The following is a 121,896-nucleotide window of genomic DNA, read 5'->3' on the forward strand; positions in this document are numbered from 1 at the left end:
TAATGAAGATTTGGCAGTTTTGTGACAAAGAGGAGTAGAGTGGACCCTGGCATGCTTACCAACTGGTCCTCCATATCAGAGCTATGGAATGCTGGAAACACAACCACTCCTCTCATTCTCCACACTGTCCCCACCCACAGCCTCCGGCAACAGGTACCATTTGGTGAACAGGCAGTGCTTGGGAAGGCCTGGGTGGGGTAGGCCTCAGCAGGCCATTTGAATTAGACTCCAGGTCATGGAGCTGGAGACACTGATAGCAGAGGTGGCCAGATGCCACCCTATGAAACATTTATGTTGGGGGAGAGTGAAGGTGGTGTCATGTTCCTTTCTTTAGTGTAGGGGAATGGAAGATGAGCCAAAGGGAGAGGGATGAAGAGGGCTATGTGCTCTGCAAACAGCAGCTGGGACATGCATCCATTTGAAGATGCTTAAACCAGTTAGTTTAACCTTGCCAAGAAGCCTGAGACCAGGGAGGGGAGCCCAAGAAAGGAAAGAGGATTGATGACGGGGGCAGTGTGGGGCGGTAGTTTAACAATGTTAATTGAGCTTCTGGATGCCAGGTATAAGCTGTGTGTGGTTCCAGCTCCTAGAAACACAGGTAGGGCAAGTTGCTTGTCTCTCTGAGTCTTGGTAACCTCATCTGTAGAATGTAGCAACAGGACATCCTATCACAAAGTTCTGGTGAGGATGGGATGTCTAATGCATATAAAACACCTTCTACAGTGCTTGACACATAGTAGGTGCTCGGTTAATGTGAAAAACACAAAGGCAACTTTATCAGTCAGGATGGGTGCGGTGACAAATAACTCCCAAATCTTAGTGGCTTAAAGCAAAGCTTTATTTTTTGCTTGTGGTACATGCTCATTGAGGATCAGTTGGGGGCTTGGCTCTCACTGTTCTCTCCTGGAACCCTGGCTGATGGAGCATCAGCTGTCCTCTGGCTGTCATCATGGCAGAGTGAAAAGGAGCTCTGAAAGGTCTCTCCCTAGCAGTTAAATGCTCTGGTCTGGAAATGCACACATTCCCACTCACGTTTTGTTTTCTTTTTTTCTTTTTTTTTAAATTTTTTTTTTAAGATTTTATTTATTTATTTGACAGAGACACAGCGAGAGAGGGAACACAAGCAGGGGGAGTGGGAGAAGGAGAAGCAGGCTTCCCGCCGAGCAGGGAGCCCAACGTGGGGCTCGATCCCAGCACCCTGGGACCATGACCTGAGCTGAAGGCAGACGCTTAACGACTGAGCCACCCAGGCGCCCCTCCACTCACGTTTTGTTTTCTAAGGGAACTCTTATGGCCTTGCCTAACTTGAAAAGAGGAGAGCTAGGAAGTATAATCCTACTATGTACCTGAAACATTTGTGAACACCTCTAATGACACCCACATCCACTGAGGTTGCTTCCATTGGCTTCAGTGCCAATAATAATAACCACAACTGACAGTAACTGGCTGCTTGCCATGAACCAGACGCTGCAGTGAGCGTTTTCTCTACCTGACCACACTTAATCCTCATAACTCTGCTATGAGTCAGGCATTGTTTTCCTTGTTTTACAGAGAGACTGGAAGTCAGAAAGGGTAAGTAAACTCCCCTTAGAGTCTTGAGATACTACAAATGGGGGTGACCCCCACTGTGCCCAGGCCCCTGGGTCAGGTGCTCACAGAGGGCCGTGGCACCCATAGTAACAACCTGTTTCCAGGTTAGAGGCCCTGGGCTATTTTCCAGAATAGTAACAACCTGTTTCCAGGTTAGAGGCCCTGGGCTATTTTCCAGAGATGCTATGGAAGGAGAATGGGGCCAAGGGGAGGAGATGGGGAGAATGGAAAGTCCAAAAGGGCAGCTCCTTTCTACATTGAACTGTTCCCGTCCCCCACCACGGTTAAGGCACCAAAGTACTGGTCTTATACCAACTGGGGAAGGCCATAGGTTTTACCAAAAAGCTCTGGGAGGGTTCCTGCTCCCCTCCGCTAAGTATCTTCCTGAAACACTTCTCATTTTGTCACTGTCTGAAATGTCAGCACTAAATACATTCAGCTCTTTGGAGAGGTGTGTCTGGGAGTTGAGGGAATTAACTTTGAGGTCAAAAAAGTCAGAAGCCAGGTGTTGGCTCTGCTGTAGCTGGATGACTGGGCAATTCACTTGGTTTCTCTGAGACCTCAGTTTTCTAACCTGTAAAATGGGATATTAATACATGGCCTACTTCACAGAACTGTTGTCGGGATCGAGAGAAAAATGGTACATGAAATATTTTGTGACCTATAAGAGAACTATATAAATAATTTTGTCCTGTATAAAATGAAAGGAGAGTTGATATATTTAGGTGGGGAGGTGGGATCCTGATCTTTATACTTTCTATGCATTCATTTGATCTGCTGACCTTCCTTGCAAGTGCAAGCTGAGCCCAAGGTAGGTAACTGGGTCCTGTGAGGTGCTTCTCAGGTGCTCCTGGGTGGGGCAGAGCCTTGGAACTAAAGAGCCTCCAGGCCTGTGGAAGGAGGGTGAGGAATGGGAAAGTGGCACAGATAATGGAAGGCACCCCCTGCCTACATGGTGGTTGTCCTTGGGGTCGCCTTGGTCACATTCCAGGATTATGTCACCTATCTGTGCAGCGAAGGTGGGGTGGTCATTGGTGGGAGGGCATGGGAGAAGTGAGGAGAAGGTAGGGAAAATGATATTTTTGGCTGTAAATACTAAGTCAATAAAAGCACAGGATGGGATAATCGTAGCTAACACTCATAAAGTACTAAGTATGTGCCAGGCACTTTTCCAGTATTAACCCATTTGAACCTCACTTCAATCCAAACAGGTAGGGACTGTTCATATCCCCACTTTATAGATGAGGAAACTGAAGCCAAAGAAGCTTAAGTGGCTTGTTCTGAGCCACACAGCTAGTTAGCAAAGAGCTGGGCTTGAAATCCAGGCAGACTGTGCTAGTGTTTCCCAGCTTTTCCTATTAAGAGAATTACCTGAAAGAATGTTTTTATTTTTATTTATTTATTTATTTATTTATTTTTAAGATTTTATTTATTTGACAGAGCACAAGCAGAGGGAGAGAGAGGGAGAAGCAGGCTCCCTGCTGAGCAAGGAGCCTGATATGGGACTCGATCCCAGGACCCTGGCATCATGACCTGGGCCGAAGGCAGCCGCTTAACCGACTGAGCCACCCAGGCGTCCCTGAAAGAATGTTTTTAAAAACAGGGATTCCTGAGCCCAACCCTGGCCTGGAAATCAGTATTTTAAATAAATATTAGGGGTTCTTAAATTCAGGGAAGTGTGAGCAACTGCACTGACCTGTACTGGGTCAGGATGAAGAGACCTATTTGCTTGAATGAAAGGTTCATGAAGGAAGCAGCCAGAGATGGGGCTGGAAAACTTTGTGTATCCATTAAATCTAAGATTCCAAGTTGTAGGACATGCCATGCATTATTCTATGTGCTATAAAAAGGAAAAATACTTTTTCTTTTTTTTAAGTAGCCCAATGCGGGGCTTGAACTCACAACCCTGAGATTAAGACCTGAGCTGATATCAAGAGTCAGACACTTAACCAACTGAGCCACCCAGGCGCCCAGGAAAAATATTTCTACTCAAACCATGGCCTGAAGCTTTCTTATTATACTTATTTCAGAGATAACGGAGTATGAATAATTGTACATCTTAGAAATGATGAGTTCTCTGGGCTGGGATCAGATTTTGGAGGGGTTTGAAGCCAGAGAGGGGCAAGGCTGAGGGCCTGGTAGGACCACTTGGTGCTATGGCAGAATATTCCCTGGGCTGAGGAGCTCCACTTTCTGCCTCTACTCCTGACCAAGAGCAAGTCTCTTTAGCTCTTGGATCCTCAATTTTCTCCCCTGGGTTCTACAAGAATGTTGGTAGGAGCTGCCCCATACCTCTCAAGGCTGTTAACACAAAGAGAAGGGAGGTGACAAGACAGAAGCAGTGCAAGGTGGGCTGTAGAAGGCTGAGCACACCCAGCCTGACACCATCTGCACCCCCTCCTACCCCCTCAGCCACAGGCCTGATGATTGGCTGCCTGGTCTACCCAGATGGTTGGGACTCAAGTGAGGTGCGGCGCATGTGTGGGGAGCAGACGGGCAAGTACACACTGGGTCAGTGCACCATCCGCTGGGCCTTCATGCTGGCCATCCTCAGCATCGGAGACGCCCTCATCCTCTCCTTCCTGGCCTTTGTGCTGGGCTACCGGCAGGACAAGCTCCTTCCTGATGACTACAAGGCAGATGGAAAAGGTAACTCGCCATCCCCCAGGGAGGTGGGGCTTCCTCTCAGCCAGTCCCCAGAGGATTGGTCTCTGGCCAGGGGTTGGGGACATCAAGACCAATTAGACACAGCCCTTATTCCAGAGGCCAAGGGCCAGTGGGGTTTTGCAAGCCAGCAGGTGATGAGGTAATGACAGAGGTTGTCTGTGACAGAAGGGTGTCCTCCTGCCTCCCTCAAACCCCCACTCCTGTCAGGGTCTACAGGGGAGAGAACCCTGATCCAGCCTGGGGAGCTAGGGATGGCCTCCTATAGAAGGTGGCACTGAGGCTGGGTCTGGAAGTTCACTGGGGGTTTGTTTGGTGGAGAGAGGAACAACAGGTTAGCAGAGGGGCTGAGTTGTTGGGGCAGGAGGAGAAAGGCAGGTTGGGGGCAGATGTGACAGCTCCTGGAGTACAGATGGTGGGCGCTCCCTTGAGTTGGGGAGAGAGCCTTGGGGTTCTTTGTATGCCATCCTGTTTCAATTTCCTTTGGCCCAAATCCTATCCCTGAGTTTTAAGAGTCAGATGTAGCTGACCCAAAGCCCAGGCAGACGTCTCTTCAGCCTTTTCTGACTGTTTCCCATTGACCTTTTTTCCTCCTAGGGTAGTTTCTGCTCCTTTCTGTCATTAGGCTCTTCCCCTGTGTTAAGGGGCTTTCTCGGGGCATAAATTTTATCTCCTAGTCATAGGGCAAGTCCTGTCTCACACCACTGTGAATCCCAAAATGCCTACCCAGCAGGTGGCCACTGTGAGGGGCCTGTTGCACCTCAGAGACGTCTCCAGTCACCTTTCCCCACAGTTGTCTTCACCCCATTGACCTGAACTAGAAGAAAGAGGTAAACTCCCTTGCCCCCCATGACCAACGACCTTTCCCAGACAAGGAACTTGAAGCCTGGAAGGGAGACCCACCCAGAGGTACACGAAAAGGTGGTGGCAAGGAGGACCCGGAATTCTGGTCTTCTCTGGCTCAGCCCAGGGCCCACTTCTTCATAAGGAAGTAATCAAACATCTTGCCCTTCTTTGGAAGTAGAAGAAGAGTGACTCACACACCTAAGTTATGAAAAGCAAATTACTAGAATGAGCTGGGTCAAGGAGGAGAGAAGACAGAGGTATCTTTCCATTGTAGGACGTGCCTATAGCTTCTAGGTTCTGAGAACACTTAAGGCCTGGGTCCCTTGCAAACCCCATAAAGGGAAGGGAAATGGAGCTAATATAAATACTGAGCCATTTCCATGTGCAGGAGTGATGTAAGTTTTGTTCATAGGAGCCATTTTTATTTAATCTGCACAGCAACCCTGTGAGGGCAGGTTGGAGATGGGGGAGTCCAGCAGCAATTTGTACGACCAGCATTTTCTCCAGTGATGGAGAGTTTCTCAGGGAGGCTTCATTTAGCAGAGTTGCTGGAAGCATTTTGTTCAGCTCTCAGCCTCAAGACAGGGCCAACCTTAAATCTGTCTGCACACATGCAGAGAATATTTTTATATTACTCATTTGTATTCTTTCCTTTTCAGAAGGGATTCTTTCAGCTGGAAAGAAATTTTATTGACATCATTCATTCATTCATTTATTCATTCAGTAAGCTCCACACTTAGCATGGAGCCCAAGGCTCATGACCCTGAGATCAAGAACTGAGCTGAGATCAAGAGTCAGACACTTAACCAACTGAGCCACCCAGGCGCCCCCACATAATTCTAAAGGGAAGTGCTTTCTTATGAAGTGATGGTTTTGTCCCTTTGACACTTTTCTTTACAAATCAAAATGTCAATTGGCTCTCTTCTCCTTCCTTGTCCTTCTCTTTTCATATCCCATGCACCTGTCTTCAATCTTTTCAGATTTTTTCTCTCCATATTTTAGTTCCTTCACTATCATGCAGCATTTAGTTCATCCTTTTATTACCTGTTAGAAAACACCCACATAGTCTTTCTGAATACATCTAACTACTCAGTGAAGTAGTTATTGTCTCTGTCAAAGCACAGAATTGGATCAGGAGGGCAGAGGTTGAGTCCTAGTTCTTTCAAGTCACTTTCTTCAAGGTAAAAAGGGGGACTCCTGCTCTGCCACCTCCATTATTGTGTGGCATGAACGAAACTATGAAAGCAGAAATGAAACCTTGCACAAGTACATAGTTGTTGATCCACTGCTTAAGGGTTAAGGAGGCAGAGAATGAGTGGGCTTTGGATTCAGACCTAGGTTTAAAATTTGGGCTCCGACAAACCATAAGGGACTCTTAAGCATAGGAAACAAACTGAAGGTTGCCGGAGGGGTGAAGGGTGGAGGGATGGGGTAACTGGGTGATGGACATTAAGGAGGGCATGGGATGTAATGAGCACTGGGCATTATATAAGACTGATGAATCACTGACCTCTACCACTAAATCAATAATACATTATATGTTAATTGAATTTAAATAAAAATTAAAAAAATAAAATTTGGGCTCCATTGTTATCTAGCCATGACTTTGCAGAGATTACTCAGCTTCTCTGAGTCTCAGTTTCCTCATCTGAGCCTCATTTTTATGGAGATAGGTGGCAGGTTTCTCATTTGTAAAAAATACCTACTTCAAAAAATCGTGAACAAGATAAGGCTAAGCGACAACATGAGGATGTCTGCTCTTGTCACTGCTGTTGAAGATTGTACTGGAGGTTATAGCGAGGGCAATTAAGCAAGAAAAAGAAAGAAAAGAAATCAAGTTTGGAGAGGAAGAAGTACAACTATCTCTATTAGCAGATGACGCGATTTGCATATGGAAAATCCTAAATAATCCACTAAAAAACTATTAAAGCTAATGTACAACATCAGCAAGGTTGTAGGATATAAGCAGTACACAAAAATTTATTGCATTTGTATACACGAGCAATGAACAATCGGAAAATGACATTAAGAAAACAATTTCATTTATAATAGCATCAAAAAGAATAAAATATGTAGAAATAAATTTAACAAAAGAAGTGTAAGATTTGTACATGAAAATTAAAAACCATTGTTGAGAGATATTAAAGGCCTAAATAGATGGAAACATCCATATTCATTGATCAGAAAACTTAATATATTAAGATGGCAATGCTCCCCAAACTGACCTACAGATTCAGTGCAATCCCTATCAAAATTCCAGTTGGCTTTTTGCAGAGATTGATAAGCTGATTCTAAAATTCACATGGAAATGCAAGGGACCCAGAATAGCCAAAACAATCATGAAGAACAAAATTGAAGGACACTCATGTCCTGATTTGAAACTTACTACAAAGCTATAGTAATCAAGATGGTGTGGTACTGGTGTGAGGACAAACATACAGATCAATGGAATAAAATTGAGAGTCCAAAAATAAAGCCAAACATCTATGGCAAATGATTTCCTTTTTTTAAAAAAAAGATTTTTTTTATTTTGAGAGAAAGAAAGAGAGAGCACAAATGAGGGGGAAGGGCAGAGGGGGAGGGAGAAGCAGGCTCTCTGCTGAGCTGGGAGCCAGATGGACATGGGGCTCAATCCCAGGACCCCGGGAACATGACCTGAGCTGAAGGCAGATGCTCAACTGACTGAGCCACCCAGGCACCTCTGGCAAATTGATTTTCAACAAGGGTGCCAAGACCATTCAGTGGAGGGAAAGAATAGTCTTCTCAATAAATGATGCTGGAACAACCAGATATCTACAGGCAAAAGAATGAAGTTGGATTACTCACCTCACATCATATACAAAAATTAACTCAAAATGGATTAAAGACCTAAATGTATGATGTAAAATTATAAAAATCTTAGAAGAAAACATAGGTATAAATCTTTGTGACCGGGCTGCCTGGGTGGCTCAGTCGGTTAAGCGCCTGCCTTCAGCTCAGGTCATGATCTCAGGGTCCCTGCATGGGGCTCCCTGCTCAGTTGGTAGCCGCTTCTCCCTCTGCCCTTCCTCCCCTCCCCTTACTCATGCTCCCTTCTCTCAAAATCTTTGGGGAAAGAAAAAAAATCTTAAAAAAAATTTAGGGGCGCCTGGGTGGCTCAGTTGTTTAGCGTCTGCCTTCGGCTCAGGTCATGATCCCAGGGTCCTGGGATCCAGCCCCGCATCGGGCTCCCTGCTCGGCGGGAAGCCTGCTTCTCCCTCTCCTGCTCCCCCTGCTTGTGTTCCCTCTCCCACTGTGTCTCTCTGTCAAATAAATAAATAAATAAATCTTAAAAAAAAAAAAAATCTTTGTGACCTTGGATTAGGCAGAGGTTTCTTAGATGGGATGCCCAATACACAAGCAACCAAAGGAAAAAAATATATAAATTGGATTTCATAAAAAATGAAAACTGTGCTTCAAAGGACATCAACAAGAAAGTGAAAAGACAACGCAAAGATTGGGAGAAAATATTTGCAAATCATGATTCTAGTATCCAGAATATATTAAGAACTCCTACAATTTAACAAATAAAAATACAGATAACCCAGTTTTTAAAGTGGGCAAAGGATTTTTTTTCTTAAGATTTTATTTATTTATTTGACAGAGAGACACAGTGAGAGCAGGAACACAAGCAGGGGCAGTGGGAGAGGGAGAAGCAGGCTTCCTGCGGAGCAGGGAGCCCGATGCGGGGCTCGATCCCAGGACCCTGGGATCATGACCTGAGCTGAAGGCAGACGCTTAACGACTGAGCCACCCAGGCGCCCCTGGGCAAAGGATTTGAATAGACATTTCTCCAAGGAAGACATCCAAATGGCCAATAAGCACATGAAAAGATAGTCATCATCATTAGTGATTAGGAAAATGCAAATCAAAACCACAATGAGCTATTATTTCACAGCCACTGGGATAAAAAAAAATGATGAACAGTAACAGGTGTTGGTGAGCACGTGGAAAAATTGGAACTCTCATACGCTGCTAGTGAAAATGCAAAATTATGCAGTTGCTGTGGAAAACAGAAGGGCAGTTCCTCAAATGGTTAAACATACAGTTACCATGTGGCCCAGCAATTTATTCCTATGTAAGAAAACTGAAAACATGTTTGCACAACAACTTGTATACAAATGTTCATAGCAGCATAATAGCCAAAAAAGTGGAAACAACCCAAATGTGAATCAACTGATGACTTGGATAGATGATATGTGTATATCCATATTGAGGAATATGATTCAGCTCTAAAAGGAATGAAGTACTGATAATTGCTACCATGTGGATGAACCTTGAAGATGTTGTAAGTGAAAGGAGCCATGCACAAAAGACCATATGTTGTACGATCCCAATTATATAAAATGTTCAGGATAGGCAAATCCATAGAGACAGAATGTAGATTTTAGCAGTTGCCTGGGGCTGTAAAGAGGGGGAAATTGAGAGTGATTGATAATGGGCATAGGGTTTCTTTTTGGGGTGATGGAAATGTTCTAGAATTGGATAGCAGTGGTGGTTGCACAACCCAGTGATTATACTGACAACCCACCAAGCTGTACACTTTAAGTGAGTAAATTTTGTTACTGAATTATACCTCAATAAAAAAATAAAAGATAGTATGAATGATTAGATAGTGTGTATAAGGCACTAACAGTGCCTGCATGTTATACAGGTGATGAATAACTATTAGTTCTCTCCCCCTTTTGTCCTCCCAGGATCTCCAACTTTTGACATCATCCACCTGCCCACCCAGTAACAGCTCCTGTGCTCCACGTGCCCACCGACCCAGGGGGGGACAGCAGTGCAAAAGACATGGCACGGGGGGTACAGCAGTGAGGGAAGAAGTCTCATTGGGACTTACCACCTGATAAGGGACGCCACATGCGATATGGAATTACGGGCTGATAAACATTATGAAAAAAAAAAACCCTTCTTGACAGTGAATAAGAGAAATTTGATCTAGTTTGAAGAGGGAGTAGTGTGCAGGGAGTTATCCTGAAAACAAGGCTGGGTTGTAAACAGTGTTCTCTTTCTCCTTGCAGAGGAAGTCTGAAGCAGCTGAAGTTCGGTGAGTAATTGCACTGTTGGGTGGTCTGCGTGCCTCTGGAAGGGCTGTGGCCTCCCTGTTTCCTTACTGATTCATCGGGCTGGTGGCTGGTGGGGGGGTGGGCTGTAGGGGCTGTGGGGGGGGCCTGGGAAGAGGAGCAAGGACCCTGGCAGGAGCTAGCTGGCATCTGAGACCCTCTAGTTCTATTTCTGTCTTGAGAAGTAGAAAAAAAAACAGGAAGAAATAATTTAAAACAGGCAGGTGGTTTCATAAACCCATCTTTTTCTGGAGCCTGGCAAACAAGAACAGACTGTTTACGAGTTGGCATTCTAATTTGGGCCTTTATTTTCAGAAAGATTTTAAGTGATTTGTAAGAAACATAATAGAGAACTTAATAGAATAAAAAAATAAAAGTCACGGAGAGGAAAACAAATATTCCAGAAAGCTAGGCTAATAGTAATACTGTATTGAGTATTAAATTTAGCTTTATGCTTCCTGATAGCCAAGGCAAAAAGAAAAATATGATGTAACCTCTTTTAATGTCTGGTTGAAAAGGAAGCATAACATATCAATTTCCTTATTGTCTTTTAAGTTCCAAAATGTGATTTGACAAGAATAATAAGGAATACATGAAAAAAAAAAATGCTGCCTTTTATTGAGGACCTCCAGCAGGCAAGGCACTTTGTGTGAGGAGGAGGGATTATCTCCATTTCAACCATTTTAATTTTTGCAAAGTAAAAATTAATCCGATCTTTGACCACATAGATACACTTTTCTGAATAATTATAAATTAGCATTGCCTCCCCATACTTATTAGATGATTCTCAAACTCAAATATGCACACAGTCCACCTGAGGATCTTGTTAAAATGCAGATTTTGATTCAGTTGGAGTGGGGGGAAACACCGTGTGTTTCTAACCTGCTTCTCATAATGGTCGTACTTTGAGTAGCAAACTGTTAGAGCGTATGGAGGCATACATAGGGAAGTTTTTTTGTTTGATTGGCTTTTTTTAAATGTCAGATTTTATACTCTTGCAATTTTTTTTTAATACCACAGGTCAACTGTTTCCCTGACAACGGAAAATTAAGAAATCGAATTCTTCAAAGATAAAAACTTGTTCCTTCCATGCTTCTCTGTCCCTGACTACTGTAGATGTGATGTTCTGAAGCCTTTCACTATAGGATTAGAACCTGACGTTGAGACAAGGCCTCCTACTGTATACAGAAGACTTTCAGGGGAAGCAGAACTGCAGTGACCCACATCAGAGATATTCAGAGAGACATGGGTGGTACTCTCCTGATGGGGTCCCAGGTCTCTTTGTATCCCCTTTACACCAGCGATCACTTTACCCTCTCGAAGCCTCTCTGTAAAATGAGAGGGCTAATGAGTCCACGTCTGGGACCTCCCAGGTCTGAGTCTCCCGCAGCCTGCCTGCCTGAGGATACATTTGTCTGAAGGCACACTAGAAACTGCCACCCAGCTCTAAAGGGGCAGCTGAGGAAGGGGTTGTAGACCCCTTCCTGTAGCGTGCTAGACCGTTTCAGTGGAGGTTTGGGGACTTTGTTTCTCCTTTCTCACATTTTGTTGTCTTATTGATGATCGGGGTGGGTAAGGAATGGAGGGGCCACCAGAACCTGAATCCTTCAGGAAGTCCTATAAAGATTGGGTGAATACAGATCTAAAAACTCAGGAGACTAAACTGGCTCTCTCTTCTTTGGACCCCAACATTACATTCCCTTAGTACCTACATTGACCCAATCAGAACTGGCCACTGGCTTGAGAAATTTACTTGTGTCCAAGTAATTTGTTAGATTACATTTCTTGTAAAAAAAAAAAAAAAAAAAAAAAACTCCCGATTTGGCACTCTAAATGGTGCATCTTCTGCCAGCCTCCAGAGGGGAACTCAGTTTACGTGATACCTCATTGTAGCAAATGCCAAGACAAAAACAGGTTCTTTAGGCTACTTCCTGTCTGGGGATGGTGCATAGAAACCAGGTTTTGTTGATCATCCGCAGTGGATAAACCTGATGAACAGGTGTTTTTCTCCTGGTCTTGTGCATTCACCCAGTGAGGAGAAAAAGTGGGTGCTGGTAGAGAGGAGAGGAGGTAAACGCTGAACAAAACTGTACTGGATCAAACTGAGGGTTGCTGGAGTGGTGGGGGGTGGGAGGGATGGGGTGGCTGGGTGATAGACACTGAGGAGTGTAAGTGCTATGGTGAGCCCTGTGAATTGTGTAAGACTGTTGAATCACAGACCTGTACCTCTGAAACAAATAATACATTATATGTTAAAAAAAAAAAGAAGATAGTAGGAAGGGAGAAATGAAGGGGGCGGAAATCAGAGGGGGAGATGAACCATGAGAGACTATGGACTCTGAGAAGCAAACTGAGGGTTCTAGAGGGGAGGGAGTTGGGGGGATGGGTGAGCCCAGTGATGGGTATTAAAGAGGGCATGTACTGAATAGAGCACTGGGTGTTATATGCAAACAATGAATCATGGAACACTACATCAAAAACTAATGATGTAATGTATGGTGATTAACATAATAAAATAAAAAAACACAAAAAAATGTATTGGATCTTGTTACTTGATCAAGGAGTAGTCACTGACACAGTAAACAGTAGGTTTCTCATTCCTGGGCTGTAAGGGATGCTTTTTTTTTTTTTTTTTTTTTCTTTAGAGGAAACTCTATCCCCAACATGGGGCTTGAACTCACAACCTAGGTGAGAATCGTATTCTCTACCGACTGAGCCAGCCAGGTGCCCCTGTAGAGCATGCTTTTTAACCAATACCTTGACAAACTGCCCAGTGAGGGTGGTTTCTTGTACAGTTCAGATGGATTAGGAATGAGTACCCCAACACTGTCCTGTTGTTGGTAACAGGAACTATTAGAATGGGACTTAATAATCACATTCATATTTTCTTGTGTTGATAAAATTATTTCAGTCAAGCACTTTATGCAAATCTGATGAATGACAGAATCCAACAAATACTGTAGCTTAGTGCCTTTTCTAGTTGTAATTGTTTACTTCTCATAATTTTACTTTTTATAAGAAGTAACTTTCCTAAAAGTCCTACCTTCTAAAGATCTCTCGCTAAAATAGTAACTATGGTGTTCCACAGAAGCTTTTGGGGGACTTAGGGTGCATCTGCCAACAGCCTGCACCTTGCTCTTGCCAGCGATAGCATGTTTCACCAAAGCGCTTGGAGTGGGTTTACCAATGACCTGGTGCTGGGGAAGGATCTGCAAATCTGTTTGAGTCAGATGACCCAGATGACCTTTTGCTTTATCTTCAAAGAAACTCAGAATTCAACCTCTCCAATCACAGTATTGATTTTGGTTGCTATCCAGTAACTGTTTATCAGCTCAAGTGGCTTTACTTTTACATAAATTCCTAAAGGCAGGATCTCATCTTTGAAAGTATATAGAAAATCAATAAAATCAGCACTCCTTTAACCAAGTCGCCTTATTCCTTTCTTTCTTCTGGCTTGCCTCTGCCTTGGGCTGGGCTGTTGGGATGGTTGTGATGCCCACACTTTACCAACAATGACTAGGCCTGAGCAGATATGGTCAAGAGAGGATTAATCATTTCCGAGAGGTGAAGGGTAAGGATATTTTAAATGCTTTCATTGTCTTACATCCCTGTTATTAGTTACCTATTGCTGTATACATAACACATTGCCACGGAACTCAGTGGCTTAAAACGTTTGTTTTTGTAGGTTAGGGATCTGGTGAGGGTAGTTAAGTGCCTGTCTCAAGGTTTCTCACAGGGCTGCAGTTAAGGTGTTGATCTGCCTCCAAGCTCAGTGGTTGTCTGCAGGACGCAGTTTCTTACAGGCAGTTGGGCTGCAGGCCTCCCCATAAGGCAACTCACACGGTGGCTTGCGTCCCCAGAAGAGCGAGAGGGGGCACAGAAGACAGCAGCCACAGCCCTTTGTAACCCAACCTCAGATGTAACACCCATCACTTCTGCCTTAATCTGTTAGAACAGTCAGCAAGTCCAGCCCACCTTCAAGATGAGGGGATTATACGTGTGTTAGTATCAGGTGGGAATCACTGGGGTACTTTTGCCTAAAGATCAAACAAGGGCCCTAACCCTCAAAACTCATCCCACTTTTGTTATCTAACTTCAAGATTTGTAGTAGGGTCCACTAATTTCCCACAGCGATGGTACTTTGCTCTACATTTACAAAATCCAAAGCAACCAGTGCAGGGTCTTAAGGGCACAACCTCTAGGACACAGCTCAGCTGCGGGCAACTGGTGCACTTGTACAACAGTCCAGCTCTGTCAAATGCGGGGCAAGGCTTGTTATTGTGTTAAGGTGGGCAGAAACTAGATCTGAATTAATGACAAAAGACTGTGATAAAAAAGCCTCCTCCCGTATAAGGAATGGTACAGCCAGCAACACAACTACATACTAATGTAAACTTGCTTAATTAAAACTTCCCAACACTTAAAATGATCTCAAATTTTCTGGCTTTTTAACTGGGATATCTGTCACAAGGACTTGGTGTGGATTAGTATCTGTGCAGAGACTTGAAGACAAATGTGTATCATACATGCCGTTTCTAAATTCCAACTTTTAAAAACAAGACTTCAGGGGTGCCTGGGTGGCTCAGTCGGTTAAGCGTCTGCCATCAGCTCAGGTCATGATCCCGGGGTCCTGGGATCGAGCCCCGCATCAGGCTCTCTGCTCGGGAGGGAGCCTGCTTCTCCCTCTCCTTCTGCCTGCCGCTCTGCCTACTTGTGCTCGCTCTGACAAAATCTTAAACAAAAAAACCCCCAAGACTTTAGTGACATAAAAACAAACTTCCTCCTCAGGAGGTCTCCAAGGCTCATAGATTATATATAAAAGTTCATATATTTAATCTTCATATACTGAAGACTATGCAAGAGATCTAGTAGTCACCAATGCCTTGCTAACTCCAAAGGCACCAAATTGGTGGGCAAAACACAAAGGACTATTCAAGCTCCTCTCGTGTCATTAGGCCTTATTTCTGGAGTACATGCGATTTAAAAAATTTTTTTAATGTATTTGACAGAGAAAGAGCAGGAGAGAGCACAAGCAGGGAGAGCGGCAGGCAGAGGGAGGGAGAAGTGGGCTTCCAGTTGAGCAGAGAGCACGATGCGAGGCTCGATCCCAGGACCCTGGGATCATGACCTGAGCCGAAGGCAGACACTTAACCAACTGAGCCACCCAGGTGCCCCTTGGTTGTTTTTATAAAGGTGTTACATTTTCTTTTGGTCAGCACCACAGTATGTACACACTACATATGTCTTAAGTATGATGCAGTTAACTAGAAGAGTTTATGTAGCTCAGGGGTAGGGAAAGACTTTCTTTGAATAACACTAAAAAACACCACAAATAAAAATGAAAGGCAAATTAAAAACTGGAAAATATATGATGGAAAAATGACAAAAATGCATTATCTTTAATAGAGAACAAATCCTTACCAAATAAATAGGGAAGCACACGAAAAGAAAGCTGGGCAATGTAGCAAATAACCAGAAAATACAAATGGCCAATAAAACCCATGAAACAAGTTTCTGACTTCACTAGTCATCCAATATGCAAACTAAAACAAGACGCTCTTGTTTTTTGGCAATCAAACTGGCTATTGGGAATAAAACGAGTGTGATTATAACAGGCCCATTCAAGCACTGCTGGTCACAGCAAAAACAGTCCCTAACCGTTCTCTACATCAGTTACCTGACATTTATTACAAGCCATAAAAATGTGCTTACTCTCTGGCCCAGCCATTCTATTTCGAAGAATTTATCCTAAGGAATGAATCAGACAAATCTATTAAAAGCCTGTGTACGAGGGTTTGTCATGCCAGTGCCTTAGGCAGAGTTCACAAATCTTTGGCATTTTGCATCTACAGTGTTGTGATTGTAATCTGAGGGGGGAGTGGTAAAAGACACACCACAAATATTCTGGGAAAATACTACTAGATATAGGAAATGACAACTTTCCTAAGAAATGTGCTGTTATTCTCACCTACCCCCAATTTAAAGGACAGAAGCAAAGCTACAAATGCCATAAAGTGGTGGCTTGTGTTCCAGCCAGCCAGTTTCACTGCATATTTAAATTCAAAAAGCATACTCAACCAATCCTTCCCTCCATTCTGAAGCTTGGGTCAGATCAACTTGGGCAACAAAGGAACAGAAATGCTCTGGAGACATATAGGTTATTAAATAATTTGTTTATTGTACTGCACTTATAAAGAAAACAGACAATGAACCCAGTAGAAAGAATAAAAATGCATTTGGGGTTGTAACTGACAGCGATAGAAATCCTTTAGTGAGATCGTGGCAATTTGACAGTATTATGATTAAGTTCAATAAAGGTACATGGGGTACTTGAAGACCAAATTCTGTAGCTGCCTCTTTCTACGGCTTCTAATTCATCTGGCTCCTTAAATCATAGGGGGGAAAGCCCTTATTTGGTGGGAAAACATTTCCAGAAAGAAGTTATAAGATTCTCTATTAAAATTTCTTCTCACATCAGTTGTTAAAATGGGGCCTTCTATTTGTGTTTTGGTTATTTCATTTTAATATCGTCACCAGAATTCCTGTAATTGCACAATTGTTATTTTACAGTGTAGACAAGAATTCAGTTCTAGTCTGCTATTGCTTTAGATATATATATATATAACTGAAAAGCCAAAGTGGATTAGAATTGCCAAAGGATTTTCCCTGCCGTTGTTGGATACAATCTATTTTCTTTATTCTTGATAGGTGCATAGACAGCCTCACTTAAAATTCTTTCTACAGGAACATGTCTGATTTCAGGACTACCCAATCAAGGATCCGATGAATGGCTGGCCAACAGGGTTCTGTGTTTATGAGTTAAATGGATTGCATAATTGCACCACTTTTTCCTTTGCTGTTGTTGGTGGAAAAAATGGCAGAATCTGTGGACTCCAATCTCCCATACAGAGAGTCGGCTACCTGAAAGTCTCATCAGCAGCTTGGCTAGTAGAGCCTCAAGTTGCACTTCCTTGGCTTTCTGTAGATCAGTCCTGGAGCCGTCTCCGCAGAATGCTGTAATCCCCAAGGCCCACTTGGTCCGTGCTGAACAAGTGGCTGTGACCCCAAACCTGCCCCTCTTTTGCTTTTCAATATGACTGGAGGAATATGTAATGTCTAGGGCAGGTCTATGAGAGGCCCCTTCTAAAATAAGATTCACAAAGCCTTTCCTCATTAAAAAAAAAAAAAGCCTCAAGTACATCTCAATTATCTCAAAATTGCAGTTAAAAACTTACATTATACAAAGAAATAGCAGCAGAGAATGGCTAATGTTAAAACAACCAACCCCCCACCTAAAACCACCCCCCCCAAAAGTGCCATCCCCCCAACCCTTTCCCTTGGCTCTTCTATGCTGGGATTTCATTTAAGACCTGAAGCCTCTGAGAAAATGAGAATGGTAAAGCCACAGAGGAAAACTGCTTCAAGGTTAAATTTTGGACAAGGTAAAGAAAAAGCTGTAAATAGAAGTAGGGGACTGACTGGAAAAGAACTGGGAATTCTAGGAAATTTTCTTCTTAGAGGGGAAATCTCTGAAACCCAGATCTCCTTTCTGGAGTCATCCTGAATTCTTTAGTTATGGGGCAGTAAACTCAAGTGCAATGAGTAAAGTGCCAGCCAGGGATTAAAACAACAAAAACCAAAACAGCCAATCAAAATAACTCTGCAGTTAGGGTGACAGAAGATACACAGGAAAGGACTGTTTTTGCAGAACATCTAGTTCTGAAGAAATCACTAGTCAATGGTTCCGTTGTCTTGTTTCCACCAAAAATCAGACCAAAGATTCAAGGATCTTAAGGGTTATGGGACGATGAAAGGAATTTGATAGTGCTTTGAACAGTGATAAAATGGTATCCAAATTTGGTGTTGATACAGCTCATTTAAAAAGATAGTCACTTCAAAGTCATGGGACAAAATGTGAACATAGAGAACAACAGAAACAATCCAGGAAGATGATGCAGCCTGGATACAGCAAATTTAATGTCTCTGCTGTACACAGAAGTAACACCCCTTCCGCTTTTCATCCTTATGCTGGCAATAGGAGATGCACTAGAAAATTTGACTCTTAGAGTCAATGAATAAAAGGATGAGCTCATCATCTTTATAGCTCTTTTTAAAAAGGATGCTTATAATTCAAAGCGTGTTTTAATGGAAAGACAAGGGTACAGGGTGAGAGGCTGTTTCACAACTTAGTATATTAGTCTTTGGCAGAGCCCAATCAAGGCCAAATTCACCTAGGATGCCCAATGGCTGTGGGGGAATCTCCACAGGGTCAAGTAAGCAAACCCAAATGAACGTGTTGGATTAAAAAAACAAAACAAAACAAAAAACCCACAATAACAAAAAACCTGGGAAACCCTTGAAGGAAGAGCTTCACCCTGAAAAGGGAAGAGGGAAATGCTTGGCAGGGAGGGGCGAGGGTCAGCACGTGATCTCTGCTGCAGCGCTGGGCTGAGGCTTAGGAGTTGAGCCAAGGGTGCCGGAGACAATCGGCAGCAGTGGCTCTCTTCTCGGGTATCAGCTCCAACATGGGCAGTAAGAAATCCGTGAAGCCAGCTGCCTCTTCCTGAGACCACTCATACTTCTCCACTAGAACCTCAAAAAGGCCCCAGGGTTTCAGTTTCGTGATGTGCTTCAGGTCACCTAAGTAAAGACAATACAAAAGAAACTGACCGACATTGACAAGTAACAAGATCCTTTTGTGGAAATCCAGGAACTAATCCAGGTGCTCTATAAAGAACCAAATTTTGCCATCAGAATCTAATCCTTTTCTATTCACAAAGCTCTTCTTTAATACATTCCTTGGAAGTGTCTCCATTTTCCATGAGGGCCTAAAATCTTAATTTGTTTGCTCCACCATTCTAGGATATTTTGTCCCAGTCAAATTGGATAGGCCTAGCAGGAACTAGGTATTCACTAAAATGAATATTAAATGCCTATATATGCAACATGGTCTCATGTGGTGTTCAAAGACAGTTTATCATCACATACCAAGAACAATTTGGGGTTTGTTTTTTTTTTTTGGCTTAACATTCTAGTAAATGTTGCTTCCAAATAAGGCAGTAATTTAAAAATAAAGAGCTAAGACCATGTCCAACCTGTATAAAAGCAACAAGACTAAAACAACAAACCCCATACAGCTTTCAGATATAGCTACATCAACACTTTGTACTATTCTAAAATGTCATTCTAATTCTTGCTTCTTTGACATAACCATTTTAACTTACACAACACTTATTTGAAGTCTCTTTCTGTGGGCAGCGAGTGCCTGATTAATTACCCACTTGGTATATACATGCCATTAATTGGTCTTTGCACAAGGAGGAACTCCTATGAAACACTTCACTATCTTCCTGCCAAAAAGAAACATTAAGAAATGCTTCTGAGGATGCTTGCTGTCAAGTGTAGAGGTCGTGAGGAAAAAGGGAACCATGGCTAACAGGGAAAAAAGGTCCCTCCTTTCTAGTCCCTCCTAGGTCAGCTTTTCAAATTTCAGCTTTTAAATACACACTTAACTATGCCAACATATATTATCGAGTCAAAATTTCAGGTGAGAGTATTATCTTTGTTTCTTTCACTAATCGGTGATAACATAAACTTATAAAACTGCAAAGGGTAAAGTTAATTTGTAGGACTGATGTGCTTAAGTGACTATATTAGGTGTCACTGGGCTACAAGATGAGTGAGTCCTGCCCTTAGGAAGCTTAAACTAAACTACTTGCCCTTTGACAGAGGCAGTTCTTAGATCAAATGATAGCAAAAATCTGCCCATTTTTCAGAAGTAGGAGTAATCAACCAATTATGTGCCAGGTACTATATACACAGCAACTTATTTAGTGTGAAGTAAACACTTAAAATCCCCATTTAGAAATCAGCAGACTGAGGTTGTGTAGCAGCTGGGATTTGAACCCAGACAGTGTGGTTCCAGTCTCTGCTTTAGACCACACTATTTCACCTCTCTGTTACAGCTCAGCATCTAAGGCAGGACCATTCTTCTGTAGGTGTTGGGAACATGTACCTGGCTGTACTTACCTCTTCACTTTTAAACACTTTGCCCCCTTAATGGCTGGGAACAAACACATTCATTTTACCTTTTTTGGTGAAAAATTCCTTGGAATATTTTCCTGCCACAATGAGCTTGCGAGGCACCTTCCCCAGAAGTTCTATGATCAATGCAATGTGATCTGTATGTTTCAAACATTTCAGGAGAGGGGAAAAAAAAGACATACATAACAGGAGTAACAAATGCAGTTCTAGACAATGGCAGAAAGAGTAGCATGCACACCTCTTTGTAAAACATTTCAGCCTTGCTTTCTGTCCTAAATAGGAAGAGGACTCTATCCATCTAATGGAGAATCCAGAAAACCATAAAAAAATCAGGCGCCCACTCCAGTGGGACTTGAGTGATAACTAAAAACAATCTTGGTGTGAATGCTCTGCTTCCTGAAGTTGTATCCCTGGGGCCTAGATGAAAACTCGTGTTAATAATACTACCTCTGCGGTTGAAGAAGTCCTGTGAATATTTCCCACTGAGGGCAAAGCGTCTTGGAATTCTGCCTATCAGCTCTATAATGTGCGCAATGTGGTCTAAAATAGAAGGGTAAGAAGAACAGGATCAAGGACAAGCTGTAGAAGTTTTTTTTTTTTTTTTTTTTTTTAATGAATAGCTTTTTCAGGCCTAGCTGTTTAAGAGTAACTACAAATATAACCAAGGATACTCCAGGGGAGACTGGGAAGGTCAAGAATTATTTCAGGTGGTTGGTCACCTGATAGTAGCTGGCAAGTCCCACTCTAGAGTTTGGAGGCTTATCTATATCTTTACTTCTATTTTGTCTATACATCTAGATTCAGGTGGGTTTTTCAGATAAGGTAAAAAACTGTACCAATATGCTTTAGAGACTGTTATTTATTTATGGTACTGCTCTGGGCTTCAAGTAGTAATAATATCACTTTATATATAACAAAGTTCACAACAATTAAAGCACTCACATACAATTATTTGAGTTTTTACAATCACCCTGTAGAACAGGTCAAAATTAACAGATACCCCATTTTAATGATGAGAAAACAGAACCTCAGAGAGAATAAATGGCCTACTTGAAGGTATAGGGGTAACCAGAACTCAAAATGAACCCACATCTTATCGTGTGTAGTTGAGAGCTGTGTGTTTGTTGTAAAATAAATCACACTTTTAAAGTAGAAATTGGCACAGACATTTTAAAATACAGCTACTTGACTTCTGTAGGCCACTAAAAGATACCCATATCATAGCAGTGCCTTGTAACGGTCACTGCATGAATACGGACTATGAGCACTGCCAGCGAAGTGTGCACCACGCGGGGAGCCTGGGACCAGGCAGCATCCACATTCACAGGCAACTCTACTAGCTTTTTACTCTGCAAGTGACAGCAACTAAGAATAGGAAGAAATTTTAAAAAGTGATGGCTGTCAGCCACAAAAGAGCTTTATAAATGACTTTAATCCTGTAGTTATAGAATCGTTAAGGTCAAAAGGAATGACTATAACCTTTCCAATAATATCATCTTACAGGGGAATAATAATAATATGCCGAGACATTAATATATCTGGGAATTTGTGACAGTCTCAGGTCCTATCTGTTTCTCAAGTAAAGGACTCAGTGCTGTCATTTTAAAACAACTTTACGTTCATCAAGTCACTACAATCTTCCGGCAGTTTTGACTGAATTTATGGTTTTCTAACAAGACTTGGCCACCATGAAATTTTTGCCCATTTTAGGCAAAACCTGCAAATAAATGTCTTTGTAGAAATGAGACTACAGTTTATCTTACTGTAAACTTCCAAGTGAAATATTGGTTCTTTTAATATTTTTCCTATACCAAGGAATTATTTTTCTTTTTTTTTTCCTAAAGATTTAATTTATTTATTTGACAGAGAGAGACACAGTGAGAGAGGGAACACAAGCAGGAGGAGTGGGAGAGAGAGAAGCAGGCTTCCTGCAGAGCAGGGAGCCCGATGCGGGGCTCGATCCCAGGACCCTGGGATCATGACCCGAGCCGACGGCAGACGCTTAACTGTCTGAGCCACCCAGGCGCCCCAATTATTTTTCTCTTGAATGTGTTATTTTACATTTAATTCCAGCAGCCTGCCTCTGGCTTATCAATTAATCATAGGACTGATATACCTGATAGGCAAAATTATCAAGTATTATTCTGAGTTAGAGCTGTAGAACATCAACAACATCAGAAAAAATGCTTCTTAGGTGGGCCCCAGCCCTACCATGACTTATAACAAACTATGCATATACTAGCTAGGGGATAAGGGCTTGCTTTTTTCCTGCTCTTATGGGCCAAACTGCAGTAGTCTGAAGTTTCATCTAAGGACTATTAGTGCTGACTAGTATAGGAGGAAATAAAATTTGGATCTAAATATCTAGAATAGACAATTCTCCCTTGCCCCTTACTTGGGACTTTTTATATACACTTTGGTAGCATAAGACCCTACAGAGTGTAATTCCAGCTGCTATATGTGTTCTGTACCACACACTATTTACAGGGAGTCTAGGAAAGTAAAGAGAAAAAAATCAATTACTTGCTCAAACAGTTATAGTAGGGCATTTCTAAGAAAGTTCAAAGCCCCAAACTTGTAACTGGCAAAAAAAGCAGCAGAGGTTAGGGAAAATTAAGTGTATACACAGATAGTAATTACATATATTCTTAAAAGGGCTTATATAGAAAACACATCCAAACTGTACCCACTGAAATAGGCATTTGGTGATCGGAATTAGCATAACTTTTTCCAAACAGTATGTGTTAGGAATATCAGCAGGCCCTAACAACATTGCCTGTTAATATCCCAAGGGACCAGGGTTTAAGAAATGGAGAGTATTCTTGGTTCCACAGAGCACAAAACCTGATTCCCCTAAGAACTGAGGAAAGCACAGAGAGTAAAGGACATATTTTCCACATTGGGAGGGTACATTGCTAGTGCTCTCTCAAAGCAATCCCCATTAATCCTGAAAGCAAAACCTGCCGAAACTGTATAATAAAGAAGGTAAAACATTTAATTGTTCTTTCATCCACATTATTATCTAAGTTATTTGGACATCACCATAATAAAAAAAAAAATCACATATTCAGTTGTGTGCTTTCACAGCCTCTCGGAGTAACTGACAGCTTGGGCCTTTCCCATCAGCTATCACAAAACATAAATCAATAACACTGTTTTATTTTTTTAAAGATTTTTAATTTATCGGAGAGAGAGAGACACAGAGAGAGAGCGCGAGAGAACACGAGCAGGGGGAGGGGCAGAGGGAGAAGCAGGCTCCCCACGGAGCAGGGAGCCTGATGCGGGGGTTCGATCCCAGGACCCTGGGATCATGACCTGAGCCGAAGGCAGACACTTCACCGACTGAGCCACCCAGGAGACCCAATAACACGGTTTTAAAATGGAATTCTAAATGTTAGTATCATTTACAAAGAAAAAAGTATGGTTTTAATTTTTAGAAAGGGAAAAAAGAATGCTAAAAATTGTAGAATTTATATAGACAAACAGGATATAGTGCCTGCATTCACAAACACCACTCAAGTAGTCTGCATATAAAATTACTGACTTCCAAATAAAGTTGCAGGCCTAACTGAGCAACAAGCTGATGAACAGGTAATTCAAAGTGGGTAAAGAATGAAGCACTGATCTATATAGAAAGGAAGATAACCAGAGGTTTCAGAAGAAATTACCCGGCAAATACAAGTTTTCGTTTAACCAACTGTGGCTTTTCTCTAATCCTCATATAGTTCTTTAATAGCTATTATAAAATATCTAGTGTATCTAATACTTAATAAAAAACATTCTATATTTCTATCTTTTCTGGGATTTATATATTCTTAGCACACTAAAAAGACTAAGCTCTTCAGTACTAACAAACCGTGTTAGCCACACGTGGAAAGTGTAACTGCCATGCACAGAGATCCTCGGTTAAGGAGACTCACCTTCATCTCGAGTGTACTCTTCCCCTGAATGAGGTTCAAACAAATAGTCGCCTGTGGCCAGTTCAAAGGCCTAAGAAAAAGAGGACAGCACATGAAAGCATTAAAACAAAACAAAGCAAAGAAACCAAAAAAGCAGCCTTTGGGAAGCTTACTGCTTACTATGTGGCTCAATATGAAGTAATTTTTTTCTTCTTTGAAAAAGCTGCAGATGATCATTTAAAAAAATGTCTGCGATTATTCCTAAGGAGTTTTCCTTCCACACCTGTTTCTTAGTAAAATGGAGCAGGAAAACAGCAAAAACTGTTAACATCAACATATGGATTCTTCCACTCCATCCCCCTATCAGCAATTCAGCTCTCCTGAATTTCTCTTTTTGCTTAGCGAGGGCCACATGTGGATATTAAGGTGATTCTAAGTTATTAAATTATTTGTGAGAAGAGCAGGTCCTATTTTCTTGTTACAATTTTACATGGCTAGAAATTAAGATTCTGTACACAAAATCAAAACCAAAAAACTCAGACAGACATCTTCTCTACCTATGACTTAATTATTTCGCAAAAAGTATATTTTTAAGTTTTGCTTTGGGAAGCACTCCCTAAACTGTCCCAGTAGAATCCCCAATTCCTAGGTCTATAGGAAAATCAGAAAAAGATTAAGTGTAAATGCAGTCAAGAGCCATTCATGCTTTATGTGACTGGCAGGTTTGGCATTCACCTACCAGGAAAAGAAAGGCACATGTCTTCTACACGAAAACCTCTTGTAAACTGTTCAAGAACAATGAAAAAGTGATTTCCTTTAGAATACGTGCCAAGCATTATGGAAAGACAGCATCTGAGTGACAGGGCTATATTAATCTTTCACTGATTAAAAAACGGGTTTAAAAAAAGTAATGTAACAGCAATTTTATAAAGGCCCATATTAGTATAAAAGTACAGTTGTTAATCAAGTGCCAGTCACAGGTCAATTTTGATTAAGTCAATGGTCCAATTTCAGGAACTGTGGGGTGGATTCTGGAGCAGACTCTCTAATTCAGTCCTAGGTTTAGGTCTCAGTGGCTGGCCAGAGTCAGCTTCTGCAATTTCACGAGAGGACAGCTTTTCTCAAAACTATATTACCTGAACGGTACTATCCCGGACCAGGCCTAGCTGGTTTTATATTCTAGCAGTTCATTACGGAACTGAAGGGGTACTTGCTCTACCCTCTAATCGTCCTGAGGCTTATAGTCCCAAAGCAGAAAAGAAACAAACTGTGATTCTCATTCATCAGAATTTGTTAATCTCTTCTGAAACCAGTACTTTTTGAAAGCCTCATAGTGGGAGTTCAGTAAAAACACTGAAATTAAAATTCGAGAAAATAAAGAAAATTTTCTAAGATTTTAATTATTTTCTAAATTTTTTCACCTACACACTTATAACTAGTTACCTCAAGTTCTCTGAGAGAACTTTATTTTTTGGAACATATATGATAGTTGCTAGTAGTTACAATTTTGTAAGTAAGATAACAGCAGAAAAACACAAACCAAACCAAACAATCACAATGTCAGAAGTGAAAACTAGCAGAAGCTCTAGTCACAAACAGAACACTTAGTTGAACACCCTTCCCTTTATAGATGAGAAAACTGTAACCCAAACTGACAGGCAAGAAAGCCCATCCTAGAATCCAGGGTTCCTGATTCCCACTTCTGTGCTGGCCTCACTGACCAAAGAGCCTGTTCTGCCACAGGCAGGGTCATGCTGACAACCAGAGGCAACATCAGTTATGAAATCCAGTGTGCTGGTATATATCCAGACAACACAGTATTATTTAGTGCTAAAAATGCAAAAGAGCTATCAAGTCATGAAAAGACATAGACAAACCTTAAATGAATATTATGAAGTGAAAGAAGCCAATTGAAAAGTCTACATACTTTATGATTCCAACTCTATGACATTCTGAAAAAGGCAAAGCTATGAAGACAATAAAAAGATCAGTGGTGGCCAGGTGTTGGGGGTAGAGAAGGAGGGATGAATAAGCAGAGTTTAGAGGATTTTTAGGGCAGTGAAACTATTCTGTATGATACTACAGTGGTTAGATACAAGTCATTACACATTTGTTAAAATCTATAGAATGGAGGATTTAAAAAGATCTATTCTTTATCCACTCTAAAATGGTCTTCATAGAACCCTCCCTTTTTATAACTGCCATCTAACTTGGTAGTCTCAATCACTAAGGTGGCAGGCAATCTCTCTCTCTCTCAGAAAGGGCTCCAATCTTTCCATCAATTAATTGCATTGGATGCAGGATGATCCATCTTTCCAGACACTTCTGATATTCCAGATTTATTTTTATTTCTGGTTATGGCTAAATGGAAAGCAACATTTCTATGTCTATTAGCAAAATAAGAGAAACTTAAGGGAACAAAGGGGGGTTCGAATTTTCATGATATTGTCTCATGCGAGAGAAGTGCTTTCCCTCCCTCAGTCAAGAAAATTCCTACATGTGAGCTGGTCCAAACAGGGGACAAAGTTAATTCCCCTTTTATCTTTTTGCCTTAGTATTAATATACTAAATAGCAAGCAGGACCTACTGCCCCCAAACAATTAACCCACTACTAAGAACCACATCATAATAAATCAGATGTCATCTATAAACTAGTTATATTTTGTAGTTGGTGGCATCTCCATCGCTTATTTTCTCTAGCAAATCTAATTCCTCAAAATACAAAGCTTTAAAGTATGGCAAGAAAGAATTTAGATTTTATTCCAATGTTCTTTCATCTTGTGCACACAGTACCAAACCTTACATTCCACACAGTCCACCATCTTAACAGACTGTTGATATGCCATAATACAGTGATTTACAAGGTCATGCCATATTAACACGGTTTTAACTCTATTACCTCTGGAAGACAAAGTTTTTAGGAATGTGGGTCTCAAGTAATCTATGACCTAAAATAGGCTGGGGTTTCTAGTTTGTAGTTTCTCAAGTTTTCCCCCAAGTTGACTGTGAAAAATGTTAACTGAAATGACAGTTTAATAGGTTTCTGGTTTAGTTTACTCACTTGATGGTCCACCAAAATTTATTAAGTACTGCTATATAATAAAGAATTTGTTTGGTCTTTGTTCCTGTTTCCTGAGAGGAAGACTCTAAAAGCTTGGCATTTCCAAGTGATGATGTCTTTTGTCATTCACGTTGGACCCCTACCGCCTTATCATTACACCGATGAGGTGACTCATGGTGGGCTCCCTAGATAGTTTTAAGAGGGCTGGATATGCCTCTAATTGGACAAGACCCAACTGTGTGAGGATTGGGGCTTTGAGCCAGTGTTATCCTAACCTCCAGGGAAGGAGAGGGGGCTGGAGACTGAGCTCAACCACACGATCAACAATTCATTCAATCATACCTAAGTGATGAAACCTCAATTAAAAATTGGCACCTGAAGCCCCTGTGAACTTCCCTGGCTGGTGGTACATACTGATGTGCTGGGAAAGTGACATGTCCTAGGGACACAGAAGCTTCACCTTTGTGACCCTCTTAGGCCTCACCCTATGCATGCTTTCATTTGACTGGTTCTGATATGCAAAATGCAAAAGAGCTATCAAGTCATGAAAAGACATAGACAAACCTTAAATGAATATTATGAAGTGAAAGAAGCCAATTGAAAAGTCTACATACTTTATGATTCCAACTCTATGACATTCTGAAAAAGGCAAAGCTATGAAGACAATAAAAAGATCAGTGGTGGCCAGGTGTTGGGGGTAGAGAAGGAGGGATGAGGGAGGAAATTAAAAAGCTAGTTAAAAACATCTGGCATTCTGTGGCACCTGGGTGGCTCAGTCAGTTAAGCGTCCAACTCTTTGATTTATGACAAAACTGCAACAGCAGTTTAACACTTTCCCAAGTTCTGTGAGTCATTCTAGTAAGTTACTGAATCCGAAAGGATAATGGAACCTCCCCTTGGAGCCAGGGGGTCAGAAATGCACGTGGCCTATGGACTCCAGAGTTTGCAGCTGGTGTCTGAAGGGAGGGGGCTCCTGGGAAACTATGCCCTTAACCTGTGAAGTCTGCCAAAACTCTGGGTAGTTAGCATTAGAATTGCCCTGTAAGCACCCGCTCAGATTGTGCCAGGCCCTGACCCAGACACTTAGCTATAGTTCACAGCCATGGTTCCTGTCAGCATGGGACTTACAACCTAGGGGGAGAGAAACGAGTAAAGAAACACACAATTACAAATTGAAGAGTACACTCCATTTCAGGAAACAATATAACACATTCCAACAAAGGCTACTTGTGGGAAACCGTTCAATATCAACTAAATCTGACTACTTGAGTACTTGTTTGACAGGGACAAAGCAGCAATTTAAGACTCTTTCACATCTTTTGAGGTGCAAAGATGCCCGAGGAACTGTCAAACTATACAGAGTGAAGTAGTTTCCAGGGGTTTCCCTAATCTGAAAACAGAGCAGAGCTGAAAGGGCAAGGGTACTGGTAATCTCCAAATCAAAAGTGGCATCACCTTAGAGCAGCTATTTTAATCCCCTCCACTGAAGCCTGTACTAAGAAACACTCGGTGCCTTCAACCAACAGCCATTTGGCACAGCAAAATGGAATGCCAGATGTTTTTGTTTTTGAGACAGAGAGAGAATTCAAGCAGGCTCCACGCCCAGAATGGAGCCCAACTCGGGGGCTCGATCTCACAACCCTGAGGTCATGGCCTGAGCCGAAATCAAAGAGTCGGACGCTTGACTGACTGAGCCACCCAGGTGCCACAGAATGCCAGCTGTTTTTAACTCGCTTTCGAGTTCCTACCTCTGCAGACATAAGATTTAGAGTGCCAGTGGCACCTCGCGGGAAATCCCCTGTCCTGTGTGTGAATTTGCTGGTCCACTGAAACGAGCACACAGCGGAGGTCAAGGGGGACAGACATTACCATGCACGCTGTGCTCCAGATGTCAGCAGGGGTGTTATAGCCAGATCCCATCAGAACCTCCAAGGAGCGATACTGCCTTGTTTGGATATCTTCAGTGAAATGTTTGTGCTGAGTAAACGGAGAAGGAAACAGCATTTTAAAATCACTTACTCCAAAAAGTAACAAATCATGAAAAAAAAGATTAAAATAGGTCTCTTAAGTTTGCCTCAAACCAGTCTTCATTTAGCTCGTGTCCTAAAAGTATCAGTTTGATGCTATTAGCTCCAAACAGTACTTTGCTTTAATAGGCGGTCTACTCCAAATTACTTTTGCAAACATATAAATTTAACCTTAATATAGACACATGGATTAGGGAATAACAATCACTTTTTAAGAAATGGAAAACTATTACCCCAAGCAAAAATTAAACTGGTCATTTGTCTATAGTTATTAAGCGCGTCAACAAATAAATGACACCAATCTACGTTCAATTCAAACTTTCTTTGTTATGTGCTCATTATGAAGAAATAAAAGATTAGGCTTCAAGTTTCAAGAAACTTAGAAGCACCATCTATAAAGAATTCTTGGCCCCATTCTCCTCCATCCCCCTCACTCCTCCAAAAAACTCAAACATGATTCTTGGGGAAACAGAGACCATGTTAAGTACCATGGGAATGCAATCAGCAAAACAATCGGAATCTCTTTAACACAAAAACTGTATGGGAAGAAAAGGGAAAACTATAATAAAAGCAATTTAAGAGACACAGTACCCAGTTTTGCATTCATGGATTTTATTTGGATCCTGTTTCAAACAAACAAAAGAATATTTACAAGGTAACTGGTAAAATAGACTGAATACTTGATACTGGAGAATTGCCAACTTTTTAGGTATAGCGACAGTGTCATGGTTACCTGAAAGAATCATCTTTTAGAAAGCCATATTTAGGAATGAAAATAAGATACTTGGGATATAGTTCAAGATAATCTGGAGTGGGTGGCAGAGTGGGGGGTACAGATGAAAACAGACTGGCAATGAGTTGACAATAACTGGGTGGCGCTTAGTATAATGACACAGGGTTTCAGGGTTCTATTTTCTCTACCTGGGTATAGGTTTGAAGTTGGCCATAATAAAAAATATTGCAGAAAAAAGCTTAGAATGAGTCATGGACACAAAACAAAATCCAGATAATATTAAGAAACGTGTAACAAAAAAGTGTGGAGGATGATTCTCTAATCCTACTGGAATTCAAAAACAAGGACGATCATCTGTTTCTGTTTGTTTTTAAAGTTTTATTTAAGTGATCTCTATACCCAAGGTGGGGCTTAAACTCATGACCCCAAGATCAAGAGTCGCATCTTCCTCCAACTGAGCAGCCAGGCGCCCCAAGGAAGAACATTTGTGAAGAGGAGATATTAGGCAGAGAAAGCTTCAGGTAGAAAACCAGTGTTGACCAGAGCTCCAAAGGGACAAAGACTGATCAAAAAGCGCCACTTTTGTACTCCTGGTAGAGAGAGCATCACCAACAAAGGCCAGAAGACATCTGCTAAAGCCACATACAGCTAGTTGCTAGGATAAACAGTCTGGATTTCATTCGGCACCACTCCATGTTAATGCACAGAAGTGTGTGCTGTAGGAAGAACGACAAGACATCTGAGGACATCATTCCAGTCATTTTCTGGTTGGTGGCCAGGAATGAAAATCTGAACACTGACTGTGGAAATAGGAGAGGGAAGAGTAAACTCAAGGAGAGCCAAGAAAGAATAAGCAGAATTTAAAAATTCAATGGCTATATGTGGGAGATGGTAGGAACAGCCAAAAGGAACTCCGTGGCAGAGGCCTAGTGGGTTAGCTGTTTGCTGACAAAAACAGAGAGTGAGAGACTTAGGGAAGTGGATTTACAGGAAAACAATGGGCTCAGAAATTTAGTTTGAAGTGAAAATATACTGCAGGGGATTCTGATACTGTAACACATATACAACATTCAGGTGTATGAGTCATTCAAAATGCATTTCTATATACATATGTATTTGGTCTTTATCCGCTCTTCTTGGCTACAACTCCCTAAACCCCTGGAATCTTGGAATTTCTGGAGCAGTAAGAGCAAATGAGGGAGTATATTTGTATATATGGTCTCTTGTCCTTGGTTCCTGAAAATCCTTCAGAGCTGTAAAGGTAAAACTTAGGGTGTCTTATTATTCATAAGCCCCCTTCTACCACAACCGAGTTTATGTTAATGAGCTGACTCTGAAAAGCACCTAAGGATGGGGGCTGGTTGCTATAGGAACTAACCATGAACAGAGGGTGGGACTGAAAATTCCTACTCTCTGATTTCTGGGGAGGGGAGGGGTGAGGGACTAGAGATTGAATAATCACTAATGGTCAGTGAGTTAATCAATCATGCCTATGTAATGAAGCCTCCATAAAAACGCAAAAGGAGGGGGTTTGGGAAGCTTCCACACTGGGGAACCAGAATGCTTCCACATGAAACTGGGGCAGGCCCTTGCAAGCTCCATGAGGACAAGTTCCTTTGAGACCTCACCCTATGTATCTCTTTCTCTGGCTATTGATTTGTACCCTTTAATATCCTTTGTAATAAATCAGCAATGTAGTGATTAAACGGGCTTTTCCGAGCTTTGTTAGCCATTCTAGCAAATCAATCAGACCCAAGGAAAGGGCTGTGGAATCTGATTTATAGCCAGTTGGTCAGAAGTACAGGTGATAATCTGGACATGTGATCGGCATCCTGAATTGGAGGGGGTTGTTGGAACCTCCAATTTATAGCTGGTTGGTCAGAAGCAAAGGTAACTTGGGCTTACAACTGGCATCTGAAGTGGAGGGAGGTCTTGTGGGACTGAGCCCTTTATCTGTGGAATCTTATTTTTCTCCAGGTGATAATGTCAGAATTGAGTTGAATTCTCAGACTAGTGTCCAAGAATTGCTTGGTGTGGGAAAGCCTACACACACACACACACACACACACACACACACACACACACGCACGCATGCACCTGGGTCCAGGCATCCTTTTCTGTCATACATTTAGAAAAATGGATATGCTGTTCAAGGGAGTTGTCTTTACTCCTTGTGCCTCACTACTGCCTTAAAAAGATGCTGTAAATGATGAGGTCAAGAATCAGCAAAAGTAAAGAAGGTGGATCAGATACAAACACACACATCCTAAAAGTAAAGAAGGTGGATCAGATACAAACACACACTCACTCCTAAAACTCCACCTTAGTAAGAATTCAGTGTTAATTTTTAAAGCATAAACTGACACAGAATGACAAAGAAGTTAGAGCAATAAAATTTACAAGTTGAAAAACAGATCACTCGTAAACATCTTAGTGGATTCAGGAAAACTGAATACGCCACTGGTAAAAAGCTGGGAAGCGCTGGGATGTAAACCATAGTACTCCTTGCCTCAGGGCTTGGGGTTTGGCAGTGTCGGGTATCACTGCCAAGTGAGGATGGGGTTTAACCCAGAAACACTGCTTTAAACATCTTTTAAAGATGGCATGCCTGGGTGGCTCAATCAGTTAAGCATCTGATTTGGTTTCGAGTCAGGTCACAATCTCACAACCCTGAGATCGAGCCCCAGGTCAGTGGGGAGTCTGCTTGTCCCTCTCCCCCCGCTTTATGCTCTCTAGCGTGCTCTCTAAAATAAATAAATAAAATCTTACAACAACAACATCTTTTAAAGAAACAGGGCTCCAGAACACAGGGCATGATGCAATCTAACAGCTTGGGTCTCTGAAGGATGCGCCACATAATTGAGGGGAGAGTACCATTCTGAAAACAGGGAAGTTAAGTGACTATGTAACTGCATGTTGAACCCCATTTTCCTGCAGAAAGAAGGCAACTGACATCACATAGGAAGAAAAAATGTCAAAAATGAGATAGTAAATTATAGCCTCTGAGAGATAATCAGAGAACCAAAAAACTCTTGAAAAGTAAAAATGAGAAATGAGAAAAAATAAAGCTTATAATAACTAGTCAAGAAATAGCCCAGAAAATAAAGCAAAAAGAAAATGACAGAAAATAGGAGACAGGTAAGATAATACCTGCACAGGAGGTCTAACATTTGAATAATGAGATTTCAGAGCTAGAGGACAGAAAGGAAATAAAACAAAAAACCAACCAACCAAACAACAAAGAAAAAGTCAAAACCAAAGAACTAGAGTTTCAAAATTAAAAGTGCACACCAGGGGTGCCTGGCTGGTTCAGATGCAAGAGCTTGACTTTTGATCTTGAGGTTGTAAGTTCAAGCCACATGTTGGGTGTAGAGATTGCTTAAATAAATAAATAAACTTAAAAAAAAAAGTGCACACCAAGTCCTTAATCTAATGGATAAAAACAGACTCAAGTGAGGCATAGCACTGTGAAATAATGATCCTAGAGACTTTCACAGGGGAAAAGGCTGCATACAAGGGATCAAGAATCAGAATGGCACTGGTCTTTAGCAGCAACAAGTCAGGGAACTAGAAGATAATAGAGCCATGACAAACATTCTTAAGGAAAATTGTTTTCAACCTAAAACTTTGCATGCAACCAACTGAGTGTGAAAGTAAGACAGAGACATTAGCAGACATGCAAGGTGCCCCCTCCCAGTCTCACACACTCCTTCTTAGGAAGCTACTACAAGTTGTATATACTCCAAAACAAAAAACAAAACAAAACAAAAACCACAAACAAAGAAAACAATCATTTTACAGTAAACCAAGAAAGAAGATCAGAGACAGAAAGTAGGGATATAAAGAGAGAGTAAACATAATCTCCAGGATGATGATGAAAGGAAATCTGAACGGCGGTGACGCCGCAGGCCTCCGGGGCGATCCAACAGGCGAACGCAGGTTAGAAGACTCCAGGTTCCAGATAGAGCTCTTCGGGAAGAAATTGAAAGAGTACTCAAGGTAGCTGTATGCATTAAAGTATGCGTATTTATACCACTGGGTGAAAGCGTGGGATTGAATTAATTAATAAATAGTACAAAGATGACTAAGCAAATGAAACAGTGTTAGGCAGAAACAGAAAAAGAATCAGTACAATTTATGCTCAAGATAGCACTGGGTCCCAATAATGCAAACACGGAATGATTAAGTAGCCAAAATCATATTAAATTGGGAACATGGGGGATGGATGCAGTGATGGTACGTAAATCCTGTAGTAAAATGCCTAAAATTGGAAAAAAAAAATTGGGAGCAGTATAGCCAAGTTATTTATTAGCAATATGAAGGTAAATACTGATGTGTGGGGAGTAAAAAAATTGGCAAAGGGAGGGGACAGATTTTTGAATCAACATAAACTATATACATGCATAACTGACAAGAATGTAATACTTTAAAAAATCAAGCAATCTGAAAATCATATACAATTTTATTACTGAATGCCAGATGCTGTTCTGCTGCAGAGATCAGTAAGATGTGACATTTAGTCCTGACCAGGACCCAGCAGGACAAGACACTGATGTCTAGTTCACACTGTGTCCTCGTACCAAGGTCAGAGCATGTGCCTATGTTGGCTGAAGGAGTGAATGAATGAAAACAAGGTAAAGTCATTTTAGCATAGGGCACATTTTTTAAAAAGAGAAGAGAGGCCCCTGGGTGGCTCGGTTGGTTAGGCGTCTGCCTTCGGCTCAGGTCATGATCCCAGTGTCCTGGGATCGAGCCCCACATCAGGCTCTGTGCTCAGCAGGGAGCCTGCTTCTCCCTCTCCCACTGCCTGCCTGTCTGCCTACTTGTGCTCTCTCTCCGTCAAATAAATAAATAAAATCTTAAAAAATAAATAATAAATAAATAAATAAATAAATAAAATAGACATGAGGACAAAAAGAAAGTAACTGTGGTAGTAAAAGTGACATGAAAAATTGTAGCAGAATAAAGAAAAGTGTGCCAACTGGGTAAGAAAATAATGGAGGAAGGTGTTCTAAACACAAAGGCCCAGAAGCTTGAAGCATTTGATGTTTGTACCATGTGATATCTGTGACAGAGCCAATGAGTTTCTCACAATTCATTTACTTAAATATTTATTGAGCACCTCCTAGGTACCAGGTTCTAAGTACTGTAGGTACAGCAGTGAACAAAAAAATTTGTTGTGATGGGACATACATTTAGGGATAGTAAGCAAACGACTATACAGTATCAGACTGTGATAAGTGCTATGGAGAAAAAAAAATTGAGGGGGGAGAGGAAGAAAGAGACAATACATGAATGCATATAATAAAGGTGCATGGGTTTGGAGAGTGGTGGTTTGCTAATTATGTTAGGTGTTCAGGGAAAGATCTCCCTGATGACAGCTGAATAGGAACTTGAAGAAAATGAGTGAGTTGTACACATTATCTTGGGAAGAGAATTCCAGGCAGAAGGAGGACACTATTTGCTTGGTGGTGTGTGGGACATGGTAAAGACTTTGGCATTCATTTTGAGGGAAGTCACTGCGACTCACATTTAAAAGGATCACTCTGATAGCTGTGTTGACAACAGTGTGTAGGGGGCACGGGCAGCTGAAGGGAGAGAGCTGAGTAGGCTACTGCAGTCATCCAGGTGAAGACTGGCTGGCCTAGACGAGACCATGGTACGGTAGAGTAATTCTAATTACTTGAAAAGTTTTTCCCCATTCCTACCAGTCAGTGCTAAGCTCTGACTTCATTTTTTTTCCTAAAAGGTTATCACAATATCCTAGAAGTGAGATCCTTCTAAGGTATAAACCATTAGGTACAGGATGCCATACGGAATAGAGAATTTGAAGTATAAAAATAAATGTAAAACCTATTAAAGTGGAGTTTCGATAACGCATAGTTTTTGCTTCAGCAATCTTCAACATTCCTGTTTACAAAGTATATGACTCCGAGTAGTGTCATTTATGTGCAAATCATTCTACTGTAGATTTTTGAGGTGTCCATTAATAATGCCCTCCCCCAAATTCTTAGCTAGGTAAGCAACAGTATTAACAGGACACTATACATCAAAAATCCATTTTAAAAAAGAACCCAACTTTTGACTTAGGAATTCTATGTTTAGGTCATGTCCTAAGGACACCACACAAAGATTCATGAGCAAAGATGCTCATCACGAAGAGCTATCAAAAATGTGTAAAAACTAAGTACATTAGGGAATACTATATAACCAACTGAATTTGATAAAACTTTCTGGTTGACAAAGAAAAGTGTCCAAAATATGTTAAATGAGTTAAAAGTTTACAATTAATAAGTTAGATACCAATTTTGAAAATAACAGGGAAGTATGAACATAAGCATCATTGAGTATGAAAGTGAATTAGGATACAGATAAGACAAGATTGGCCAGGAGTTAACATTACTGAATCTGGGTGATAGGTACCTAGAGTGGGAGTGGGGGCTGTTTTATTATACCACTCTCTCTACTTTTCTAAGTATATTTGAACTTTTCTATAATAGAAGATTAAGGAAAAAGTGAAAAAATATTGAAAGATGTTAACTGGCAATCTAGGTATAGACCGGCAGATGATTTCTTCCTTAGCACAATTAAAGTTCAACTTTTCATTCATTCCTAGTCACTTCATAACACAGCACTAAGCTAAGTTTAACTTACCACCCAACAGGCATTTCCAAGATCAGCAATCTTCACTCGGAGCTTTTCTGCATTTTTTGGCTCAAGGGGATTAACAAGAAAATTTCCAGCAGTGGATTTTCCTATAGACAAAGGATATCATTAATAAGACTGTTTAGTGAACACAGAAATACCCAAAGGTTAATAAAACTCTCTGAAGCAATATACCCAGGCCTCCGACTGGCAAACTTCATTAAATTTTATAAGACAAAAGAGTACAAAAAAAAAAAAAAAAAAAAGAACACAGCAATACCTTCAGTTTACACAATAAAACCTACTTCTGCCTTTAGAGCAAGTGAAATGCTGTGCACCCACTACATGACCAATACGATTCAAAAAATTAGCTAAAAATTTACACATTGAAGGTAACTTGGGAACCTGCTATGAAGCTTTATTTATAAAAACAATGGTAGATTTAGACTAGAAATTCATGAATATGCTATTCAGGGAAGGACTACTGGGAAAGTAGGTCTGTTTAAGTACCTTTGTTGTCCAATGGTCCATTTTGTTCTTGCTCTTGCTCATCTTCACAGGGTATCTCTGCCCGAATGCTTTCTTGAAGTTGGCTGATGTCCTGTTCACTGAACGACTGGTCTACATTTGGTGAAGCCTGGCACATCATGGTCTCTGACACCTCAGAGGTTATAGGTGTACAAGAGTCTGTTTCTTGAGATGTGCTGCTATCTCCATTTTGGGAGCTCAGGAAACTAGGTTCCTGCTTCAGATTTTGGACATCACAGGCATTAGCATTATGTAGATCCTCTTTAAGCCTCAATGTTTCTTTATTACTGTTTTCAGTATAATTAATGATTTCAATTACTCCATTGCAATTAATTTCTGCTGCACCACCCTCTACACCACGTTCCATAAGTGTTTGATCCTGGTCAATGGTACTTGACTCTTCTAAGGAACAAACAGACAAAAAGGATGTATGTGTATGTGTATGAGTGAAAGAACAAAAAAATTTCTCCACAAGATTAAAAACGTTTTCTAGAACTTATACAGGGTGACATAAAAACACGATTGAACATCTAAGACCTATTTATGGAAGGATAAAGATCTTCTTATTCTTACTCAAGTGCAAAATGAAGTCTACGTTGCATTTTCATAGAAAAGTCAGAAATTATTTGACTAGTACCTGCCTGACATTTATGAATGTTCTGTACTCTTACTGTATAAGGACACCCCCAGAGATGTGTTGTATGCATGAAACCACTATATTATAGAACAATGATAAATTAATGTTAAAGTAAATTTTTGTGTATGCTCTATTTATACCAAGTTTTTCTTGGGTCATTTTATTAGGTGGGTTCTCTTTCAAGGGTCTTTCAACAGGACTCTCTGATTCTTCTTGCTTGTTTGGTCTTTTTTGCCCAGGGCCCGACTCTTTCTCCATTTCCTCAATTTCCTGCATTCGCTTCTCTAGTAATTCTGCCTGGCGCTTCTGCTTCTTCTTCAATTTCTTCTTCTTATTCTTTGACATTTTGTCAGCCTGGGCGGAGATTACAAACAGATAAAGCCTTCAGGTGGCTAATCCATTACCCCCAGTTGGAGATAACTGTTAACTTTAATATTTCCTAATTAAATTTCATTCTTTTCCTAAGATAGCACTTAAGTTTCTCATTAACTTAAACAATGTGGATACTCTTATGAAACCAAATAGAAACAAACAATAAATTTTGGTCCTCTGAGCCTTCTGTGGGGCTGGTGTATTCTCAGACACACTCAAGTTTAGAGGAGCCTCACCAGTACAAACTTGTTAAAGATGCATGGGCATTTATAGGAGAAAATATAGAAGCGCAGGAATATTTTTTTCTTTGGTTTTCAAACTCTACACAAACTGTGATCCCTAACAGAAGAATCCCTGCCTATTGCCCACAGATCAGAATTAAACATAGAAACCTTATACTTACTGGTTTAGGCTGGGGCGCAGTACTGACTGAAAAGAAAAGAAAACCAAGTAAGAATCCTGGCATTCAGCAGCCATATAAGTTTATGTTATAGAGAAAACTACTGTTTTTAAAAGCAACTTTGGTAGAAGTACCATCTTTTAAAAAAGAATAATGCATATAAAAGTTGGCAAACATAAAATAAATTTAAATAAACTAAATTCTTCTCCAGATGAAATCCATATATGCAAGGAGCCAAGTCCCCAATTTCTGGTTTCCACTATTAATGCTGCAAAAATCTCATTCCCATGTATGCCTAAAATAGAAAATGATAGGCAACAACCCAAGAACCCCCATCTCTTAATTCTTCCCTGTGGCACTGGTCAATTTTAAAAGGAGCATGGCATTAAGAGTTATACAGTAATTTGTATCATAGCATAGCATAGATTAGGCAGGAGGTAGAATCTTCCATAAAAAAAATTTTTTTTAATTGTGGTAAAACCCACACAAGGTGAAATTTCCCTCTGAACCATTCTTTTTTTTTTTTTTTTAAAGATTTTATTTATTTATTTGACAGAGAGAGACACAGCGAGAGAGGGAACACAAGCAGGGGGAGTGGGAGAGGGAGAAGCAGGCTCCCCGCAGAGCAGGGAGCCTGATGTGGGACTTGATCCCAGGACCCTGGGATCATGACCTGAGCCGAAGGCAGTTGCTCAACCGACTGAGCCACCCAGGCGCCCCCGCTCTGAACCATTCTTAAGTGTACAGTTCAACAATGTTATTTATATTCACATTGTTGTGTAATATTTCTAGAATGTTTTCACTTTGGAAAAATGAAACTCTATGCCCATTAAACAACTTCTCATTTCCCCCGCTTCTTTAGTCTTCCTTTTTAAAGGAAGCCTATGATAATTGACATTTCAACTTGAGGATCAAGAAAGTCCCTCAAAAAAAAAAAAAAAAAAAAGTTCCTCAAATATAATAAAAATACTAAATTATAATCTATACCCCAAATGGCAAAAAAATCATAATCATAGCCATCATTTATGTAGCACATAATACTATGTGGCAATCTATTAACTGCTTTAACATGGAACTAATCCCAAGAACTCCTGCATGAGGGAAAAGGAAGTCAAGGCACTTGCTCAAAAACACCCAGCCAATGATGCAGCCAGGATTCAAACCAGCTCTGTCCACTCCAGTGCTTAAACTCAAGTTCTTGATAGCAAAGTTATCTTGCCCCTGCACAGATCACACTGATCTATAAGCAAGCATGTACGTATGATCATGGTAAGAGGTAAACACATCAAAGATGGCCATTGAATCACAAGAGAAAATATTTTAAAACAAGAACATAAATCAGCTTTTATAGTATACAAAATATCTGTACCCAGAAGACACAATTTCTAGACTTCTTTCTACAGGAGAGCAATACTGAAGATTAAAAAAGTCTTGAAGCCTGAGACTATTTCTTACACATAAATACTTACTATATCTTATTGTTAAATGAGTGAGTATGCTTTACTTAACTGCCTGGTAATAGAATAAAAATAGGAACTTCTCAGGTTTTTTTGTTTTTTAAAGATTTATTTATTTGAGAGAGCGAGCAGGGAGCCAGATACAGGGCTTGATCCCAGGACCCTGAGATCGTGACCTGAGCTGAAATCAAGAGTCGGACACTTAACCAACCGAGCCACCCAGGTGCCCTGGAACTTCTCTTAACTTCTAATGAGACCAAAGTCCTCAAAGAAAACATACCTGCAGATCCAGAAGGTGGAGGAGCTCCAGATCGCTGCCATTCTGTTGCTTCTGCAGCCAGTCTTCGGATATACTGCTCATTCACTGACAACAAGATGTTTTCTGGTTTAATGTCAGTGTGGATGATACGGCACTTAGTGTGTAAATAATCCAGACCCTGTAACACCTGGATGGGAATAGAGCAGTAGATTTGCAAACACAGAATACAAGTCTTTCTGGAGAAGGAGAAAATCACAATATAACATTTTACAAAATAAAAATATAAAAACAATATGGTAGTTTTCAACAGAGAATAAAGCACTTTTGATAAGGCACAAAGAAACTTCCCCAGAAAGATTACTTGTAAACTATGAGCAAAGGCAAGAGTTTACCTATAATAAAAAGTTAAAAAGCTAACTGTATTTGGAGATATTTAATGAAGAACATAAAGGCCGAGAATAAAAGTCAATATGCTCTTTAAATGTGGAAATATAGGTGATGAAAGAGATTTAGTGTCTCTTAATTCAAATTTCCTTGTTGATAAAGAACTGAGGTCTCTTGATTCCCAGTTTAGAGCTCTTTCCACTAAAACACATTATCCAAACAAATTATTTGCTCTTTGAAGTATATTTTCCTGAGAGTAAACTTTACTGTATATTGAAAGCTATTTAGAATATTAGAAAATACCCTTGCATAATGTTCTATAAAGAGACAGTAATAATTTGACATAGCAATTCTCTATTAATAATCAATATTTGTAACCAGAACTTCCAGATAAGGGCTCCAAATTTCCAACACCAGTCACTGAACACATCTTCCCCTCTAATGATTATTACAGGAGATGAATCTGGGAAAAATGGTTATTGCTAAAACACTTAAAGACAGAATGAACACTAGGGGCTGAATAAAACACCCAATTTTAGCAATTAAAAAAATCTCTAGTTAAAAAAAAAAATTCTATTTGATACAGGAAACTCCTGACATTTTAAGAATATAAAACAATCACCACAGAGAAAATATTAGGATACATACTTGCTGGATAATTTTTTTGACACAAGGCAGTGGAAGCCCTTGATAATTGGACTTGATGATCCACTTCAGCAGATGATGCCCCAAAACTTCAAACACCATGCAGATATCTAGGAGTTTGTTAAGGAAGGAAAAAGGAGGCACAAGAGAAGAGGCAAGATAAAATGTGTTCTACCCCAATGAAATTTACTGTATTATTCTTTCACTATAAAAAGTTATACAGTATGACTAAAAAAATAACTAGCTGTCAATATTCTGAATTCCAAAGGTTAAAGAATGCTTAAGTTACTGAAAACATCCAAGAAATGGAAAATTCGGAGGTGCTGGTTTACTGATAAAACTATGCACATTAAAACAGTAGTAAAAGAAAAGTGAAACCTGCACATTCAATTAGTGAAAGCACTAGCCTTAAGTTGTTGATTACTTTTCCCTGATGCAAAACTAATGCTCAGGGTAACAACTCCTACTCTCATGGTCTCAAAGCAAGAAAAAAATAACTTCTGCTTTAACTACAGGACATAATGTACCAAAACTTAACCTAAAAAAATGTGAAGGCCAACATTTTTTAAAAATAGGAAAATGAGGGCGGCTGGGTGGCTCAGTTGGTTAAGCGACTGCCTTCGGCTCAGGTCATGATCCTGGAGTCCCTGGATCGAGTCCCGCATCGGGCTCCCTCCTCGGCAGGGAGCCTGCTTCTGCCTCTGACCCTCCCCCCTCTCATGTGCTCTCTGTCTCTCATTCTCTCTCTCTCAAATAAATAAATAAAATCTTAAAAAAAAAAAAAATAGGAAAATGACTTGCTTTATGCTCTGTAGTTTACAAAACTAATCTTGATTCTAGTGCCACCGTGTGTTCTCTTTCTGTATCAACATCCCAATCACCATAAGCAGGAATAACTCTATGAGCCTACGAGTGTGCAGGGCAGCTGGGATTTTAGTAGTATGCTGCTACCTTGCACCTCCAGAAATTACTACATAGGGGGAAAGTTGAGATATACATAATGTAATAATAATGACCTAGTGCCCAGACTTTTCCTTTTTTTTTTTTTTTTTTTAAAGATTTTACTTATTTGACAGAGAGAAACAGTGAGAGAGGGAACAAAAGCAGGGGCAGTGGGAGAGGGAGAAGCAGGCTTCCCGCAGAGCAGGGAGCCCGATGCGGGGCTCAATCCCAGGACCCTGGGATCATGACCTGAGCCAAAGGAAGACACTTAACGACTGAGCCACCCAGGTGCCTCCAGGCTTTTCCTTTAAATAAGATTCGCCACTAAAGGAAAACCTGGACTCCTTGAAGAAATGGCCAAATTCCAGATGAAACTAGAAACCGTGCTGTGTGAACAGTAATGGAACACATCAAGAGGAACAGTTTGGAGAGGATGCTACTGGCCAAGTTGAAAACATTTTTAAAAATGAAGTTATGAATTAACTTATAAAAAATAAAAACTGAATGAGTCCAAACAGATACTTTAAAAAGTATGTGTGTGGATAGGAAAATCTTTTTAATTTTTTAAAGATTTTAATCTTAATTTAAGTCATCTCTACACCCAACATGGGGCTCAGAATCATGACCCTGAGACTGAGCCATCCAGGTGCCCCTGGAAATATACTTTTTAAAGAAAAAGTCAAGTAATAGATATACAAAGAAAGACAGAAACAGAAAATCACCATTTTATACTTACTATAGTAATAATGGATTCAAGTAAGAATCAATGAACACCATAACTACTGTGTTAGATTGTTGGGAATAAAATCACAATGTCACAGTATCACCCCAGACTGCTTATTAATTATGAAAGGAAAAAGGTACTTCTGAACAGGGAAATCTGGAAGACTGTGCCTTAATCTAGTGATCCAACTTATTACCCACTAATGATAAAGCACATACTAATGTCAGGTACCCTCTGATGTAATACACTGAGAAGAACAGAACATCATCCATGTAGTATACTTGACAAAAATCATTAACCTGGATTTAATTTTCAGGAAACCACTAGACAAATCCAAATTAAGAGACAAAATATCTGCTCTGGATTCTTTAAAAAAAAAAAAAAGTCAATGCCATTAAAGGAAGGCCATGTTCTAAATTAAAGAAGATTAAAGGGACATACTACCTCAGGGAAACACAATCAAAATTTTAATAAGATAGCGTTTCAAATTCACTAGACTAAAATAAAAAGACTAACATGACCAAATGTAGGGGAGGATATGGAGCAATTAGAACTCTCATATTTGCTAATAGAAGTGTAAAATGGTACAACCACTTTGGAAAACTGGCTGGCAATTTCTCAAAGTTAAACGTACCTAGGAACTTCTGCTTCTGTCAAGATGGAGTTAACAGGGCATGCATTTACTCTCGTGCTTAAAATGACAACAACAAAAGCAGACAAAATACATAAAACAACAGATTTATTGACCCTGACATCAGGCAATAAAGGCAGTGGTCCTTGAGAAAAGAGAAACAAATCAGCTAAATCCTATGATTGCCCCCATGTTACTGCCTTGAGACTTTCCAGATTCCTTGAGTTTAAGAGGAGTTAAGAGTCTTGGGAGACCAAGGCAGCTACAGAAAAACAGAATTTTGGAGATCTGCAAAGGGATCCCCTCAAGAATTTAGCAGAGTACTAACCAACGTAAGTATACAAGGAAACACAAGGAGGCAGGGGGAAAATATCATCTGAGGGGATTAGAGGGAATAGTGGCCAGCGTTCCCAAAGGGCTCCAACAATGTCTGTTCTCATCAAAAAGGCTAGACAAATTCAAAGTCATAGTCGTGGACCAGAAATAAACCCATCATATAGTCAATTCGTTTATGACAAAGGAACCATAAATATACACTGGGGAAAGAACAAGTCTCTTCAATAAATGGTGCTGGGAAAGCTAGTCAGCCACATGCAAAAGAATGAAACTTGACCACTATCTTACACCACATAGAAAAATCAACTCAAAATGGAGACTTGAATGTTAAGACCTGAAACCATAAAACTCCTAGACAAAAACATAGGCAACAGGCAATAGGCAGTAAGCTCCTTGGCACTGGTCTTGGCAATGATGTTTTGGATCTGACACCAAAAGAAAGCAAAAGCAACAAAAGCGGAAATGAACAAATAGGACTAAATCAAACTAAAACTGTTCTGCACACCAAAAGAAACCATTAACAAAATGAAAAGGCAATGTACTGAATAGGAGAAAGTATCTGCAAACTATGTATCTGATAAGGGGTTAATATATAAGGAATTTGCACAACTCAATAGAAAAAATTTCATTAAAAAATGAGCAGAGGATGTAAATAGACATTTTTCCAAAGACATACAGATGGCCAACAGGGACATGAAAAGGTGTTCAACATCACTAATCATCAGGGAAATAGAAATCAAAACCACAACAATCACCTCATACCTGTTAGAATGGTTACTATCAAAAAGACAAGAGATAACAAGTGTTGGTGAGGCTGTGGAGAAAAGGGAACCCTTGTGTGCTGTTGGTGGGAACATAAGTTGGTGCAGAAAACTATGGAAAATAGTATCAAACATTCCTCAAAAGATTAAAAATAGAACTACCATATAATCTAGTAATTCCACTTCTGAGTATTTATCTGAAAGAAATGAAATAGTTATCCCAAATTTATTAAGTTACCAGCATCCCCATGCTCATTACAGTATCATTTACAACAGCCAAGACACAGTCCACCGATGGAAGAATGGATAAAGATGTGTGTGTGCATAAGCTTCTAGTTTAAGATGAGTAAGTCTTGGGGATATAATGTACAGAATGGTGACTATAGTTAACAATACCAACTGTATATTTGATAATTGCTCAGAAAGTAGATCTTAAAAGTTCGCATCACAAGAAGAAAACCTGTAACTATGAGTGGTGATGGATGTTAACTTACTGTGGTAACCATTTGCAATGTACACATTTTTCAGATCATTTATATGTGTACACCCAAAACTAATGCAACGTTCTACGTCAATTTTATCTCAATTAAAAAAACATAAAGAGTAGAAGAATTCATAGTCATGGGGTGTCTGGGTAGATTATTCAGGAAGGTCTTGCGTCGGTACAGGCAATAATTAGTCCTCAACTGAACACTGCCCTGGATCTATCTAATAAATCATAAATGTAAAATCTGAAAAGGATCAAACTGTTTCCATGTGATATACCTGCATCCCAGAACAAAACTCAAGACTTATGGGAATACAAAATATCCAGCAGCCAAATGAAAAATCACAATGTATCTATCAAAGATTACAGGCAGGAAAGATGCAGGAAAACATAGTTGAAAATTACAATAATCAATCATTCAAAACTAAACCAGAAGTGACATAGATGTCAGAATTAGCAGACAAGGAAATTAAGCAGTTACAGCTATAGTCCATATATTAAAAAGTAGAGACACAGAAAATATATACATCTATATACCTATAAAACACCCAAGTAAGAATGAAAAATTGAAAGAAGTATGCGACATTTGGAGACTGAAACACTATCAGATTAGATACTGGATGACTAAAAACTGGTCCCAATTTTTTTTAGGTACGGTAATTGTATTGAGGTTGTATTTTATTTTATTTTTTTAAAAGATTTTATTTATTTGACAGATAGATACATAGCGAGAGAGGGAACACAAGCAGGGGGAGTGGGAGAGGGAGAAGCAGGTTTCCTGCCGAGCAGGGAGCCTGATGCGGGGCTCGATCCCAGGACCCTGGGACCATGACCTGAGCTGAAGGCAGCCGCGTAATGACTGAGCCACCCAGGCACCCCGAGGTTATATTTTAAAGTCCTTGTCTTTTGGAGATACAATCTGAAAGAATTATGGGCAAAATAATATATCTAAGGTTGCCCACAAAATTAGCAGGAGGTAGACAAAACAAGATTAAACAAGATCCTAAAATGTGTAATGGGTCTGTGGAGATTCACTAAACTATTCTACTTTTGTATACATGAAATATACCAAAACAGGATTTTTAAAAATGCAGATTGCTTAAAAAAAAAAAACAACACACCCAGAAAACAGAATTTTTAAGTTATTCTATTATGTTCCTAGTTTCAATCTTTGATTTGTTGAGAGAAGCATTACAATTTGACAATGGTATTTTAATCTGTAAGCAGTGATATAAAAATGACCAAACATTTAGCAGCTTAACAAACAAAAAGAATTGGATAAAAGGATACATGAAAAAATTTTCTTGGGGAGATGGTGTAAAGAAAAAACACAAAGGGCTGAACACTAATAAGGGTCACATTAGAGCACATTATGAGTAAGAGGAGCTAGGAAAAGAGGTAAAATACATACTAGAAATAAGAAGTATCCTAAAGACATAGTAGGTCACATAGATGGCCGAAAAGAATACTCACTGGCTAATGTCAATAGTATATATAGAACAGCTGTCCTTCTTTAATCACTCCTCGCCCCTTACCACCTATAGAAGTAGAATGAACCAACTATAGTGAAGTATACTGAAGTCTACATAACTTTCTAGTTCAGGGCCCCTTATATTTCAGTATGAGAAGGACAGTATGGAGATGCTCAGATACAAAGAAAAATACAGATACATGGCTCCATGCAGACATACTTATGTTGTGAGAAGAGAATAGCATAACCCATTAACCCTTAACTCAGTGCTCTGACTTTTATCCTTTTCAATCTCTAGTAGCAGCAAATAATGCAGTAGCCAAGACAGTTGGGAGACAAGTAGGAGGAAGAGCAGAGAGAAATGGGCTTAGGGCAAAGAGGAACTCAGTGGATAAAACTACAGAGAAACCAGCTGGTAATATTTGGAAAATACCTTGGAACTTGAAATTCAAACCCACTAAGATTTCAATAGTTAAAAAAAAACAACACCCTTCTTCATTAGAGTCAAATAAAGGTACTCAAGCATTACTGAGGAGATTATTTAGAATATTTCTAGTTTTATTTGTAACTTTCCCAAATTAGCAGAGAGAGTTGGCCTGACAAACATTATAAGATCAAACAACAGGGAAACAGAATCTAATGGCATCCTATGTATGTTTTTATGTCTTGGTTATTAGCCTTATTATATACACACAGGGTAAGCCACCTACAAAGTGACCACAATAGTCACAAGACGCTTTTAAAATGGATGATTCTTGAAGCAGTTTTCTTCCGACATCAGGGATATGTGATTTGTACTTCTCCAAGGAAATAACTCGCAACTAAATTCAGAATGACAGATAAAAACTTTTCACATCATCACCTGTTCTCTCTCCCCCATTCAAATCTCTTACCATAGTCCACATGATGCCAGAACCATACATAGCCCACCTCCTTAGAAAGAGATAACTGGCAATTAACAGTGTGTGTTAAGAGAAGCTAAATATGCAGGAGAAGTAGAGTGAGAGATGAAATGTCTTTCCTTTTACATTTTTAAATAGTTTATAAACAGGTAGTTTTAGACTCTCCAATCCAAGTGAGATTTTACTTCATCTTTTATTCTGAAAAGTCTGATAAGCCTTCATGAGCAAGGCTGTTGCAACAACCTCTTAATCAGTTCACCACATGTCACTTTGGTATTAACTTATGAAAAAAATCAGGTAAGGTTCCTTTCAACTCTAGAAATTCTAAAAATCCAGATAAAAACATTAAACAAGTCAGTTTTTTCATCTTAACAGAACACAATCACACCTGTTTAGATTCTAAGCATAATCTATATGCACAGCCTCTTCAATGTTGAAGGATGGTAGGTAACACATTGTGTTAAATTTTTCTTTATCCAGTGTTTATCATGAAAAATTACTTCCATTAAAATTTCTGTGCTAATTGATAAAAATCACAGAACCTTTACTAATACAAGGCTAATTAAAAAAAAAAAGATTTTCTTTTGACTTTGGTTTAATTTGCCTGGAAAGGGGAAAAAGCCTAAAGCAATCCCCTGACAAGTCACAACATATAAACACTATACACATCTTAGTGTTCAGAAGTTTACAATAACCCAAAGTAGTTTCATTATACTTTGCCTTGAGAAAAGAGCCAAATGCTATTTATATAAATCTGGTTTCCTCTCTTGGAGATAAGGTTATTTCGTGATTTTCAAACACTTCTTAAAAGGATACGTGTTCCATTAACTCCTGATATTTTAAAGTCATCTAGTAGTTGAACGACCATTTCTCTATTTGGATCATTAGGGTCTGAATTACGAACCTACAGTGGGAAAGAGACAGTATTTAGCAACAGGGAAAGCGTAGAAATAAGCCAAATAGTGGGGGAGGGAAAACCTACAGCATATGTAACAAAGGATTAATTACTCCCAAGAAAGAGCTCACACACATCTATGAGAAAAACATACTAAAATTTTAATAGCTCAAATAGGCAAAGAAATAAACAGTGCACAAAAGGAAATACAACTGACAAAGACTATTGCTCTAATTCAACCATTTTTCTACTAAAAGTGTGACTCTCAAATTAATTGCTGGTTACCAGACCATGAGGAATTAAGGAGCTTTTATAGGATGCAAAACAACCACTGAACTAACATTCATCACACTGTTTACTCAGCTAAACTTTTTTTCCCTCCATAAAAAACCTTCTCAACAAAGGAAGCAAGCAGTATTGATTTAACTTTTGGCATAGGCTCCTATCTTGTCCGACTGGCACTCTGAAAATTACTTTTTTTTTTTTTTTAAGACTTTATTTATTTATTTGAGACAGAGAGAATGAGAGGGAGGAGGGTCAGAGGGAGAAGCAGACTCCCTGCCGAGCAGGGAGCCCGATGCGGGACTCGATCCCGGGACTCCAGGATCATGACCTGAGCCGAAGGCAGTCGCTTAACCAACTGAGCCACCCAGGCGCCCCTGAAAATTACTTTCTTAAGAGCTCTCCTGGTCTAACATCCTCACTTTACAAATGAAAACTCAAGGGCTCAGAAGAAATGGAGTGATGAGCTGGAGGATACACTGGACTAGGGCTGGTCTTAAAGCCCAGGTTTTCTTACTCTAAGTTTAAGCTCCTCCTACCATAACTTCCTAATTTTTAACAAAACAGAAAGTTTTTCTAAAATTTAAGTTTTAAGATATAAAAAAGGAATTAAACAGTGTTTATTTTGTTATATATTTTTATAATATTTTAAAGCATAAAAAAGATGTTATATGCTTATTCACACTTTACTTTTTTTCATTAGTTTCAGAAGTAGAGTTTAGTGATTCATCAGTTGCATATAACACCCAGTGCTCATTACATCAAGGAGGCTCATTAAGCCCTCCTTAATGCCCACCACCCAGTTACCGCATCTCCCCACCCACCTCCCCTCCAGCAGCCCTCAGTTTGTTTCCTCTTATGGTTTGCCACCCTCTGTTTTTATCTTATTTGATTTTTCCTTCCCTTCCCCTATGCTCATCTGTTTTGTTTCTTAAAATCATACGGTATTTGTCTTTCTCTGATTTATTCTGCTTAGCATAATACCCTTTAGTTCCATCCATGTCACTGCAAATGGCAAGATTTCACTTTTTGATGGCTGTGTAATATTCCATTATAGCCATCTATCTATCTCACATTTTCTTTATCCATTCAACTGTTAATGGATATCTGGATATTTTGGCTATTGTCAGACAACTTTACTTTTAACCATAGTAGGAAAGTAAAACATTTTTTGTGCTATCTGGTACATAAAACATGCTCGATAAATATTTTCACTTATTTGAAAGGTTTTTTTAGTGTTTATGATGGGAATCCACGACTTCCCCTACCACAAGCACAGAATTTATAAATACTGTCATCTTCTAGGGCGCCTAGGTGGCTCAGTTAAGCATCTGCCTTCGGCTCAGGTCATGATCCCAGGGTCCTGGGATCAAGTCCCACATCGGGCTCCTTGCTCGGCAGGAAGCCTGCTTCTCCCCCTACCTGCCCCTCTCCCTGCTTTGTGCTCTCTCTCTGACAAATACATGCATACATACACAAAATCTTTTTTTAAAAAAAAATACTGTCATCTTCCTCTATTCTCTTTAAGGATACTGGAACTTTACAATAAAAATTAGTCATGCTAAAGAGTCTACATTTGGTATGTCTTAATTCAGTAAAACTTATGATGTTTTTCCGTTCACACACATGATCTAATTAATACTCACTGATTTCAGCAACCGGATTTCATCTAGTGCTGTTTCAGTATAATGTTCAGCACTTTTAACTACTTTCATTGCCACAAACTTCTTTCCCCTAAGAAACAAACACAGGCAGTTAAGACTAATGCCCTATCCTCACTTTAGGAAGGTAAAATTTAGTGATAACTGGGAGGCAGTGACAAAAGTACAAATATTGATTCCATGTTTCCCTGTTCTTAAACATAGGCTATTTCTATGCAATCATGTGTACCTGTTAACCGTACTAACTGGCCAGATTTCATTTGTAGGAGGAAGAAAATCTGTTCTAGGGTAATCTCAGTCAGCACACATTTTCTCCGAGTTAAAGTCTACCTTCTGAATGCCTCTCTGAATCCAAGTAAAACCATGAAATGGTAATAAATACAGGGGGAAAACCTTATCAAACCAGAAGTGTCCTGTATATCTGCATGTCAAAAGCTAAAAGGTTAAAAGTTTAGAAGAGGCCAGAAGAAATACTTGGGGTGAAACCAAACTGATAAAAAACAAAGTGCATAGATCTCAATTACTGTCTCATCAAAGACAGTACACTTGTAGGTAAACATCCCATGTTAATTACCTGTGATTTTTATGTAGGAAAAATTTTAGACTGTATGGTTGAGCAAATCTCTTACCAGAACAAACTACAAGAAAATAATTTCACATAGGTTGGTATAAGACATCATCTAAAACTTTACTCCAATTAAAAAAACTCAAAAACACCCTATGAATTTACATACCATACTTCCATTGAATATTTGTAATGTTTTGAATTTCTGAGTTCCAAGTGCCTTAGCACTAATTTAATCAATCTTTTGTCTCTGAGGCGCTTCTTCCACAGAGGAAAGACAAATTTGCTTAAGAACATAAAGATTATCAACAACAAAATTCTGATCAAGAAATTGGTCTAGAGCTAGACTGAAGGCTAGATCATCTCTGGAAAATCAGATGAAAACCCTTAGGCACTGCCTAACTAATTCTTTTGCAGGACCACTACAACTTACTGAATATCCCATGATAACCACACTGTTGAAAAGTGTCCCCAGCCCAACTTTCGGATCACATGATATCTCCCATTGAATAGATCTCCGATTTTCACAAGATGATAACCTCCTGGAAGAAACAACAGGAAGGAAACAGTCACTTAAGTAGTAAGAAAAGATATCTCACATTCCATTTTTCAACATCTATACACCATTTATCAAATAAAAATGGTTTCTTCTACAAAATCAATTGGACAGAAAAAAATTTTAAGTAAGCCACACAGTTATTACTGAACTCATGTCATGAAAAAAATCTAGGGGCCCCTGGGTGGCTCAGTTGGTTAAGCACCCAATTCTTGATTTCAGCTCAGTCATGATCTCGGGGTTGTGAGATAGAGCCCTGCGTTGGGCTCTGCGCTCAGCAGCAAGTCCGCTGGAGATTCTCTCTCCCTCTGCCCCTGCCTCACCCCCTGCGTGCGTGTGTGCTCGTGTTCTCTCTAAATAAATCTTCATTTTTAAAAATAAGTAAATCTTAAAAAAAAAATCTTAGAGAATGATTTAGAGCAAGCAAGTGATATTTTGTTGAACAACCAAGTTACTTAAAAAATTAAGTTTTTTTTTTTAAGATTTTATTTGTGTGTGTGTATGAGAGAGAAAGAGAGAGAAAGAGAAAGAGAGAGAGAGAGAGAGAGCGTGCACAAGCAGCAGGAGCGGCAGGCAGAGGGAGAAGCAGGCTCCCGATGAGCAAGGAGCCTGATACAGGACTCGATTCCAGGGTCTTGGGATCATGACCTGAGCCGAAGGCAGATGCTTAATTGACTGAGCCACCCAGGCATCCCAAAATAAGTCATTCTCAAACAAAAATAAGGTTATGTATCACAATTATTCTTGCCCCTCAATAATTTAATAGATTTATCTAAACATACAAATGTTTATAAATAAAATCTGTTTATAGTTGCAGTCTCAGGATGTATTTTTATGAGGGAGATAAATGAATTCCATTTATTTAACTTAAAAAAAAAAGGAAAATAGTTTGTTTTCTAAAACACAACACAACAAAACAAAAACAAGGAAAGCCTGAAAAGGCTGCCAACAGTGGCAGGAATCAAGGTATTTTTACATCTTTGCTTGCTGAGAATAATACAAACCAGGTTCTTCCAGATCGTAAGATACATTCTGGTATCACTTGCTATTAATATTAAGTATCTATAATTCCTGTTTAACTTATCTTAGCAATCATCACTATGAGAAAAAAGTAATGAAAGGTTTTCTGAAGAGTCTATATACCAAATATCACTGGTTACTTCTGGATGATACAGTGTTACAGATGGCTTTTATTTTCTTTTTGTTTAATGTATTTCTGAAATTTTCTACGGTAAATATGCACTATCATTTTTAAGTAGAAAAAGGGTAAAAACAGATTAATATAAAACCAAGGTTTACTAAATTAAATTGAAGTGAGAGGGAATACTATTTCTTTTTTTTTATTTTTTTATTTTTTTATTCTTATGTTAATCCCCATACATTACATCATTAGTTTTAGATGAAGTGTTCCATGACTCATTGTTTGTGCATAACACCCAGTGCTCCATGCAGAATGTGCCCTCCTCAATACCCACCACCAGGCTAACCCATCCTCCCGCCCCCCTCCCCTCTAGAACCCTCAGTTTGTTTTTCAGAGTCCATCGTCTCTCATGGTTCGTCTACCCCTCTGATTTCCCCTGCTTCATTCTTCCCCTCCCGCTACCTTCTTCTTCTTTTTTTTTTCTTAACATATATTGCATTATTTGTTTCAGAGGTACAGATCTGAGATTCAACAGTCTTGCACAATTCACAGCGCTTACCAGAGCACATACCCTCCCCTCCCCAGGGAATACTATTTCTTATACTTCAAGTAAAGGATGCAAAAAGCAGAAAACATCAAAACAGCTTACACTCACAGACCAAATATTCAAGTGAATAAGTGTTGTATTGAGAAAATATATATATATTATACATATATACATGAATCATGTCTTACTTGGTATCTCCAAAGCCTTACCTTTACAATAATCATTGGGATCTTCCTGCTCATCATCATCAGACCCCAGAATCTCCTCTTCCTGCTCTGGTAGATCACTTTCAGAGTGGGGAGCAGAGCCTCGGTGCTGAGTTTCAGATCTAAGAAATAATACAAACATGTTCATTCCATATGGGCAGAATAAAATAGGACATTAAGAAAATGTCATTATCAAAATGTCTCCCCACTTAACAAAGTAGCCTAAAAAAATATTAGCTATCACTTTATCTTATGTTAGGAAAGTATTTTTTTAAAAAAAGATTTGAGAGAGGGAGAGAGCGAGTACGCATGAGTGAGAGGGGCAGAGGGAGAGGGAGAGAGAATCTCAAGCAGACTCTGTATTGAGCCTGATGCAGGGCTGGATCCCACAACCCTGAGATCATCACCTAAGCCGAAACCAAGAGTTGGACGCTTAACCAACCATCCAGATGCCCCAGGAAAAGAATACTAAAAAATAAGTAACTAACTAAATAAATAAAAATCAGTACATGATTAAATAAAATCTGGGAAATACATAAAAGTACAAAGGGAAAAAAATTACTTGAAACTCAATATCCAAACAAAATTGCTGATAAACTATTATATTTTCTTTCAGTATTTTCCTATATTTTTATGAAAATATGTATCTGTAATCACATACTATATAAACAAATTGTTATCCTGCTTTTCCTATTATAAAGTTTTCTCCTCATTCCTATGCAATCTCTTAAATCTTACATATTTTCCTTAGATGTATCACCACTTACTTTGGCACATTCTGCTCAGATGGACATTTAACTTGTTTCTAATTTTTTACCACTAAAAATAAAGCTGATGAGTATTTTTGGATAATCTTTATTCTGCATTCAGAATTATTTCCCTGAAGTTAAACCACCAGGTAAGGATAGAAACATTCTCCTTATTTATAAAAACAACATGTTAAATATAGAAAATTTGGAAAATAATTATTTTGTTTTAAAATACTTCTATTCTGCACAAATTAATATTTTAAACTATTTCCTTCTAGCCTGTGGCCATGAACAGTTTTTAGAATTATTATGTAAGTATGACTTTTCTAAAGAGCTGAGTTACATTTCCTGCCATATGATGGGCTTTTGGTACTTCAGTACTAACAGGTTTGGGAAACTTAGCTTATTTGATAGGTAAAAATGGGTTTCTCATTTTATAATGAATAAAAAATTTTTACTAAATCCTTTCCCTACATGCCATCAATTAGTTGTATCAAAATTTTTGTGCCCTATGAAGGTCAGAGGCAGAAAGACTTGGATTTGTATTCAAGTTTGACACCTATTAGTTGCCTGCTTTATAAATTATAGTTTTAAGCAAAATAAGCTGGGTATACAACATTCCTTTTAGTAGTTGCAGGAAAAGGAATTTTAATTTCTATTTTTTCAATATTTTACCTTTTCATCATTGTTTCATCAGATTTTCAAAAGATACAATTTAACTTAAAAAAAATTTTAATAGCAAAACCAGTTATATGGGCTATTGAGACATAAGAAATACCTTGGCAAGCGTAACTAATGATTCAGATTTAGATTTTTGGTGACCTTTCCAACCTGCCTCAATTCTTGGTACTTTTTTGTCTTCCAGGAATACAAAAGTAGCTATCAACCACATGATTCAAAATGTGTTCATTTTTAGTGAAAACCGGTCTTTGGAAAACTTATTTAGTAAAGAACTAACTGGCCCACTTTCCTAGGTAGAAATAATGAGTCTGAATGAATATTCCTAAATTTAAGATTAAGATGAATTTCTAAAACAGATTCTCTGATTTCAAACTTGTGCCTTTTACAATTAAAATTACAAAAAATAAAATAAAATTACAATTTTATGAGAACTATGAGAACTACAATTGTGAAACTTTTGAAAAGCAGTGAAATATAAGTAGGAAAACCAGACATAAAAATGCTGAAATATTAGAATCCTACAAATATCATGGGATTCATAATGTTAAAAAATTATTTTTAAAAGATTTGGACATTCTTGGAAGCAAATATTTGTGAAGAGTATTTTAGTATAAGTAGAATTCCCAGTTAAAGGATTCCAGATTCAAGAGTTACGAATTGCAAGTCACAATGTGAAATACAAGTCTCTACCCTGACATATGTTGGGACAGAAGAAACTCTCCTTCTCTAAAAACAATAGAGAAAGATTACTTAAGGCTGGGGGGGGGGGGTAAATCCTATTTTTTAACTTTTAAATGTCATTTTAAAATTATACTAAATTTACATTTAAGTTTTAATTTCAAATATATAATGTCTTAATATGCAGTCATCTCTCTGTGGTGGATGTCCCGTCCCTTCAGTCCCCCAGTCTTCCTCTCTTGATTTACTCCTTCATTTCATAGTGCACATTTATCAGTAACTTCTGGAGAATGAGCGCATGGGAGGTTAAGTTTAAGATCTCTCTTATTATTTTATCCTCACCCTTGATTGCTGGTCTGGGTATAAAATAAATGCTCTGTTGCCTTCTAGCTTTCAGTGGTGCTGTTGACAAGTCCAACCAATGCCTTCTGATTTCTTGAGTCTCCAAACAGGACTTGTTTTCCTCCCTCGGTGTTTTTTGTTTGTTTTTTAAGGAGTTTCTCTTTAATCCCCATGTTCTGAAATTTCCTGAATGGCTTTTAAAAAATCCAGCTTGCGAAGTACTTTCTGTGTAATTACTTGCAAGACAGAGATTCATTTAGTTCTGAGAAAATTTCCTGTATTTCAATGTAAATTTAATCCTCTTCGTTTTGTCTATTCTCTCTGGAGCATGTTTTTTCAGACGCTGGACCCTCTGACTCACCACATTAATTTTCTTACATTTTCTATCTCCTTAGATTTTGTTGTTGTTCTACTTTCTAGATTTATCTAACTTGTGTTGTCTATTACATTTCTACCATATTTTTATTTCCTACACTTTTTTAAAAAATAAACTCTATGCCCAACATGGGGCTTTAACTCACAACCCTAAGATCAAGAATCCTATTTTTACCAATTGAGCCAGCCAGGCACCCCATTTTTGCTCCTGAATGTTCCTTTTTCACAGACTCCTGCGTAGTTTCAATGACGCACTGTCTTTTCCCTTAAGGATACTAGTTAATAGTTTTATGTTTCCTTCTGATCCTGTATCATCTTGGCTTTCTCAAACTACCCATGTTTTACTAATGCCATACTTTTGTAAATGATGTCCATCATGGAGTATCAGACAACTGAAAAGTCTCTGTCATAAAAAGACAAAAACAAAAGAAAAATTTTGAGGAAACAGAGACAGTTACTATTAGATAATGAGGACAATATGGTGATATGATTAAAGAATTCAGAATCACTGAAACTTTCATCGATGATGGGTGTTAAGAATAAAGAGTAATACTACAGAAAGAAATTTCAGCTTATTAATATTAGGAACTAAAACCCATTCCTCCTAGAACAAAAAAGGGGAGTTCTAAAATAGTTTCAGTCTGTGCTTTTAAATTCCTCATACCTACACTTCAGGTCTCAAATTTTGCTATTCGTGTGCAGAAGAAAAAAATTATGTCAGCACTTTGAAGAGCTTTAAAGCTCTCAAAGCATATAAAATTTAACCCAGTACATCTACAAAATCTCATAGTAGCTGAAATGGACAATGGATCAAATTTTAATAGCAGTATGATTTCAAAAGAGATAACCTGATCCAAACAGCAGTACTGTTAGAAAGAGCAATATACTTGGCTAGGGTACAGAATGAAGCGAAGGCAAAAATCTGTGAGGAAGGCAGAAAGTAGTGGAGAAGTTTGACGGTTTTGCTCCTCTCATATTTCCAAGCCAGACTTGACACAGAAGGAGTAAGAACAGACAAATGATAAAAACCATATTAGTCAGGGTGTTCCCCCTTACTTCAAGGATCTTTTCAATTCAGATTCCATTTCTGGTATAATCCTCATTCCTAACCATCCTTTACCCCAATCTCGAATCACCCAAATAAATAGTAAAACCAAAGTGCCAAACAAAAATTTACTGCCTTTTGTGAGCAAATACTATATATTCATAATTGCCATAAAGAATATGCTACTTGTGAGTTTTCACTTATACATTTCATGGATTTATATATTAACATTAGCTACATGAGCTTCCCACTGCTCCCCGCTTTTTTTTTTTTTTTTTTACAAAGTCTATTACTAACCCACTAAATTGGTTTATAACCTACCAGTGGGTTGGTTTGAAAAACACTGTCCCAGAAATTATTAACTTCTTTTTTTTTTTTTAAGATTTTATTTATTTGCGAGAGAGAGAATGAGAGACAGAGAAGCATGAGAGGGAGGAGGGTCAGAGGGAGAAGCAGACTCCCCGGTGAGCAGGGAGCCTGATGCGGGACTTGATCCCGGGACTCCGGGATCATGACCTGAGCCGAAGGCAGTTGCTTAACCAACTGAGCCACCCAGACGCCCCTATTTTTAACTTCTTTAGAGAGATATAATTCACATGCCATAAGTTCACCAATCTAAAGCATATAATTCAGTGGTTTTAGTATATTCACAGAGTTGTACAATCTCACCACAATCTAAATTTAGAAAATTTTCATCACTCCGACAAAAAACCCAATCCCATTAGCAGTAACTCACCATTCTACTCTTCCTTTAGACTCTGGTAACCACTAATCTACTTTCTGTCTCTATGAATCTGACTTTTCTGGACATTTCATGTAAGTGGAACCACTCAATATATGGTCTTTTCTAACTGACTTCTTTCACATAGCATAACGTTTTCCTAGGTTCACCCATGTTGTGGGATGTATCAGTACATCATTACTTTTTATGAATAATACTCCATTATATGGCTAGACCACATTTCATTTATCCATTCATCAACTGATGGACATTTGGGTTGTTCCCATTTTTTGGCTATTATGAGTCACACTGCTATGAGCACCCTAGAAGAAGCATATGTGACCATGTTTACAGCAGCACTGTTCGTAATAACCCAAAGCAGGAAACTAAATCTCCATCAAGAAGAGAATGGATAGGAGCGCCTGGGTGGCTCAGCCGTTAAGTGTCTGCCTTCGGCTCAGGTCATGATCCCAGCATCCTGGGATCGAGCCCCTCATCCGACTCCCTGCTCCACAGGAAGCCTGCCTCTCCCTCTCCCACTCCCCCTGCTTGTGTTCCCTCTCTCGCTGTGTCTCTCTCTGTCAAATAAATAAATATTTTTTTTAAAAGAAGAATGGATAAGTCATGGTATTTTGATATAATGAAATATTATATCCAAAAAAATGAATGAATTACATGCATAAAACAGCATGAATGAATTGCACAAACAAGATGGAGTGAAAATAGCAAGATGCAGAATATATACATCACTTTTACCAAATTTAAAACACACACAAAATGGCCAATATATAGTTAAAATATAAAGAAATACAGAACTGCAACTAGTAAAGATCTAATACACACTAGAGTGATTACAGACAACAAAACTGTATTACACACATTAAACTTTCTTAAAAAAAGGGGGGGGGGCGCCTGGGTGGCTCAGTTGTTAAGCGTCTGCCTTCGGCTCAGGTCATGACCCCAGGGTCCTGGGATCGAGCCCCGCATCAGGCTCCCTGATCAGCAGGAGGCCTGCTTCTCCCTCTTCCACTCCCTCTGCTTGTGTTCCCTCTCTCGCTGTGTCTCTCTGTCAAATAAATAAATAAATAAATCTTAAAAAAAAAAAAAAGTTTATTATTCATGTAACATCTACAGCCAATGTGGGATTTGAACTCATCACCCCGAGATCAAGAGTTGCATGCTCTGACTGAGCCAGCCAGGTGTCCCCAAACATTAAACTTTCTAAGAGACTAGATCTTTTTTCTTTTTAAAAGATTTATTATTTGAGAGAGAGCAAGCGAGCATGAGTGGGACGAGGAGCAGAGGGAGAGGGAGAGAATCTCAAACAGACTCTGTGCCGAGCCTGACACAGGGCTCAATCCCATGACCCTGATCATGACCTGAGCCAAAATCAAGAGTTGGAAGCTTAACCAACTGAGTCACCCAGGCACCTTGAGACAAGATCTTAAAAAAAAAAAAAAAAAAAATTTTTTTTTTTTAAATTTAAAACATTTAAGTACCCTTTTGCTCTTTTTTTTTTCTTTTAAAGTAAACTAGCCCAGCATGGGGCTTGAACTCATGGCCCTGAGATCAAGATTCCCATGCTCTAGGACTGAGCCAGCCAGGTGCCCTGAGACTAGATCTTAATTGTTCCCACCACTAGAAGAAATGATAATTATGTGACACAACAGATGTTAGCTAATGCTATAATGGCAATAATACTGCAATACAAATGTATCAAGTAAATATGTTTTACACTTTAAATTTACACAATATTATATGTCAATTATATCTCAAAAAAAGCTGAGAAAAAAGTAATTAAAACAAGATAAAAAAACAAATTCAGGGTAACTATAAATTTTACAGTGGAGCTACAATACAAGGATACGATCAAGGAGGGGTACACATGGTCATCAACTGTATGATAATTTAATACATTAAACTGATATACTTCTATGTGTAACTTCATATTTAGTTTCCCAAACACATCCAAAAAAAGATCCCCAAATTGGGCATACCATAAAACACAATAAAAATATCTTAGATCTTGATTTAAAGAAGAAATGAAATTTAAAATTTCAAAGTAGGGGTGCCTGAGTGGCTCAGTTGGTTAAGCGTCTGCCTTTGGCTCAGGTCATGATCCCTGAGTTCCAGGATTGAGCCCTGCATCAGGCTCCCCGCTCAGTGGGGAGTCTGCTTCTCCCTCTGCCCCTCACCCCATATTACATGTTAAAATCTGTGATAGTTTCACTTGAGAAAAATTTGTAACCATGAATATACCAATTATAAAACAAAAGCTGTTACTCATGAAATACTCACATCATTTAAAAAATAAATAAAATTAAAAAGATACAACTCATTGTTAGGTTGGTAAGAGTGCAGGGACAAGATTGCTACTTTCATACTCTGCTTCATCTGTCCAGCATCACTTCCTTTCAGGAAATTACCCTCTACTATTTGCCAAGGCTGCAATCATATGGCCCCATCCACCCTATCTCCCTACAGGGGTGGATGCATGATCCAAGCAAGATCTAGGATCCTTTTGAGGGGGAAATGATGGATGCTGGGAGCTCCATTTCTGAAATCTTAAGCAATAAGGACCAAGGAGTTGTCCAAAATGATTACTGCTGCCAAGCTGGCAGAGAATTCTGAGAATGAAGTCAAAATAAAGAAAAATAAAGCTAAGATATTTATTGGTTTAGTGGTGGAGAAAAATAGGCACTGAATCTATCTCCAGGGTCCACAGACAACTCCCTACCTATTAATCCCTCTGGATATAGCCTAAGTGAGTTTGAATTTGGGTACTTACAACAACAAGCATTCTAAATAAGACACATACATGAACATAATTAGACAATAATCACAACAATTTTAAATTATTTCACTTCTAAATATTTATCCTATAAATTAAGATAAACACACACTTTATATACCAATGTCAACTTCCTAGTTTTGTTAATAGTTACATAAGAAGCAACCTATTGGGACAAACTGGAACCTCCCTATATTACCTTTACAACTTCCTGTGAATCTGCAATTTTAAAAGATTTTATTTATTTATTTGACAGAGAGACAGTGAGAGAGGGAACACAAGCAGGGGGAGTGGGAGAGGGAGAAGCAGGCTCCCTGCCGAGCAGGGAGCCCCATGCGGGGCTCAATCCCAGGACCCTGGGACCACGACCCTAGCCAAAGGCAGACGCCCAACGACTGAGCCACGCAGGCGCCCCTATTTTAAAATCTAAAAAGCTTTAAAAATTTGTGGAAAAAATTAAGATATGCACAAAGATTTGGACATAATGATGGTTATCACAGCATTTATTATAGCCAAAAACTAGAAACAAACTTTAAGATGACGGATTGCACAACTATTTATATCATCTTCCTGCTCCAAGCCAACAAAACTAAAATAAAGGCATAAGGTTATAAATCTAAAACAATGTGGAGACAGAAAGTGCAATGTCCTGGTAACCCAGAAGGACAAAGGTAGGGTGAGTTACAGTGGTGGAGGGAGACAGCCAACCTGTAATACATAGGTATGATGGAATGCAGGTATGAGATGAGGGATAAAGAAAAATTAACTGAAGGTTTGTAAGATAACACTGACACCCTAACAGAGCACAGTAGACAGCCGGGCATTTATCCTGTAGGGCTATTCTCTAAAGAAAATGAACACAAATGGAATAACAAACACTATCAGTGTGGATGCTGGTACTCCAGAGTAAAGTTCTCCAGATTCTGGTGCCCAGCATCACGGATGACTCTCTATACTTATTCACCTTAAAGAAAAATCCTTGCTGGGGACACAAGGCTTTCAATCAGTTCTCTCACGGCTCATCTCATAAATATGACAAGCTGACCAAGTATTAGTAAACATTTGAGGAAAGCCTCCAACCCCCAAAGATAGAGACCAAGATAAATAATTGGAAAACTTATCTGAGAGAAGTGCATTCAGGAAGAACACAATTTTTTTAAAAAAGGTTTTCATTCATTCATTCATTCATTCTGAGAGAGAGCGAGTGTGCAAGAGCACAATGCACGAGCAGGGGGTTAGGTGGGGGTGGGGGGAGGGACAGAGGGAGAGAGAGGGGAAGCAGACTCTGCTGAGCTGGGAGCCCGACACAGGGTTTGATCTCAGGACCCTGAGATCATGACCTGAGCCGAAACCAAGAGTCGGGCACCTGACCAAGCCACCCAGGTGCCCCAGGAAGAACACAATTTTTAAAACTACAGTTGGGAGTGCCCAAGTGGCTCAGTTGGTTAAGCATCTGCTTTTGGCTCAGATCATGATCTCCAGGTCCTGGGATCGAGCCTCACATCAGGCTCCCTGCTCAGCAGGGAGTCTGCTTCTCTCTCTCCCCTCCTCTGCCCTTCCTCCCTGCTCGTTTTCTTTCTCTCTCAAATAAACAGATAAAAATCTTAAAAACAAACAAACAAAAACCTCAGTTGAGGGCGCCTGGGTGGCTCAGTTAGTTAAGCGACTGCCTTCGGCTCAGGTCATGATCCTGGAGTCCCGGGATCGAGTCCCGCATCGGGCTCCCTGCTCGGCAGGGGGTCTGCTTCTCCCTCTGACCTTCCTCCCTCTCATGCTCTCTCAAATAAATAAATAAAATCTTTAAAAAAAAAAACAAAAAAAAACCCCTCAGTTGACCCTTGAACAACATGCGTTTGAACTACATGGGACTACGTATATGCAAATTTTTTATGATAAATACAGTATAGTCCTGTAAATGTATTTTCTCTTCCTTATAGTTTTCTTAGTAACATTTTCCTTTCTCCAGCTTACTCTATTAAAAGAATACAGTATACAACACATACAACATACAAAATACGTGTTAGTCAACTATGTAACTGGCAAGGTGAGGCTTCAGTAAGCTTTTAGTAGTTGAATTTTTGGGGAGTCAAAACACATATGGATTTTTCAGTGTTGGAGTTGGCATCCCAAACCCCTTTGTTTTTTAAGGGTCAACCATAATTTATGTGAATAGAGAGATTTAATATCTTAAATGATATTGACTTCCAAATGGAATAAGGTGCTCTAAAAGATAAGTAATGTGGGAAAGAAGCTTTGTAATATAAACAGTCTTCTAAGTGTGGGGGGAAAAAATCACCTATGGAGATGACATATGCACCAAAAAGAGGTAAGAGACAAAGACAATCAATTCAGAAGGTCCAACATCTGAATAATGGGAGTTGCAGAACAAGAGTTTTCGATTTGGAGGGGAGGGTATTATTAAAGGAATACAAGAAATGTCTGGGGAGGGGCACCTGGGTGGCTCAGTCGTTAAGCGTCTGCCTTCGGCTTGGGTCATGATCCCAGGGTCCTGGGATCGAGCCCCACATCGGGCTCCCTGCTCGGCAGGAAGCCTGCTTCTACCTCTCCCACTCCCCCTGCTTGTGTTCCTGCTCTCACTATCTCTCTGTGAAATAAATAAATAAAATATTTAAAAATAAATAAATAAAAAATAAAAAAAGAAATGTCTGGGGATTAAATGGAATTTCCATTTAAATCAAAATGGCCCTCCTGGTGCTAAACAGGATTACTTTCACCTACAGATATATTATTAGGGAAATTTTAGAATCCAGTATTAAGAGCCTAACAGCATCTAGGGGGAAAAAAAGTTTAAAAGAGCAATAATCACACTGGCATCAAATGTCTCATCAGAAATCCAGGATATGAAAAGACCATGAGACAATGACTTCTAAATTCTGAGGAAAATAACCTTTTTTTTTTTTTTAACCCAATCTAACTCTGAGTAGCATTTGAGAGCAGAGTCTTTTATTTTTTATTTATTTTTAAAAGATTTTATTTATTTATTTGACAGAGAGAGACACAGTGAGAGAGGGAACACAAGCAGGGGGAATGGAAGAGGGAGAAGAAGGCTTCCCACGAAGCAGGGAGCCCAATGTGGGGCTCGATCCCAGAACCCTGGGATCATGACCTGAGCCGAAGGCAGCTGCTTAACGACCACCCAGGCGCCCTGAGGGCAAAGTCTTTTAAATATGGAGGGATATAGAACTTATCTATCATTCACCTTTTCTGAAGAAATTACTTGAGGGCAGGAAACAAAAGGTTAAAGATAGAAGACATGAGATCCAGGTAAACAGTGAATCTAAAACAGATGACAGGGGAAAAAAAAAGTTCCAAGAGAACAATTATAAAGAAAATCTATGGGGACTAAGGAGTGCACTTATGATGAACAATGGGTCATGTATGGAATTGCTGTATCACTGTATCGTACACCTGAAACTAATGACACTGGGTATGTTAACTATACTGGAAATGCATTTACTCTGAGATTAATCTACGGTCAGAGGCTGGAGGGCTCTAAGAGGGAGGTCTCAGGGAAAACACAGACAAGAAAGTATACTTGAAACATTGGAGATACATGATAAGAGGAGATGACACAAAGGCGAAAATAATAAAAATTCCAGAAAACCACCAGAAGCCAAACAAAAAGTATATATAATTACAGACATAATAGTTAAAGTAACATAAGTCATTAGTAGATTATTGATTTTCTACTTTCAAAACCAACAACATAATTAAACATGAATCTAGGGTCTGACTCGTCCTTCCCAGAGACTTCACAGAGGATGGGCATTACACCTTTGCACTCTCCTGCCATGCTCTGGAGCACCACTACCTCCTAGAGGGGAATTTTATATGCAATTCGCACCCTGGTTTTTGCAGCTGCCACCCAGAGGATGCTCCATCATCACCTGGTTCCGGTGGCCAGTGGGGTTTGCATTCCTGGGTCCCATGGATCAAAGAGATGGCTCCTGGCAGGAAGCTACCTCCAGGGCACTGTGCAGACTGCGTATCAGGCACAACCCCCAGTCTTTCTGTGAAGGACACTTGGCTTGTCCTGGAGCTTTAGTCTGAGAGGTAGGTTTCAGGTTTGGCAAACATGTAGTAGACTATATAGCTGCTCTCAAGGACAGCTGTGGACACCTCTTGGCACTCTTCTGCCATGCTCCAGCTTGTCAGTATCTCCCAGAAAAGAGATTATACACTCATCTGGAGGTCTGATTTTTCAACTGCTGCCCAGGGGACACTGCCAGATTGCCTGGCCAGTGAGGCTTATGCTTGTGGTCCCAAGGAAATGTATACATCTGCACACATTTAGAAGTTGCTGCCTGAGGGTCTGGCTTTCAAAGAGCCTGATTCTAGGTGCTTAAATCCTCCCCTTAGGGTTATCCTCAACTACTGGGAGCTATTAAAAATTGTTTGGCATATCCTCAACTACTGGGATCTATTAAGATTATAATAGGCTGCTTGGACAACCACAAAGGTTTAAAAGACAACAAAGAGTTGGGGCAGGGTTAAACAACAAGGTTCATATCCTCCATGAGGCCACTCCTTCAAAACTTGGAGAGGTGGCTGTTTCCAACCAACCAACAGAGAGCCAAGCAAAATGATGAAACAGAGGAATATGTTCCAAATGAAAGAACAAGATAAAAACCTCAGAAAAATAAAGCTTAATGAAACAGAGATAAGTTCAAAACAATGGTCATAAAGATGCTCACCAACCTTGGGAGAAAAATGGATGAACGCAGTGAGAACTTTAAAAGAGATAGGAAATACTAGAAAGTACCAAATAGAAGTCACGAAGCTGAAGAATACAATAACTGAACTGAAAAATACACTAGATGCAACAGGCAGACTAGATGAAGCAGAAGAAAGTATCCTTCAACTCAAAGGTAATACAGTGAATCAGAGCAGGAAAAAAAAAGTGAAGATAGCCTAAGGGGCTTATAGGACAACATCAAAGGGATTAACATTTGCATTATAGGGGTTCCAGAAGGTGAAAAGAGAGAAAAAAAGGCAGATATCTTGTTTGAAGAAATAATGGCTGAAAACTTCCCTAACCTGGGGGAGGAAACAGACATCCAGATCTAGGAAGCCCAGAGTTCCAAAAAAGATGAATCCAAAGAGAGCCACACCAAGACACATAATTAAAACCTCAAAAGCTGGGGCGCCTGGGTGGCTCAGTCAGTTAAGCATCTGTCTTCAGCTCAGGTCATGATCCCAGGGTCCTGGGATCGAGCCCTGTGTCAGGATCCCTACTCAGTGAGTAGGGAGTCTACTTCACCCTCTGCTCCTCACCCAGCTGGTGCTCCCCTTCTCATGCTCTCTCTCAAATAAATAAAATCTTTAAAAAAAAATCTCAAAAGTCAAAGACAAGAAAATTAAAAACAGCAGGAGAAAAATAACTCATTATGTGCAAAAGAAGCCTCATAAAACTATGAGCAGACTGTTCAGCAGAAACTCTGCAGGCCAGAAAGAAGTAGCACAATATACTCAAAGTACTGAAAAAAACTTCCAGCCAAGAGTACCCTATCCAGCAGTTAAGCAGTAAAAATAACTGATTGCACTGATTAGTTAAGGGATACATAATAAAATGTGACATCAAAAACATAAAACATGGGGGTGGGAGAGTAAAAATTTAAGCTTTAGAATGGGCTCAAACTTAAGCTGCCAGTAACTTAAAATAGATTACTAGACATAAGATGTTATATGTAAGCCTCATGGTAACCACAAAACAAAAATCTATAGTGAATACAAACAAGGTAAGGAGAAAGGAATATATAATTATACCACTAAAAAAAAGTCATCAAATCACAAAGACAGCAAGAAAAGAACAGAGAGAACTACAAAAACAGACAGTAAACAATTCATAATAAGCACATACCTACTAATAATGACTTTAAATGTAAATGGAGTAAATGCTCCAATCAAAAGACACAATGGCTGAATGGATAAAAAAGACAAGACCCATCTATATGTGGCCTACAAGAGACTCACTTCAGATGTAAGAACACATACAGACTGAAGTGAAAGTATGGAAAGGTATTCCATGCAAATGGAAACCAAAAGAAAGCTGGAGTAGCTACACTTTTATCAGAAAAAAACAGACTTTAAAACAAAGACTATAATAAGAGACAAAGATGGCATTATAAAATGATAAAGGGTCAATCCAACAAGAGGATATAACATTTGTAAATATTTATGCACCTAACATAGGAGCACCTAAATATATTAACAGACTTCAAGGGAGAAAAAAACACCAATAATAATAGGGAATTTTAATATCCCACTTACATCAATGGACAGATCACTCATTAGACCAGATGGACTTAACAGGTACATACAGAATATCCCACCCAAAGGCAACAAAATACACATTCTTCTCAAGTATACACGCAACACTCTTCAAAATAGATCATATATTTAAAAAAAAAAATTAATAAACTTAAAAAGCCTGAAATCATATCAAGCATCTTTTCTGAGCACAATGGTATGAAACTAGAAATAAATTACAAGAAGAAAACTAGAAAATAGAGATTAAACATGCTACTGAACAACCAATGAATCAAAGAAACCGAAGAGAAATAAAAAATACTTTGAGACAAATGAAAATTGAAATGTACCAAAATTTGTGGGATGCAGCAAAAGTACTTCTAAGAGGGAAGGTCACAGTGATAAATGCCTACCTTAAGAAACAAGAAAAGTCACAAACAACGTAACTTTACACTTCAAGGAACTAGAAAAAGAAAAACAAAGCCCAAAGTTAGTACATGGAAGGAAATAACAAAAACTAGGGCAGAAATATATAGAGACTAAAAGGACAACAAAGAAAATCAATGAAACTAAGGGCTGATTCTTTGAAAAGAAACAAAACTGACATGACTTTTAATAGACTAAGAAAAAAAAGAAAGAGGACTCAAAATCAGAAATGAAAGAGGAGATGTTACAACTGTGCTACAAAAATACAAAAGATCATAAGAAACTACTATGAACAATTATATACTAATAAACTGGAAAACCTAGAAGAAACTGATAAATTGCTAGAAATGTACAACCTACCAATACTGAATCATGAAGAAATAGAAAACCTGAATAGACCAATAACTAGAAAGGAGACTGAATTAGTAATCAAAAATCTCCCAACAGGGGCGCCTGGGTGGCTCAGTCATTAAGCGTCTGCCTTCGGCTCAGGTCATGATCTCAGGTTCCTGGGATCGAGTCCCACATCAGGCTCCCTGCTCAGTGGGAAGCCTGCCTCTCCCTCTCCCACTCCCCCTGCTTGTGTTCCCTCTCTCGCTGTGTCTCTCTCTGTCAAATAAATAAATAAAATCTTTAAAAAAAAAAAAAAAATCTCCCAACAAACAAAAACCAAATGGGTTCACTGGTAAATACTACCAAAAAGTCAAAGGCAATACCAATTCTTCTCAAATTCTTCCAAAAAACAGAAGAGGGGGGAACTCTTCTGAATTCATTTTATGAGGCCAGACTTACCCTGGTAACAAAACCAGACAAGGATACCATAAGAAAGGAAAATTATAGGCTAATATCCCCGATAAACATAAATGCAAAAATCCTCAACAAAATATTAGCAAACCAAATTCAACAATAAAGGATCATTCCTACAATCAAGTGGGACTTACTCCGGGGATGCAAGGATGGTTCAACATTCGCAAATCAGTCAAAATGACACACATTAACAAAATGAAGGCTAAAAATCGTATGATCATCTTGATAAAGAAAAAGATTTAACAAAATTCAACATCCATTTATGATACAAACTCTCAGCAAAGTAGGTATAAAGAGAAAATACCTTAACATAATAAAGGCCATATATGACACAGCCCACAGTGACACTGTATTCAACAGTGAGAAAGCCTTTTCTCTAAGACCGGGAATAAGACAAGGATGCTCACCTCACTGCTTCTATTCAACACAGTACTGGAAGTCCTAGCCAGAGCAATTAGGCAAGAAAAAGAAATAAAAGGCATCCAAACTGGAAAAGAATAAGTAAACTGTCGGGCGCCTGGGTGGCTCAGATGGTTAAGCGTCTGCCTTCGGCTCAGGTCACGATCCCAGGGTCCTGGGATCGAGTCCCACATCGGGCTCCCGGCTCAGCGCGGAGCCTGCTTCTCCCTCTGACCCTCTCCCCTCTCATGATGCTTCCCTCTCACTAGCTCTCTAAAAAAAAATAAAATAAAATCTTAAAAAAAAAAAAAAAAAAAGAATAAGTAAACTGTCACTATTTGCAGATGACATGATATTATATACAGAAAAACCTAAAGACTCCACCAAAAAACTGCTAGAACTAATAGATTCAGTTCAGCTGCAGAATACAAAATCAACACACAAAAATTGGTTGTGTTTCGGGGCCCCTGGGTGGCTCAGTCGTTAAGTGTCTGCCTTCAGCTCAGGTCATGATCCCAGGGTCCTGGGATTGAGCCCCGCATCGGGCTCCCCAGTCCATGGAAAGCCTGCTTCTCCCCCTCCCACTCTCCCTGCTTGTATTCCCTCTCTCGCTGTGTCTCTCTCCATCAAATAAATAAAATCTTTAAAAAAAAAAATTGGTTGTGTTCCTATATACTAATGAACTATCAGAAAGAGAAATTAAGAAAATAATGCCATTTACAACTGTATCAAAAAGAATCAAATACCTAGGAATAAACCAAGGAGGTGAAACACCTGTATATTATAAAACATTAATGAAAAAAATGAAAAACACACAAATAAATGGAAAGACCGTCCACGCTCATGGACTGGAAGAATCAATTATTAAAATGTCCATACTACTTATAGCAATCTGCACATTCAATGTAATTCCCATGAAAATTCCAATAGCATTTTTCAAAGAAATAGAACAAATAATCCTACAAATTGCACAGAACCATAAAAAAACCTAAATAACCAAACAATCTTGAGAAAGAAGAACAAAGCTGGAGGTATCATGCTCCCTGATTTTAAACTGCATTACAAAGCAATAGCAGTCAAACAGTATCATACTAGGGATGCCTGGGTTACTCAGTTGGTTAAGCGTCCAACTGTTGATTTTGGCTCATGTCATGATCTCAGGGTTGTGAGATCAAGTCCCACGTTGGGCTCTTCACTGAGTATGGAGTCTGCTTAAGATTCTCTCTCCTTCTCCCTCTGCTCCCCCTGCTCGCTCTCTCTCTCTCACTCTCTCAAAACAAAAACAAAAACCAGTATGGAACTAGAAAACAGACAGATCAATGGAAGAGAACAGAGGACACAGAAATAAATCCATGCATATATGGTCAATAATTCATTGACAATGGAGCCATGAATATACAATGGGGAAAGGACAGTCTCTTCAATAAATGGTGCTGGGAAAGAATGAAACTGGACCACTATCTTACACCACACACAAATGGATTAAACACTTAAACATTAAGACCAGAAACAGTGAAGCTCCTAAAAGAAAACATAGGTGGTAAATTCCTTGACAAAGGTCTTGATGATTTTTTCAATTTGACACCCAAAGCAAATACAACAAAAGCTTTTTAAAAATAATTAAGTGGGACTACATTATACACTAAAAAGCTACTGCAGAGAAGGAAAATCAAAGGTAAGCTATTGAATGGGAGGAAAAATTTGAAATCATTTATCTGATAAGGGGCTAATATCCAAACTATTAAAGAATTCATACAACTCAATAGGGAAAAAACAAAATTCAATTTAAAAATGGGCAGAAGATCTGAACAGACATTTTCCCAAAGAAGAGCATACCAATGGCCAACAGATACATGAAAAGGTGCTCAACATCAGGGAAATGCAAATCAAAACCATGAGATAACACCTCACACCTGTTAGGAAGGCTAGTATCAAAAAGACAAGAAATAACAAGTGTTGGTGAGCATGTGGAGAAACTGGAACACTCATACATTGCTCATGGAAATGTGAAATAATGCAAACACTTTGGAAAACAGTTTGTCAGTTTCTCAAAATGTGAAACATTAGAATTACCATTGACCCAATAATTCTACTTTTGGTATACATCCAACAGAAATGAAAACATGTGCCCACACAAAGAAATTGTACACAATGGTTCACAACAGCATTAATCATAACAGTCCAAAAGTGGAAACAACCCAAATGTCCATCAACTGATGAGTGGATAAATAAAAAGGTAGTTTATCATGTGATGGAATTATTATTCAGCCATAAAAAATAAATGAAGTACGGACATATCCTGCAACATGAATCTTAAAAACATTATATACTAAGTGAAAGGGGTCAGCCACAAAAGACCACATATTATATTATTTCCTTTACATGAAATGTCCAGAATAGGCAAATTCACAGACAGAAAGTAGGTTAGTTGCCAGAATCTGGGGTAAGGGTATAATGGTAAGGAGTATAATGGAAGGGTATAATGCTAATGAGTTTGTTTGTTTGTTTTTGGTGGGGGGAGGTGGCAGGTGGAGAAAATGTTCTAAATTTAGATTGGTAAGACTGTACAACTCTGTTGTAGGAAAGGGGAGAGTGGAGGTGGGATAAGTGAATTAAATCTTCTTTAATCATAGCACAAATTGATGGTAATAGCTAAAGCCAATCAATCAAGAAATAGCAATAAGCATGATGGAGATATGCACTAAACAAAAGAATATGAAATAAATTATGTTACATATCAATTATATCTCAATAAAACAGAACACCCAACTACAAAGAAACAGGTCAAAATAGTTGCTTTAAGGAAGCAGGCCCACAACTGGGGAAAGAGTAGGAGAGAAGACTGTATAGCTTTTATTCAAAGGGCTTCCATTCTATTTTTTTTAATACCAAGAGACATAATTCCTTATGGAACAAACTAGAAACCTAAACATCCAACAAGAGAGGGCTAAGTAAGTTTACTGGCTGTTTAAATCACGATTCATGTAAAATTTGATTGCCAATTGGTGCATTTAACATAAAAATTATAATTGCTGAAAGGATTATCTATTTGTACGCTTTAACCAATACATTCCATTTTAAATGTTTACTATTTTTAAAAATGTTTCTGTGCAACAAACTTCTAAAGTATATATATTACTATCTTCTTTTAAAAAGCTAATTTATCATACGGTCACATTCTTCCAGTGTCTCAAGCATACCTTCCTGTCTATGTGTTTCCCTAAGACCTCCCTCTTAGAGCCCTCTGACCTCCAGCTCCAGTCCAGATTTTCCAAAACAAAACAAAACAAAAATGGTAACAGAAACATTCTATACCAAACACCTGCCAAAAGGAAAGGAGTTTAGCATTATTCTTATATCTTCGTAGTCCCAATAAGATTAAGGGACAATAAGCAGGGAATTCATGGCAATTCCGATTATGTAGAAAAAGAAAACAGATTTTCCTCTATATGAATTGACCATAAGACCTTTGATTCTGCAGACACATACGTGCCCTGCTGTCCCCCTTCTTCCAGAACCTCAATGCCAAACATATATCATATCTCATGAAAGACATTATAACACAGAGTGTAAGAGCATGGAGTGCAGCATAACTTGTCTACAGTCAAATCCTGGCTTTGCTATTTATTCCCTGTGTCATCTTAGGCAATTAACCTCTCTGTCTCTGTTTCCTTACCTATAAAGTCATAAAAACAAAAGCACTAAGTTTATAAGGTTGCTATGAGCATTAAATGAGTTAGTAGTACTTATAAAAGGCTTAGGATAGTGTCTGGCAATAAATACTATTATTTCAAGTAGAAAAATTCAGATAGTCTCTTTGGCTGGAGCTTTTCTCTGTGATAGTTTGATATTAACAAACACTGGCAGCAAGTCTGAGGAATGCAACTTAAAAGTTCTGGGAGAAAGGTACCTGCATTTAACCTAAGTACAATTTATTTTAAGATAGGATACTATGAGATAAAAATACTATCTGGACTTAGAAAATATTTGTTAGATGGAAGTTGGTTTTTTTTTTTTCCTTTTTAGAGTGGCATTTTTGGTCATAGTTGAATCATCACTTATTAGGATACTTAAAGCCATGATGCACTGATTCTATCCCTATCCCTGTCAATAAATAAAGGGTCTTATTTTGTTGCTTGCCATTTAAAAAAAATATGAGTTCAGTAAAGCTTCTTGTGTAATAATGTACATGAAAAGCACTCTGACACTGAGAGAGAGATGGAGCTTTTATGAAGTTGCTCAGCTGTGCTCATCTATTTGTGCCTAATGCTTATCATACACCGACATGCCAGCAAACACAATTAATTCTGTTGCTTCTCTCAAGGAAGCATAGTTGTTCACTGAAAGTAGAAAAAGAACAGGAAGAAAAAAAGTCTGAACTTATTATATGATTTTCCTCCCCTTTATTATTTAATTTGGAAACAGTCAACTCATTCATGGCTGTGCAATTATTTGCTGGTACAATAACCTTAAAATATCCCGACTTTGAATTATTACACATCGCCTAAAACCTTATCAAAAAGGCAAGTGACAGCTCCCATCTAGGACAGTTTCTGCACTCCAAAAGAATACAGTTTAGAAATTTCAACTCAGGGGCGCCTGGGTGGCTCAGTCGTTAAGCATCTGCCTTCGGCTCAGGTCATGGTCCCAGGGTCCTGGGATGGAGCCCCGCGGGAAGCCTACTTCTCCCTCTCTCACTCCCCACTGCTTGTGTTCCCTCTCTCGCTGTGTCTCTCTCTGTCAAATAAACTCTTAAAAAAAAAAAAAAAGAAAAGAAATTTCAACTCACAAACCACATTAAAATCTCCCCTCTTCAAAGAGGGATCAGATTTAAAAGCAGCAATAGGTTTTATTTATTTTTATTGTTGTATTAATCACCATACATTACATCATTAGTTTTTGATGTAGTGTTCCATGATTCATTATTTGCGTATAACACCCAGTCAACGTGCAGAACGTGCCCTCTTTAATACCCATCACCAGGCTAACCCATCCTCCCATCCCCCTCCCCTCTAGAACCCTGTTTGTTTTTCAAAGTCCATCGTCTCTCATGGTTCATCTCCCCCTCCGATTTCCCCCCCTTCATTCTTCCCCTCCTATCTTCTTCTTCTTTTTTTTAAACATATAATGTATTGTTTCAGAGGTACAGATCTGTGATTCAACAGTCTTGCACAATTCACAGCGCTCACCATAGCACACCCCCTCCCCAATGTCTATGGGGTTGCTGGAGTGGTGGGGGGTGGGAGGGATGAAGTGGCTGGGTGATAGACATTGGGGAAGAAGCAATAGGTTTTAAGCAACAAAAATACCAACTTTAAAGCTGAACACACATCTACTTTTCAAATTAGTGATACCAAAAAGACCAAGCCTCCTTGTTTCAGTCTAATTCAAAACACAAGGATATTAAGCTCCACCACTGCTTTATGTAATAGGTATATACATAATAAAGACAAGTTATTTTGAGTATTTTACCAAAGTACATGGGAATACAGAACAAAATTGCATCGCTGATCCAGAAATAAAGCCTATTACTTCCTGTCTAGTTCTTTATGCACTACTGAAAATAGCAGTCCAGGAGAAGAAAGCATGCAACAAAATCAAAACTTGTTCTCCCATTTGGGGGACAGAAAAAGCCATCAGGTTCAATATATTCACAAATATTAACATTTTCTAATTAATCAAAGGGGATTTGCACTGTAACAAAGTTTTACCTTAAAAATTATTCAAAAACTAGATTCCAATAACCACATGGTCAAACTTCTCATTACAAATAATGATTCAATATGAAATATACAGCATCATCTTGACTACTCTCATCAAAATGTTTAACTGAAACCTAATCAATCTTTTAGTCTGAACTTCCAGTTTTAAGGAAATACAAGGGAGAGTGGAACAAGTTAAACAAATCCAGAATGTGGGATATTTTCCAAGAAAACTGGCCTGATCTCGTGGGGAAAAAAAAAAAAAATCAGTTATTGGGGTGGTTGTGGGCAGGGGGACTGTTTTAGATGAAAAGAGGTAAACGTACACACCCAAAATATGTGAACCTTGTTTTAATCATGACTTAAACAGCAAACATTTATAAGGCAACTGGGGAAGTATGACTATAAACTGGCTGTGACATGATATTAAGGAATTACTGTTAACCATAATACCATTACCACAGCCAAGACAAATACATAAAAGAACATCCTTATTCTTAGGAGGAGCAAGCTAAAGTATTTGGGGATATGGTGTCATAGATTCTGCAACTTACTTTCAAACAGTTCAGTCAAAAAAAAGTATTTATATATATCTAACTAATACACCTAGATGGATAAATATACAAAGTATTTATTATGCTAGTCTTTCAACTTTTCTAGATTTTTGAAATTTTTCATAATAGAGAAAAAGGATTAGGATAGAATCAAACTGTTTTCTTATGCTTTATATGTATTTTATTCAACATTTTATAGTCATTATGTTTAAAAACATTAATATTCCACACAGATGCATTGTTATTTCTACTTTATTGGAAATTTAGGTTTCTGTGATTAACAACTTCAAACATTTAAAAAAAATGGAGTACACAGGAAAGCATTAAATCCACTTTCTTGACATAGTACAACTATAAACTAATAAATTATTTTCTTGTGGCTTATAAAAATCTAGTACAGGTATAGTTATGAATTCTATTTATGTAAACTATGAATTCCATTTATGTAAGCCACCAGAGTGTCAAAGAAGAGATTTCCTTTTATAAAGCAGATAGTTGTTCAATTATTAAAAATACGTTTTTTGTGTGTTTTCTTTAGAGAGAGAGAAAGAGAGAATCTCAAGCAGGCTCTACACTCAGCACAGGCCCAACTCAGGGCTTGATCTCATGACCCTGAGATCATGACCTGAGCTGAACTTAAGAGTCTGACGCTAAACTGACTGAGCCACCCAGGCGCCCCAATGAAAACTGTTTTTTTCTGACACCTGGTTAACCAGTTAGTCAGCAGGTAGAATATCTGTGTAAATATATTAATTTTTCTTTGCCCTCAACCAATCTGAAATTAGGCTGTAATTTTCACAAGGACAGGGGCTGTGTCTTATCCATTTTTGTTTTACATACTCCCTAACATTTCATAGGCATTCACAAGTTTACTGAATTGAATAGACTTATTTCTTTGGGCCCTGTTAATAAATCTTACTTAATCATCCTTCAATTTTACAAAAGGTTTCATTTTATCTACTGATTTCCATGAAAAGGAATGTTTTCTTGTTGAGTTAAGAAAACACTTCGATGTTTCTGAAGTCCAATCCTAGTGAAATGAAAAGATATGTTCAAAGATTTATACACAAATTCATAGAAACTTGATTCATAATAGGCCCAAACAGAAAATAACACAAATGGCCACCAATGGAGAAGAGATTAAAAACTAAGGTATAGTCACAGAATAGATTAGTATTCAGCAATAAAAAGGAACAAACTATTAATACAGGCAACAAACATGGGTGAATCTCAGAATCATTATGCTAATCAAAAGAAGACAGACACTAAAGAATACATCCTGCATGATTCCGTTGATCTCAGTTTGTTGACCAAACTAATCTACAGTAACATAAGGAAGACCTGGCCTAGGGTCAGGATGGGGAGGGAGTGATTACATAAAGCATATGTTTGTCAAAATATACTGAACTTTGAAAATGGGTTCATTTTATTGTTTGTAAATTACACCTCAACAGAGTGGACTTTAAAATAAGCCATGGTATTCCCTTCCTTCTGTTTTTAATAGAAATTAAAGCTATCCCTGGATTAATACAAAGCCAAGGAATTGAGATTCTCCTTGCTTATTCAGAGTTCTTGCCATCTGGCCAACGGTGGCAAACTAATAGCTCTTCATAAAGAAAGGTCCTGTAATAGAGCAAGAAGAGCAGTAATAGAGACAAAGGAAGCAGTAACAGGAGATCTGGAGACAAGCACTTAATTTTCAAGGGCACTTGAAAGAGCACAAAGAATGGGATGCTAACTACAAAAACAAGTAGGAGCAAAAATGTGGGTCAGCTAAAGTGCACACCTTCATGAGGATACGTTGCAGAACGATTTCCCATAATTTAGTTAGGAAAAATTCATAAATTTGGAAGTCTGCCTAATTTCTATGACCTCAGGGGTTCCTTTTAATAAAACCTACTTGAAAACATTTCCATACCTAATACTTTTTAGAAATCTAAAGTTTAGTTTAGTGTCCTTTAGTCTCTTGAAATCCCTCTATGATCTCAAATGAATTCGAGGGCGCCTGGGTGGCTCAGTTGGTTAAGCGACTGCCTTCGGCTCAGGTCATGATCCTGGAGTCCCTGGATCGAGTCCCGCATCGGGCTCCCTGCTCGGCAGGGAGTCTGCTTCTCCCTCCAACCCTCCCCCCTTTCATGCTCTCTCTCTCTCAGTCTCTCTCTCTCAAAAAAAAAAAAAAAAAAAAAAATCTTCAAATGAATTCGAGCAGGAGCCATTCAAAGGAACTAATGTAATTCTGGATTTTCAGGGTAAACTAAAAGCTTTATTATACTAGTTAACTATTTTGCCATGTGGCTTAATAATCTTCAGACTGGGAAAAAAAAGGTTTAGGTTATCAGACCAACTTAGATTGCTTACACAACAAAACTTCAAACTATTACGATAGGATATATTATGGCACAGACTGCTATACCACTTTCCATTTCATTCTTCTACAGTAGTACTATGTTTTGTTTTGTTTTTTTTTAAAGATTTTATTCATTTATTTGACAGGAGAGAGAGAGAACAAGTAGGCAGAGAGGCAGGCAGAGGGAGAGGGAGAAGCAGGCTTCCCGCAGAGCGGGGAGCCCAATGCGGGACTCGATCCCAGGACCCCGGGATCATGACCTGAGCCGAAGGCAGCGGCTTAACCGAGCCACCCAGGCTCTCCTAGTACTATGTTTTTAAGCTGGACACATGGACTACCAGAGAGAGACACATTTCCCAGTCTCCCTTGCAGAATGGGCCACGTAGAGGGAAACTCCCCTCAAGAAACTGGTAAGTACCCTATGCCCCTTCCCATGACTGAAACAAGATGCTCCCTTGGCCCCTAAGCACAAACGCCAAAATCCAGGATGGCAGGACAAGTGAGCTAGGAGTTTGTGGGTCCACGACACTTCGTGGAGCAGAGCCACTGTAAACAGCTAAAGACAGATCCCCAGAGTTTTACCTTGGGAAGAAATAATCTTGTTTCAGCCACTTATTTACTTTGGATCTTTTGTTACTCACTGTAAAAAATAAATCTTTCTCTTACTCCAGCTTCCCCATCCCGCTTTTCCCTTCTCCAAAGGGATAAGCTAGTTTCTCCTATATCATTCTATACAATAAATGTATGTATGGGTATATAAGCACATATACACATATTCTTAACTATTGTTAGCATACAATACAATGTTCAAAGCATTCTTTTTTTCATTCAGTAACATTTTAGAATAATTCCTGAAGTAGGGATGCAGGTGCTTCATTTTTAATGGAAGCAGGATATACCCTAATTCTTAAAAAGTATGCTTTCTGTGGACATTTCCCTCTACCGTCACAAACTTTTAAATCTTGTATTTAATACTTTTTTACACATGTATATCAGTTTAACAAATTCCTAGAAGAGGAAATGTCAGGTCAAAGGGTATGTGCAAATTACTTTTTGATAATACTGCCGATGGGCTTTCATAGATGCTATATCAATTTACGCTCCCATTAGCAACGTAGGACTGTGTCTCTTCATTTCCTTTTCAATACCATATATTATTTTTTGTTCTTTGCCAACCTGACGGGGAAACACAGAATCTCAAAGGATGGTAAAAGCCCTATAATTCAAGTTGATCACACTAGTAGTTGTGTTAAGTGAAAACACTGGGTAAAGAAGGGAATCATATATATACTGTAAATAGTTATTATAACCTAAAACATGCAAGTGAACAGGCCATTTCTTGCATATAGGTGTACTGACTCCTGTTCCTAGTCACCTTTCTTGCAACCATCACACCCATATGTATCGACTCTTATTTCCAGCTCGGGTTTCTTTGAAGTAAAGTAAGAATTTGAAAAAACTTGGGAATCCATAAAAAGAATGATGATCTCTAAGAACTGATATGAAGTGACTTCCAAAATATACTGTTAAGGAGAAAAAAAAAGCACAGTGCAAAAGAATGTATGTTTATTACTTTATGTATAAGACAGATGGAGAAATAATACATATATATTTGCTAGTTTTTACAAAAAGGGATAAATTAGAAAAGCCATTGGGTGGCTCAGTCCATGAAGCATCTGACTCTTGGTTTTGCCTTAGGTCATGATCTCAGGGTTGTGAGATCAAGCCCGGCATCAGGCTCCCCATTCAGTGTGGAGTCTGCTTGAGATTCTCGCCCTCTGCCCCTCCCCCCATGTGCACACATTCTCTCTAAAATAAAATCTTAAAAAAAAAAAAAAAGAAAAAGAAATGAATGAAATGGTCACCTTTAGGTGGGGGCTGGGGGGACAGGGAAAAGGGGAAATGGATGGGAACTGACTTCCTGAACCATGTACAGTAATTTAATTACTGAAGTGAAAGAAAAAAATGATGAAAAAAGCAAACCTTAAAATTGGATGTAAACAGATGGAAAAAAAATGTTACTGAATATTAAATTAATAAAACACAGGAAAAAGTTAATTCAATTAATTTTGGACAGTTGTCTATGCATCCTTACTTAAGTGGGATATATTTTTAGGACCTAACGAACTACAAAGAAACCTTGCAGTTGACAGTGACACATAATCTTGAAAGTACTTGTGTATAACTGGAGGAAAGAAAAAGGAATAATACAAATTCATTGAGAACAAAGAAGGGATATGCCAATATAGAATGAGTGAAAGTAAAGAAAACCCATAGTACACTGGAATTGGAAGTACCATGAAATATATATATATTATTAAAATATATATTTAAATATATTTCCTAGCTCTACCCTCTACGCCCACTGAAAAGAAAAGGCCTAGAAACAACAGAACCCTAATAGCAATGAGCAGGACCAGCACCTAGACCTTGGTTTCCAAATATAATTACTCACTAAAAAACACAAGGGGGTTCTTTGGAGCAATGGATGATTCCAGTCTGGGGAAGGGAAAGCATAGGGAACCTGGAGTATCTCCTTATGTAGAATCTAGACATAACTAAAGCTGAAGAGACATAGCCAAATGTAATGCTTGAACCCTGACTAAATTCTAGATCCAAAAAAAGGTGTAAAAGACATATTTGAGATAACAGGAAAATCTAAATATGGTCAGAGTATTAGAAGATATTGAATATTCACTTTCTTAGGTGTGATCAATATTAGTATAATAACATTACTGCATTTATTAAAAGAAATGTCATTCTTAGATGTATCTTGAAGTATTTACAGATAATGTGTCATGAGACCTGCAACTTTCAAATGGTTCAGCAACAAAATTACCATGTAGACAGCTTTATTTCATAAAGGCCAGAAACTGGAAACTACCCAGATGATCATCAAAAGGTGAATGGATAAACAAATTGTGGTAAATCCATACACTGGAACATTATGCAGCAATAAAAAGAAATAAGCTACTGATACACACGAAACAAGGATGCATCTCAAAATCATTATGCTGAATGAAAAGAAGCCAAATACAAAAGAACACATGCTGTGTATTTACATTTACATAAAACTCTAGAAAATGTAAACTGATGTATAGTGTCAGAGAATAATCAGTCATTGCCTGGGGCCAGCGGTATAGGAAGGAATGGACTACAAAGGAGCATAAGGAAACTTCTGGGCACAACGAAATTCTTTGTACTTTGATTATGGTGGTGGTTTCATAGATGCATACAGCTGCCAAAAGTCATCAAATTGTGTACTTTGATATAGAAAGATGGAAGAAAATATGGCAAAATGTCAGCAGTTAGTGAACACAGGAGAAGACAATTACAGGTTATCATACCATTTTTTTTTCAACTTTGCTACAGGCTTAAAAAAAAAAAGCTGAATGGAGATCAGACAATTCACAAAAAGAGGTAAAAACGATGCTCCACACATATTAAAAAAAAGGTCAAACTCACTGAAAGAGAAATGTAAATTAAATACCGAGATACCATTTCTCACCTATCAGACTGCCAAAAAATAACAACACATTCTGTTGGTGAAGCTGTTGAAGGATGAGCACTCTGATACACTGCTAGTGAGAATGCACACAGCACAATCCTGCTGAAAGGAAATCTGGTAATACTTAATGGTAAATCTACGTGGCTTCCAAACTCAGCAATTCCACTTCTAGGAATCTACCCTGAAAGATACACCTTCAACAAGCTGGAAATACGTCTGCAGGAGGCTATTCACTGTAGCCTTGTTTGTAATTGCAAAATACTGAAAACAACCTAAATGCCCACACATGGGAGTTGGTGAATACAGTGTGGTACGTGCACACAATTGAGCATTACGCAGCTGCAAAAAAGGAAAAAAAAAAAAAGGGCTTAGGAAGTTCTTTATGAACTGATACAGGGTAATAGATAACCACGACATATGGCTAAATGGAAAAAGCATAGTGCAAAGGAGTAGCTATAGTATGCTACCTTCCACGGAAGAAAGAAGAGGATATTAAAAAAAAATACATGCACCTGCTCATTTGTGCAAAGTGAAACACAGGAAGAATAATAGAGAAACTAAAGCAACAAAGGGCAAGTGGGAAAGAGGTGGAAAAAGAGGGGAAGGGGGTAGCCAGGATGAGAGGAAGTGCACTTCTGAGTATATCTTTTCCTATAGCTCTGACTCTTCAGAACCACAGTAATGTGTCCTTTGGCTCCTAAAATAAAAAAATAAAACCAACTACGATGTGCGGAGAACCCAAAATGGAATGCAAACACTAACAAATGAACCTAACGGCATGCCAAATGAACATCACACTTTGAGCACAGGCTGAAAAGTACTTTTTCCCCAGTGTTTTTTGGTTTGACTCTCCTTTTTTTCCTTTTTGTCATGTATACATCTTTTATTCTTATAAAATATTTCAATCTTTAGATACAGCTTTTGGTCATGCTTATGAGGAGGCCTGCCTTCCTCCAAGATTATTTCACTTTTAATTTTCACATTTTTCTTATATGTTCATAGTTTCTTTTTTAATGTTTAAATCTTTGCTCCACCTCTAATTAATTGTGTTAAGAACAGGACGAGAATATTTTTTTAAAATCCCAGTTCTTCCAACAGTAGTTGGAATCCATTTTTTTCTGAATTCATTTGAAATACAACTTTTATGGTGTTAAATTCCCATGCCTTTACTGCTTTTTGGATTCTCTATTCTGTTCCACTGTCTTGTTTATTCAAGTATAAGTATCAAGCAATTTTAATTATTATAACTTTACAGCATTTAAAATATCTGGACAGTTCCCATCCCATCCTTATTATTATACTTTTCACAATTTTTATTACTTTTACATTGGTATTTTTCCATAAAATTTAAAATCTGCTTCAGTTCTTTTTTCTTTTTTTTTTTAAGATTTATTTATTTATTTGACACAGAGACAGCTAGAGTGGAAACACAAGCAGGGTGAGTGGGAGAGGGAGAAGCAGGCTCCTGGCTGAGCAGGGAGCCCAATGCGGGGCTTGATCCCAGGATCCCGGGATCACGACCTGAGCTGAAGGCAGACGCTTAACGACTGAGCCACTCAGGCACCCCTCTGCTTCAGTTCTTAACAGAATATTGTTATTAGATAGGACACTTGTGTATTAATTTAGGGAGAACTAATTATCATTTAAATGAGTCTTCATGTATTCAATATTTTAGGGGACTTATTAATCACAAATTCTACAATGTTATTGTTTCAAGAATAGAAATATGGAGCTTTACTACAACATTAATTACCATAGCTCCAATAGCCTACTCAGTGTAGGGTAATGCAAAAGAACAGGCGTGAGGAGGTTATCATAGGTTCTGCCACCTAAGATTTTCACTGGAAATAAAGGACTGTGATGTCACAGAAACCTCCTACTATGCCAACATACTGTCCAACATACAATTTTTTGGACCTTAAAATGATACCCAAATCTTGGTTTCTAAACACCAGTCTTTACTAAAAGGAAGGAACCAGGGCTCCTTAGAGAAAGAATTGATCCCAGGGTTGGAGCAGGCAAAGTACAAGATGAACCTGGAACATTCTGTTGTGCTAGAAAGTACAGTGCTCAAAGAATGCAGAAGACTCCTCGAAAGACAAGGTGCCAGCTTGAAGGGGCTCACACTGGCCAAATGTGAAAGAACATGAGCATCAAATAATGAGAGTAATGGATTAAAACTCACTGAATAAAACAGACTCCCTAAGTTCATACCAATGATTAGGACTATGATGATGAATGGGAAAAGGGGAAAGTTTTTTTCTAACAGAATGCTGACCAATAACTATAGCAGAAAATGGGAGAATTAGGTAATCACCATTTGCAACTGTCATAATAATAACTGATTTAGGCAAGAATCAACAATAGAAACTAAAACAGTGAAATATCAATGAGGAAAAAGTTATTTACACAGGTCAAAGTATCTCCCCACAGAGAATTTACGATTTGCAAAGGAGAGAAACATAACATTATGCTGGAGAAACTGAGGAGTCACCACCTTAATTAAGCAATCAAAGGTAACACCACCAATACTGGGACAGATATGATGTGATGCACCAAGGAAGATACAATTTACTTAGGTGGTACCAACACACAAAACCTGAATCATGAGGAAACAGACAAACACGAATGAAAGACATTCTAGAAAATAAATGGCCTATTTTCTTCAAAAATATCAATGTCAACACCAACAGGTAAGTTAAAACCATTAATTAGTTTGATACATGAATAATAAGAAATGTCACATAAAAGTCAAAGGAAAACCCATGTAAGGTAAGGAAGAAAGCATGAAGAAGGGAGTAACCAGTACTTTACTCTATCAGTGTCAGGAAAAGACAAAGGCAGGCTATGGAACTGTTCTAGATTTAAGAGACATAAAAACTAAATGCAATGAATGATCCTAGATTAGATACTAAGCCAGAAAAAAATCTGTTTTTCTATAAAGACATTGGGACAGTTGGCAAAACTGAATAAAATCCATATTAAATAATAATGTATCAATGTTTTATTTATTTTAATAATTCTGGTTATATAACGGAATGTCCTTGTTCTAAGGCAATACATGGAAGTATTTAGGGGTACGAGGGACAATGTCTGTAACTTACTCTCATATAGTTCATAAACAAAGGTTTTCTTCAGGCAGCCACATTTTCCACTTCTATGACTGAGCCGGCAAAACAAACTACTGTAGAGTCTTCTCAGTCTGGAAGGCTCACCCACATTTATGATAAACAGCCACTAGATGGCACTCTGTGATCTCCCAATCTCAGCAGCCTAGATTTCCATAGGCAGCATTTTAGACTTAATTATACACAGAAAACAAAAACACAACTGATTTTTAAATAAGCACCAATACCAGGCAACTACTAGACTCAAAACAGATGTTTTCACAACAGCCTTACAAGGCCTTTCATGATCCAATTTTCCACTGGCCCCCAAACCCATCTTCTCTGACCACATCTCTCTAGTTCTGTGTTTAGTGTTGCCTTTCCAGAACTTTCTTGACACTCCTATATAAAAGAGCAGGTGGCTGCAAGCCCTCCCTCCACCCCCTTACCCTGCTATATTTTTCTTCAGCACTTGACATTTTCTTGTCTTCCTTTCCACACTCCCAGAATGTAAGTCTCATGAGGACAAACTTTATTTTGCTCAATGCCTGTATCCCAAATGCTTAGAAAAGGAATACATAACGAGGCATGTATCTTCTCTTTCATCCCTAGCTACTGCTCACCATCCTTTGATTGTCCATGACACCTCCCTCACCCTAAACCAGTCCCCAAACTGAAGGAGACTGTGAAGCGCCTTAAATGTCAAGCACTGAATTACTTTATGTGGAAGTCATCAAGACATGTAAGCAGCAAAGTAACCCTATAAAAACAGCGCTTTAGAAAAATTCCTTTGTCAAGAAGGTGGTAAAAGGTAGCAGGACCAGAAAGCAAAGATACAGGAGACATTGCAAAGGCAGTAGTTACAAGCAAGGCCTCTGATGCCATGAGACTTAGGTTTGATCCCGGCTCTATAGTTTACCAGAGCTCCATGATTTTGGATAAACTGCTAGTTCAGGAAGCTCTTTGTCCTTCTGCTGCCCAGTGTGTAAAAAGAGGACAGCATAAAAATCTACCTTATAGAGATTATGCTTATCCTATGCTTAGTACAGGGCCTGATACATAAATTGTAGCACTGCACGTAGGAAATAAGGGAAAAGGAATAAGCAATTATCTGTTCATTAGTCAATTTTTACTAAGTATTTGCGTCAGGCACTTTTCTAGGCACCAGAAATGCAGCCAGGAGCAAAAAAAAAAAAAAACCACAGTCTAGGGTCTTCATCATGTCTACATTTGAGCATGAGGTTACAAAAAACAGCCCTAAATAATCTGAATCTATCTGGTTCTTGAGTTTCTGCCAGTGAGTAGCTAAAGCTGGGACAGCAAAGTCCCATCAAAGTCCTACCTCAATGTCTCTCAAGGAGATACAAGTTCTATAATGTCAGGCTACAAGAAGGGCTATGAAGAAAAATTAAGGTAAGGGGACAGAGTACACTAATGTTACTTTATTTTATTTTTTAAAGATTTTATTTATTTATCTGACAGAGAGAGACACAGTGAGAGAGGGAACACAAGCAGGGGGAGTGGGAGAGGGAGAAGTAGGCTTCCCGCTGAGCAGGGAGCCCGATGTGGGGCTCTGGGATCATGATCTGAGCCGAAGGCAGACGCCTAACGACAGAGCCACCCAGGCGCCCCATACTGATGTTATTTTAAATAGGGTTGTGACATTTCAGTAAAGAGATGAGAGATGCTGGAGTTTAGTCTGGAATGATTCAAAATAAAACTGAAATCCAGGAGGAAGAACTGATTTGAAGATGATGGGTTTTAGGTCTTAGAAATGATTTAGCTCTGGCTTCAAAAGACAAACTAAAAGCTGACTTAGACAAAGCACCCTAGCAACTCTAGGTTGCATACTTGTAAACTTAAGTCTTCATTTCTTTTGACTGTGGGGAACAAAGAGTTGTAGGATCTCCTAATGCAGTCTAGAGACTGTGTTACGGGTTGAACTGTATTGCTGCCCCCCCGCTCTGCCCCCACCAAAAGATACACTGGAGTCTTAGCCTCCAGTATCTCAGAAAGTGCCTTTATTTGGAGACAGGACCTTTATAGAGGTGAACAAGTTAAGATGAGGTCATTGGGATGAACCCTAATCCAATTACTAGTGTCCTTATAAAAGGGGAAAATCTGGACACAAACTGAGACACACACACAGAGGGAAGATGATGCACAGACACAGGGAAAAGATGGCCATCTGGAAGACAAGGGAGAAGCCTGAAACAGTCTTTCTTCTCAGCCCTCAGAAGGAACCAACCCTGCTGATATCTTGATTTCGGACTTGCAGCCCCCAGAACTGTGAGACAATAAATTTCTGTGGGTTAAGCCACCCAGTTTGTGGTACTTTATTACAGTAACCCTAGAAAACTAATACAGATAAAGAGAAAATCATATCTGTATACTCACCTCCCTTAAAAGATCATAAGCCCCTTGAGGGGAAGAGCTGACCGTGCTTGAAATCATCTTTGCATCTCTTCTGAAGTTACCTGATCTGATGCAAAAATTTAGTAAGATACTATTTTAAGTTCCAGCACCTACACACAGCAGAGCTCAGTAAGTACTCAAATTCTCCCACTGCACTACTTTTCCATATATATTTTTCCTGACAGGTATTTCTTTCTTTTGCAAACTGACAAGCTAAACTTAACTTCTGAGACATACTCAAGTAGTAATCTCAACTCAGTAATCCTAAACTGGAGCTAGGGTTTGGCACCATCAAAATAAAAGTTTGAGTGCCTAAATTTATCAGGTGTTAATTAAATGTAAATTATCCCTTACCTTTAGGCAATTATACCCCAAATCAGACTTTACATGTACAGATTCATATAGAGGAAACACCAACAGGTAAGTTAAAACCATTAATTAGTTTCATACATGAATAATAATAAGAAATGTCACATAAAAGTAAAACATAAACCCATCTAAGGTAAGGAAGAAAGCACGAAGAAGGGAGTAACCAGTCTTACTCTGGCTTAACGCTAAACTAGCCTAGGCACTCACATGCAAATTCACCCTCAGGATCTCACCATCTACAGATAAGCCACGTCAGACTCAGGGAAGTCAAATGACATTGTCCAAGTTCACCCAGCAATGGTGCTGGAGAAAAGCAGGAACCTGGGGCTGTGTGATTAAAAAGGACAAGCTCTTTTTGGTAAACAGCATATAAGCATATACCTATACTAACCTTCCACCTAGAAACATGAGCACAAGTTAACTAATTTAATTACATTACATTGTTACTATTAGCAAAGAAAAATGCAAAATAGTTCCTGTTAAATCTATTCTCAAAGGCATACAGAGTTGTAGAAGAGAAAAGGAGTATTAAGGGAGCTTGCCACCAAGCTCATGTGTAGAAAGAACCTGACATCTTGGATCAAACTCCTTGGTTAAAAGGACATTCAAGAACATTCACAAACTGGAGCAGCACCATAATTAAAAACAAAGTCAACGAGAAGATACAGTTGCCATAAATTACATTTATAATCAGTTACAAAATAAGACTACTGTTGGGGGCTCAGTTGGTTGGCGACTGCCTTCGGCTCAGGTCATGATCCCGGAGTCCTGGGATCGAGTCCCACATCAGGCTCCCGGCTCAGCGGGGAGGAGCCTGCTTCTCCCTCTGACCCTATACTCTCTCATGCTGTTTCTCTCTCTCTCTCTCTCTCTCAAATAAATAAATAAATAAAATCTTAAAAAAAAAAAAAAATAAGACTACGTTGGTATTTCAAGAAACAAAAGTTCACAAAATCACCCCCAAAAGTACTGGCAGCCTTTTTAAAAATGCCTAGCCACTCAGAACTAAGAATTTAGAATTTGAATAAATCAAATATACAAAGGTGATTCAAACTTCATGGCACTGGGGCGCCTGGGTGGCTCAGTTGGTTAAGTGACTGCCTTTGGCTCAGGTCATGATCCTGGAGTCCCGGGATCGAGTCCCGCATCGGGCTCCCTGCTCAGCGGGGAGTCTGCTTCTCCCTCTGACCCTCCCCCATCTCATGCTCTCTCTCTCTCTCATTCTCTCTCTTAAATAAATAAATACTTCATGGCACTGATGTCTGTTCATCACTACTGGTGACAATTCTTATATGGTAGTTAAAATATGTATTTAAGGGGCGTCTGGCTGGCTCAGTCAGTTGGGCGTGCAACTCTTGATCTCAGGGTTCTAAGTCTGAGCCACACGTTGGGTGTAGAGATTACTTTAAAAAAACCAAAATCTTTAAAAAACATATGTTAAAGGTTCTCAAACTTCTTGAGAAGCTATCCTAAAATACCTATCCATATTGTCCAAGGCATTTAAGCCACCAATAAACTTATTACCCAATAGCAACAAATTACCCCCGACTTTAATCTTCATCTATACAACTGAAGGTTTGTCATGGTACAAATGAACGTGATTTTTATTTATCTAGCTCCTGCCAACTGACTTTTGTGTCCAGTACTACTTCTCTGAAAATGAAAAAGTATATTTAACTTATTTTGTGGCTTCTGATAACTTTCTGAAATCATTCTTTGTCAAAAGAGTTGAAAGACCGGATACGCCAGTCTTCATAGCTGATCTCATGTTTTTTTCCAAATTCCCAAAGTTAATTCTCCAGTAAGAGGTACACAGAACCACAGGGCTTTTCCACAACTGTGTTTACTGTAACTTTAGGAAAGGGTACTTGAGATAGTATTAAACCAATTAATTAGGCTATTAATGCCTAACCCTCACCCTGTTCAAAATCTATGGCAGAGATTACAAACTGCAGACCGTAAGCCAAATCCTGCCCCTAAACTTTTGTTTACAATGGTTGAAAAAGAAAAAAAAATCAAAATAGTTGTGAACACCAAATAATATGGAGAATTACAGGAAAACAAAGATTTCCAGGGTCTCTTGAAAAATCTGAAGATCTGATTACACTGGACTCATCTTCTCACAGGACAATGAGGGAGAGCTAAGAAGTCTTTTCTTCTTCAGATACAAAGGAGGAGGCCCACTCCACACATTCTAATAATCACTATTCCCTTTTGGCTTACTCAGAGGATGCTTTATAAGCCACATTCTAAAAACAAACCAACACAATCACAAATTACATACAATATTCACTTTAAATTAAAAACACAGGTGACCCAAATTCTGTAAGATTTGGAATCTTGAAAAATGCCAAAGATGATGTAAAATGAAAGCAAAATGACAACTGAATCTGTGCTAACCAGGGGGTAACATAATTACACAGCAAGAAACTAGCCCAAGTAACTTCAAAACTCAGTAATTTGACTCTACATCCCTAGGGAAATATATCCTAAGGTTTAAAGACAACAAAAAAATCATTAGCTTTCTTGGATAATCATATGTTGGTGGTAGTGTTCGCATTATCATTCTGAGACTATTCTGTATTTATACTGTGGGAAAAGGAAAACAAGTAATCATGTTGGTGCTGTTGAGAATAAGGGGTTTCCAGTATGGGAGACGGGAGATGAAAAATCAAAGGTTAAGAAAAAGTCCCTGATGTCATTTGATTTTTTTTCCCCTTTTTTTTGTGAGTAAAGCGATGAAGTTTATCAAATGAAGATAAAGAAAAAGCTCGGGCGCCTGGGTGGCTCAGTTGGTTAAACGACTGCCTTCGGCTCAGGTCATGATCCTGGAGTCCCGGGATCGAGTCCCGCATCGGGCTCCCTGCTCGGCAGGGAGTCTGCTTCTCCCTCTGACCCTCCTCCCTTTCATGCTCTCTATATCTCATTCTCTCTGTCTCAAATAAATAAATAAAATCTTTAAAAAGAAAAAAAAAAAAGAAAAAGCTCTCAAGAGTGAGAGGGGTTCCCACAGGGTTGCCCATTTAATTTTTTTTTTTTTTTTTTTAAGATTTTATTTGACAGAAAGACAGCCAGAGAGGGAACACAAGCAGGGGGAGTGGGCAGAGGCTGAAGCAGGCTTCCTGCAGGGCAGGGAGCCCGACGAGGGGCTCGATCCCAGGACCCTGGGATCATGACCTGAGCCGAAGGCAGACGCTTAACGACTGTGCCACCCAGGTGCCCCTAATTTGATTTTTAAGTATAACACGAACTCATGATTTTTTTAAAAAAGGAAAAACACAACTGACTGCCTAGCTCCAATCACAGACAAGGCCTAGAAACAATGACTAACTCAGCAGGAATAAGCACTTTTAAGTGCCTAGATTGTGATCCTGAGATGCCATTTCCCACTAAAAAGCTTCTTAGAGAGAAAGGCCTATTTCCTGATCTGGGCAGAAAATGCACAAGTAAGTCTGGAAAAACTGTCATACCAGAGAGCAAAAAAAGCCATAAAAGATGCCTCAGATTAAGTCAAACGGACTTTGGGGCCAGGCCACTGTGAAGGGACTCCAACTGGCCAAAGATGGAGCAATCAATAAAAATAACTATACAGGGTGCCTGGGTGGCTCAGTCGGTTGAGCGGCTGCCTTTGGCAGGGTCCTGGGATCAAGCCCCACATCAGGCTCCCTGCTCAGCGGAGAGCCTGCTTCTCCCTCTCTCTCTGCCTGCCTCTCTGCCTACTTGTGCTCTCTGTCAAATAAATAAATAAAATCTAAAAAAAAAACCAAACAAAAAAAGACTATACATGCTACAAAATGCATGAATATTGAAAACATTATGCTAAGGTAAAGAGCCAGTCACAAAAGACCACTTACTGTATGATTCCATTATATGAAATGTCCAGACAGACAAAAAAGTGGATTAGTCATTGCCTAGGATTAGAGGTGGGGTACTGTTGGGGGGTTATGAGGAGTGACTGCTAATGGGTACAGGGTTTCTTTTCGGGGTGATGAAAATGTTTCAAACTTATTAGATCACGGTGATGGTGGCACAACTCTGTGAGCATACTAAAAACCACTGAATTATACACATTAAACAGGCAAATTTCATGGTATATAATACCTCCATAAAGCTGTACTATGGAAAAAAAAAACCCAACTACAAAGGACTGAAACACAAATATGTTTATATCTGTGAGTCTGTATTAAATCTTTATTGGTCATTTTGGAGGATGCTAGGAATCTAATTCATTATATGAAAACTGGAAAGTATTTATCCTGTGTCTTACATATATGAAGTGTCTCTCTGGGTAACCAAAGAGATGAGGTAAAGTTTCTCTTTATAGAACAATTAATAAATTAAAGAACAGAATATTACCACTTTGCAACCCTAAATAAAATGCATCTAGGCAATGCTCAGTGGCCACTAACATCACAAAAATTTAACTCGACAGTAGGTGTCTCCTGGTAGAAGTATACACCACCACCTATGAAGCAGTCTAGCAAAAACAAATTTGCAGGGAAAAAACTCCGTAATCTGACTGAAGAACCTATAGATAAAAAGACCAGAGGGGCGCCTGGGTGGCTCAGTCGTTAAGCGTCTGCCTTCGGCTCAGGTCATGATCCCAGGGTCCTGGGATCGAGCCCCACATCGGGCTCCCTGCTCGGCGGGAGGCCTTGCTTCTCCCTCTCCCACCCCCCCTGCTTGTGTTCCCTCTCTCGCTGTGTCTCTCTCTCTCTGTCAAATAAATAAATAAATAAACCTTAAAAAAAAAAAAAAAAAAGACCAGAGAGACTTTTCAAACACTAGCCATATAATGACCTTATGAATCCTGATTCAAACAAACTTAAAATTAGCAGGGAAATCTGAACCCTGATTGGATATTTGATATTAAGGTCTTGGTTCAAAAATCTCTAAGTGTGATAATAGTACTGTAGCTATGTTTAGAAAATTAAAGAGTCCATTTCTTACATAATGATATGATGTCTGCGGTGTGCTTTAAAAAAAAGATGGAGGGGAGTAGAAGCAGGAAATAAAGATGAAACATTAACCATAATTGTTGAAGTTGAGATGGATACACAAGTTTATTTTGCCATTTTCTCTTTTGTATATATTTGAAATTTTCCACAATAACGCTTAAAAAGACAAAATGCTGCCAATTCCACACATCACTGGAATTACTGCATTTCACAAATTCAAACACAAAAAGGGTCTCCCACCATTCCCACATCTCTGAAATCAAGACACATCTTACAGCAAATGGTGTATCAGTTTAATTGGTAGTATTTTCTCTACATGGTACATATAAGATGGTGTAATTTAAAACTGATAGTGTCTCAAATTCAATGAAAAAAACCTGCAAGATTTTAAATACATCTAGTTATCTATCTCTCCTTAACTAAATCATTATTTGCATTGTACCGGAAACGAAGAATTCAAAAAAACCTCTTGGCTATCTGAATTTTCTTACTTGCTTGGAATTAATTCAGTTACAGTAAGAGAAGCATTAAAATAATACGTTAGCCAATATAAGAATAAAATTAGCCCCTAAACTAGCATCAGTAACAGAGAAGATCTGGGAAGCATGGAGCAAAAAGTCTCCCTAAGATTGGGGGGGTGGGGGGGAGGGAGAAAGAGTGTCACAGTTATCTCGCCAGGTGTAAAACTATAGTAAAACCTGAATCTAGTTGACTAGCCTGTCTTTTCTTCATTGTTGATAAAGGAGTTCCTAAGTACCTACCACCACTTCAGCACTTCTGTAAGTCGGTGGTTTCAGGTAACCTAGAGGAACACAGTAATGGGGCCGCACTGCAGCAGAAAGACATGTGAACAGAATTCACTAACATAAACTTACTGAGGAAGAAAAGAGGACGAGAAAGTATTTCTGACAACCCCAATTCTAGGAATGCAATTGTGCAACTGCACACTTGAATGGAATCACAAATATAAAGCTTTTTTAAAGATGACAACTGACACTGAAAATTTCAAAGATAAAAAGCAAAGGAAAAGACAGATTTGCCACATTTAAAAAAAATCAATTCGTCAAAACACATTATAAATGAAATCAGAAAGGCTTGAGAAATACAAATCTGCCACATGACAAAGGTATATTCTTTTATTTATTTATTTATTTATTTATTTTTTAAAGATTTTATTTATTTTTCAACAGAGAGAGAGAGAGACAGCGAGAGAGGGAACACAAGCAGGGGGAGAGGGAGAAGCAGGCTCCCCGCGGAGCAGGGAGCCCGATGTGGGGCTCGATCCCAGGACCCTGGGACCACGACCCGAGCCGAAGGCAGGCGCTTAACGACTGAGCCACCCAGGTGCCCGACAAAGGTATATTCTTAATAAATAGCTCTTAATATCACGAAAATGATCAACAATCCAATATAAAAATGGGTAAAAGCCAGGAGCAGGCCAATAAACACATCCCACAAATGGCTGACCTTATTGGTAACAAAAGAAATTAAAATTATAGATTACCTATCTATAGGTATATAGATTATAGATCAGCACAAAAAAATTAAAATTATAGATTACCAAATTCGGGAAGGTTTTAAAGTAACACTGCCCAGTTCTGGTGGCCAAGCAGGATGTGCAAGAATATTCCCACTTCCAACACTATGACTGGAGCAGTCCTCCATCATTCCCCTCCTTCAAGTGTTACTTTCTCAATATGGCTTCAATCACCCTATTTAAAATTGCACCCCCATCCCCACTTCTCAGTTCCCCTTATCTTCCTCTATTTTTTCAATTTATCGCCCAACATACCACATAATGTACTTACTATGTGCGTTTATTCTCTGCCCTCCATCCCCCTGAAAATAAAGTTCCCAAGGACAAAGATGTTTTTCCTTCACTGATGTATCACAGGATGGAAAACTGCTGGGATATGAAAGGTGTTCAAAAATTATCTGTTTAATGAATAGGAAAATGCAACTAGTTAATTCCTAATTAAACTAGTTAATGTCTCTGTAGAAAACTTTGACAACATGAATGTAAAAACCTTTATTTTTATTTATTCATTTGAGAGTGAGCAAGTGCGTGCACAAGCGGGGGGGGAGGTCAGAGGGAGAGGGAGAAGCAGACTCCCCACTGAGCAGGGAGTCCGATGTGGGGCTCGATCACAGGACCCCAGGATTATGACCTGAGCCAAAGGCAGACACTTAATGACTGAGCCACCCAGGTGCCCCAAATTTAAAAACCTTTAAAATGTACATACCAGTAATATCACTTCTAAGAATTTATCCTAAGTAAATAATCACTGATGTGAGCAATGGCTATCCAAAAACTTATTCATCTTAGCTGTGAATTGTGAAAAACTGGAAACAACATACACTGAACACTGAAAAGGATATGGAATATTTAATGCTATGAAAAACATGCATGATAATGTTAGCTGGGGAAAAAGTATACCCAATGATTCCACTTTTGGATGTATACATAGATATGCTTAATAGGAACTATATATATGTGTGTATATATATGCTTAATAGGAACTAAAATATTAATTATGATACATCCAATTAATGGAATGATGGAATGCTAGATGAAGCTACTCACTGTGTCCTGATATGGAACCATTCTTTTTTTTTTTTTAAGTAGGTCCCATGCCCAGTGTGGAGCCCAATGCGGGGCTTGAACTCATGACCCTGAGATCAAGACCTGCAAGACCTGAGCTGAGATCAAGAGTTGGATGCTTAACCAGCTAAGCCACTCAGGTGCCCTGCTACGGAACCATTTCTAAGCCTTAGTGAAAAAGGCATACTAAAAAAATAGTAAGGCTACACTATAAGGAACTGATACAGAATCAATTTCCAAGGTACACTGTTAAGTGTAAAAAGCATCCAATACCATTTAATTAAAAAATTCAAGTTTATGTACTCTACTCTCTACTGGATAAAAATGTTAGAAATTTTCAACTATCTTTTCTTCTAAATTTTCAATACAACAATTTTTTTGGAAAATTAGGAAATAAAGCCATCTTTCCTTTAACTCCATAGATCAGGGAGTGCTAAAATGAGCAAAATCACTTTTCCAGTGCAAATAATTTTACTACCAAATTTATAAAGTTCTTTAACTTCAAAGAAAGTAAAAATTACTGTCCCAACTAACTTCCTAAGCTAAGTAACAAAATTATTAGATATGAAATCCATTCTGGAATCATGTTCCATAGAAATAACGTCAAAAGCAAACATAGTGTTAAATTATAAAAGCTTATGACAAACATAAAGGCACACACCTACTGATACATATATTGAAAACTGAATGACGAAAGAAAGATAGAGATTTGTGCCCTTTTAGAGATATAGCCAGTGGGCCATGAAAGGGTACTTAAATTTTAACCCAGGCATCCTGAGGTACCTTAGCAGAAGCCCCAGTCTGCTCAGTTTCTACCTTGTTTGTCCTCAGACACATCAGAAGAACTGTCATTTGGGTGACAGCAATGGTTAGTACCAAGGGCTTTGGGGTCTATTGTACCCGGGGTTGAATCGTAGCTTTACAATTTTCTATGGGAGTAATCTGGAAAATCTCAATTTCTTTATCTGTAAAGTAAAACAGAGATTATCATCCACTAGTTAATGTTAGTAAATAAGAGTACAGTGTCTGAAAAAGTGAAGTGGAGACAAAATTCTTCAAATAAGACAATTAAAAATCCCCAAAGTCAAATCTTTCAGCACAGCAAAAGAACCCAAAGGAAACAAATACTAGAGAGCACTGAGCTGGAAGGCAGGAGCCCTGGATCCCAGTTTTGACCCTGCTACAACCAGCTCCAGCTCCATGGACATATTTCATGTATGTAGGTTCTAGTTTTAAGATCTACAAAATTAGGGGACTGAAATCCTTTCCACCTCTACTATACCATGACTAAATTACTAAGACGTGTACTTCCAAAAGTTTCCAAAATTTTTCATTTAAATGGTTAATTTTTGTAACTTCTTAATCAGTTTTCATCATGACTAAGCTAACTAGTCATAATATATAGGACCATTTCCTTACCTAAATTATCCAAGGTCAGATTGCTAAAAGTGGCAAAATCGCAATTCAAACCAGATTTGACTCACTCCGAAGACCAAATTTTATGGCATGCTTCTTCAGACCTTCTCCCTGACTAATCTGGTAACTAGCAGCATGTCTTTGCAAAACGACTGGAAATCAGGAGTGCAGTCAGGAGTCATGGAGCAGAGTCAAGTTACCTGAGTCAGGTGGGGCTTGAACTTCTCACACAGTACTCTAACCAAGTTAATTAGACATTTCAGCTACTTAAAAGGAGTCTGGAGAAACAAAAAAAAGAAAGGTAAAATTGTCAAGAAAAACTATTAACTGAAGACAAAAACAAAAATAAAGCACCTCTGAAACCACAAGTAAATGAGGGTGGCTCATTTACATAAAAGTTCAAGAGTTAAAGTTGTACAAGATCAAATAGTAAAATAACTGCTAGATTATCTTGTGCTATTCATTTGCTTTTGTGCAAGTATGTAAATAATGAATACAAATTATCCAGCAGGGAGTGAAGGAGTAACAGATAATCCAAAGCACATATATTCCGCTTTAGAAATAAAGCACATGGTCTAAATAGATAATCCAAAGTAATGAATCGCTAGTGCTAAAAATATATGATCCGGGGTGCCTGGGTGGCTCAGTTGGTTAAGCGACTGCCTTCGGTTCAGGTCATGATCCCAGGGTCCTGGGATCAGGCCCCGCATCAGGCTCCCTGCTTGGAGGGGAGCCTGCTTCTCCCTCTCCTGCTCCCCCTGCTTGTGCTGTCAAATAAATAAATAAATAAAATCTTTAAAAACAAATTTTTTTAAAAAATAAAAAATAAAAATATATGATCGGGGTGCCTGGCTGGCTCAGTCCGTAGAGCATCTGACTCTTGATCTCAGGGTTGTGAGTTCAAGCCCCACATAGGGTGTGGAGCCTATTTAAAACTAACTAACTAACTAAATAAATAAGATCACCTATATATATTTTCTTCCCAAGTTATAGGCTACTCAGGTTGATACAAAATTAATTTCCATGTGGAGAGACCAGGACAGAATACAGTAAATAATAAAATTACCATCTCCCTACATCAGCAGAAAAGATAACGTTTTATAACACAGTCATATCAGCTCCACAGGGAATAACAAAACTAAGGCACATACAAAAAAAGAGTAACCTTTAAATTCCCACTGCAGACAAGAACCAGGTTAGCTCCTCGGCTATTTCCGTTAAGCCAATCTGGGATTAAAAACTGGTTTTGAAATAATCCATACATGGATAATCAAGAGGCAAACACACACACAAACACATAGATAAACTCACATTTAAATGCGTAGGTTACCAAGCACTTTACAAAATAAAAAAACTTCATAAGACAGCCGATGGAAATGGAGCAAGACGTGAGGTCACCTACCACTTTAGCTCTACTGATAGAAGTCATTATGTGCTCTTCTCAAACATTAGACAGCCACCAAAAACGAGACAGACACACCACATCTGGTAATATCATTCAGAAAAGTAACCTAAGAAAACCTCAGAAATGCTCGTTTTATCAGCCTAAGAAGAATGAAGCTGCATGCAACTCCACATATCAAGTAAATGGGAAAGTGTCAAGAAAATAATGCGTTTCTTTTTCTCAATACAAATTGCCTAAAAGACAACTTCCAAGACACTGTGCAATTAAACGTTAGCCGGAGCTAAAAGTTCTTTAGACTAAGCCTCACTGGCAGAAGCCCTCTACTGGGCGTTTCTAAGATGCGACCAACTTTTGTGTTTCCCACAGTAGCGCTAAACCACGGTTATGCATCCTGCTGATAAAGCCGGACATGTGGCACTGAACACAGCAAACCAGAATCGCCAACGGTGGGGGCTCAAGAACTCTCCCGTCACTACCGAGAGGCCCGCTCCCAAGGTCTGTGCACCGAGCGCGAGGACTTGAGGTTTCGAGAGAAGAGAAGCAGTAGCAGAAGCCGGCTGCATACACCGTGGTCTGCCCGCACACTGCAGGGCAGGCGACGCGCCGAGCAGGCTCAGGAAGTTGACTAACCCCGGGGAAAGCTCCGTGCCCTCCTTTATAAACGGGAGCGTGTGGGCTGGCAGAGCCAACTGCGGAAAATTCATCTGAGAACTCCCTGCCGGCCTACCGTGCCGACGCAGGAGTCCACTTCGGACTCGGGGAAGCAGGTATGGAAGAGACCAACAGTCCACGAACTGATAATGATCTACCAGCTCCGCCCGGAGGCCCAGACTCGGGGAGGGGTGCCTCCTCTCCGGAGTTGGGGAGCTAATGTACCGGACGGGCGCTGGTCCTCCGCCAACAGCCCTTTCCAGCAGGCCCGGGGCTGCTAGACCCAGGCCTGGCCCTCGGCAACCTCGGCTGCGTTCCACATGCTTCACTGAGTGCGACCCTCCAAGGCCACTCCGAGGCCATGTGGCCGGGGCCGCGCGGTGCCCAAACCCGGCGCACGCTCAGGAGGTGAAACCGGAGGAGAGGAGGTGCGGGAGGAAATCCAAAGAATGGGATGTTGGGGTACAAGACTCACTTCCTTTGGGCTTTGTCCTTCTTGGCCTTGGTCCTTTTCTTTCGGGCCTGGAGCGCAAGCACTGCAGGAGAGAGGGATGGATGAAGGGCGAATGTGGAGGAAAGGAGGCAACCAAGGTGAGGGTGGAGACCCAGCAGGGGCGCGAGGCCCGGGTGCGGGGCCTGCCGGAGGGGCGGCTCCGGGGCGCGGCGGCCGGCCGGGCGGCGGGCGGCCCACGGGGCGCAGAGCAGCGCCCAGGCGGGGTGCGCCGGCGGGGGCTCGGGCCGCGTCAGGGCGCCGGCGGGCGGGGGTCTGTCTGGTTCGCCGAGCGCCAGGCCCTGCAGCGGCCCCAAGGCGCGGGCCGGCCTGGCGGGGAACAAGGGGCGATGACTGCCGGCGCGGAAGGACGCCCGGGCTGAGGGGCGCGGACCCGCAGCCCAGAAGCGGGGGGTGAGGGGCGGCGCCACCTCGGGGGGGGGGGCGCCGGACGCCCGGGGACCGGACTGCGGCGGTTAGGCGAAGCTCCAGCGCTGACCCGGGCCTCGCCCCGCCGGCCGTTGCCCCTCGTGGCGGAGGCCGCTCCACCGCTCACCTTTCCGCTCCATGGCGAGACCGGTAACCGCCAGGCGCCTGCGCACTCGAGTGGCGCTGACTCCCGCTCCCGCCGCGGCCCAAAACCAAGCCCGCGCACACCCCGCCCCCCAGTTCCCGCCCCGCCCCCGCCCCACGACGGCGCGCGCCTGCGCGTTGAGCGCGGAGCCTACCACCTGCTCGCCAGGAGAGGGGGGGCTGTATAGAATCGGGGGATGGGAGGAGGAAAGAACGCCGAGTGTGAATGCTAAAGAGGTGCTGAGAACCAGCTTGGAAGCCTGGCGCGGTCAGGTTCGTTCTCTCTGCAGGGCTCTTGCGCCTAAGGAAAGGAGAAGAGCGTGGCTTTGAGGGTTGCCTGTGTGCTGAGTCAGTGCTCCGCAGCCAACAGGAGCCCGCCTCAGTTTCCTGGTCTGTAAAGTGGATTTAATCAGGCATGTCCTAGTTTCTTTGCTGAGCTCTTGTGGGGGTCAGTTCAGATACTATAGAAAGAAAATGAGGGCGGGCGGGGAAAATTACAAGTGAGAAAGAAAAGAAAGTTGGAGCAGCACAAAGGAAAGCCTGGAAAGAAGGAGCCTGTGACCTTATCCTCACTCTAAAAGTGAAAACCTTAAATAAATGAAACAATTTTTTAAAAAAACCTTATAACTGAATTTTCTCTTAAAATTTCACGTTTAAGGGCGCCTGGGTGGCTCAGTTGGTTAAGCGACTGCCTTCGGCTCAGGTCATGATCCTGGAGTCCCGGGATCGAGTCCCGCATCGGGCTCCCTGCTCGGCAGGGAGCCTGCTTCTCCCTCTAACCCTCCCCCCTCTCATGTGCTGTTTCTCTCATTCTCTTTGTCTCAAATAAATAAATAAAATCTTTAAAAAAAAAAATTTCACGTTTATATGAAGGCTCTAAAGGAAGGAAGGGGGAGAATAAAAACAGTGTATTTTCATTTTACCACTTTATCATCTTTTCAGTACGTGATGAATATAGTTGTCTTGTAGGATGTTTTTATACTTTTCGAAGTGCATTATCTCATTTGATATTTATGACAACTTAAAGCAAAATATTACCTCCACTATACAAAGAAACTAAAAGTTGGAGTGTATGTGTACCCAATCTTGGGTGTCCTGATCCAATGATTCAATCATCAAACCCATATTGTAAAGCAAGGTTAGCAAAGTTTTTATGTAAAGGGCCATATAGTAAACATCAAGGCTTGTGGGCCATAAGATTTCTCTCAGCTCTTCAGCTCTGCCCCTGGAGCTCAAAAGGAAAATAGAAAATAGGGGTTGTGTTCCAATAAAGCTTTATTTATGGTCCCTGAAATTTGCATTTCATGTAATTTTCACGTGTCATGAAATACTATTCTTCTGTTGATCTTTTTCAACTATTTCAATAATTCTTGGCTCAGGCCTTAGTTTGCCAACCCCTGTTGTAAAGTACTAAAGCTGAACAGGGTGTAAGCTTTGAAGACCCTTTCCCTAAAAGAAGTTAAACTCTATGGGGAAGACAGACAAGTAATTCATTGACTTAAGAAAGGAAAATGAAAGTATAATAGTACTGCATACGTGAAGCATGGGGGATTGGGCGGGATTTTATTGAGCAAAGTAAGTAATTAAATTCAGCCAGGGAGGAGGCAGCTTTTGAACTGGGTCTTGGGAAATGTGTAGGGTTCCCATAGGTGGAGAAAGAGATGTTAGGCATTCCTGAATGAGAAAATCAGTTGAGCAAAAAGGCACAGATTTGGAAACTTAAGGGTGGGGGCGGAGCTGGTAATGACTGAAGTGGATCCAGTGGAACCTGAGGCTAGAAATGCAGGTTGGCCAAATTTGATATTTAGATAATTAATGTCTGTTGCATGGAACCTGAATGATAGCATTTCTGGACATATTGCAAAAGAGGACAGCACCTGTTGGCCAAGGAAAACTGCATCCCAGTTTCCTCCCCACTCTACTTGAGAACAAAAGGAGAGTTGGGACAGATAGGCCCTGGAGCCTGAGGATTCTACTAGCTCAGGAAAACCTTGTGTGATTTAGAAAAGACAGGAGAGCTGTGGTGGCTGATGAAAAGTCCCAGAATTGGCAAAGTACTCTTCCAACAGAAAGTGAACTCTATGAGGGTAGGGACCCTGTTTGGATTTTCCTTGAGGTGTCCTCAGTGCCTAGCATAGTATCCAGCACTTAGGAGGTGCTTAAATATTGTCTGATCAAAGAATAAATGATGTGCAGTTTATGAGAAATTCTGGACGAGAGAGAGAAAACACAGTGGGACAACGTGAAGCTGTGCTAACACCCAAGTGGGTTACTGCAGATTCATCAAAAAGGAAATAAGTTTAACTTAGCATGATTTTGTCACATCTATTCTGGCTCTGACTGATACTGCTTCTTTCTCTAAGAGCTTACTGTTTAATAGCTCATTTGAGAATTTTTCCAGAGTCAATGTCAAGTTCACTGGATTGAGTTCCCTGAATTGACCCTTTCTCCCTTTTTTTTCCCCATTCTCTCAGCATGTTCAGTTCTCCACACTTTTTCTAAAATCTGTATAGTTGTTCATATGAGCTAGTTTGTTTCCCCCCTTTCTAAAGCCTATGCCTTTAAGAAACAAAACAGATTAACATAGGGGGAAAAAAAAAGAAAGGCAAACCAGGAAACAGACTCTTAACTATAGAGAACAAACAAGGTTACTGAAGGGGAGGTGGGCAGGGGGATGGATTAGGTGGGTGATGGGTAATAAGAAGGGCACTTGTGAAGAGCACTGGGTGTTGTATGTAAGTGATGAACCACTGAATTCTACACCTGAAACTGATATAACACTGTATGTTAATGAACTGGAATTAAAAAAAAAAAAAACTTGAAAAAATTAAAAAAAAAAAAAAAAGCCTGTGCCTTTTTTGTGCTTCTTGCTTTAAATGTAACTTTAAAAATCTCTCCCCACGCTCTCATCCCCAATTTCACAGGGCTTGTCCTATTCTGGATTTCACCCTTCCTCTTCAAGTGGCAGCATTCTTGCATGCATACCCCTTTTGCACAACTGTGTTTCTCAAATTCTTTTAAAAGTAGAATTATTTGGAGAACTGTTCAGGAGCAGTGTCAGAATTTAATTTCTGAAAACATCCCATTCCCCGTGAGCTAATTTATTAAGACTTCCCTGGGATCTTCCCTAATGCTTCTTTGAAGTTTTTGAAATGTGATCACCTAGAGTTTAGGACACACATTTCATCAAACCCAACATTCCCTACTTTGGTTACCACAAACTCCTACAGTTTGTCCAAAGTGTTGATCTGAATTAAATTCAAAATATCATTTCCCTTTATAGCTTCCCCTTTGTCTTGTGAGATGAAGAGGACAACAGAACAAAGTGAAAATATATCAGATGCTTAATTTTGCAGATTCCCAGTAGATGTCTGCATAATTGGAGAACCCCGACAGAATTTTATATAGTTTTGTGAAGTATATTGGGAAAATAATTATATTCTAGGCTGGAGTTTCAGGAATCACATGGCACGTTCAACAGAAGAATTGAAGAGAATTGAATGAAAGGATTGAGGTGTGGGTAGGGTTAAGGGAAACCAAGAGGGAATGGTGAGGCATCTGAGGACTAGCAACAGTGGGAGTCTTCACCACCCCTAGGCCTGAAGGGACAAGGGGTGGAGGTGTTAACCAGAACCCAATAATCCCTTATATATTAGTCTGCTTAGGGCTGCCATAACAAAGTACCACAAATTGGGTGCTTAACAGAAATGTATTGTCTCATCGTTCTGGAGGCTAGAAATCCAGGTGTCAGCAGGGTTGGTTCCTTCTGGGGACTCTGAGGGAAGGATCTGTCCTCTATCCTTGGCTTGTAGAGGATTCTGTGTCTCTTTATATTTTCTTCCTTCTATGTGTGTCTCAGTCTGTGTCCAAATTTCCCCTTTTCGTAAGGACATCCGTCACACTGGATTAGGACTTACTCTAACGATCTCTTAACTTCTAACTCCTCTTTAACTTTAACCTCTGTAAAGATCCCATCTCCAGATAAGATCACTTTCTGAGGTACTGGGGGTTAAGATGCCAATATATCTTCTTTTTGGGGGGGGACACAATTCAACCCATATCAGAATTGTAGTGATAAGAAAGATCTGCCGGAGGGCAGCTGTACCCTTTGGTAAAAGGATAACCACTGCCCAGCAGGGCATTCAATGCCCAACTTCTTACTCCTCATCCTCTCAGGCTAGCACCTCCCACTGACTGAACCAACTGGAAGTTAGAAGACAAGAGTGCCTGGGTGATGCAGTCCGTGCAAGCCAGCCTCCCAGGGCACAGAGAGGGTGGAGAAGGGTGGAGGGCTCATCTGGAGGGGCAAACAGAATATCCAGCACAGCCTGTCTGGGCAGTCTAGAGGATACACCCAAAGTGGCTAGCACTTTCCAAGCAAGTAAGTCAGCCTTTTGGCCTCCCTGGCCCCTGCAGAGGCTTGAGAACAGAAGCTGCTCGGAGATAACCCCCTTTCTGGCTTTTTCTTTTTTCTTTCTATAAAAGCTTAAGCTTCACAAGGAAATTGTGCTGGAGTGAAGGGTTGGGGAGGGTAGGGAAAAGAATAAAAACCTTGACTTGGTGGAATGGGAAACTAAGTAAGTTCTTTGAGGTCTCAACTCTGTCCTTTTGGGTGCTCTGCCCACAGCAGGAAAGTTGGAGGGGAGAGGAGATTCTCTAGCAATGAGGAGGTGACAGAAGTTGGTGGTTCCAGAGGCAGGTAGAGCCCTTGCTCTGCTCCCTGCAAGTGCTTGGGGAGACAGCAAGATGTTGCAAACTGAAATGAGCTGATCATGTCCAACTCTGTGTTCTTTTTTGTTGGTAACCATACCCGCCAGAGAAGTTTGAAGTGATGAGGAGTTGCCTGCTCCGCATCCTCACTCCCAGAATATGAAGAAAAATGTTGCAGACTAAAATCTGCCCTCCCCCCCACCCAACAACCTTTGTTAAGCATTCATTAGCAGGCAGGCACAAAACAACTCCTATGACTCTGTAAGTTCTTTGAGGTCTCTCTGTCCTTTTGGATACTCTGGCCACTGCGTGAATGCTTTACTGCTTTACTCAAGGTGGGGTAACAGATCACAGAGGCAGGACTCCGTCACCCACAGAGTCAGCATCAGGGAACCAGAGACGGAGTCTCCTTTATAATTCATTATGCTGTTCCAATCCTGATCAACACGAGGTGTCATCAGAAACTCGTGAAATGAGTTGCCTATTAATTTGTGTAATGGATGTTATTTAAAAAAAAAAAAAAGTGGCCGTGGGCAGAATTTGCGGTAATCACTGACTCTGAACCCCTTTGTCAAAGCCACCTTCCAATTAGAATGTTCGCAAGCCCCTCCTGACACAGGAATCACAGATTAGAGTGCAAGCTGCACCTGGGTGTAAGTATAAGTAACGAGCACCTACAGATGTTATCCGGTCTTTGCCAGAAGTTTTAATATGCCCAAGTATTTTATTTTGGAAAAGGTGGATTCGTCTCTTGAAAATTGCCAATTTAAAAAAAAATACAAAACCACAGGAGCCCAACACTAGGGGAATGGTTTAAAAAGTTCATAGCACATCCCCTCTAGATGAGTTGCCAAAACAAGGACACATCGAATCCTCTCTAAGGTTCTGTAAGTACCAGAAGAATATCCTCACCTAGAGGATCTATCTGTAGAATGATCTAGAGGATCAATCTTACCTTGATTCCAGGGGGGAATCCCAAAATATTTTAAGGCAAATTATAAACTTCATGAGGTGGAGGCCAGGCCAAGATGCTCTGCTATACTAAATATGTTCAAGGGGCTGTGCAGACTTGGACAAGAAAAATAATGGACTGAAGATCAAAAGTATTTTCCCTATTTTCTGAGCAGTGCATAAACCTCCCCGGCTCTCATGGGACCCCAGGTAGAGGAAATACATAATGTTAGGGATTTAATTTCTCCAGCTTGGCAATCCTAGGGTCAGAGCAAAAACAGTGGTAGGAAATACACAGAAATGGCTTATGCACTTGAATTCTGATTTCTACCTGCTGCGCAATGTTGAATCCATTTTACTTTTCCTTCTTTCAGATACTTCCCACCATGCTCACCCTCGTGACAAACATTTATTGAGCGTCCAGCTGCAGGCCAGGGCTGTGAGAAGCAGAGGAGGGAAAAAACCAACGCTTTGCCTTATGGGACTCAATAGCTAACTCATATAATAATTACTGTTTACTAGACACTGTTGTCCCTCAGCTGTCAAACAACACTACCAAACTGGTGCTATTATCATCATCTCTGACAGATGAGGAAACAGAGGCACAACCAAGGTCACCCAAGCTAGTAAGAGGCAGGGTTTTGAATCCGGGCCATCCAACTCTTGAATCCACACTCTTGGCCACACACCATATCACCTATCTCGTTTAGTGGGGGATGGACATATAGATAAATAGTTCACACAGTGCATAATGGTAGAAGCGCAAGGTACCACGGGAGCACAAAAAAGAGGCCCACTTAGCTCAGGATCTGAGGAAGGATGTTTCTCCTGAATGAGATGACACCTGGACAGCGTTGGGAAGCATGAAGAGGTGGGAGCTGGGAATAGAAGAGAGTGGAAAGGAAACGCCAGCCAGATAAGACAGCATGGTACTGGGGAGTGGGGTGGGGGAGGGCATAGACACCACAGAACCACTGGAGAATAAAATGCAAGGGGGTGGATGGGAGAGAGTTGGCTCCTCACGTGTTTGTTGGGCCTCTTCTATGTGCAGGACTATAGCAGGGCTAGAGCATCTAAGGAGCTTGAACTTGAAACTTCCAACATTTTGCTCCCTTACCTGCTGAAATAACTTTTAAACTACCGCCATGCAAAACATTCGACGAACTAGAAGCAAACGTGTACTTCATCAATCTGACAAAGGGCATCTATGAAAACCCGACAGCTAACATCATATTTAATGGTAAGAGATTGAATGCCTTCCCCCTAAATCAGGGATAAGACAAGGATGTCCATTCTCACTGCTTCTATTCAGTAGTGTACTGGAAATACCAGCCAGGGTCACTAGGCAATAAAATTAAATAAAAGCACACAAACTGGGAAGGAAATTGACACTTTGAAATAAAAGTGTTACATCAGCTTCGAATGCCAATTTGATACCCACCATCATCCATTAATATATGTAAAAAAAAAAAAACTAAAATCACTTTGTTAACTACATGAAAGTTTACATTACTCCTTTTTCTCCTTGAACTTGTGTTTCTAGTCCATTTTACTGTCACAGAAATTTATCCTCAAGTGATATAATGTTATGCTTTAAAGTCTTTACTGAAAGTTGAAAATCGAGCTACCCTATGGCCCAGCAATTGCACTACTGGGTATTTACCCCAAAGATACAAATGCAGTGATCTGAAGGGGTACCTGCACCCCAATGTTTATAGCAGCAATGTCCACAATAGCCAAACTATGGAAAGAGCCCAGATGTCCATCAACAGGTGAATGGATAAAGAAGATGTGGTATATATACACACAATGGTATACTACTCAGCCATCAAAAAAATGAAATCTTGCCGTTTGCAACGATGTGGCTGGAACTAGAGGGTATTATGCCAAGTGAAATAAGTCAATCAGAGAAACAATTATCATATGATATCACTCATAGGCAGAATTTAAGAAACAAGGCCGAGGATCATAGGGGAAGGGAGGGGAAAATAAAACAAGATGTAATCAGAGAGGGACACAAACCATAAGAGACTCTTAGCTATAGGGAACAAACTGGGTTGCTGGAGTGGTGGTGGGTGGGAGGATGGGGCAACTGGGTGATAGGCATTAAGGAGGGCACGTGATGTAATGAACACTGGGTATTATATAAGACTGATGAATCACTGAACTCCACTTCTTAAACTAATAAAAAACTATATGTTAATTAATTGAATTTAAATTTAAAAAAAAAGGAGGTATGAAACAGGAATAAAACCTCACCTGGGCAAGAAAATAACTGCAAAGTACTGGAATTGGAAATAAAATCCAAATGATTTACAATGGAGAAAAAAAGTCTTTATTGATCATCCTATCATACTTCTCTACCACATAAATGTGCGTTTACATTGAAATTTAATTTTAAAAAATTTTTAAATATTTTATTTATTTATTTGAGAGAGAGAGAGAGAGCATGAGCAAGAGGGAGAGGAAGAGAGAATCTGAAGCAGACTCTGCACTGAGTGCAGAGCCCGATGCAGGATCGATCCCACAACCTTGCGATCATGACCTGACCTGAAACCAAGAGTTGGACACTTGACCTACTGAGCCACCCAGGCACCCCGATATTTAATTTAAAAACATTTTATGGGTGCCTGGGTGGCTCGGTCATTAAGCGTCTGCCTTCGGCTCAGGTGGTGATCCCAGGGTCCCAGTGGGAAGCCTGCTTCTCCCTCTCCCGCTCCCCCTGCTTGTGTTCCCTCTCTCACTGTGTCTCTCTCTGCAAATAAATAAATAAAATCTTAAAAAAAAAAATTTCCTGAGATCATAATCTTCTAAAAACTTTCTTACCTGTTGTTACAAGTATTCTTATTGCAGGATTAATCAAAATAATGTATAGCATCATTTTTTGATAAATGAAATTTTATTGCAAATGCATCTCAGTAGAATGGTAGGTGATTTTTCTCAGAGTCCTGTGTCATTCCATTTCTATTTTTTTTAGTAGTGGCCAAGAAAACTGGCCCATATAAAACAAGTAGATGGGAATAGAAAGGGTTTTGCTATAGTAATATAATTCTCGGATTATTGTAATCATTTATCAACTGATGATTCCAGGAGGTCCTTATTCAATTTTGTCAAAATCAAATAATGGGAAACCATCTGACTTGCAAAAAGATGTGTTCATTCAAGTCATTCAAGTTATTTACTTTCTCAATCCAGACACCAGTATTTCAATATGTCCCTTTGTTTGGACCCCTGAAAGGAATTCAGTCTCGGGGCAAAAGTTGCCAGATACTATGGGCTTGTGTTTTTCCATGAGAATTTACAACACGTAGTTAAAGCCCTTCTTTTCCTTTTCTTTTTTTAATTTTATTTTATTATGTTATGTTAGTCACCATACATTACATCATTAGTTTTTGATGTAGTGTTCCATGATTCATTGTTTTCGTATAATACCCAGTGCTCCATGCAATACATGCCCTCCTTAATACCCATCACCAGGCCAACCCATCCCCCCACACCCCTCCCCTCTAAAACCCTCAGTTTGTTTCTCAGAGTCCATAGTCTCTCATGGTTCATCTCCCCCTCCGATTTCCCCCCTTCATTTCTCCCTTCCTACTATCTTCTTCTTTTTTTTTTTTTTTAACATATAATGTATTATTTGTTTCAGAGGTACAGGTCTGTGATTCAACAGTCTTACACAATTCACAGCATTCACCATAGCACATACCCTCCCCAATGTCCATCACCCAGCCACCCCATCCCTCCCACCCCCCACCACTCCAGCAACCCTCAGTTTATTTCCTGAGATTAAGAGTCTCTTATGGTTTGTCTCACTCTCTGGTTTCATCTTGTTTCATTTTTTCTTCCCTTCCCCTATGATCCTCTGTCTTGTTTCTCAAATTCCTCATATCAGATCATATGATACTTGTCTTTCTCTGATTGACTTATTTTGCTTAGCATAATACTCTCTAGTTCCATCCATGTCGTTGCAAATGGCAAGATTTCTTTTTTTATGGCTGCATAATATTCCACTGTATATATATACACCACATCTTCTTTATCCATTCATCTGTTGATGGACATCTTGGCTCTTTCCATAGTTTAAGCCCTTCTTTTCTAGTAAAAGAAAAATACACCTGTCTGAATTAATCTGCTGGCTCAGATTTAGCTCCAAAATGGCATTTGATTACGTAGCATGAAGGCTCTATGAAACCACATTCAACATTATTTGAAACATTTGATCCATATTTGGCTTCTACAGAGGATAAAGATAAGCTTAGAGAGAGAGGGTGCCTAATATTACGGAAGGGGTTGACACCCCTCCCAATGCCCAAATACATACGGTGAAGCCATTGCACAGGTTAGTTCGATATATTAACTGGGACCAAAGTTAGTTCATGGAATGCCTGAAATAAGTGGGGACAATTTTGCCATTTCACAAGCTAATTGTGACTCAGAAGAGGACACAACCACCCTGTTTTGCGGTCATGTAGGCAGAAACAACGTCAGGTATCTGGAGGCACCTGTGCCCACGTTAACCTACTGGGAGCTTGGGAAGTCTATCCACAGATTGATTACATACACTGCCTCATGTCGGACTTGCTTCAGATTACAGGTGATCCCCGTTACTGGGGAGTGATGGGCCGTTACAAAGCAGAAGCCCTTCTTGAAGGGACAGCTGCAGGCATATTTTTGCTCAGGGACTCTGCAAGAGGACTACCTCTTCTCTGTAAGCTTCCGTCCCTACACCAGATCCCTGCATGCCCAAACCGAACAGCTGAACCACAACCTTAGTTTTGATGTTCATGACCTGTGTGTATTTCACTCCTCCACTGTAACAGGACTTTTGGAACATTAAAACGATCCCAGTTCTTACATGTGTTTTGAACCACTGCTTCCCATATCACAGGAATTTCCCTTTTAGCCTGCAATGTATCTGCCATGCAGTAATCTGCAGATGCACTACATGAAATGGAATTGATGGACTTCCTTTACCATCAATGTTACAGAATTTTTTAAAAGAATATCATTACATGGGGTGCCTGGGGGGCCTGGTCGGTTGCGTGTCAGACTCTTGGTTTTGGCTCAGGTTCTGATCTCAGGGTGCTGAGATTGAGCCCCACGTCAGGCTCTCAGCTGAGTGTGGTGTCTGCTGGGGATTCTCTCTCCCTCTCTGTGCCCCTCCCCTGCTTGCGATCGCTCTTAAATAAATAAATCTTAAAAAAAAAAAAAAGGTGGGGCGCCTGGGTGGCTCAGTTGGTTAAGCGACTGCCTTCAGCTCAGGTCATGATCCTGGAGTCCCGGGATCGAGTCCCGCATCGGGCTCCCTGCTCGGCGGGGAGTCTGCTTCTCCCTCTGACCCTCCTTCCTCTCATGCTCTCTGTCTCTCATTCTCTCTCTCTCAAATAAATAAATAAAATCTTTAAAAAAAAAAAGGTATCATTATAAACAAAAAGTTAAGAGAGAACTCTTCTGTTCTCAAAGGGCATTAACTAGATCTGCTTTTATGTGCATCGGAGAGTCCACCTATAATAAGCACACATGTCCCTTTAGGCTTTTTTCAGTACAATATATAAGCTTGGTGTTAGTATCTGTCAGATGTGATCTGCGGTTACTTACATAAGTGTGGTGCCTATTGAGAATACAGAGAATAGGGGCGCCTGGGTGGCTCAGTCGGTTGGGCGACTGCCTTTGGCTCAGGTCATGATCCTGGAGTCCTGGGATCGAGTCCTGCATCGGGCTCCCTGCTTGGTGGGGAGCCTGCTTCTCCCTCTGACCCTCCCCGCTCTCATGTACTCTCTCTCATTCTCTCTCTCTCAAATAAATAAATAAAATCTTAAAAAAATGATTTAAAAAGAGAATACAGAGAATAAAGCTACGGGTACAGGTGTTCGGTAAGGCTACAAAAATATTTTGCCGATTTAACCAACAATTTGGTTTTTAACGTCCTTGGTAATTGAGTGAGACAACTCTGGGGCATTTGCTATGAAGAATTCTATTTCTTACCGAAAAGTGAATTACTAAGATTGGATGAGTATTTCAACTTTAATGTTTAAGTTTTTTTTAAAGAATCTTTCTATAAACTTCTGAAAGCAGCGATGCTTGTAGTTCCATAAATTAAGATTTGAAAGTCCAAAAAATAATGACTATCTTCCTTTTAGAAAAAAAATGCAATTTTCTGGCCACGAGGGCATAGTGGCGTTCTCTTACGTGTTGATATAGTTTATATTCAGTCTCCTTGTCTCTTCTGCAAAAGGTACTGTTTGTAAACCAGGTTTTATAAATAATAGTTCTAAAATTCCAGATTTAAAAGGTTGGTAGTAAAATTTTATTGATAGGTTAGGTATTAATGAGTGTAATGAGTGCTTTAACTTAAAAGAGACGTTTGGGGCCCTGTAGACGCCACTGCCCCGGAGCCACCCACACCAGCCGGCCTCCGTCAACCCCACCATGGTGTTCCTTGACATCACTGGTGAGGGCGAGCCCTTGGGCCCCGTCTCCTTTGAGCTGTCGGGGGACAAAGTTCCAAAGACAGCAGAGAACTTTCATGCTCTGAGCACTGGGGAGAAAGGATTTGGTTATAAAGTTTCCTGCTTTCACAGGATTATTCTGGGATTTACGTGCCAGGGTGGTGACTTCACGTGCCATCATGGCACTGGCAGCGAGTCCATATATGGGGGAAAATTTGATGATGAGAATTTCATCCCGAAGCACATGGGTCCTGGCATCTTGTCCATGGCAAATGCTGGACCCCACACAAACGCTTCCCAGTTTTTCATCTGCACTGCCAACACTGAGTGGTTGGTTGGCAGGTGCGTGATCTTTGGCAAGGTGGAAGAGGGCATGAATATTGTGGAAGCCATGGAGAGCTTTGGGTCCAGGAATGGCAAGACCAGCAAGAAGATCACCATTGCAGACTGTGGACAAATCTAATACATTTGACTTGTGTTTTCTCTGAACTACCAGACCATTCCTTCTGTAGCTCAGGAGAGCACCCTTCACCCCCATCTGCTTGAAATATCCTATAATCTTTGTGCTCTCACTGCAGTTCTATGGGTTCCATATTTTCCTTACTCCCCTCCAAGTCTAGCTGGATTATAGAGTTAAGTTTATGATTATGAAATAAAAACTAAACAACAGCAACAAAACACACAAAAAACCCAGACATTTGGAATAGCTGCTGCAATGTAATCCTGTGTGTGATTTTTTTTTTAAAGATTGTATTTATTTATGAGAGAGAGAGAGAGCGATTGGGAGTGGGGGATAGGAACAGAGGGAGAGGGACAAGCAGACTCTGCGTTGAGCACAGAGCCCGACTCAGCACAGAGCCCCACTCAGGGATCATGACCTGAGCCAAATCGAGAGTCAGACGATCAATTGACTGTACCACCCAGGTGCTCCCTGTGTATGACTTTTAAGTTGACATGTGCAGTCTAATCATGGATTCCCATGCTGAGCTCCTATTCCCATGATGAGTTTGTGAACCATGAAGGAAGTGAGACTAGAAGATGCCCAAACAAGTCAGATAATAGTAACGACAGTGGCTGCTGATGTTGAGGTTATTGTTAAACTGTAATTAATAATCTGGATGGCAGTATTTCTCTTTGCTTGTAAACTCTCATAGCTGAGTTGCTTAAGTACAATCTATAGAATTTCAGTACAGTTAATTTTTCATGGAAAATCTGAAACCTAAATTGCAGATTTAAAAGGTACTGTATAGGGGTGCCTGGGTGGCTCAGTCGTTAAGCGTCTGCCTTCGGCTCAGGTCATGATCCCAGAGCCCTGGGATCGAGCCCCGCATCGGGCTCCCTGCTCCGCGGGAAGCCTGCTTCTCCCTCTCCCATTTCCCCTGCTTGTGTTCCTGCTCTCATTATCACTCTCTCTGTCAAATAAATATATAAAATCTTAAAAAAAAAAAAACGTACTGTATAGTCATTGTATCTGTAAATTAGTTTACGTAGCACATTTTTGTCACTTAGAACAGTATGCAATACTACTTGAGTGAGCTCTTTTGGAAGTAATACCGAGTTCTAGTGTTTGCTTCTTAGTACTGAATTGAATTTACAGTTCTGTCCTAGACATTTTTCACTGAAGTTGTTGAATGCATTCTTGTGTGTTTTTGTTAATGTGCTCAAAACCACTGGTGGGTGCTCCTCAGTTTCCTAACTTACTGCTGCAAAATGTTGTTTTACATCCCTATGGTTATTGCCAAGGCTACAAAAGAGAAAAGCTGTATTTGTATATAACACTAACTCTACCACTGCTAATGTATGTTCCTACTTAATGGGCCTTGTAATGGCTGTACTTTTGTACCAGTGAAGTATGCTTGGTGTTCTTGTAAAAAACAGAAACCAACCAACCGGCCCAAACTAAAATTCTTTCCCGATGCTCCCAGCAGAGGGCGACTTAGAGTCCTGCCTCATGCTTTGCCCAGCAGCAATTTCAAACACGGTATGCGAGTATCTAGCGTTACAGTCCTTGGGTTATATGCTGTCTTCTCCTTTCGCCTATGATTTCCTCCAGAGCAGAGAGTCATTCTGTAAAAACCCAGACAAGCATAAGGCTCAGCAATTGGCAAGCACTCAAATGTTCCCTAAGTGAAAAAAATCTGGAGATAAACTGCTGACATCCCTGGTTGGCCCAGGACAACTTGCCCTGAGACTGGAGGGGCAGACATGACCCAAGGCTTCCTAAAAAAGAGAGTCAGAGAATGGTCATGGTCATAGTGTCTGTCTACTGGCTAGTAGTTCCTCGAGCTTATTAAATCTGAAGAAAGGGAGCTAGAAACAAACTTGCAGGCCTGGGAGCTGCCTGGAGGGCTGGGGCCAGGTGTGGGTAGCCAGCAGCACTTCTCAGGTTGTTTATCAATCAGCCAACCTGAGAACAAGAAATGCATGTTAGCATGGGTTATTCTCTTTTAGATTTAATCAAAGTACTCCCTAATTTGCTGAGATTTTAGAAAGTTCTATAACTTTGGGAGGGGAGAATCCTTCCATTACCATGAGAATGCCCAAGCTCTCTAGTAAAGCAAAGGAAGCACCCCGGAATGTTAACAGAATTTATCTCTAGGGAGTAGAAGTCCAAAGGATTTTTTTTTTCCTGCTTTTCAGTATTTTGTAGATTTTTGTTTAAAAGTAAGTATTATATGGGGGCACCTGGGTGGCTCAGTCATTAAGTGTCTGCCTTCGACTCAAGTCATGATCCCAGGGTCCTGGAATCAAGCCCCGCTTCGGGCTCCTGCTCTGTGGGAAGCCTGCTTATCCCTCTCCCGCTCCCCCTGCTTGTGTTCCCTCTCTCGCTGTGTCTCTCTCTGTCAAATAAATAAATAAAATCTTTTTAAAAATAAAATAAAAGTATTATGCTTATAATGAAAAACTTTATTTTAACAAACTTATATCATGAGCTCAAAAAAGTCTCCATCTGCAGATTTATAAAATAACAGAAATTAATTAAAGCACGGGGCTCCTTTGACTATGTTAAATCCGATGTTCAGAGCATTGGGTATATTTAGAAAGACTTTGTCTCATATTAGGGGGAAAATTAGCCCTAGACTAAATGCTGCTCTGGTCTCACCTAACAAAGCATAAATAAGTAATACTTAAAGTGATCAAAATGTTTCTGAGTCATTTAACCACATCCCAGAACAAAGCTCAAGAATATTTAGAGGAATACAATTACATCTCATGTCCCAAAAGGTAAAATTTACAATATCTAACATGATTAGTCCACTATCCAATAAAAGTTAATTCATATGCAAAGAGGCAGAAAAATATGACCCTTAATGAGAAGGAAAATCAACCAACTGACACCAAACCAGAAAGTTCCTTGATAGGATTAGTGGAAAAGAACACAAAAACAACTATAACTATATTCAGTATGCTTAAGACACTAGAGGAAATGTTAAATATGTTAAGTAGAGATGTGGAAGATATGAAAAAGACCAACATTGAAATTCTAGAAAAGAAAACAACAATATCTGAGATGAAAAAATTTGCTGTATGGGATTAACAGCTGAGTAAACATTGTAGAAGAAAAAAAAAAAACTGTGAACCCAAAGATATAACTACAGAAGCTATCCAAAATGAAACACAGAAAGAAAGAATAAAGAAAATAAATAGAAAAGGGGAAAACCAAAACCAGAAATCCAGAGTATCAGTTTGTTATAGGATGACTTCAAGTGGACTAATAACACATGTTAGTGGAATTCCTGGAGAAGAAGGGAGAGGGACAGTAAATATTTGAAGAAGAATGGCAAAAATTTTATAAATTTGATGAAAACTATAAACCAAAAGATCCCTGAAGCTCAATGAACCACAAGCAGAAAAAAACATGAAGAAAACTACACCAGGGATGCCTGGCTGGCTCAGTTGGTAGAGCATGTGACTCTTGATCTCTGCGATGTGAGTTCAAGCCCACAGTGGGTGTAGAGATTACTTAAAAATAAAATCTTTAAAAAAAAAGAACATAAAAACTATTCCAAAGCACATTATAATCAAATTGCTTAAAACCAGCAATAAAGAACAAATCCTTAATAAAACAAAGCAAAAATAAAAGTTCTGGTAGTCCTTGAAAACAAACAAACAAAAGAACAAATCTTAAAAGCAGTGGGAGATAAAGACACATTAAATACAGGGAAACAAGGAAAAGATGACAGCAGATTTCTCTTTAGAAAACATTCAAGCCACAAAAGAGTGGAACAACCTCTTTAAAATACTGTCAAACCTAGGTTCTACTTAGTAACACTGTCTTTCTTTTTTTTTTTTTTAAAGATTTTATTTATTTATTTGACAGAGAGAGACACAGTGAGAGAGGGAACACAAGCAGGGGGAGTGGGAGAGGGAGAAGCAGGCTCCCCGCAGAGCAGTGAGCCCGATGCGGGACTCGATCCCAGGACCCTGGGATCATGACCTGAGCTGAAGGCAGTCGCTTAACCAACTGAGCCACCCAGGTGCCCAGTAACACTGTCTTTCAACCACAAAGATGAAATGCAGACTTCTTCGGACATAAAAAATCTGAAAGACCTGCATGACAAGAAGTGTTCAAGGAAATCCTTCAAGCAGAAGAAAAACAATTCCAGGTGGAAATATGGATCTATACCTAGGAATGAAGAACAATAGAATGCAATGTGGGTAAATGGTAATTTTTTTTTTCTTATTTAAATCTTCTTAAAGATAAGTGACTGTTTAAAGTAAAAATAATAGCAATATATTTGGGGGCTTCCAACATACATGGAAGTAAAATGCACGAAGCCTGGAAGGGAAGATATGGAAGTACATAGTTGTAAGGTTCTTATAGATGAAGTCACAGTATTACTTGAAGGTAGACTGTGATAAGTTAAATATGCATACTATAAACCCTACGGCAACTTCTAAAACAACCCAACAAAGAGTTGTAGCTAACAGCCCAACAAAAAGGATAAAATTTAATCAATAAAAATATTCACTTAATCCAGAAGAAAGCAGAAAAAAGGAAAAATGGGGGAAAAAAAGAACAAATGATACAAATAAAAACAAATAGCAAGATTATAGACTCAAACCTAACCATATCAATAATCACATTAAATGCAAATAGTCTAGATATCCCAAATAAAGATGTAAGATTTTCAGACAGAGGAAAGAACAAGACCAAATTATATGCCACCGACAAAAAATCCACTTTAAAAATTTAAATATACAAATATGTTAAAAATATAAGGATAGAGAAAAGATTTACCATGGTAACACTATTCTAAAGAAAGCTGTAATGGCAATAATAATATTAGACAAAGTAAATTACAGAGCAAAAATATCACCAGGCACAAAGAGCGCCATTTCATAAGGAATGAATGGGTCCATTCATCAAGAAGACATAACAAACAAAGCTAAATATTAAGCCCCTAAGAACAGAGCGTCAAAATACATGTTAAACAAAATTAACAGAATGCAGAGGAATAGACCAACCTATAATTATAGTCAGAGTTTTCTTTTTCTTTTTTTTTAAGATTTTATTTATATTACTTTAAGTAATCTCTACATCCAACGTGGGGCTTGAACTTACAACTCTGAGATCAAGAGTCAAATGCTCTTCCAACTGAGCCAGCCAGGTGCCCCAGTAGTTGGAGTTTTCAATACCCCTCTCTTAATATTGATAGAATAAGTGGACAGGAAATCAGTAATGATTTAGAAGATTTGAACAACACCATCAACCAACTTGACCTTATTGACATTTATAAAATAGTCTTCCCAACAACAGCAGAATACACATTCTTTTTAAGTGCACTTGGACCATTTGCCAAGATGGACCTGTTTTGTATCATAGAACAAGTCTCAAAGAATTTTAAAGGAATCAAAACATGCAAAGTATGTTCTCTCACCACAAAGGAATTAAGTTAGAAATAAACAAAGGTATCTAGAAAATCCCCCAAATATCTGGAAACTAAATAACATACTTCTAAATAATCCAGGGTCAAAGGAGAAATCAAGAGTGAAATCATAAAGTATTTTGAACTGAATAAAAACATAACATATTAAAATTTGTGGAATGTTGCAAAAGCAGTATGCCGATGGAAATTTATAGCATTCTAACACCAGTATTAAAAAGAAGAAAGGTCTCAAATCAATGACCTCAGCTTCCACATTAAGAATCTAATAAAAGGGGGCGCCTGGGTGGCTCAGTCGTTGGGCGTCTGCCTTCGGCTCAGGTCATGGTCCCAGGGTCCTGGGATCGAGCCCCGCATCGGGCTCCCTGCTCCGCGGGAAGCCCGCTTCTCCCTCTCCCACTCCCCTTGCTTGTGTTCCCTCTCTCGCTGTGTCTCTCTCTGTCAAATAAATAAATAAAATATTTTAAAAAAAAGAATCTAATAAAAGAAGGGCAAATGAGACCCCAAATAAGCAAAGAGAAGAAATAAAGATCAGAGTAGAAATCAATGAAATAAAAAACAGAAAAACCATAGAGCAAATCAATAAAACTAAAAGATACATGAATATAAAACAAGCATATGAAAGAATTTTCAACATTATTGGTCATTAGAGAAAAGCAAATTAAAAGCACAGTGAGATGTAACTAGATAGCTATTAGAAAGTCTTAAATTAAAAAGACTGAACGTAACTAGTGTTGATGAGGATAGGGAGCAACTGAATTCTCATACACTGCTGGTGGAAATATAAAATAGTACAAACATTTTGGAAAATTCTTAAAATGTTAATCACACACTTACCATATGACTCAGCCACTCTATTCCTAAGGGAAGTGAAACTATATGTTCATACAAAGACTTCTGCATTATTGTTTATAGCAACCTTATTTGTAATAGCCCCAATTGGAAACAACTCATGTCCGTAAGCAGATGAATGGATAGACAGAATGTGAGTTATCTGTGCAATGGAAAACTAACAATAAAAAGAGATGAATCCTTGGTTCATGCGGCAACATGCATGAATCTTAAAGTTATTATGCTGAGTGAAAGAAGCCAGCTCACCCACCTTGCCAGAAAAAGCACATATTGTATTATTTCATTTATGCAAAGTCTAGAAAATAAGAACCAATGCATGGTGGCAGCAGTTCAGTGGTTGTCTGGGAGTGGAGACTTGGTAGGGGAGGGCCAGGAACATGGGCTTACAAATGGGCATGAGGAAGTTTTTTGGAGTGACCAATATGCGTATCTTGATTGTGGTGATGGTTTCGTGGGTGTATATACAGGTCAAAACATCAAATTGGGCACTTAAAAAATGTGTCACTTATTGTATGTCAGTTACGGCTCAATAAAGCTGTTTAAAATGAAAACTGACCTGAAGTCCAGCACAAAAAAATTAGTCAAACAAAAAAACCCTCCTTCAGAACAGTATTGATATTAGAAATCTCCAAGATAGTTTTTTTTAAAAAAAGAAAGTTGTCCAACATATTTAATTACCATTTGGGCAAGAAAAGGGGAACGTAAGACTGTATGTTCAAATATTCATACTTACACCTATTTGCATAAAAAATAGCCATACTTGCTGTTTTTGCATAAAGACATATTAGAAGGACCTGGAAGCACACAAAAGAAAGTAATAATAGTGGTTATCTGGGTGGGGTAAGAAAAAAGGAATTTGGGAATGGGAGTGTGGAACAGGGCTAGGAGCAAGATTTTTCACTGACTTAACTTTTTGAGTAGTTCTTATTTTTTGAACTATGTAACTATTTTTACCATTTTATTTTTTTTTAAAACAATAGCCCTAGATTGTAGTTTTATTTTTTTTTATTTTTAAAAAGATTTTATTTGAGAGAGAGTGAGAGAGAGAGTGAGCATGAGCCGGGTTAGGGGCAGAGGAAGAGGGAGAAGCAGACTCCCCACTGAGCAGGGAGCCTAAGGTCGGCCTCTATTCCAGGACCCTGAGATCATGACCCAAGCTGAAGGCAGACACCTAACTGACTGAGCCACCCAGGTGCCCCTATTTTTACTACCTTAAAATTAAACAGCAAAGTAGAACTCAGTTCAGGCTTAGCTACCACAAGGACAGTTTTTCTGACCATGGATCTTGATCAAGATAGTGAGTCATGAAATAAATGTGATGGGTCATGACCATTAAAACACACATACACTCAGAGAAATAGAACAGAAAATATTGACGAATATCAGATAACAAGAGGGAAACTATTATCTCTTGGAACTTTTGTCTCAGTTATATGTGTGTATGTGTATTGTGTTGTGATATAAAATATGGGCTGCAGCCAAAAGAATGGGAATCTGGAAAACCTGGTCTCTCTCCTCCTTCCTCCCTCTGTATCTACTCCTTTCTTTTTTTTAAAGTTTTGGTTTGTACATATCACATTGTAGTGTTGTAATTTATTATTCTATTTATTCTCATTCAGATTAGAAATACTTTGAGGGCAAGGACTATCTTGAATGTTTGATCCATGCATGCATGGATGAATAAGAGAAAAAAAGATTGGGTATATGAATGAATAAATAAGCTTAACATCCTGAGTAAACATATTCTGAGCACCTACTGTATGCTGGGAACTTGAGATTTACTCAAGAAAAGAATAGCAAAACTCAAGATTTTTCTTGGTGTCCCACCACATATTGGTTGTTTAAAAAATGTTTTTCTCCTTTCTTTTCTCTTTTCCTTTTCCCCTCCTTTTTGATTGAGTCCCTCCTCCCCCATTTTTCCCTTTACTGGTTTGAAGATTACATACTTTATTTTAGTGGTTACCCTTAAAATATTGCTATACATATTTAATCTGAAATATGGTGTTAATCACCATCTCTATCCTCTTCCTGAAAAATACAAGGACTTCAGAATCCTTTCTGTGCTGAGAGAATTGTGTTAAAAATCTCCAACTGTGCTCTGAGATTTGCCTATTTCCCCTCTTATTTTTGTCATTTTGCTTTATATATTTTGTTTATTTATTTTAAGATTTTATCTATTTATTTGTCAGAGAGAGAGAGAGTACACAAGCAGGGGGAGTGGCAGGCAGAGGGAGAAGCAGGCTCCCTGCTGAGCAAGGAACTGGATATTGGATGCCAGACTCAATCTCAGGACCCTGAGATCATGACCTGAGCTGAAGGCAGATGCTTAACCGACTGAGCCACCCAGGCATCCCATATTTTGTTTATTTTTAATTTTATTTTTAAGTAAGCTCTACATCCAAAGTGGGGCATGAACTCACAATCTGGAGATCAAGAGTCACATGCTCTACCGACTGAGCCAGCTTTATGTATTTTGAAACTGTTATTAAGTGCACACAAAATTAGGATTGTTATGTTGTTCTGTTTCATTGACCCTTTCATCTTTCATCACTGCGCAATGGCCCCCTTTAACCTTTAGGAATACTTTCTGTCTTATACTCTGTCTGACATTAACATTGTCACCCCAGCTTTCTTTTGGTTACTATTTGCTTGTTATGTTTTTTCGATCCTTCTACTGTGTATATATTTGCATATTTATATTTACAGTGTGTCTCTCATAAATATATATATATATATAGTTGGGTTTTTTAAAGTATCCATTCAAAAAAGTCTGTATCTTAATTAGAATACTTAGTTTATTTAGTTTATGGATATAGTTGAGTTTGACTACCATTGTGGTATTTCTTTTCTTCTTGTCCCATACATTCTTTGTTTTCTTATTCCAGTGATCCTTTGGATTAATCAAGTATTTTTATTATCCCATTTATCTTCTCTATTAATTTTTTAAAAGATTTATTATTTTTTTTTTAGAGAGAGAGAGAGTGCTCGAGAGAATGTGAGAGTGGGGAGGTGCAGAGGGAGAGGGAGAGAATCCTCAAGCAGATTCCCTGCTGAGCACAGAACCTGACATGAGGCTCAATCCCAGGACCCTGAGATCATGACCTGAGCAGAAACCAAGAGTGAGACACCCAACTGACTGAGCCACCCAGGTGCCCCTCTTCTCTATTAATTTTTAATTATATCTTTTTTGCATTATTATTTTAATAGTTTCCTGGACATAATAATATGCATCTTTAACTTATTATAATCTACCTTAAATTAGTTCTTTACCACTTTGTGAATAGCTTACCTCCATTTACCATCTTGTCTTTTGTATTTTTGTAGTTATATAGCATACTTTTACATGTGATAAACTGCACATGATATAGTTATTATTGCTTTAAACAATCACAAGCAATATTCTTTTATATGTATCCACATATATAGCCCTTCCAATGCTCTTCATTCCTTTTTATAGCTCTGAGCTTCCCCCTGCAGTAATTTGCCTTCAGCCTAAAGAACTTTCTCTTTTCTATCTTTTTTAAGATTTTATTTTTAACTAATCTCTACACCCAACATAGGGTTTGGAACTCATGACCCCGAGATCAAGAGTTGCATACTCTACCAACTGAGCCAGCCAGGTGTCCCAGCCTCAAGAACTTTAATATTTTTTGTAGAGTGAAGGTAATGAATTGTCTCAATTTATTCGTCTAATAAAATCTTTATTTCATTTTCATTTTTGGAGGATATTTTCACTGGGAACAGAATTTTAGGTCTGCAGATTTTTCATTGCCTTCAAAACTTAAAAGAGATCATCCTTTGGTCTTCTGGCTTTCCATGGGTTCTGTTAAAAAGTCAGCAGTAAGTGTTATTGTTGTACTGCTACAAGTATGTGTCTCTTTTCTCTGGCTGCTTTTACGATTTTCTGTTCATCTTTGGTTTTCAGCAATTTGACTATGATACGCCTGTGCTTGGTTTTCTTTCTATTTTGCTCAGAGTTTGCTGACTTTTTTTTTTTTTTAAAGATTTTATTTATTTATTTGAGAGAGAATGAGAGAGAGAGAGAGCACATGAGAGGGGGGAGGGTCAGAGGGAGAAGCAGACTCCCCGCTGAGCAGGGAGCCCGACGTGGGACTCGATCCCAGGACTCCAGGATCATGACCCGAGCCGAAGGCAGTCGCCCAACCAACTGAGCCACCCAGGCGCCCTTTGCTGACCTTCTTGAATCTTTTAAGTTGTTATCTTTCATGTTTGGGCAAATTCTGAGTCATTACGTCTTCAAATGTTACTTCCCCCATTCTCTT

General features: G+C 39.5%; 3 protein-coding genes and 1 pseudogene across 4 annotated transcripts in view; 3 read left to right on the forward strand and 1 right to left on the reverse strand.

Annotated features, from left to right (window-relative positions):
- The window catches only part of LHFPL5 (LHFPL tetraspan subfamily member 5), a 7,022-nt gene extending 2,364 nt beyond the window's left edge, over nucleotides 1–4,658 (forward strand). Inside the window, exon 2 of the mRNA XM_034991110.1 lies at nucleotides 4,003–4,658. Coding sequence (XP_034847001.1) covers nucleotides 4,003–4,400 — 398 coding nt within the window. The 3' untranslated portion in view covers nucleotides 4,401–4,658. The remainder of the gene's footprint in view (nucleotides 1–4,002) is intronic.
- A 12,839-nt stretch (nucleotides 4,659–17,497) lies between these two features.
- SRPK1 (SRSF protein kinase 1) lies at nucleotides 17,498–98,848 on the reverse strand. Of its 2 annotated transcripts, XM_034991819.1 has the most exons (16): nucleotides 98,747–98,847; nucleotides 98,176–98,236; nucleotides 53,386–53,504; nucleotides 51,366–51,474; nucleotides 50,353–50,440; nucleotides 48,346–48,433; nucleotides 41,279–41,385; nucleotides 40,268–40,433; nucleotides 38,534–38,559; nucleotides 37,899–38,112; nucleotides 37,104–37,523; nucleotides 36,603–36,703; nucleotides 29,058–29,165; nucleotides 24,149–24,218; nucleotides 20,273–20,365; nucleotides 17,498–18,824 (listed from the first exon to the last, which is right to left on the reverse strand). In XM_034991819.1, exons 1-16 carry the CDS (start codon nucleotides 98,757–98,759, stop codon nucleotides 18,640–18,642), a joined length of 1,968 nt encoding a protein of 655 aa, XP_034847710.1. In that variant the 5' UTR covers nucleotides 98,760–98,847; the 3' UTR covers nucleotides 17,498–18,639. The 2 variants fall into 2 exon arrangements, with proteins under 2 accessions (XP_034847710.1, XP_034847711.1); XM_034991820.1 differs by lacking the exon at nucleotides 17,498–18,824 and having other exon boundaries at nucleotides 20,332–20,768; nucleotides 98,747–98,848.
- LOC118000889 lies at nucleotides 98,758–109,430 on the forward strand (annotated as a pseudogene).
- A 958-nt stretch (nucleotides 109,431–110,388) lies between these two features.
- LOC118000890 (peptidyl-prolyl cis-trans isomerase A-like) lies at nucleotides 110,389–111,404 on the forward strand. The gene is made up of 2 exons (XM_034990806.1): nucleotides 110,389–110,415; nucleotides 110,803–111,404. Exons 1-2 carry the CDS (start codon nucleotides 110,389–110,391, stop codon nucleotides 111,334–111,336), a joined length of 561 nt encoding a protein of 186 aa, XP_034846697.1. The 3' UTR covers nucleotides 111,337–111,404.
- The last annotated feature ends 10,492 nt before the right edge of the window (nucleotides 111,405–121,896 follow it).

This window comes from Mirounga leonina, unplaced genomic scaffold (genome assembly GCF_011800145.1).
Source record: "Mirounga leonina isolate KUSES-001 unplaced genomic scaffold, KU_Mleo_1.0 Mir_53, whole genome shotgun sequence".
Classification (NCBI taxonomy): domain Eukaryota; kingdom Metazoa; phylum Chordata; class Mammalia; order Carnivora; family Phocidae; genus Mirounga; species Mirounga leonina.

Bases quoted from the DNA above. Each gene is read 5' to 3' on its own strand.
- LOC118000890 (XM_034990806.1), top strand. From the start codon at position 110,389: ATGAAGAATTCTATTTCTTACCGAAAA. The intron at 110,416-110,802 runs GTGAATTACTAA...GGGGCCCTGTAG, and splicing joins ATTCTATTTCTTACCGAAAA to ACGCCACTGCCCCGGAGCCA.
- SRPK1 (XM_034991819.1), bottom strand. The intron at 53,505-98,175 runs GTGAGTCTTGTA...ATTATTTCTTAG, and splicing joins AAGGACAAAGCCCAAAGGAA to ATCTGAAACTCAGCACCGAG. The intron at 38,113-38,533 runs GTAAGTATAAGG...ATCTCCGCCCAG, and splicing joins CTGCGCCCCAGCCTAAACCA to GCTGACAAAATGTCAAAGAA.